Source organism: Podarcis raffonei, chromosome 3 (assembly GCF_027172205.1).
Source record: "Podarcis raffonei isolate rPodRaf1 chromosome 3, rPodRaf1.pri, whole genome shotgun sequence".
Lineage (NCBI taxonomy): Eukaryota > Metazoa > Chordata > Lepidosauria > Squamata > Lacertidae > Podarcis > Podarcis raffonei.
This window is the reverse complement of record NC_070604.1, coordinates 99069708-99207781: the sequence shown is the minus strand read 5'-3', so window position 1 is coordinate 99207781 and position 138074 is coordinate 99069708. Positions and strand designations below refer to the sequence as shown.

Here is a 138074-nt window from a genome sequence, read left to right as displayed (position 1 = left end):
TAGAGTGGACATCTCAAAAGTAACTTCAGGAACCTGAGCTCAGAGTCATGTCCTGTAAGAAAGTTACTAGGATGAATTAGCAAAAACCCAGTTAGATGCAAGAGAAATTCATTTGTTACAGATGTCCAAATTGGGGTCAAAGAACGAAATAGTTGTGTAGTTCAATTGCTAGAGCGACATAGTTGCAGAGATTAAAATGGTTAGTTCAAGTAAAATGTGTGCATAGCCTTCAATGCTCCACCCTCCCTGGACCTAGCATCTTCTACTCTACTAGTTTCTATGATAGGGACAAATCTAGGTAGAGATAAGGAATATTACTGTTGCTGTATAAGGAATGGGAACTGGTGGGAGGGATCTCCCAGGCGGTAATAATGAGGCCTATGTATTCCAGGGAAAGTTCAAATGTAAATGGTAGGGAATTGAACCACCCAAGGGAAGAAATGACAAAAACAGAAGGATTGAAACTCCTGTTCCAAGGAAGGAGAGGTTTTCACTGTGATCAAGGGGTCAAGGACTAAGACTGGATACCAAGGCTATTATAATGTCTGAACACAAGCCATAGGCTGCAGGTACTGAAAATCAGTCTGGTTTATCCAGGAAAATGTCAGTTGTGAGTGGCCAAAGGTAAGTATGCCTTTGTTGGTAATCTTAATCACTGAATGGTTCTTTTCAGAACCTTCCAAGTACAGTTCCTAGAATAGAAAATTGATTTAAGGGGACAATGCATGCCTTCATATTCTCTCAAGCATCTCTGGCTAGTAGGAGGAAAAAAACAGATAGGAGGCAAGGGAACAGGTAGGGGAGGGAAACTAGTGACATTTGGAGCTTTCTGTCTTAGGAGAGAGATCCCAGGAAGGCTGAACAGCATGGTCCTCCATGGACAAGCACTTAAAATAACTTGGGCTTCTGAAAGGAGAAGGCACCTGAGAGCTGAGACACAAATCAAATGGCCGAGACTAGAAGAGGCCTTGAGTGTAAATCCATCCATCCTTAAGTGATACAAACAACTACTGACTGGTAGGGACAATACTAATTGAGGAAGACTTTATTTTTGTCAGGGCTGCTATTAATATCAGTAACCTGCCTGTCACCCTTAGGTCCCAAGACAGGTTACAACAACCAAGACACAATGTTAAAATCCATTTAAAACAACTTACACTCACACAAATCTCTGGTGTCTTACACTCATATAAAAGGTAAAGGGACCCCTGACCGTTAGGTCCAGTCAAGGATGACTCTGGGGTTGCAGCGCTCATCTCGCTTTACTGGCCGAGGAAGCCAGTGTGTCAAATGCCAGGCTAAAGAGGTATGTCTTCAGCATTCAGTGAAATGTTTTTGTGAAGGTGCCAGACACACCTCTGTGGGGAAGAAATTCTCCGACTTTGGGGCTGCCACAGAGAAGGCCTTTTTCCAGGCCACCACACCCTCCGCTTCTGAGGGCAGTAGAACAACCAAGAGGGCCCCTTCTGCCGATCTTAACACCCAAGGATGTCTGTAAGGAAGGAGGCAGTATTTCAGCTATTAGGAGCCTGAGTCGTCAAAGCTGAGCGATTTAGGGCTTTAAACACTAACATGAGCACCCTGAACCTGTTTCCAGACAGGTTATGTGAGCTCTAAATGGAACCCAGCCAATAATCTGGCCACTGCATTTTAAACCAATTGATGTTTTTGAGTTGTCTTCAAGAACAGCTCTGCATAGAGCATGTTGCAATCATCCAGTCTGGAAGTTCCCAGAGCATGGAGTACAAGAGTGGCTGCAGTTGGTTGAACCAGCCAGAGCTGGAAATTTCATGGCCAAATGGAGGCGCATGCTTGTGCTGGAAGCCAGCACCTAGCAAACGGATCAAGTGCCGAGTTGAGCATTAGCATACACTCAGAGCTCTTGCTCTGGGATGCCAGCCAGAGCAGGCACCTGAGTAACAAAGGGGGAGATTATTATTTGAGCAAAGGGAGTCCAAAGGGTCAAGCAATGCAAAGGATTATTTAGCAAAGTGAAGCTTGATCTCAGCAAATCCTGCAAATGGCTGGATCACCGCAGAAAGTAATTTGCCCGCCTTTAGAGTGTTTGTTTACAATATCCTGTGATCAGAGCCTCGATTCACTGGCACACTGCCTAGTACCGTGACACACCTATTCCTGCTTTGCATCGCTAGACCTTTTTGAGTTTGTTTTTCTTCTCTGGAGTATATGTACCTACCCACTTAAGACATGACTTCGTGTATTTGATGAAATAGGCTCTACTATATGAACATTTATGCTGCAGTTATTAGAGCCTTCCCAGGTACTATGGGCTTCTTGTATTTGCTGTGGCACACTTAATGCAGACACTTCTCTGGAACTTCTCATAATCCAGTTTCACTGCAAGGTGCTTTTTATAGTTTCGGGCTTTGCAGCCAGGTCCTATCTGTGTTTACCTGGAAGCAAGCCTTCTTTCACAATGAGGCAGCGGAAAAGTAGGTGAGTTCATCATGCCCTATTTTCCCCCCTCAAGTGAAGTGTCATCAACAGTGATTTAAGCCCTGTTATTTATGTAGAAGTGTGGTTTTCAGCACCTTTTTTATTGTACAAGTTCACTGAGATTAAACTCCTAAACCTTGGAAAGAATAGGGACTGGGGAATAATGCACACTGCACCAAATGCTAATTGTTTCATTGGCAAAGCTTGAGGACACAATGCTAAAGTCAAGTTTTTCCTCACAATATCACCGCAGGAACGAAGCACATTACGGGGGCTTATATTCAAATAACTGCTGTAGTGCTTAGATATGTGAAACAAAAGAACACCTGACTGGAATTAATGGCACCAATGCCATATCAACAGTGGAAAAAATATCCTTTATTCAGTTCCATTTATGAATCACTTCCTATGAAAGATCTCAAAGCGGTTAACAATAAAACGGCAATATGAAAAATGACTTCACCGACAAAACTGAAACATTCCATAAATAAACACAGTTTCAAATCCAGTACAAACTGGGATAAAGATCTCTAATTAAAAGCCTTGTTGGAAAACGAAGACATTCGTCAGTCTAAAAAGACAACATATCTGATATATGAAGGGAGGAAGTTCAAAAGAGGGGCTGTTTCCACACTAAAGGCCTGAGTCCTGCCTTGTACAGATAGTATCTACAAGAGGCCCTCTGCTTCAGAGCATTTTGATTGGTTGAGTAAACAAGGAATAAGGCTATCTTTTTAGGTACCCTGCTCCCAAAGTGTGTAGGGCTTTGTATACCTTGTATACTTTGGTATCTTCAGTGCAGCCCATTCCCTGCCAGTGTATTTCTTTCAGCAGTTGTGTAACAACACGTGGCAATGGCCTGCACAGCAGCACTCAAGCTGCTGGATTTTGCACTAACCACAGCTTCCAGACCAACCTAAGGGGCAATTCTACATTATGGTAATCCATCCTGAATGGACAACGGTTGTCAGGTTAAATCCTGGTCCAGACATGGCTGTAGCTGTCTCTCTAGTGACAGATAGATCCAGGAGCACTGCCTAGACCAGGGGTGTCAAACTCAAATTCATCGGGGGCCGCATCAGCAGTTTGGTCACCCTCAAAGGGCCGGTTGTATCTGCATGCGCTCAATATAAAAACAAGTGGAGGTTTCCTGAATGCATGTAAAGTGGAGGTTTCCTGTGTAGAACGGCCGGCGCCGCTAGAGGGCAGATGTTCTCTGGCTTGTAGGGTGCCGCGCATGCGCTCAAGAGGCGGCTTTCTTGTGTCAAAAAAAAAAAGCGAGAATAAAAGGTGAAGGCTGGCGGCCGGCGGCGGCTACACGGGCCACATGATGAGGTCTGGTGGGCCGGATTCGGCCCGCGGGCCTTGTGTTTGACACCCGTGGCCTAGACAATGAGCCTGTGCCTTCAAGGGGGGGAAAAACCCTATCCAAAGCAAGCAATTGACCAATTATCTGCACTCAGAAACTGCTCACCCACAGCACCCTGATCTGAAGGAGCGTCTCCACCCCCATCATTCTGCCCAGACACTGAGGTCTAGCTCCAAGGGCCTTCTGCCGGTTCCCTCACTGCGAGAAGCAAAGTTACAGGGAACCAGGCAGAGGCCTTCTCGGTAGTGGCACCCGCCCTGTAGACATTTGCTTTCGGCCTGTAGCTTAAATTTTCCGAAGCAAAGGACTGTTTCTTAAGGGGTATGTAAACCCACATACGTTATTTTGAAAGCTATGTTTTCTAAGAAGGTGAGTGGTGTTGTGGTTAAAGTAAACTTCATTTTGATGAGTTTAGGACTTGCTGGATCTCTGAGGACAGGGTGCTGCCTCACATAAGATCAAACTATTTTGTCCATCTAGGCCAGGATTGTATCATTGACCCCACGACTTGATCCTTTTAACTGGAGATACCAGGGATAGAATCTGAGGTGCTATTCAGGCACTCTGCTGCTCTCTTCCCAATCTGTTTAGCAGGTCTGGCTGAAGATCTAATTTGCTTAAGCCAGAGTTTCACAACTTTTTAATTCATTTTCTATGCATTCAAAAGAAGCCTCCATGGTTGGAACTCCTACAAAATCATAGGAAGCTTGGACTCTCCACCCCAAAACCTTTCCCCTAAATAAATTATAATTGCTACATTCCAAGACCCTCCAAGTGTCCCTATTTTCCAGGGATGTCTCAAATTTGGGGAAGCCATCCCGGTTTCTGATGTGATCCCAGAATGTCCCACTTTTCCTTAGCATGTCCCTATTTTCAATGGAGAAATGTTGGAGTTATCCAACCTGCGAACCATCTGAAGGCAATCAGATGTATAGGGAAGGGTTTTTTTAATGTTTAATATTTTATTATGCTTTTATATATGTTGGAAGCTGCCCAGAGTGACTAGGGCAACCCAGTAAGCTGTGGAGGGGTATAAATAGTAAAATTATCATTATGGAATGGGACGTCCCTATTTACATCGGAAAAATGTTGGGTATGCATTTCATAAAATGACACTCTGATAAGCAGGCAGCTTCAGCAGGAAGCCCAGCTCCTGCCCACCGCAATGAGAGACTAGAGAGCAGGCAGAAAGTTTCCTACATGGGCATGAGGAATGCATTTTGTGGCCAGGGTTCTCTTTCTCTCCCCCACCCCTAATAGGCTTTCCTTTATCTGAGGCCTGTCTCATTCTCCAGCGCAGTTCCTGCTGGTTGCCAGGCAACCCCATTCGAACAAATGTTACACAATCTCTACAGTTCTGCTTTTCTTATTAGGAGAACATGCACCTTGGCTAAAAATGGAATGTTTCCTTTCTTCAGGCGACCCCGGGGGGGGGGGGACAACGCATCCAGCCCAGGGATATTTTTAAAATGGAATCAAAACACTTAAGCGGTTGAATTGTGAGGCTTTCGCATATCAGGTTCCAGGATCACGGAGGGCCTGTTGGCTTATTTGAAGCGCTGGCGCTTGGTGGTACATCCGTTCTCTTCTCCCGTCACTTAAATAGAGAAGTTTCCTGGCTGGAATTTGTATAACTGCCAGGCTGTAGGCTCACGAATCAGAATGACGTGACAAAATGTAAAACACAAAAGAAACAGCTGGATGGTAACCGTGGCATGAAATTGAGAGTGTGTATTTCTATCTTTTCACGGAGAGACCTGAAGAAGCCAAGACGTACGTAGGTGAGGAAACCCAACACTTGGGGGGGGGGAATCATTCCTATGTGGAACGGCTTGGAAACACACTAGGAAGAACAGAAGACCTGCTGTCTCAGGCCAAAGGCCCAACTGGTTCAGGAGCTGAGTCTTGTAATTCCCAGAAACTGTTTTTAGATCATAGCCATCCTGACTTATTTATAGGCTTATCCTTCATGATGGACACCAACTTGGATGGCTTTCAAAGAGAATTAACCAAATTCCTGGAGGACAAAGGTGATCGATGACTACTACATGGCTATGGACCTCAATACCTCAAGGATCTTCTCTCCTCATACAAACTGACCCAGACCCTGCGCTTGTCATCTGACATCTATGTCTCTCCCCCTCTTCCCCCCCCTCCACATCCCAGAAAGTTTTGGAGGGTGGCAACAAGAGAACGGGCCTTTTGTGTGGTGGCTCCCCGATTGTGGAATGCTATCCCCAGAGAGGCAAAGGCTCTGATTGGCTGTGTAGTTCTGAAGGAGTTTTTGTCTGTATATTTGCTTGAATGTGTCCCTGCTATGAACAAGGCCTGAAGTAAGAAAGACAAAATCTCTCTGTTTATTTCTCCTCAGATTATATGCTGGGTGTTTTTTATTCAGCTTTTGGTACCAGGATTTATTTTCTCTCTGGATGTTGCCTGCGTTATTTAAGTGACTTTTCTAACAATGCATGTCCTCCAAGGATACATTTCAGAAAGGCTTCCTGTTCTTCTAGGTAGGTAGAGCTGCACACCAAAGGAAAACAGCAGTCTGGGAAGCTTTTTCAGCCTGAGGGTCACAGTTCGTTGTGGGCAACCTATCAGGCCTCCCACCCCACCAATGGTTGGCAGGACCAGAAGCAAAAGCAGGTGGAGCAATGGTGAGACACTTACATTACAGCCATGCAGAAGCTAGAGGTTTCTACAAATACCACACACACACACACACACTCTCTCTCTCTCTCTCTCTCCTTCCAGGCATACAAGAACCATCACTATAGTTCAAATACAAAAGCAGTTAAGGAGGGCGTGACCTGGAGATCATCTCAGGGGCCAAGTAAAGATGCTTAGAGGGCCACATTTGACACCTGGACCTAAGGTTCCCCACCCCTGACATAATGCTAAACTATTCCTTTGTGCCATGTCCAAAATGGTCCTTGAATGTGCATTAAATCCACACTGTAGAAAGTTCCAGAGAAATTTAATTTTGCCTCCCACTTTTATCCTTTTCAAACAAAGCAATCTCTAGTTTATCTCCACATATAAGGTCTAGGGATGGTTCAGTTTCACTGTGTGAAGTTCGGTCTTGGCAAAGTCACTGTCTATTTGTAACTTTGTCCCCATTTGACTACTTGTCTCTTGAGGTTAATACGCATGCATCTCTATTTTTAAAGAAAGACATTGGTTATGTAATCCACTGGGATTAAAAAAACAAACAGTAACAAGTAGGGTTTTTAAAAAAAGTTTCACTGAATTTCAGAAGCACGTAGGGGGGAAATAGTCACATGTGTATCTATCAAAAATATACATATTCTGCACATTATTGCATTAGCCAAGTATACTAGTATGGTGAAGTGGTTAGAGCTGAAGGTAATAGCAGGGAGAACCAGGTTCAGCACCACTCTGAGCCATGAAGTTCACTGGGTGACCTTGGGCCAGTTAGGCTGAGAGAGAGATAGTCTGAACAGGGTTGTTGTGATAAGGCAGTTGGTGGGGAAAGCATGTATACCATATTGAACTCCTTAAAGATAAAGGGACCCCTGACCATTAGGTCCAGTCATGACCGACTCTGGGGTTGCGGTGCTCATCTCGCTTTATTGGCCGAGGGAGCCGGCGTACAGCTTCCGGGTCATGTGGCCAGCATGACTAAGCCGCTCCTGGCGAACCAGAGCAGCGCACAGAAACGCCATTTACCTTCCCACTGGAGCGGTACCTATTTATCTACTGCCACTTTTACATGCTTTCGAACTGCTAGGTTGGCAGGAGCAGGGGCCAAGCAACGGGAGCTCACCCTGTCGCGGGGATTCGAACTGCCGACCTTCTGATCGGCAAGTCCTAGGCTCTGTGGTTTAACCCACAGCGCCACCCGCGTCCCTACTGAACTCCTTATACCACTATATATTTTGGAAAGTCATCCTACTATGCATTTGGACATCTTTCTGAAAATACCATAACCAAATTTTGCATGATGGTTCCTGAGATCAAAGAGCAAGTTTCTGCCTACGTCTAGAAATAGTGGGGTGCCATTTTGAATCAAGATGGCAGACCGAACCTTTCAAAACCGCAGTGATTTTAACCACTGATTTCAAATCTGCATCCATTTTTTGGTTTCTTACAATTCCTAAGTAACACCACGTACAAGGCTGCTAGTTGTTTATATACTGACGGGCTGATTGTTTTAAATGTAAAAGCGAAATTACGCCAGTAAATTGAGATTGCCCATAAAACAAATTGTAATTTAAAATAAATGTCTGCCAGTGAATCTTTGTAACACTTCGTAGGCAAGATATCCACTACAGAGGGGGTGTGTGTGTGAAAAAGCTCTTGTTGATGGTGCTAAGGTATTTTTTGTCCCCAGTTGCTTTGTACCAGAGCAGAGCTATGAAGTCCCTTAGGTGTCTGATAGTGAAACAGGATCCCACACACTTCCTGGCTGCTGAGTTGGATGTCGGTGAAGGCAGCATTCCAAATTATTTGTTGTGTGCTGACGGAATGGCCTCCAGACAGCTTGTACTTTTGGCAGCTTGCTAAGCAGATCCATTTGGCCATATCGAGGTGGTGTTTTCCTGCTCTGTTTTTCTGTTTTGTTTTTTTAAATAGCTCCCTAGCTAAGCAATGGAAAAGTTTCACACTGGCATTTACAGTTTGCGTATATTTGTTTCCCCCAGATGAGATGGCCACAGTATGAAAGATGTCGCCTACCAGAAACCAGTGGCCCAGAACCAACAACTGACAGGTGAACAAATCTCAGTACGGTGGTACCTCAGGTTAAGAACTTAATTCATTCTGGAGGTCCGTTCTTAATCTGAAAATGTTCTTAACCTGAGGTAGCACTTTAGTTAATGGGGCCTCCCGCTGCTGCCACGCCACCACCATGCAATTTCTGTTCTCATCCTGAAGCAAAGTTCTTAACCCGAGGTACCATTTCTGGGTTAGCGGAGTCTGTAACCTGAAGTGTCTGTAACCTGAGGTACCACTGTATTCAGAGCTGAGCAGTGGTATGCATTTCTGATGCCATCGCTAACTCTTGAGAAGCCCAGGGAGCCTTAAATCTCTTGCCTCAGAAGAATTCTAATTTCTGCCAGTGGATCTGCCAGCGCTTTCTCACAACTCTCTTATTCTGTGCCCAACTTTTCTGTGGGAAGGTGGGGCCGCTTCATATTGTTGTGTGCTCTGACCCAGTAGTTCCAAAACTTCATTCTCTGGGCCAAACCTTCAGAATAAAAACTTGCTCATGCCACACCCATTTTTTTAATTGATGGGAAATACATTGGGGGATGAGCAGAAGGCATCTGCAAATGTATACGTGACTGGATGAACTTCCTGTGCAAAAGCTGGGTAAAAACAAAGCAGGTTACACGGCAATGTCAAACAAAACCACAGGCGGTAAGATAATGATGCTGCGCTGAACCACCATACCCTGACCGAGCTCGCTTGACAGTGATGCAAGCTTGTCTGCTTTTTCTGGAATTAAAAAATTACTACTGTTGCAAAGTAGGCAAGCCTTTAATGATGCAGTATGCAGCCGATAAGAGTTTCTTCCAACGCTGATTTTCATCTTGGGGGCTACGCCAGCTGCTGACTGGTGTAATGTGGTTTAACAAAGGAAGGGTTTAAATTTGTCGTTGGTTAAATTATGGGGCTCATTGCCCTAACCCCGCCCTTGTCTTGCCACTGCCTGTCATACATCCCTGCTGATGTGGTTCTGGAAGAGCACTGCTCATCTGCACATGCTTGAGCATGAACAGCTTTGTATGATCGCACTGTGCCTGGGAGTGTGAGGCCAGCATTCACCACAAGGAGAAAACAAATATTTGGGGACAATGGTGACAGCAGGGAAAGAAGAGACTTGTAGGGTTGTCTGGAAAGTTCTGTTGGGATGGATGTGGTTGGAAAGGTACAAACTGAACACAAGGTTTAGAGAGGAGCGGAGGCAAGAGGCACAGTGGAAACAGGCTGGTGAAGAAGCCAGGGAGTCATCTCCTCCTGCTCCTCCAGCTCCCCTCCCCTTGGTCTCCCAGAACCAGAAGAGGAATGAAGAGGGTGGAGCAAAGAGAGACAAGGCAAAGGAGCCTCAGGTTGATGGGGAAGGAGACAGGGAGCTGTAGGAAGGCAGGGATCTTCATTCCTTGCAACTACCTCATTGGAGCAAGACCACCTGTGATCACCAGGCCTGTGCTGTTTTGGTTTATTCGAATAAAGAGTTAACTTCACTGACTCTGGGTGTTTTATTGCTGACCTTCTCAGCTCCTGGGATTTCATGATACATAAGGAGTGTGGCTAAGGTCATGAGCAAACACTAGCAATGGACTAAGAAAATAACGTGTGCACAGCCTTAAACCAGACTTGCATAACTTGTGGTTTGCCAAGCCAAGTCCCATCCACCAGCCATGTATCATAGCCTGACAGGTACTTCCCTCCTGTTTTATTGCAGTGTCAAGCATGACCAAAACAACATTCACTGAGTCCTCTGAGAGGCTGGAGGTGCAACTGGTCAGAACTTGTGCAGAATGAACCTCTGCTTATTGGTGAGTTAACCACAGGCATGCAAAGCAGATTCTGGATGGTTAGGCTTGATTGTGTGTTCTGTTGAATAAAAATCTCAGTGTGGCCCTGGCTGGAACTCAACCAGCTTGCCTTTTATTATTCTTTATTAATTTTGTATATCGTCCTTTATCCATAGGTCTCAGCATGGCAGTGCTGTCCTGAAAGATATATCTTTATGGTGTTGCTGTGCTGGTAGGTTCTGATTCTCGAGCTTAGTTTCAACATCGTGGTCAAAACATAGTTAGAAATGAACTGCAGGGGTCATGTGTTCTCCCCCCTTCTCCCATACATTGATTCTCCTTTTTGATTTGCGGTCATCATAGTTTACCTTGGTGTCCAAACTGGGCAAGTATTGCTACGGACTGTACCATAGTTTGCCTTCAAATCATAATTGGGGGAAATGGTTTGAAGCGGTATTATTATTATTATTATTATTACTACTACTACTACTATTACTATTGTTATGATTATGGTTTGGAGAAACCAGGAAGAGGGGAGAAGAAGCCAAGAAAGCAGGAGAAAGGAGGACCTGTGTCCACAGCACGTTCCAAAGGGCCAAAGCATAGTCTTCTCATGGCATCTGAACTGGGCCACCCTATGGATTCATTCAATGGGATTCATTGTAAAACACAGCAAATATTGTTCATACTCTTCCCCCACCCACCCTGCATTGCTTTTGCAAAGATTCTTGGCTGCACAGCAATCTTAAAGAACTGTTTAAGGAAGGAAATGATGAAATCTATTATTATCAAATGCTTCATGTCAACAGCTCTCTGAGTTGGTATAATACCTTTTTACCCTCCAGGGTTGAGCAGCGCTTTCTAAACCTCTTTCCTTTCCGATATATATCCTTAGGTACAGCATAATTAAATAGCATTAGGGAATAATCTATTGTTCTGTGTGCTTGTCCTTTCCCAGACTATGGAAAGTTTGGAGCAACCCTTTCCTTTCAATAATGCAACACTGGAAACATCTATTGTCTTTGAAACCATCTATTTACAAAAGTTTGTTATTTATTACATTTATATATTTTCGTCCAATGAGCTCAAGGCGGTGTACACTGTTCACCCCCTCCTTATATAATTCCCACAGCACCTCTGGGAGGTAGGTTAGGCTGAGAGGCAATGACTAAAGCAAAGTCACTGTTATGTACTGAGTTGAACGGGATTCAGAATGCAGCAGTCTGATTGGTCCTAGAACAATAGGATACAGAATGCAGCAGTCTGATTGGTCTGCAGGAGCCACCCAATCCAACTCCAGGTGGAAGTGAATCCGCAACCTGATTGGCCTACAGGGGAATCCTGGAACTAGCCAATCACGTGGGGCCCATTGTGTAAATAATGTATATAAAGCAGACATTTCGGGGGAACTTCCCATTCCTCACTACTATGAGCTGAATAAAGAGCATGAAATCCACACTCGACTCTGAGTATATTTCAGTCACCTAGGGAGTTTCACGGCTAAGTAGATTTGAACCCTAGTCTTCCTCATCCAACACTCTAACTACTACACCCCACTGGCTCTCTTAAGCATAGTTTGAGCAAATACTATAGTGTAGGTCAGAGGCTTTCAAGCTTTTTGGGTCCACGGCTCCCTCGACCAACTTCATTCTTTCTGCAGCACCCCTGTGGGGCTAAGTGCCCAGTTATGTCACCCCTTGCCTACAGAGCCAGCAGCCCCTTTTCGAACACCCTCCCTTGTGGAGTGTTCCTTCAGCCTCCTCTCCCCTCTCCTTGGGAGTCCTTCGGGTAGCCACTGCTGCCGCCCCTGGTCTCTGAGCTGCCCCACCTCCACCCCAAAGAGAGGTGCCTCCTCACACTGCCCCATAGAGGTCTGGAAAGCCCCCACCCCCCGCCAGCCCCAGAGGCACCACGCACCTGGGGAGCTTGTAGCTAGAGCTGCTGCAACAAACAGCCGTGCAAGCCTTTTGGAGGCAGAGATGCAAGAGGGCATCAGAGGAGGGAGGGAAGGAAAGAGGGACAGAGGCCAGTGTTGCCCACGGCACTCCTGACCATCAGTCAAGGCACCCTGGTTGAAAACCACTGGTATAGAGGCGGTCACTGTTATCTCCAAAGCAAGGCCTGTCCTCTCCCTGCAAAAATCAAGAACCAGTTCATTCTCCTCTCACCTGCCAAACAAATTACTCTGTTCAACTCTCCTTGCCCCCACTCCCTGCGACCAGACTGGGCAAACCAGTTTTATCTGCAGCATACCTTGGAGGCAGGTGTGACCCAGGTTACCTACAGCTATCTCTTGCATTGCTTGACCTTTATTACCTTTTACTTTGGGGGGGGGACCAAAAACAAAATAGAAACAGCGCTCTTCTCTCTGCACTCAAGGTATACGTACCAAGCACTTAGGCTCCCCTTGATGCAGTCATTAGAGATGGCTCTGTCCCACACAAGCTTCTGCCACAATAAACTTATCGGTCTTTAACGCGCCAGAACACTGTTTGTTCTTTTTGTTGCAACAGAATAAGCAAGGCTACCCCTCTTGAATTTTAAAGGAGGTTTTAGGGAAAGTGCAGCTTAATGACTGCTCTACCACACTCTACTCAGGTCCCACCCTAGGAGGACAAGATGACTCACAACACCTTATTACGGATACTGCTCAAGACAGAGTCTCTTTCACTATAAAATGCCCTGCACTTTGACAGCCATGAGCATTCTTTTCAAAACGGAAGAAATTAATAGTTTTATTTAGCATAACTGCTTTGGTGTTTTGTTTTGCTTTGTTTCGTTGCAACAGCATTACCTCTCTTGCCAAACAGCACAAGCACAATAATAAGAGTTTTATGATCTGCCCTGCAAGTAAATTGAAGAAACCCAATGGCTGCATTTTTTGGACAGCATGCTAAAGCATGACTTAGTATGGCATGAGTAAGCCTAGGGAAAGGGGCAAGAGTGCATGCCTGATGGCAGTGTGTAGCTATGGGGTGGGGGCCTAGCTGGGATTTTTGCCCCAGGTGAAGCCTCCTGAGGGGTACCATTGAGGCTCCCAGCCTTGTGTGTGTGTGTGTGTGTGTGTGTGTGTGTGTGTATGCAAATGTGGGTTTGTTTGTTTTTTGCCAAACTGGGTCTTTGACCCGGGTGAAATAAAGCCTAGTTTTGCCCCTGCCTGTTGGTCACTTAGTCTGAGGGTTGAGCCGTGGGCACCAGTATGGAACCAGGAAGGGAACCAGCGTCAGGATAAAAGGGCAATCAGGGCAAGAAGAGGCAGGACCAAAAGAAACACAGAGGCATAGCACAGTTCAGGTTAGCCTTGTTGCTCAAGCAAAGCAGGAAGTCTTCTTACGTTCCTTCCTCTCCAGGAGGAGCCAATGCCTAGCAGGCTGAGTCAGTTCAGAGCCAGAAGGCTCTTTACTGAGAGGTTGCCGTTGAGAAGTTCACCACATCAGGGACAACGATCAGCAGTTCCTGACGCTAACGCTCGTTCATGTCAGGCTAGACTGTGCTTTAGAGCAGGGTTTCCCAAACTTGGGTCTCCAGCTGTTTTTGGACTACAACTCCCATCATCCCTGGCTCGCAGGACTAGTGGTCAAGGATGATGGGAACTATAGCCCAAAAACAGTTGGAGACCCAAGTTTGGGGACCCTGCTTCACAGCAAGGGTTTTCAACCTTTGCGGGATCATGGTGGCATCTGCAAATCAGATAAAATTGTTGTGGGCACTATCCTCATCCTGTAAACAAGCACCTTCTGCAACTGGAGCTTAAAATAATGCTTCTTTCAAGCATTATTGGGTGCCACAGGAGGCCTCTTTGGACACAAGTGCCATACTGGCACCTTCTGGATGGTAACACCTGAATGTAGCCCATTATTATACAGTGGTACCCCAGGTTACAGACGCTTCAGGTTACAGACTCCGCTAACCCAGAAATAGTACCTCGGGTTCAGAACTTTGCTTCAGGATGAGAACAGAAATCATGTGGCGGGGAGGGACTTCCGGGGTGGCGCCATCGGCAATGGCGGACTCCCTCTGAACTGGAGGGACTAGCTCAGCGCGAAACGGGTCTTACCCGCTACGGCAAAGCGGGGGCCCTTTAAAAATCACAGGCGGATGAAGCCTGTGACCATGGGACTCGGCGGGCACCTTTAGCGCCCCCCCAACCCGCAAAGGAACCCATTAACGGGCTCCGAAGCGAAGAGGGGGAAGCGGCGCAGTGCTGTGAGTCAACTGCTATTTCCGTTGGAGCGAAGCCGCATAGCCGTTGCCGGAGAGCGCTGCCTTCTTCTTGGGACAATTTGGCTTCTAAAATAATCACCCATGAGTACTTAAACCTGGAATAATTGGACTTTAAATAAGGACTTGCAAGCAGAAAGAAATTGGTCTTAAAAAGAATTTATTTCAATTTGGTACTGAGATGGGAAGGTCTAAACAGGAAGTCAGCCTTCCGTTTCTTTGTAGTCTGAATAAAGCAAAGACAACGTAAACTAGAGCTCAGAAAATCATTTCTAAAGGATTGGCTTTCATCATCTAAATTTGTTGAACTTTATTTCGGTAGCAGGAGAACCTGCAGAAGTGAACTTAAAGTAAAGTAACTTTCCATCGTCCTGATCCTGGAGCGGGGTGTCAGAACTGACGTTTGAAGCTCATTGACCAGAGACAAAAACTTTTTGACAGATAGCCAAAAGAAGAGAAACATAGTGATTCCATTGTTTCCTTCCGCATTTTAAAGGAACAAATATCGACAAAATATCTCAAAAGAAAAAGAAACATTGTTGTTAGATCTGTTCTTAAAAGAAAGAACAAATAGAAGGTTTCCCCCTAGAGGGAGACTGCGAAACTGTAACTAATTTCAGGGAGGGACCTGCAGGAACATGAGCTTTTGGACTTGACAAATGAACTTGGAAAAAACCAGACTTGGGAAGATAAAGTTTGGACTGGCTTGGAAATGGGGGGTTGGATTGATCCCCCTGTGCAGGGATATTTGGACTTCCCGAGTCTGGCAATGGGCCGTGAGAGGTTTGGAGCTGTGGGGGCTTTCAATTTTGGAAGGATCCTGAAATATGTTGTTAAACATCATATGGAGTTGAGTTTGGACTATAGAAAAGGGGCAGATTTATTGAAAAGGGTCAAAAACATTACTAAGCTGGAGTTCCCACTGAACTAACAAATTGAACTGGAATACAAAAAGGGAGGTGTGAGGAGGTCCGGGAAACAAGCAAATGAAATAAAGTGATGGAAAAATGGGATTGTTTTACTATTTTTATTTTGTATTTTTCTTTTTTCATTTTGTAAAATTCTAATAAATATCTTTAAAAAATAAATAAATCATGTGGCGGTGGCACAGCGGCAGCGGGAGGCGCCATTAGCTAAAGTGGTACCTCAGGTTAAGAACAGTTTCAGGTTAAGAATGGACCTCCAGAACGAATTAAGTTCTTAACTTGAGGTACCACTTTATATAGATCGGGCTTAAATTTTTGCACATGACTACCAAAGAGTGTGTTATGTACTGAGCTGAATCCTAGAACAATAGGATCCAGAATGGAGCTGTCTGATTGGTCCGCAGGAGCCACCCAATCCAGCTCCAGGTGGAAGTGAATCAGTGACTTGATTGGCCTGCAGCAGCAGCCAATCAGGCTCCTGGATGAAGTGAATCAGCAACCTGATTGGCCTGCAGGAGGAGCCCGGAATTAGCCAATCACATGGGGCCCATTGTGTAAATAATGTATATATAGCTAGACGTTTTGGGGAAAGTTTCATTCATTGCTACTATGAGCTGAATAAAGAGCATGAAATTCACACTCGACACTGAGTACTGTATATTTCAGAGTGTCAAGGAGCTGCACAGTTGTCCTGCTGACTGCAAGGACCTGATGCTTTTTCAGTACTGCCAGCCTGTGTGGCAGTTTCTCCACTCTGTTCAGTTTCTGTTTTTGTAACTAGACAGATATGCTACAAGCATGCCATGATTCTCTAGTGCTCTGTTCTTGCAAGGCAATTGACCCTGCAATAAAAAAGTTGCCCTGAGACTGTTTACCACTTGAAATGAGAAATTGGAAACAGTATTATTTTTGAGAGTGTTTGCTGTGGCAAAAAATAAGTAGTATTATTAGATAATATTATCATAACATTTTCATGTTTTTCTTGAAGAAGAACCCAGTGGGAGTTGAAACATATTGGGGCCACATGCATTCATTTGCACATACTGGTTTTACTTCTGTATTTCTTCTGGGAGACTGACACGGCCATTTGTTCATAAAATAAGGTGGCAATCCTATTTACAGTTGGCTTGGAATCAAACAGAAACCACAGTCATTTTGATGCTCAGCATATGTGGTTAGATTCTGCCTCAGCTGCTGGCAAATGAATCTCTGATTCAGTTTAAGGAGGAGTTGTGGCTACTTGTGTCTCAGCTGAATACAGCCCATGAGGTACAGAAGTGTCAAGAGGCAGCCCTTTGACTTGTCGCTTTTCTGATGCATCTCCATCAAACAGGTTTTTTGTTAAGATAATCATAGCGACGATTTTGCAAAGCTCTGCTGAGATGACAGATTCCTTCTCACCAAATTACCCAGATTCACAGAGCTTGAAATGTAAGAGATGAATTGGAATCTGCAACAAAGTGTTGCAGTGTGAAATGGAGTGCTCTTATTCAGAATGCTCCATTGCATTGCCCCCCTTGTCCAGTTTCCCTTCAATTATCAGTCAGCATTCTGTAGGCTAACAAAGGCTACGTATACATTAATGGCTTAAAAACTGCTGCGTTTCAAATTGCATTTGCATTTCACTGTACACACCAGAGGAGGAGGCCATGGCAAGGGGAGAATGGTGGCCCGGGCACCCACAATGAACATTTTGTGGGTGCCCAGGCCTCCAGGGCCCCCTGGAGATGGCATGCCTGACCTGCACTCTGCTTCTAACTCTCACACAAAATTCTGGCTTTTTCCCTTCTAACTAACAGCTAGTTGAGGAAGGGGGTCTATTACCTTAACTAGTTAAAGCTATGGTTTTCCCAGTAGTGATGTATGCAAGTGAGAGCTGGACCATAAAGAAGGCTGATTGCCGAAGAATTTATGCTTTTCAATTATGGTGCTGGAGGAGACTCTTGAGAGTCCCATGGACTGCAAGAAGATCAAACCTATCCATTCTTAAGGAAATCAGCCCTGAGTGCTCACTGGAAGGACAGATCCTGAAGCTGAGGCTCCAGTACTTTGGCCACCTCATGAGAAGAGAAGACTCCCTGGAAAAGACCCTGATGTTGGGAAAGATTGAGGGCACAAGGAGAAGGGGACGACAGAGGACGAGATGGTTGGACAGTGTTTTCGAAGCTACCAACATGCTTTTGACCAAACTGTGGGAGGAAGTGGAAGACAGGAGTGCCTGGCGTGCTCTGGTCCATGGGGTCACAAAGAGTCGGACACAACTAAACAACTAAACAACAACAACAACAACCCATACTTAGGCTGTTGCTTCACCAGGAAGCTGGCCTAGGTATTCCAGCAATTGAATCATTGCCGGATCCAGGAATTAGAAGGGACTCAAGCATGCAGCCTGACCCACCTCCCACCCAAACTCACAACAGTACATACATGCAGGGGTCCACAAGAATGTATGTTAATGTATCACTCCTGTGCATGAGTTACCTCGGCCTGTAGTTGAGGGGGTTGGAGCAGGAAGTTAGCATCCAAGATAGTAGTCCCTGCTCTAACTTGGCTCTGTTCTTTATGTGCAGAATGTGTTGGCATTTTTAATTTGGATTTTGACAACTTAAAAGTAAAAGCAGACTACATGCAAGCAAGTCAGTGGAGCGTGAGACTTCGCCATGCAAATTAGCTCTTGATTTAACCTGAGAGAAGTATAAGGAGGCACTTTAAATAGAATGACCTTTGCGGCAGCCAGAAACATATGGGAAGTGTGTGTTTGTGTGTGCGTGTTTCTCACTTTGAAAATTTTCACACATTCTCTAAAAGGACAAAGGACATTGAAAGTGAGAGATTCAGTAATAAGTATTGTTAATTAGTGATATGTTGGTTGTGCATACCATGCAGTAGTGACAGGCATCAGTAAATAAAATTAAATAAGAAGAAAAACCAAATATAAAATTGCATAGGTATACACTTGTGGTAGTTAGGAGGTATATTAGAGTATTCACATTACCTTTTAATACCCTATTTTTCATTTGTAACTTATAATTTGAAATGTTGAAGTTGTAATATTTGAGTAGGGCTGTATCTATGTCTTCTCAAAGGTAATGGCTTTAGCTGGTCGGTTAATTGCTCATCAGCCTCTCAAAGAGCTAGTTCTCTCCAATGAGAGGGGAGGCCTCCCCCCCCCCACACCTTATCTGGCTGGAGGCTAATTGATCCTAGATAGATCCATTACATTTGCAAAGGGACTTGTTTGGCTGGTCCACCAGGTTCCCACTCACTCATTTTGCCGCACTGATTACAGGGTCACAGATTTGGAAGCAACCTCAGGTGTGTCATCCAGATTGACCCCTGTAACTTATAATGCTATTAATCTGTGAAAGGCTTCATTCCCACAGCACGTAAACACTGTGAGTTGCTGAGTGGATCCATGACTATTTTAGCATACAGTAGAACAAATCATCCAAGTGCTTTAGTGCCTGTTCTTCAGCTTACAACTGAATCCACTTTTACTTGTTCGTTATAATTTTGAAAAAGTGGTGCTTCAGTTGCTGTTGTTACCCATCCTTAGGTGTTGCTGCTTCACCAAGAACGAAACAGAATAAAGTTAAGCTGGGAGTGGCAGGAGAGGAGCAAAGAGGAGGAGTGGGATTGTGGGTGCACCATCTTTTATTTATTTGCTTTAGAAAATGTGTCAATTGCTTGAATTAAAACCTCTCCAAGCAGTGCCAGCCCTGAGACTCCTTAACGAATTATGGGGCAGAGGAGCCTGATTATCACTCTGAAGACAGCAGGCAGAAAGGGGAGGCTTATCTCTTCAGTCCCTGAGTGAAATTGGAATGGAGATTTGCACCTGAGGGAGAGAGGCAATGAGGGATTGTGGGGGGTGATTTTCCTTCTCTTGCACAGGGTGCTTCTTACCTGAAGTCCAAAACCTGTTTCACAGCACATGGCATCTGACTGGGAAGCATTACAAACGCGCACAAACTGTAAAAGCTCCACACTTAAGAAAGTGTTTCTGTTTGGTTGAATCTTCCCTTTGCCTTGCTCAGGAAACGGCCTTCGAAAAGGAGATGATCTATGACATACGGTACCTTAGGCAGTTACCCTATTCAATCTTGCTCAGTGTGCTGTTCTACAAGTCATCGCCTGTAACACTTGGTGTTTCCCTTGAAGAAACGCAGCTGCTGGTTGCAAGAGCCAATGGCTCATGGGAGTACAGGAGAGTTCTAAATCTCCTCCTAAAATTTTCATAACACTTCAGTCTCTGCCCCAAAACCAAATTCCTTCTTTGTCCAAATCCAGCACTTTCATTCAAAGCCTGTTTTTCTGTACTTTTAACCTGGCTGGCTTGTCATGCTTTACTTCCTCAATGTTCTCTGAAAGTACAAAAAAGTCTTTGTTTAGATTTTTAAATATATAAATATATATATAAATTAAACAGCAAATAAATTTATGAGTATTTCAGGGATGGACCCATCTCCATAACACAAACCAACCTTTCAGATCCTGCTAGGTGACTGAAAGCCAAACTAGACATCATTCTGGCAAGCCCATGGCCAGGAACCTGCATTTACTGAGGTAACACAAGTGCATTGGTGAAAGTGATGTTCACTTTCAGTGGGCAGAAGAAACATTTCTAGAGGAGCATTGGCAGGCAGGAGGGAGGAGTGCAATTATTGTCATTGTTATTGTCATTATTAGTTCTGTCATCTCTCCCAAAGGAACCCAGGGCGGCAAACATAAACAAGATGAAACAGTGCAAGTTAAAACAAAATAAAAGCCTATGTTAAATGTTTAAACAATGTAAAGCAATATTTAGAACATCAAATAACACATAAAACCAATCACATACCCTTCCAGTTGCTATGTTCAAGGTAGCCGAGGCCCGTATCTTTTAGCCATCAACTGCTTGGGCAAACAGTACTCTATTTACATTTCTCCTGAAAATCAATCATGAGGGAGACAGACACACTTCAGCAGGGAGGGAATTCCACAAACGGTGAACCACCACCAACAAGACCCTGTCACAGGGCATCACTGACAGGGCTCCCCTGCTGATTGCTTAACCTAGCTCAGGGCGTTCCAACTTCTCATAACAAGTGGGCTGCAAGAGTACTTTGACACGGAACCAGCAGGCCGCACATTGTATTGTAATGCGGAGGGTGGAGGAAACAAGGCCAAAATTTGACATCCACCCCCAGCCCTTGTGCTGCCTTCCCAGAGCTGGTTAAGTGAAGAAGCGTGCTTCGGGAAGGAAGCACGAGGCTCTGACAGGGTCCTAGAGTTTCCCCACCACCACTTTTTTCTGCAGGCGAAAGAATGACGAATTGCATATTTTTAAAGGTATCACCTACAAGGTGCACAACACTATTTACCTCATTAAGCTCAATTTAATTTTCATTCTTTATGATAAACTGTTAACCACAGTGGTGTTGAAATGTTGTTGCTTTAAGACACATTCTAGCTAGACTAGAGCATGAATCATCTTTAGCTGCTTCCTGAGGCAATGTTTCCGCACAAGCTGGAGATACAAAATAAATGCTTGAGATCTCGAATGCTGTGTTTCCTCAGACTTTGATAATAATTTAAGTTCAAACTAGGTCTTTACAATCTTTGTTCCTCCGCCCCTCGAGGGAGTGATTTTGAGCCAAACGCAGGAAGAAAGAGGGTTAACCAGGCCCTCTCTAACTGTTCTTCTCCTGATTACAACCTAAAAGGTTGTTTTTCACACACCACAAACACACACACACACACACACACACACACAGCATGTGTCTCCTATGCAGTGCTTTTGGGGAGAGTGGGAGAATGAGGTGCTGGTACTCATATATTGATAAACGTGCTGTGGGTGCTGGCACAAAATGCCTGCCATGGGCAGAAAAAACGTGTCACACTACTGTCTCTCTTGTTCTCTCTCTCTCTCTCAATCTCTCTCTCTCTCTCTCTCTCTCACACACACACACACCACTGTTTCCATGTAGTCTGGCTTTAAACTGTTCTAGGTGCGAAAGAGCAGTACCCCCAAAACTGTGTGCATTATTGCAGAGCTTAAAAGGGAAGCACAATCCTCTTTCTGCATGAATAAGTGCTAGCAAGGTGACTCATTCCCAATGTTAAAGCTTTGTAAAATTCTGAATAAATGTATACAGAAGGGATTTGATTCTGATATTTGTTCTTTGCTTACCAAGGCTTTCTCCCCTATTAATAGCTTTGATAGTCACAATTGTAGCCAAATTTAAAATTATATTTGGGATAATTATAAGTATACTCATTACAGCTGTGTCATCTAGCCAAATGGTATGTATCACGTGTGTGTGTGTTTTGTTTCAGAATTTATTAGCTATGCCACCAGAAGCAGTTGTTAGGTTTTCTTAGCATGACTCAGAGCTTAAAGCAAAGCATACAGGCACACAACACTCCTTCTCTTTCTACATCTTTTACTCTCTTATACGCACATGAATGCATATATACAGCACTTGCTCTCTTCTTTGGCAGGATGACGCTTCTTATAAAGACATCCCCATCATATATAGGACTTGTCCAGTGCAATATGGGAAAATGCTGCCTTTTACTGTACATCTCTCTGTGGCTATGCTCAGCACTGAGATCAGGAGATAAAGGCCTCCTGCCTGCTGTTTAGAGAGAGATTTTAAATCTCCCAATCTCAATACTGACCACCACAGCACTGAGACCAGGTTATGAGGTGATGACTCATTTTCACAGAGCAATCACTAAAGAGCAAGCAGAGGGATTTGGCCTGACTGAGATCAGAAGATCAGGCTTCAGGACTAGTGGATAAACTTCCTGTGGTTTGTTGGGCCAGATTTGACCCTCAGGTTAACCATCTGGGTTTAAAAGAGCTTGTTTTAAAGCCAAATAGGCTGGAAGGACAGATCCTGAAGCTGAGGCTCCAATACTTTGGCCACCTCATGAGAAGAGAAGACTCCCTGGAAAAGACCCTGATGTTGGGAAAGATGGAGGGCACAAGGAGAAGGGGACGACAGAGGATGAGATGGTTGGACAGGGTTCTCAAAGCTACCAGCATGAGTTTGACCCAACTGTGGGAGGCAGTGGAAGACAGGAGTGCCTGGCGTGCTCTGGTCCATGGGGTCACGAAGAGTCGGACACGACTAAACAACTAAACAACAGCAGGCTTGGAAGTGTTAAGTAAAGGCAGACATAGAGTACATTCAGGCTTTCTTGTTCAGATAGGTTTTTATTTATCTGTATTTTTGGAAAAGAAAAAAAGGATAACGCACATCCATTAGAACCCAAAACTAGTAGCAAAAAATAAGCTATGTACCAATCGGCCCAAAAAAGGGAGCTATAGCACCTATTTCCTCAGTGAGACAAACCTAGCTTCCTCCCACACGCAGCAGCCAGTGAATCAAATGCTGATTCAGTTTATTTTCACCCATCCCTTAGTGGCTCAGGCAAGGCTGGCTGTACATTTTCTGTTTAACCGCAACACATATCAGGGCCAGAACTCCCACTAGGCAGCATAACATAACCACCTCAGGCAGCAGATCCTGGAGGGTGGAGAGCAATGGTGTCATGTTAGAGCTGTGGCCTGCCTGGCACCCTCTTGTTGCCTTATAACTTCTTGATCTTAAGCCTTGATTAAACATAAATCTGAACCAAACACAGTGGTTCAACCAAATACAGTGGCACAAACTGAATCCCTGCCCCACATTCCCTGGGATGCCAGTTCAGTACTCAATGGAGTTTCAGTCTTGAGACTACCGTTGACTGATCAACTCATCACAATGCCAATTTATTGTGTTTCCCCATGTTTAATACAATCATCATTATCGCCTTAACAATTATTCATTACTTCTCAGTCACCATTCTTGTAGTATTTTGGACCTAAAAAAACCCAAAACACAGTATATCAGAAGAATGGTGTAATGAATAACAGGACACATTTTCTTATTTGAGAAGCCAGGATGATTATCACATATGAAATGAAACAGGTCTAAAAAAGAGTAGGTGTTGGCAGTCCAATTTTCATATATTCACTGATCCATAAATCCACATGGCAAAAGAGACTCAAGAACAGAATCATAGACGTATTCAATTTTTAAAATATAAATATTGGCACTGAAATAGAGAGAACACAAAAACAGATTAAAATAATCACAAAAGCATATGGCCTATTTGGAAAACGTAGACATAGGTTTTACTTTAACTAACTGAGTAAATGAGGGAAGTACTTCCTACAGATACTTTCCTACAGATAATACACTAAACTCCCCACTGGGGTAGAAACCATGTATCAAACAGATGGAAAGCTGTTTAATTTGAGTAGGCTGAAAGCAAAGAGTAAGGTTACTATAACTTCCGTCATAGAGCTTCAGTATACTGATGACAACATAGTGTGTGCGCACTCAGAAGATGACCTCCAAACCATCCTAAATATCTTCACAGAAGCTTACGAAAAGCTTGGCCTATCGCTCAACACCCAAAAAATCAAAGTGCTGCACCAACAAGCACAGCGCCACAAATCCAACTCAATGGTGTAATGTTGGAAAGTGTCAATCACTTCTCCTACCTGGGCAGTTATCTTTCCACAAGGGCCCATATTGATGCCGAAATCCAACATCGCCTGAGCTCTGCAAGTGCAGCTTTCTCCTGATTGAAGTACAGAGTGTTTGAGGACCGAGACATTCGCAGGGAAACCAAAATGCTTGTTTACAAAGCTATTGTACTACCAACCTTACTGTATGCTTGTGAAACATGGACGACTTATAAAAGACATCTCCAACTCCTCAAAAGATTCCATCAATGGTGTCTCCATAAAAAAATACATATCACTTGGGAAGAGAGGCAAACTAATGCCAGTGTACTTGGAGAAGTAAAGATCACCAATGTTGAAGCAATGATTCTTCAACATCAACTTTGTTGGACTGGTCATGTTGTTCAGATGCCTACCGTAATTATTGTCTTCCAAAGCAACCACTCTATTCTAAACTTTAAAATGGTAAGCATAATGCTGGTGATCAACAAAAGAGGTTTAAAGACTCTCTCAAGGCAAATCTTTAAACACCAACAATTGGGTAACACTGGCCTGCAAGCACTCCAACAGTTTTTACCAAAAGTTTAATGGACTCTGAAGATGCTCAAACTCAGGACAAAAGAGAGAAACGTGGTAAGAGGAAGGCACATTTGGCAAACCCTCACCATGATCAGCTCCTGCCCAGAAACCTATGTCCCCACTGTGAAAGTACATGTGGATCCAGAATTGCCCTCCACAGTCACTTACGGACACACTGTTAAGACCGTGTTCATGGAAGACAATCTCACTCAGCTACGAGTGATTGCCAAAGAAGATGCTAAAGCAAAAAAAGTCCATTTTTTGTCGGAAGCAATCAAGAGATTTAGGCACCAAGACCCACTTCCATACAACTGTCCAGACACTTGCTCAACCCTTGCTTAACCACCGCCTCTCGAGACCAACACAATGAAAAGACTTCATACTGCTCTGTGTAGAGGAGCCTTCTCCTCCAACTAGCATCAGTCCCCAGCCAGCATGGGGCACCAAGTTTATTTGTTTGTTTATGACATTTGTATCACACCTTCTCCTCCAAGGAGCTCAAGGTGGCATACATGCATGGCTTCCCCTCTCTCCATTTTTTCATTACAACAACCCTGTGGGGTAGGTTAGGCTGAGAGGCAGTGGCTAGCAAAAGGAGCTCCATGGCTGAGTGGGGATTAGAACCCGCAGGTCCAATAGTCTAACCATACACCACACTGATGGAGAAGGCTGCTATGGAGAGACATTATAATATGTAGCTGTCACTTTGAGAGGAGGTTGCTCACACAGGAAGGAAGGACAAGAAGTGAGCAAGAGTGTTGCAAACTGGGATCGATGACTGTGCCGTTTTGTTCAATAAAATTATGATAGCATTTGGAGCAGCTAGTGCTGCAATTCTATGCACACTAAATGTATGAGCATGGGCAAAACCAAAGGAAACAATGGGAATAAGCCACTTTCTCCTCCATGGTATGTTGGTATGTTGAAGAGATTGTGATCAAAAGGTATCTGAGCAGTGCCTTCAAGAAGCAACAGCATATGCCATATAGACCATCATTCACAACACACACACACACACACACGGCGCTTCCAGGTGAAGGTAACCTTTTTGGGTTGGGTGTGCTGATTCTGGTGGGGACTGTTCCAATCTCAATGCACTTTTGAAAGTCAAAGCAAATTTAGAAGGATCAGCACAGGCAGGCGTCAGACTCGTACAAGAGAAATGCTTGTTGTTTGTTTGGAGAGCCCAAACTTTTTGTTCTGAATATTAGAAACCAGTTCAAATTTCTAATCGGCTGTGAAACTCCATGTATGTTCTTGGGTCTCATGATAACCTACTATTTAAGGAGTTCTTGGGAGACACCTCAGTTGATTTGAGCACCTTAGAGAAAAGCTGAGGACAACTGTAAATAATTATGGTAAATAACACTTTTCCTATCCCTCCTCCTCTTCAAGAGCCTTTTCCTTGTCTCCACTTATGCAACAGGAAGCAAAGCCAGCCATTGGGGGCAGAGACCCCTTTCCACCTGCTCTGGGGCAACACAAGAAGCTTGTTCTATTTACTCTGGCTTTGAGCTAATATGAATCTCTTGTAAGCATCAAGACAACAAACCACAGAAAGAATATCTGCCTTTCTAGTGGAGGGGGAAACAGCTGTAGTTAATGTCAACCATGAATTAGAAAGCAAATATAAAGGCAGATGAAAGGTAGTTGAAAATGTGAGTGCTTTATGCCAATCTGTGAGCATGATCAGTGTCAAAAGCCAAAACAGGAGTTTTTGTTTTTGTTTTTAATAGAGATAGCGAAGCTATGAGGCAAAATATAAAAGTAGCATTGTCTGTTTGCAGATTTAAAAAAATACTTTGTTTCTCTGTTTTGAACACAGACCCAACGATAACACTGCGGCCCCTTGTTCAAAACATGAGAAATGACGCTCAGAGTACACAATGAAAGACAATCAGTCTTTAGCTGTGCTTAAATATTCTGGACCTGGAACAAAATGTCCTAATACATCTCAAAACAAATCCGCCTAGCTTCTAACTGACTGGCTGCAACAGGTGGGATTTCTCTTCTCTTCGAATGCCCATTTATTAAAAAGGAAGAAAGCAACATTTGCTGCTCTGCAGGAGCTGGTAATTGTGCAAACAATTGTGACTCTCAAGATTTGATCTTTGGGACTGGCAGGACACTGAGGAATGTGCCCTAGGGGCAGGGGAGCTGGAGTCTGACTTAGGGTGGGGGGCAGTGGTTTGTGGGGCCTTGTCCCAGCCAGGAGGCACGAATCAGAGGCAGGGGAAGCTTCAGAGCCGGAGGGTAGAGCACAAGATGGATGGGAAGAAGAGGAGGCAGAGGCAAGTCAGACAAGTGAAGGGCCAAGTCTCCCAGAACCAGGAGGGGGCTGAAAAGGGATGAGCTGAGGAAGCTTCCAGGCAGGCTCATTCTCCCTCCATTTGCAGCCAGTCCTGCCACAAAGTCTCCATGGGATGAATGGCAAAAAGGTTTTCTAGCCTTGGCTTAAGACCCAAATCACCCTGAAGTCTCTTCCTGTGGTGTGGATGAGCTCAAGACTTGTTCCAGCACCCTGTCCTGTGTAGGAACTTCAAATGGGAATAAAGCATGAATTGATTTCACTCCATGTATGCGCCTGTTATAGATGTATTTCCCTAGTAAGTTAGCCCTATTCTAGAGTTCAGTGGAACCCACAAGAAAACATGTTTAAATGTGGGGCAATAGAGTCCCTAATCTTTAGAGAGAAGCAATAGGGGAAGATTATGCCTGTTCTGTCAGATTTACCTCAGAACGCCGATGTTACTGCTTTTAAGCTCATTTCATGTTCTAATTCGGTAAATACACTGTCAGAAAACATGTCCAAGGAGGGGGACTCTATAATTATTTATGGGAAGCAGAACTACGCTTGCTGTTCTTTTCTTCAAACAAATCTCAAGTACAATACATTAAAATACAACAACAGCCAGCTTTGATATCTCCCCTTAGGCTTTTTCTGAATGTTGGCAGAGGCTGGAGGGAGTGGCATACATAAAGTCACTGCAATCTGTTATGAGCAGTTGAATGCCTATTAAGTCTTCTGTTAAGTTTCATTTGGAACAAAAAAATAATGCAGCCAGCAAGCAACTTGCATATTCTTGTTTAGGAATATGAACGAGAGGTCTCAAAGGTATTCACCCTGAAACCTAGTGCGAGGCAACTCCTAGTTAAATAATATTAATATTTGAGGCTTCAGAAGGCACTGAGGGCTGCTGAGAGATGAAGGTTGAAGGGAGGTGAAGCATTCTTATTCTGGCCCAGGGCAAGCAGCCATCTGTAACTGTATACCAACCTATGGGGAATTAAAAGAGACTGGGACGGGTGGGGGCAGGGGAGAGACCCAGTCAAAGTATGGTTAAATTCTGGCCAAAAGTCCATCCTCCAACATTTGCCATATAAAATTAGGCATGTTGATTCATTGTGGGAGAAAGTACTTCCCCACAGTGGGCCTGAAAGTGAACATTGGGGGGAAAAGCAACTGACAGGCCACCATTTTGAAAGGCTTCATTTCAAAAAATTCCTTAGCATTCCTCTCTTCCAATTAGAAAGCATATATTTACGTATCTCTTTTAGATGCAACTAATCCATACACATTTCAGTCTGTGAAATAGATTTGTTTCCAAAACACCGTTGTTTTCAAATTGAGATACTGGTACACACAGCTTTCCCCTTACTTACTATCTGGAATTGTTGAGAATTGTGAACAAATTGGTGTGTAGAGGAAGGCCTCTGATTCACACATGGACACACACAGTTACTGAAAATCTCAATTCAGCTGTAACTCTGTGCATGCCCTGTAAGTGTGTGTGCAAGTTTGCTTTAGTCAAAGCAATGAGAGCATAATTGGGGGAACCACTGTAGGTTAGTCAGCCTTACTGTCAGGTCACACCCTGCCCCAACTAACTCTGGAATCCAGTGCTGTATCTAATGCAAGCTACACCCATATTCAGACATTAAATCAAGTCATCATCGCTTGTGACTGAATAATACCCAACAGGCAAAGATACTCTGCCTTAATTAAACAAAGTACTCCTCTTTGCAGCTGTATGGCAGATATATAAAGATATGCTTGATTTATATTACCTTAGCCAAACTGTTCACAACAGCTTTAAACTGAGCTATCTTGTTTAATATCCAAATGTGTTTTCACATCATGAATAACCATTGACTTTTACCACTAAGCAAGACAACTCCTGCAGGTGCTTCCTAAGTACTTAGCAATTACCCCTCTTCCTGCGGGTGATGAGTCACCTCGCTAAAGTTCTTTTGTCTAGTTTGTAATGTAACCCAGGCCTGTTTGGCTTGGCAGAGAACCACATTACTACTGGAATTAAGAGGCTGGTACTCAAAACTGGGGGTGTGATTCTTCTTTAAAGAAACCGAGCGCACACAGCCTGTGCGGATAGTTTCGCTATCTAGGTTTGAACCCTTCTGCCTGCATAAAATGTATCAAAGAAAACTCCCTGGACAATGACAATCTGTGTATATTGTATCCTTTGATATCTAACATGCTATTTTTGTGTGTGTTGGCCTGTATGCCTGATGTTATGGTATATGTTTCCTGTAGTAATCTGCTTTACTTTTGTTTAACCCATTTTGCTTTGGAGGATTCAAAAGCAGTGTCCTAAGTCCATGTATGCTTCGGTAAGCTTTGTTCCAGTTCACTTTAATGACTAGGAAAAAGCCCTTGTGCTAAATGGGGTTGGAGTGTCGGACTAGGACTTGGGAGACCCGGGTTCAAATCCCTACTTGGCCAACAGACGATATAATGTCATCCTGTTCAACATTTTCCTCAATCCTCCACTGGCCACCAAATAAAGGAGTGTGAATCCTGGATGTGATGTCATATCACACATTTCTTTTACTATTACCATACTTTTCCGTGTATAAGACGAGGTTTTTTTATTTAAAAATTATGTTAAGAATTGGGGGTCGTCGTCTTATACACGGATAGTGCATAGCAAGTCGGAGATTGTCAGTGGCTATTGGGTGTGTTATTGGTGGCTGCGGCAAGGGCTGGTGTTGATTGGATGTTGCTGCGGCAATTGGGCTTCTGCCAGTGAGGGGACAGATGATAGGTGGCTTTTGCGAAGCGTGCGAGTGGCAGTGTAGGTCAGGTGGGTGAGCGATTTTCTGTATTCCCGCCTAAAAAAAGGCTCAGCCACTCTGGGCTGCCACCCCCAATAAAGTTCAACAACTATGGGCAATCATCCCCCCCAAAAGCTCAGCAACTCTGGGCAATCTCCCCTCATTTTCTTAATTTGGAGTCCCCAAAAATAGGGGGCGTCTTATACATGGGGGCGTCATATAGACAGAAAAATACAGTAATTGCCAGCCAGGCATGTAAGGGAAACTCAGCTGGTGGCAACTATGTCCTTGTCCCATCCTCCCCATGTAGTTAAGTCCCCAAGATCTGCATATCATGAGCTTCCTGTGTGGTGATGAGGGACAGCGCTGTGTGTATAAAAGCAAGCACAATGCCTGCTCTGTGTTTAGCTGCAGCCAACGATGTCTTTAATAAACACAACGTATGCACGGACTTATTAATAGGGAAGGAAAGATAGAGTTAACAAAGAGCCCTCCTCCTGCTCCAGTAAAAATAGTTACGGTAATACATCTTGCATATTTTTAACAAAAATGTCTGTTTGTTTTAATTAGGGCTTGTCATCTAAATGCCAAGGAGAATATAAACAGTGGTAAATGGGTTACAAGCTGGGCTACAGCATCACCTTAGGCTCCAGAACTGCACTTGACATAATGCAAGCAGACTTCTGCACCTGTAATGAGCAAAAGGCAGAAATGGGGTCAGAGAGGGACACACCTTAAAGCACCTAAGCTGCTCTTTATCCAGGTGGGTTTGCAGAATTAGGAACCCAGGTAGGAAAAAGCCCTGGTTCTGTTAACCCTTTAGAAAAGGGTCAGGCAGTGGGTGATTGGAAAGACTAGGTCACAGCTCTATATTTTCTGCCCCATGTTTAAACTGCATGAATTTGAAGACGACGACTGAAAAATGTCCGTTAATCTGAGAGCATAAAAAAATAAAATAAACAAATTGACCTCTGTGGCGGAAAGGCTGTCTGCCACATCAAGCATATCACATGTTCTGAAAGACCTCACTTTCAAGTCTACTCTTTTGCTTGACAGCGACGGACACATTTTATACATGGCATGCAGCTGCCGTGAAAAAGAGAGGGGCAAATTCCACGTTGGGGGTCTTTAGGAAAGGTATTGGAAATAAAATTGCCAGTGCTGAAATGCATTCATATAAATCTACAGTGTACCACAGTCGGCTATATAATTCTGGCCACTGCACCTCGAAAATAATATTATAATACTAGGAAAAGGGCAGAAAAAGCTACCAGAATGACCAAGGGGCTGGAGCAATTCCTCTGTAAAAGTTACAATATCTGTAGCTTTTTAACTTGGAAAATACCAGTTACTGGGGAAGATGAGCAGGAAGGTTTGGCCTGCTTGTTCATTTCCATAGGCATCTGGTTCGCCACTATGAGAATAAAATGGTCTGATCCTACAGGGCTCTCCTTAATTTCTTATTGTCGTATATAATGCTATGCATTTGACATGTCTGGTGGTTTTTTGGGTTTGTTTGTTTTAAAGCATTTCCCCCAAGAGCCATGTTTATTATTATTTCCTGTAGGCAATTTGTACACTAGAACACTTTGGGTTAAATGGCAGAATAAATACTAGAACTAAATAAATAAATAAATACATGCTGAAGCCACAGAACACTGGCCTTGTTATTTGAGCTATTTTGGTTTCATGTTATTACGCAACAACAAAATGTTCTTACTATATTTACCATAGAAACATATTAAATCTCAGTCCTTGTTAAAAATAAGTTTCTTTTTCTTTTGGTAATTCACTACATTTCCACAAAAATAAATAGCTGTTAAAAGGCATTAGCCTTCTGAACTAGGCTCATATAAACGAATCTTCTTTTCTGCCTGATAGTGTGTCAAAAATGTTAAAATGACTTATAGTCCACAGCTATAAGGGAAAAGATCAGTGGTTAAACATGTCTGATTTTTGCAGTTAATTCAAATGGAAAAAAAAAATCCAGGTCATTGGCCTTTTTAAACAGACCCCCGTGGCGATATTTACTCCTCCATAAATAGCACAGTCACATGAAATACAAATGGCAGCTAGTAAAGCCAGCAAAACAAAAGAACTAGTTTGCAGACCCAAATGCAAAGTGTTGCAGTTAAGAGGATTAACTGGGCAATCTTATACCACAATTACATGGTGGCACAGGGTGAAGCGAAAGAGAGATACCACTGCTATGCCATACCCTCTCATTCCATAAGGGGAGGGGGGAATATAAATAACGGAAATGGCACAAAAGGGCAGGCACACACCCAGGATCCCTAGAAACAAAGACTGTGTCATTGACAACACCTATATATATGACACACAGCCAATGAACTGTGGTCAGTGGGGACACAGACTCATACAGGCTACCACCTCTCCTGGTATGTCCCACGGAAGACCTTATGTTCAAACAAAAACATCTTGGAGGTCCTGGGCCACAGGGAGGTTAGGCTGACCTCAACCAGAGCCAGGGCTTTTTCGGCTGTGGCCCCGATCTGGTAGAACAGTCTGTCACAGGAGACTAGGGCCCTGCGGGACATGACATCTTTCCGCAGGGCCTGCAAGACAGAGCTGTTCCACCAGGCCTTTGGCCAAGGCACAGTCTGACCCCCTCGTTTGGTAATCCTCATAGAACTCTAGCTCAATGGTTGTCATTAATTTGATTTTGAATTGATTTTAGAATGAATTGATTTTAAAATGCTGTGTAACTTTTATTGTTGTTAGCTGCTCTGAGCCCGGCTTCGGCTGGGGAGGGCGGGATATAAATAAAATTATTATTATTATTATTATTATTATTATTATTATTATTATTATTATTATTATTATTATAACAGCAAACAATGTGATGTCACAGCACTCCCAACCCATCAGTTCAATGGCACAGGCAGCAACAACCCATCCTTGAAAGCAACAATGGGGAACCTGTGGCCCTCCAGAGGTTTTTTTATTATTATTATTCCTATCAATCCAAGGCAGCATTGTGGTGAATCTGGCGACCAGCTGGCTCTCTGACAGTCTGGGAAGCCCTAGGCTATAAAGCAGGCGGACTTAATCTAGAGTGTAAGCGACACAGATCTTGTTCCGATGCTGACTATTGCATATAATTGTGCCTCATGTGTTACATCACGAGTGAGCAGCAAAGAAGACAACTTCACAGCTGTGTTGCATCTTCAAACAACTGACCAGTGGAGCTCTTTTGGGTGGTCCAAGGGTTGTTGACTCCCCACTGAGGGGGAAGGACTTCTGGAGCCATTCCAAGACCTGCCATGACCAACTGGCTGTGGATAAAGTTGTTTGGCTTTGGACGCACTTTGATTCCACCGCTGTTTCGCTTCTGACCCAAGTGTCTGATGCCTCAGACTGTGATGTATTTTGGGATCACTTTCAGCCTCTGCAGACTGATGAGGTGGGTTAGATGCTCGCAGACCTGTGTTCAACCATGTCAAATCTTGACCCCTGCCCTTCTTGCTTTAATAAATCTAGCAGAGGGGGCTTGAATGGTTGGGTTTGGAGTCTGGCTAATGCTTCGCTGCATAAGTGGGTGGTCTCTATGCCCTTTCAAGGTATGAGGTGGTAGTACAGCCACTTCTAAAGAAGCCAGCTTTGAACCCATGGGTTTGGACTAACTGCTGACCCAGAAAGGTGGAGTCGTAGTGGAGCAATCTTCGGGCATTCTTGGATAATATAGATTATCTGGACTCATTTCAACCTGGGTTCATGCCTGGTCATGGAACCACATTGGCCTTAGTCACCCTGGTGAATGACTAGTAGTGCATCTGCCATGACATATCTTGAGTTCCGCTGGCATAGTGGGGCTTCCACTGTATCCTAAGGCCCCTCATCTGGCATAACTTGAGTACTGAAGTCCTCTGTATTTGAGCCCACTGCATGGCTGGTGTTTAATGAATGTGTTCAGCTCTGTGGGAAGCTGAATCAAGACAGCTTTAGTGTTTCACCTGCACAAAGCAGAATGGAATAGTAGTATTCCTTTTTGTGGACTTGGGAGCCCAAGTTTCTTCTGTAAGATCAGATTTTCTGTGATAGTAGCAACTGATACTGCATTTATTATCATCAGTATGTAAGCCTATGTAAGCACTGTATTCTTGAGTGGTTCATAGTGTTGGAAGTAGGAAGGAAAAATCACGTGTAGGTACTGTTTAGCTTAGTCTTTTAGTCTCACCAGCTCATTTTATTCTTACTGTTTAGTCCCGGCCTTCTAATGTTTTGCCATGCCCCAGTTTAAATAAATGTATGTGAACATTTACCTTATATAATGTATTCCAAAATCTGCTTTGAAAGCCACATGACAAGAAGCTAGAACAATAAATATAGAATGCTATTTTTCTCTCTCCAGTGGTCATGAAAAATCCTGTTTTCCATCACATCACATGCAGGAAAGATAAGTAGAAATGTGTGCATTGCTCATCATATTATTATTTTCCTGCATATGCAAAGTGACAGCCGTAAAATGTCTGCAGCAAGCTGTTGACTGTAGTCTATCATGGGTTCAGCTGAGGCAAGCTGTGTTACTTGGTGGCATCTATTTATCATGAGGCCTGATTTACATTTGATGCTGGGAAAATGTAATTAGGCAGTAGCTCCATGTAGAAATGAGGTGAAATTGGTTCTGTTCATGTTTTAATGAAACCTCCCTAATTCGCACTTCCCAAACCAAATGGCAGCTTTTGTTTGAATGTCACACTTTTCTGCATTTGCAATATAGCTCTCCAACCAAAACAAATGTATAGAAAAAAGCATAGGTGAAAATGTGCAAAAAGGAGTGTATATTAGTGAAAATAGTGTACAACACACAAAATTTTGTGTGGAACTATTTGCAATAAATAAAATCACAAACTGATAACAAAATGGGGCAAACTGAGCATAAGATATGAAAAATGAGTAAAACAGAATCTGAAATTAAGAGATTGACGAGTCTCTAATTCCATGCAGTCATCATCTCATTTAAACTGAGTCATGTGGCACCAGCATACCAGAGTTCCATGATCCATGTGGGAACTCTTCTGTTATCCTAATGCTGAACACGTGGCAGCTGATGGCGCAGTTTAAAGGAGACACCACATGCATGGAATGTGACATGTGCATGTCTCTTTCCCCACGTCCAGAAACATTTTAAAATCTTTTATGTATGTCTGTTTGATATAGGGCACTGAAACAACACACTATAGAAACAATTAACCACTGGTGATGTCTGCCCATCTCGAGTCAAAAAATGTCCAAATGAACCCGGTAATGGCATGAAAGATCAGAAACCTTTGAGCCACACTACTCCCTCCCAATATATCGGCCTGAAAAGCAAGATGAGCGCCGTACCCTATAGTCACCTTTAACTGGACTTAACCATCCAGGAGTCCTTTACCTTTACCTTATACTCACATAAATAGTAGTGCAATCTGAACAGAACAATAATTTTACATAGATGATACGCAGTCACTGTGTATCCTAAATAATGGAGACTTTATTCATGAGATCCACTGCATTTGATTTGTACTGTATTAGTTTTGTTCAACAGCACTGCCTGTTTTCCAGCTAACAAGCTGACAGGATGCTAACCATTAAGTTTTCTGTTAGACTGGTTGCCTTTTTATACTTTAGCAAGTTTCTTGAAATATCTGTGCTTCCTAACCCTTCTGAGACAGATTAGTTGACATACATTATTTTGTTTTGTGGCTTCTGTACATTACAAAATTGCTGGTTTTCTACAGATTCCACCCCCCCACCCCCATAAAAGGCAATAAGGACTCATATGTATTTTCCCATTTTCAAGTGGAATAAATGCTCGTTATTATTTCCAGTCCTGTCTTTCAGGTCCAGCCTCTAAGCTCCTCAGAGCAACCCTGAGTGAAGGAGGCTAAGAAGCATTGATCCAAGTCAGCCATTACAATCATGGCTCAATATACTGTGGTTTGTGAAGCTGAGATTGTGGCATCTGCATCAGGTCTGTGACTTGCCTGAGGCCATTCAGTGAGCTTTACAGCAAGATTGAAGAATTAGACTCTCAGCTTCCCACAGCCAAGCCCCACTCTCTAGTCACTAAACCACCTCTGGGTTGTGGCTTCTGTTGTCTTGTTTTTACAAACAGAGATGGTAAAGTACTAAATCTGTCCCTGTTCCTGTTCAGATTAGGGATGGGAAGAATCTATTTCCGATCCACACAACTTCTGCTTGTGTTCACCCATCAGTAGATTTTATCCTGCTTTCACATTAATCTGTAATAACGAAACATGCACAAAATGCCCATTTAAATACATGTCGGTACATATTTTCTTTCAAAATACACATTATTGTTTGAACTTTTGGTTTGTGCAAAAACAACTGGATAATTAAGTTATGATCTGCACATTAGTCCAGGAGATGCACATCAGAGTTTGTAACATCCCTGCTTCAGCCTGCTGTTGAGGCTGACAGGAGTGAATACTCCACACAAAAGAATTTCCTGCATATAGAAAACCTGGCAGGGAAAGGGAAAGGCTTGGAGAGAACCCATTTGGCTGCCCCTGCCTTATCTGCTGAAGGTCTAGGCAGCTATGTAGTTAAGGTGGCTGTAGAAAAATCACTATTTTAATTCTAAATTGAATAGTATACCTTTATTAAATTTAACGGATTGTCAAATGATTCTATATCTTTGATGTGCCGTTATGGGTTTCCAAATTACACCACATTGTTGCAGGTGTCCTGGGACCTTGAAACAATTGTAAACAGTCAAGGGCCAGGATAGTCAGGGGACATTTGCTATTTATGTACGTGACATATTCCGTTTTATATCTGTATGAGGCATTTGGCATATGAGCGTTCCACACAGAACTATTTTTAAAAATGGAATGAAGAACCCCAAAGAGAATAGCCACAACTGTAACTGACAAATGCACACTCCTAAAACTGAAATACTTCCCCATAGTAGTTTGTTTCTGAAGCTGTTTTTTACAAATAGGTTTCAGCACAACCTAAGCTGAAGGGTGACCTTACTTAGGAGTCCCTAAGTTCTTCCTAAGTACCTCCTGATCTCAGTTCCAATCCCTCTATCTCAAATCCGAAGATGCAAGGGGGAGACAACAGATGGTCTCTCGGACAATTTGTTCCAATGTTATTTAAGGACTCTCATTTATTGAGTGCCGGATAGCCTGTGCAATTTGCAGTGAATGAGACAGGAGTCTTGCCATGCATTTGAGCAATAGGATAGTCCCACTTGTGAAAGGAGACAGTGCCAAACAGGTACAGTAGCAAAAATGTAGACCAACATTTTCTTAACTTTTTATGCTGTTTAATTTGTTATTAAGTTTGTTGACACACAAAAATGCACTTTTTAAAATTTTCTTAAAATCGAGAAATCAAAAGGGGCTGCAGCTTATTGTTAGAGGATCTGCTTTGCATGCAGAAGATCCCAAGTTCAATCCCAGGATTCTCTAGGTAGGGCTGGGGAATGACTCCTGCCTGATATGCTGGGAAGTTGCTTCCAGTCACTGTAGACAATCCAGAGGTAGATGGACCAATGAGCTGCCTCTGCATAAGGCAGCTTCCTATGTCCCCAAATATCTTAAAGAACCTGAGGCAAAATAGACAAACATTCAATGTTTTCTTCAATATCAACATTTTTAAGAACAAGAAATCCAAGAGACTATCCTGATTTCACAGTTGTTGAATTATGAGGCAGACTGTCCTTCACTGCAGGTTTTAAAGCAGAGGTTGGACGGCCATCTGCCATTGCTTTAGTTGAGATTCAACCCTCGGGGTCCTTTCCAACTCTACAGTTTTATGATTCTAGGCCTCCAGAGAAAGGTAGGAAAATATAGTGAAGGGAGTGACTGATGGGGAATTTGTGCAGTTGGAAAATCAGCTTTTAAAAAAACCCTGTGACTGGCAACTGATGCCTCTTGCTCCTTTGGCTGATGGATGGGACCAGAGAGGCCCTTCTTCTTGCTTCTGCAGGGCAACCAGCAGTTGGGAGTGTTCTTTATGACAAGTCCTCCTTTGGCCCACTGATAGGGCTAGGTTGGTCTCCATCTTGCTGTGATGATGTCGCTAGAAGGCAGAGGGAGTGGCCTCCCAGTGCCCTTGTCCTTAGCTAATGGCAGAGGGTGCTGTCCTCAGGTTCTTATTAATAAATGTATAGAAGAGAAAATTTCAGCAGGTGGAGCATTTCCTGCCAAAGTAGTGCAGCAGTAAATACTATAGCTTCTAAGCTATTAAAAGCCCTGGAGCCAATACTATAATCCTGCCAAAAGGAAATAAAAAAGGTAGTGCATAAATGGAATAGTTCAGACTATTTTTTTCATAAACAGTTACCCATCATCATGGAGATCACAGTATACAAATGCATCAATTTCCTGACACAATCTTGCTAGTGTGGCAAAATTCCAAACTCCACTCTCACCACTTAAAGGCATCTGTTAGTAATGAGAAGGAAAGAGTATTGATTTACATGTCCATGGCTAAAAAACTGAATTCTACTCTATCTTTGACTTTGACTCCCACTGTTCTCTCAGTGGGAGCAGAGGTTTATCTCTACTGCACCACTCACAGAGATTACCTGCCTCGCAAACTGCTATTAATTGATGATCATATTTGAGTGAGCACATGAGTTGTCCTTTAAAGAAGGCATAAGGCATGAGAAACCATATGGAAAATTGGACTTAACCAGTAGGCTGCAGCAAATTACAGGGATACTGGTTTCAAAGGAACGGAAGGGTCAAAACAAAAAATTATTCCTAAAATTAAATGCCAGTTATGTTTAGGATTAAATAATTATTTGCTGGGTCTTCTTTTCTAAAAAATTTGGGAACCACCCTTCTTTTAACAAGATGAAAATTGAGGATATGGCATAAAAGAAGACCAGTGTGGTGTAGTGGTTAAGAGCGATAGACTCGCAATCTGGTGAACCAGGTTCGCGTCTCTGCTCCTCCACATGCAGCTGCTGGGTGACCTTGGGCCAGTCACACTTCTCTGAAGTCTCTCAGCCTCACTCACCTCATAGAGTGTTTGTTGTGGGGGAGGAAGGGAAAGGAGATTGTTGGCTGCTTTGAGACTCCTTCGGGTAGTGATAAAGCGGGATATGAAATCCAAGGCGGCCACGGATGCAAAGCCATAGCAAGGACAGCAAAGACATGTTAAACCTTAGGGGGTTATGTCAGATTCAGTATCACCATTACCAACTTTTGAGGGAAGGAGAGTTCTGTTGGTGGAACCTCACTGAGGTGCAGACATGACAGAAGCAAGGAATCCTGTCTCTGTTCCAGAGTTCTTAATTGATGCAGTAATCCAAGAAAGAATCCGAAGTAGGATTGGTTGAGCAAAACAGACTAAAGTTGTTTGGCTGCACAAGACTGCAGGCCTGCAGCACAGCTGAACAAGTCTCTGCACAGCTTCCATAATTTGATGAGATGCTGCATACACAACACTAATGTAGGCTCTTGAAACCACTACACAAGCTTTTGAGCTGCAGGGTGTCTATGATTAGATCTTAATCACATCTCCTTGAATGGCAGAATTAGGAACGCTTCACACATTTGTTTGAAATATGGCATAGCAACTCTTTCTCTTCCATCATGCAGAGGTGCTCAGGTGTGAAGAACATCGCACACATGCATTATAAATGGTCATTTAGTAAATACACTCTCCCAGAATGTGTAAACAAGACCCATCCTGTGTGTATGTGGCTTTAAAGAGAAGCTCACAGCTGTTATTCCTAACATACCAATAATGAAGCTTCAAAAAGTTGTTTTCCCCTTCTGAAACAGCTGCTATTTGCATACTTGTTTCCAGGCACTGTTACAACAACACAAACTGAACCTCTTTCCATAATTTGGACTGCTATGCCTCTCCAGGGCTAATGCACTTTAAAAAGTTGTATTACGTACAGCCTAATATTTAAGAGGTCAACTCTTTCCCTCCTGCCAGAAGAAATGGGCTGAGGGGAGAGGTGTGAAGGTCCTATTACACCTCACCCAGGGAATTTTTAAAAAGGTGTTTTTTTCCAGAGGACTTTTTGCAAATGTTTCCATCTTTTGAAGGACACTGGAAAAAACCTCTGTTAAGTAAGTTTTATTTTAAGATGTACAGCATTAGTGCACTGGCAAATACAACACTTCAATTCAAAACGAATTTTTGTATTATGGGTGCAGTAATCTTCGTTAGAGGAACATGCAGGGCCTCTGTCGTTTGTGAATTGCTGCCTGCCGTCTCCTAGTCACCTTTGGTTTAGTCTGTAGATACTAGTAGCAATCATCCTGTTTCTGCTGCCCTTCTGACCTGTTCCCTCCTTTGTGGTCAACCTTTTCACCTTGCCCCTTGAAGGACACAGACACACTGCTGCAGAATGGGAAACAAACAAGCAGCTTCTTGCTTTGTTTCGCTGGGGATAAAAAAGGTCAAAAGGCAGTGGGGCAGAAACTGCAAATAGGGGTGTGAGCTTTAACCAAGACCCACAGAAGGAAGTTGACTGTGTGGGTAATATTGTAATCTTACTTGGTACATTTATAGTCTAAAATTTAAGGGGATAATTTTATTCTACCCTAGCTTTGAAACAATACACTTTATTTTGCTAAAGCAGTAACATACGTTTGGGGTTGATAAGTATTGCATATATGTTTGTGGAATGCTCTCCCCAGGGAGACTCACCTGGCACCTGTGTTACATATTTTTAGGTGCCAGGCAAAAACATCCCTCTTTCCCCAGGCCTTTTATATATATATAAAATACCCCGCCCATCTGGCTGGGTTATATTTATATATAAATATATAACACACACACACACACAATTTCTCAATTTTTCTGTTTTGTGTGCACGAAAAAACTACGTATGTCAGGAGAAGGGGAAATGGGTTTTATTCCCATTTTCTGGAAATGTTGCATCTCCAGAGGAGCGGTGGGGAAGAGAGAAGACAAAAGTTAGTAACTGCCTGCTTACCCAAGAGTAAGCTCTACTGGTTGAACAGGGTTTACTTGCAAGTAAAGATGAACAAGACTGGGCTGCTGAAGTTTCTTGCGGACTCCCCCCCTCCGTCCCGCCACTAGGGACCTAAAAGCCAACAACGGTGATGAAATATACTCAGAGTCGCAAAGTGATTTCATGCTCTTTATTCAGCTCATAGTGGTGAGGAGGAATGAATGAATGTCCCCTCAAAGTATCTGCTTTATATACATTATTTACACAATGGGCTGCACATGATTGGCTAATTCCGGAATTCTACTGTAAGCCAATCAGCTTGTGGATTCACTTCAATCTGGAGCATGATTGGGTGGTTCCTTCCAACCAATCATACTGCTGCATTGTTCTAGGACCAATCAGACTGCTGCATTCTGAATCCTATTGTTCTAGGACTAATCAGACTGCTGCCTTTTGGATCCTATTGTTCTAGGACCAATCAGACTGCTGCAGTTTGGAGCCTATTCAACTCAGTACATAACAGGTGACCTTTCCCGGAAGAAAAACACAAGCAGCAGACCAGCCCAACTTCACAACCCCAGAAAGCTGCCGGGTGGGATTCCTGCCCTCCTCGCGCCCCTCTGAGCTCCCACCTCAAAACAAACCAACGAAAAAGTCCTGATCGCAACTCGTCATTGGCTCTCTGCTCGTCCCGCCTCCGCTGCCGTAGACCCAATCGCGTCCTCCGCACCACACCCCGCCCTTGACCCCCTCGCGTTGGGCAAATCCTGGTGTCACTCTCACGGTCCCCCAGAGGTCGCGTCGCTTGGCTTCCAGCTCGTCCCGCCCAACAGAAGGCAATTCGCTTTAACCACCGCCGCCGCCCGCCCCGCCGCCTCTCCGATTGGCTGCTGCGCTCCTGTCAGTTACCCTCCGTCCGGCGTCCTCCAACGGCTGTTCCAACCGCCTTCCTGCTCCTGCTCCTCTACCTCCTCTCCTCCCCTCGCCGCTGGCCCCGCCCCCTCCTCCGAGTCGGAACTCGGCTGCCCTTAACAGCGCGCTCACTTGCAGCAAGTTGCGCGCCGCTTCTCGAGTGGAAGGTTCGCCGCCTCCGCGCCCCTCCCTCCCCCGCTGTTACGTTGCGCGCGGCCTCTGAGGAGAAGGAGGAAGAGGAGAAGCGGCGGCGGCGGCGGGGGGCGCTGGCGTGACAAGATGTTGGCGGAAGAGGCGCCGGGGGCTCCCGACGGTGGCTGAAGAGGAGGCTGCGCGGCCCTGGCCTCTCTCCCTCCCCTTCCCGCTCCGCCGCCGTCCTTCCCTCAGGAGTCGCCGAGGAACCCCGGCTCATGACAGCGAGCGCCTGGCGGGGCGGCCCAGGCGACAGCGAGCCTGGCTGAGGCGGCGGGTGGCGGGAGAACAGCGCCTCCTTCCTCCTCACGAGACCGCGCGCCGCCAAAGTTTGCCGCTCGCGGGCGGGCGGCGAAGAGACGTCGCTGGCGAAGGGAGGAAGAATAAAAGTTTCCTCTTCTGTTTTTCTCCTTCGGAGGCTCGGCTGATTTGGAGGACGCAGCGGGGGCGGGTCTTTGCTGCGTGCCGGCCGCCCCCTTTGGTTTAACCCTCATTTGGTCTCTTCCTCGGAAAAGTATCCATTATTTGGAAACCCCTTTTTCCTTTGGGGTATCGGATTAAGTGTATCCCCTCCCTTCTCAAGGGTGTCGGATTAAGAGCCTACTGTCTTTGAGGTGTTGGATAAACAGCCTCTCCCCCCTCCCCCTTTGGAAGGTGTTTGGATTCTTCCCCCTTTCTTTGGTTTTTTTTTTTTTGGACTTGGAAGAACCGCCCCCCCCCGCGGCCCCTATTCCTTGGTGCACTGGATTAAGTGTCTTCCTCTTCCTTGGCTGGTGGTGTCTTCTCGCCCGCCGCCGCTTGCTCTGCCTTCCTCCCCCCGCCCCTCCGGCGTGATTATATGCTTCAAGGGAGAGGCGATCCCCCCTCGTGCCTCCTCCTTGCCCAGCCATGTCGGCGACGGCGATCTCCGCCGCGGAGAAAGTGGACGGCTTCACGCGGAGGTCGGTGCGCAAGGCTCAGAAGCAGAAGCGGTCGCAGGGGTCTTCGCAGTTCCGCACCCAAAGCAGCCCCGTGGAGCTCTTCCCGCTGCCCCAGCTCAAAGGTAATGTATCAGTTACACCGTATGTATCTCCTAGGGAGGAATCGAGCGAGCTGCAGCTCACTTAGCCCCGGGCTACAGGTGCTGCCTTCTGCGGGAAGAGACTTCCTCCCGCCTCTCGCCGCCGCCTACGTGCTGCTTGCTTCCTTGTGCCAACCCTCTAAATTTCGCGGCAGCCCGTTTCATTGCCCTCTCTTACTCCATGTTAAGGCGCAACTCTTGTTCCGAAACTTCCTCTCCGCAGCCTTGTTAAAACCATGCCTTTTATACCTTTCCCCTCTGAAATATAGTGCCACAGGTTCGCATTTGAACAGCTTTCAGGAGATTAGGTGCTTTCCTGTTTTGAAGACCTTGCACTTTTAAGGGCCTTGTTCCCGGAGCTGCTGGGATTTCATGCTTTCCTGCCCTTAAGGAGTTGGCCATGCAAAATGTTGGCTTGATGCATTTGTGGGTAGTACCAGGGACAAAAGAGGACCCCCAGGCCAACACCGCCTGGGAGCACCAGGGTTTATGGCATAATCTGCAGAACTTGCTCAGAAACAAGGCCTTCATAAATTTTAACCTGTCCTCCCCTTCCTCATTCTTCTCTGGGTTTTGTGTAATCTCCTCCAGGGGCTGTTACTGCTGTTTAAATTAGTGTAAAAAGTATCCTTCCCTTTAAAACTGTGGTACTGTGTTACTTTCACCCCCTGGAATTAAAGAGTGCTCACATGATTAGTTAGGCTCCCAGAAGCTCATCGTAGTAGAGTTTAGCAAGTGTGCATTTCTGTGAATTTCTTTATCCTCTTTTCTGGGTTTGTCAGGCCTATGACAATCCAAACTCCATTTTTACCAACTCTGATGTTAATTTGAAGTACTGGAATTCTTACGTGCAACTCAACACTTTTTTTTGGCTGTCTAAAAAAGTTTTTCACATTTTTTTTAAAAAGGGAGGAGTGGATAAAAAAATGATAGTTTGAGCTGAAAGGGGTTAGGACTGACATTTTTGTAGTGTAGTGTAATGAGTTCTGTTTGTTTTTTAATACTGCTAATACAAGCAGTACTGAGACTCTTGCACTGCACTAGCGTGTCTAGAAAATGAAGAAAATACCACATCTTTTGAAGGGATATTTGACCATCCAAAAATGTGACACATTCTGGCAGAGTATACTATGTGTTTCAAATAGTGTCTTGAGCAGGTGGTGCTAACTTAATTATTTTCTAGTAGTTGAGCGGGAAGCCCTTTAAAAGGTAGAAGAGAGAGGCCCCTGTGTCACTTCTTTAGCTTTCTCTCTCCACATCAGGCTTGGGAAACCTGAGGTTCTTCAGATGTTGCTGGACTAAAATGCTCATCAGTCCCAGCCAGCCATGGTCAGGGTTGTTGGAAATAATAATAATAATAATAATAATTATTATTATTATTATTTATACCCCACCCTCCCCAGCCAAGGCTGGGCTCAGGGCGGCTAACAAGCAAAAATAAAAACAAGTTGAATGGATACAACTTAAAAACAATATTAAAATACAACATTAAAATATTGAAACATTAAAATATTAAAATGCAGCCTCATCACAGGAGGAGAAAGGAAAAAGAAAGAGGGGGAGGGAATCAAATTGGCTCCAAGCCAAAGGCCAGGTGGAACAACTCTGTCTTACAGGCCCTGCGGAAAGAAATCAGATCCTGCAGGGCCCTGGTCTCATGAGGCAGAGCGTTCCACCAGGCCGGAGCCAGTGTTGAAAAGGCCCTGGCTCTGGTTGAAGCTAATCTAACTTCCTTAGGCCTCGGGACCACTAGGGTGGTGCTATTTATGGACCTTGAGGCTCTCTGTGGGGCATACCGGGAGAGGCGGTCCCGTAGGTACGAGGGTCCTAGGCCGTGAAGGGCTTTAAAGGTCAAAACCAGCACCTTAAATCTGACCCTGTACTCCACCGGGAGCCAGTGCAGCTGGAAAAGCACTGGGTATTCAATATGCTCCCATGGCAGTGACCCCGTGAGGAGCCTCACTGCAGCATTCTGCACCCGCTGGAGTTTCTGGGACAGTTTCAAGGGCAGCCCTGCGTAGAGCGAATTACAGTAGTCAAGCCTGGAGGTGACCGTTGCATGGATCACTGTGGCCAGGTTGGGGCGGGAAAGGTAAATACCAACTGCTTGATGCGGCGAAGGTGGAAAAATGTTGCCTTGGCTGTTGCTTTAACCTGCGCTTCCATGGAAAGGGAGGTGTCAAGGATTACACCCAAACTCTTAACGGAAGGCAATGGCACTAATTGGGCCCCCGCAAGAGAAGGGAGTTGGTAGTGCTACAACATCTGGAAGGTCACATGTTCCTCATCCCAATTCTACTTTTTCTACCAACTGGAATATGTTTTTGGATGGCAAGAAGTAGGATGAATGAAGTAGTAGGAGGGGGGATAGGACTAGCCGAAGCAAGTTTCTCACATTATCTGTGTATATACTGCATGCCCATCCAAAAATGATGACTCATAAGGCAGGTTCTGAAACTTCAGTTGGTGATGTTTTCCAGCTGAAATAATTTCTAAGGTAAAATTTCTACTAAACTAGAAATTATTGGTAGAAATACCTGCAAATTGGATACCAATTTATATAATTAGCATACACAAAATATAGGAAATGTATTTATTCTTTTGTTTAAAGTAGTATACCACCTATCATAAAAATATCTGAAAGTGGTCCAAAATAAGGCATTAAAATACAATAAAAACAGGAGCAATGAACTCAGCATAAACTAAGCATGTTGATAGTAAGTAAAAGCCCCCAAAAGGTATTCCAACAATATCAAGTCCTAACATTGGGCCCAAAGTATGTGAGGTATTGTCTACTTCCATATCAACTTATCTGAGTAAGATCACCCAGGGAGGTTCTGCTCATGGTGACATTGCCAAAAAGGGTTTGAGGGCAACGGTGTATCGTAGGGCCTTTTCAGTGGTAGCCCATGCATTGTGGAATGCTCTCACTAAGGTGCATCTTACACTGATACTGTAACTTTTTTGTCATGTCAAGGTGTGCTTCTTTGTCCAGACTTTTGGTGGGGTGAGGTGTTGTTTTGTCAAATTCCTCTAATTTTGAGTGGTGCTGTTTTATTGTACAGATACCCCCCATTTATGCGGAGTTACGTTCTGCAACACTGCACACATCAGTGAAATCTCAATTGAAACCCTTTGAAAAAGCCGGCAAATACCCTTTTCTGCCCCCCACGCCCTTTTAGAGACATTTCAGTGATGTCTTTATGATGTTTCCGGGTCGCTTCTGCGTTTGGCGTGTATACAAGGTCGCACGCATATTGAATTCACATAAATGGGGGCTGCCTGTATTTTTTGTGGATTTAAGTATTGTATTTTTTAATTGTATATAACCCACCTGGGGACTTTTGAGTGAAGGGTGGGTAAGAAAATGGGTGTGGAGAGAGATAGTGAGGGAAGGAAAGAGAGAAGCAAGTGCCATAGCCAGAATATAGTGTCGTGTAGTCCATTAAAGTTGTCTATTATGTGGCAAATACTTGGAAACATTATGTCATGATACCCCAAATAAGGGCAAGAAAGTAAAGTAGCATACATTGGAACCTCAAGTTGTGGACGTAATCTGTCCCAGAGGCATGTCCGCAACTCGAAGCGTTCACATCCAGAAGCGCTGCGGATGCGCACGGCGCGATTTAGCCCTTCTGCACATGTGTAAGCAGCAAAACCCGGGCAAAACCTGGAAGTAACTGTTCCAGTTCTTCCGGGTTGCCGCAGGACGCAACTTGAAAAGACGTAACCTGAAGTTGACACAACGTGAGGTATGACTGTACTCAGTCTTCTATATATTATTAATGGTAAGGTAAAGGTAAAGGTACCCCTGCCCGTACGGGCCAGTCTTGCCAGACTCTAGGGTTGTGCGCTCATCTCACTCTATAGGCCGGGAGCCAGCGCTGTCCGCAGACATTTCCGGGTCACGTGGCCAGCGTGACAAGCTGCATCTGGTGAGCCAGCGCAGCACACGGAACGCCGTTTACCTTCCCGCTGGTAAGCGGTCCCTATTTATCTACTTGCACCCGAAGGTGCTTTCGAACTGCTAGGTTGGCAGGCACTGGGACCGAATGACGGGAGCGCACCCCGCCGCGGGGATTCAAACTGCCGACCATGCGATCGGCAAGTCCTAGGCACTGAGGTTTTACCCACAGCACCACCCGCGTCCCATTATTAATGGTAACTACCCTTATTTCTTTTCCACATACCCAGCACAGAGATGCATTTTCCTGAGTTTTCTGTGAATTGTGGGGAAGATGGAACAGTCTGTCTTCACCTTAGGTCTTGGCAACCTTTATTTCACTGTTTTCTGCAGGTCAGAGAGAAGAGGGGGTCTACTTCATTTCCCATTAGACTTCTACCAACGTAGCAAGGTGTCGCTCACAGCTTTTCCAAAAAGCCATTGGTAGGGAGATAAACCACCTTTCCTTTCTCCTTGGTTCTCTGCATGTGCCCTAAATCTCAGTAAAACAGAAGAGAGTAGTTGATGGTGACTTCAAGTAGTAGTTGGCAATTAAGCCTAGCAAAAATTTGTAGATTACTGAGCATGCTCTACAATTGAGGAATATTTCCAGGTCTTGTGACATTGTTGTCTTCCCTTTCATCATTCTGAAGTATGTGCTGTTTTAGCTGGAGACACTAGATTGTGGTTTTTTAAAATGCATGATAGTTAGATGTTATTGGTTACCTTGTATAAGCTATTTGCTAAGGAGTGCCTTGCATCAGTTTTCATTCTCTGGAAATTGAAGGCTTGAGGGAGAATAATAGATGGATTGTCTTAAATATTCTTTTTCTGTACTAAGTGTTTATAAGGAATAGATTGTAAAGCAAATTGAAGGACCTTGTTCAGATATGTATGGGAAAGCCACAAGCACAACAGAACTTATCCTTTATTTTGCTGATCTGCAACTTATGTGCCACATTGCAACAAGTTCTTTAACAGGACTGTGCAACATATGACCCACTTAGCTAAATCTAATCCAGCAGCTTTGTATTGTGTCCAGTAGGTGCTTTGTAACTTCCCCTGCTTTTGCAGTTCTGAGCAAATGGCAAAACTACTCGCTGTTGGACTTAATCCAGGCGGTGGACAAGGGATACTGGTTATAGTCATGTGATCAGATTTGCACTATGATGTGTGGGCACTATGGACTGGTAAAATTAGGGGGGGAACTGCTTCATGCATTTATATTACAGGGCTTACTGAATTGGGACTATTATGATTCCATTTACAGCACTTGTTAGGTTTACCCGTATACTTTAGACTTAAAATGTTACTGTTATTTCTGGTCCTTGTTTGCTACCTATAGAATATCAACTTAAGAAAGCATGTTGCTGATTGAACATAGAAGCACATGTGCACCATGCCGCAGTGTGCTGACATTATATGATGATGATGTCACGTGATGGCGTGGTGCATGCACTCCAGTACTGCGGTGTTGACTGGACCAGGACATTGCAGCAGAGGTGCAGGCCCTGGTCCAGTCGCTGCCACAGTGCCAGAGCCCAAGAGGTAAGGTGACAGCCATGGTGCCCGGCATGTGGTGCACAGAGGCAGCCATGGAGTTTATGCACGGTGGTCGTGTTGTGCGGAGGTGGCCATAGAGACAGTGGGTGGCAGGGGGTAGAGACTGGGCACCCACAATAAAAACTGTGGGAGTCTTGGCACTCGGGGCCCCAGGAAGATGGTGCCTATGTTAGATTAAATACCATTAGGGAATTGATTTCATAAAGCACCGCACCCAGTGGTAAATCTGTAGTTAGCACCGTGGAAACATTCACATTTTCAACTCTGGAAAAGAAAAAGAACAATTTGTTTAAAACACTGAAATCAATCTGTTTATTTTAGATTGTTTCCAAATGAGGTTGACTCCTGGTGGAAACGTATGCCCTTTATAGTGAAAGGATTGGAAGTATGCCAAAGAATTTCAAGATTTGAGAGAGGTTTTTGAGGCTCAGGTTTTTTCCAATTTAAAAACTGAGTGTCCAAATATGGATTCAAGAATTTGTGTGACAGAAGTGTTCTGTACCTCTTCTACTCTCAAGAGAGCGAATTCTGATATAATTGCAAAGCAGTTACTTTAACCATAGTTTTACAGTGGGCAAACTTTGCAAAAACTCTTATCAAATGCTGTGGTTTGATAAATCCATCTGGGCTAGATTATACTTAAAATGTAACATGAGTACAGTATTATACTAAATTTCAGTGTAAACTAGTTAACCAGATAGGCGTTTAATGATTTCTTAAAATGAGACACTCGGAGAGAATCCAGTGTAGTGCTATGGAAAGCATTGCATCAACACAAGCATATCAGCTTGCCAGATGGAATGATTCCCCCCCCCCCTATTGTTCTAGGAGTTCTGCTGACTACTCCAAGCCACCTTGGGGCAGAATGGAAGGAGGGAGGGGGGAGAAAAGCCCCATTGTGCTAGCAGAAGTCATTACAAGGCCTTTCACTAGCAAGACTTACTCTTTGAATCTCTGCTTGTGACCTCATTTGCATAACTTGGTAAGCCAAACTGTGGCTTGTAGGGACTGCGTAAATATGCAGGATCCCAGAGAGGAGCGCTTAGTTTCTGGTCTTTTTTCATTTCCGCACTGTGGTGAGCTAAATCAAGGTTTAGCTTAGCATGTCATTTGAACCTGGGCTCCTGGCTTAAACTTGGCAGATGGCTAGGAGGCTCACTGGAGCCCCAAACCTGGCAATACAAAAGTGCCATGGGTTCATGGTTCCCTCAATTGCCTGCTTTGAATGGGGCCATACTTATCCTGAAGGACCAGGTTTGTAGTCTGGGGGTGCTGCTGGATAATCTCTGCTAGAGGCCCTCAGTAGCTAGGAGTGTGTTTTGCCAGCTTGTGCTGGTAAGATGGCTATAGACATTTCTGGTCCTGGGTAGCCTGGTCAATGTGGTAACCTCTAGGTTAAACTACTGCAATGTGCTGTGTGTGGGAACTGCTCCTGGAGTTGAGCAGAAGTGCAACTAGTGTAAAACACAGCAGCTTGACTGCTCCCTGGGCAGACTTTTGCCATCACGTTACACTGCTAGTTATCTACTGGGCGAAGTGCCAAATGCTTGTCCTGGTGAACAGAGTGCTATACATCTTGGTACTGGAATACCTAAAGGATAAGCTCACTCCTTTATATATGCAACCAGCCAGGGTGGTGTTCTGCAGGAAGAGTTTTCTTGCAGATACTTTCTTATCAGGAGGTCCATTTGTATGATGTAGGAATTGGGCATTTGGGGTATGCTCTCCCCATGGCCTTTTCAGCATCTGTTCAACACTTTCCTTTTTAAATGAGTCTTTTAAGCACATACTTTTATCCTAATTTTGAGTACAAAAATAGTTTTTAATATGAAATTGTTTTGCATGTGTTTAAATATTAAATAATTTTGATATATTTCATGAGAAATAAAAAAATTGGAAGTTTGTTGATTTCAGCTGAGCTTCCCTATAAGTATGCTTAGCATTTCAACCAAAGGTAGTCTGGTTATGTAACATCCTACGCCTTCTGTCATATGTTCCATTCAGCACCTGCAGATCTATTCCACAAAATGTTTATAAGGACCAGGGTCACCTTAATTGTTGCTTTATACCTTTTACAGTTTTATGGTAAGTCCTTTTAACCACAATATTGAGTGTTTTAGAAACATGGGAAATGCTTGGCATTTTAGACAAGGGTTTGAAATTGAACACAGTGTGTATTTTGCTGATTTAGTTGCTGCAGTGGAGCTATCAATCTATATGTTGCTTTTATTTTGATAGACTGTGTCCCTTTACAGTGGTGCCCCGCAAGACGAAAAACTCGCTAGACGAAAGGGTTTTTCGGTTTTGCGTTGCTTCGCTAGACGAATTTCCCTAGGGGCTTGCTTCGCAAGACGAAAACGTCTTGCGCTTTTTTCTTAAAGCCGCTTGAAGAGGCGCAGCTGCGGGACCGTGCTTCGCAAGAGCGCGAGGGCCCGGGCGGTCGCGCCCATGTGAGGCTCCGACCCGCCATGCCGATGCCACAAGCGAGCAAGCCCAGGCCACCTACGTGGGGCGCGACGGGCGCGGCCCGTCGGCGGTCGGGGACGGTGGCCCACCGCCCTCCCTCTCTCTCTTCTGGTTGAACCGAAGACGACCCAACCGTGCTCCCCGGCCAGTGTAGACCCACGGCGGGGGTAGGCGCGGCGTCGGACGCGGTTCTTCTGGGGGGAACCGAAGACGACCCAACCGCACTCCCCGGTCAGTGTAGACCCACGGCGCGGGGCAGGCGCGGCGTCCGACACGGTTCCCTCGGAGCAGCGGTGAGCAGCCTCCTTCTCCGATCCCGTGCCACTGGCCTTCGGGTCTCTGCCGGGAGAGGGCGGCGAGGTGGGAGAGCGGCTGGCGGCGGGCTGCGATCCCGGCTCCAGGACCTGCGACCTTCGAGCGGCCCCTGTGCTACCGTGGCCGTGGCAGCGTTTCCCAGCTTCTCGCGGGAGTGAGGGTGGGGACTGCCCCGCGGTGGGGTGGACCCCGCGCTTGGTAGTGGGGACAGGGCCCATGTCGCTATCGCCGGCCTCCCGGGCAGCGATGGTCGCCTCGAGGAGGGCCCTCCGTGGGCCGGCCGGAGACTGGCGTTCAGGCGGAGCGGCAGCCTCCCCTTCCCCGCGTCCGGTGTTGCGTCGCCCTCGGTTAGCGACCTGATCCGTGCACGGTGCCCGCTCCCAGGTGGCGCCGCTGCCCCCACACTCCGCCCCCGTCTTTTTGCGGCCCTGCCGACAGCTTCCCCTCGTCCGTCTTAGCCCCCCGTGCCCCGCGGTCGCGAGGCTCCCCGCCGGTGGGGCCTCGGGCCGAGCGCCCGGATAGTGAAACCCCCCCAAAAAAGAACAAAAAAACAAAAAAAAAGGCGCAGCTGCGACGGACCGTGCTTCGCAAGACGAAAAACATCGCAAGACGAAAAGACTCACGGAACGAATTAATTTCGTCTTGCGAGGCACCACTGTATTTGTGTCCTGTTGCTTTGTTTCAGTAATTATTGGTTATTATGTTAATTGTTTTTAATGTTAGCCTCTTGATTTCTTAAGAAAAGGAAGGAACATAGACATTCTTAAATTTTAGAAATGTGGATCAACAACTATTGTGTTTTTAATATTTAGGCTTTTAAGGTATTTTCAGTTTTATTAACACAGCTTTCACATAGCATTGCAAAGTTTCCATGTCTTCTAAACAAAGATACTATTCATAGCTTAAGTTCTTCAAGATGTGACCTCCTTAGAATGTCTAATTTTAAAAAAATACACTTTCATGAACAGTAATTGCTAAATATAGTGTCCATTGACAGTCTTCACATGCAGAACCTTTCTATTTTAATCTTCAGCATCTTTGTGCCAGCATAGTATTGAATTTCTTTTTCCATGTTTATTGCATTCAAGTTGAGTCAGATTCTAGTTGTGCAGGTGTTAAATTGAATAAACTTATTTATTTGAATATGAGAGAAATATTAAATATTGCTGAAGGTTAATTGACTTTATCTGGTCTGAAGTCTATTTATTTGTAATATTTTAAACCTACCTTTCATAGATAAAAACCTATCGGGGGGGGGGAATTCAGTCTAACCTACTGACTGGCAGCAATAATATTTTTAAAGGTCTTTGTTTGCAAATCTGTTGTCCATTTATCAGCAGATTGTTGAGGCCTAGTTCACACACTATTCCATGATATAGTGGCTTCCTGCTGGCTAAAGCAATAATTGGTTCTGACATTTTCTATACATGCTATGAGTGTTCCTGTTCCATCCCTCTCCAGATGTTAATTATAAGTGGAGATCTTATCCTCTGGGCTTACATGTCATCATCTTTGGAAGTTCAGTCTTGTGCAGTATAGAAGGAATCTAAACAAAATACCTAATGATATTGGTTGCAATTAATATATTCAGCAGGGGGAAATGCTGCATGTGTGGTATTAGAATAATGTGACCTCTTCCCTTGCACAACAGAGTACAAGAGGACTTAAGAGAGTTCAGCAGTTTATTATTTCAAATAATTTGTAATATTTGTTACTATAATTATCATAGCTATCACCTTGTTTATATATTTATATTTTATTTATGTGCTGGGTGTTGTACAAAAGTAAAAAAACCCAGATCTTTGCCTGCCAATTCACAATGGGGAAAAAGGCAGAGGGAGATACAAGGGGAGGGATATTAAAAGAAGAGGGGAAACTTGGACAAGTTGGGAGAGATCTTGTTTGTTTCTGAAGCAGTGCACTGCCCAGGGATCCCTCTTCTTAGTTGCAGGTGGCAAACAGATGGAATGATGTGTTGAAAGCCCAGCCCAATGAGTGCATGGGTTTAAACTCAGGGCAATACACAGCACTGTTTCCCACTCCCTTCATTTTTGGTTAATACTGTCTCTCATGAAGCAGTTCACTGTGGGGTGAGATTTTATTTTTCTTGAAACAGCTAATGTGAAGTTACTGCAAGAGTAGCCAACATGGTGTCATCCAGATGCTACTGGGAGTCTACAGCATCCCTGACTGTTGGCTAGGCTATGCTTGCTATCCCTGTGCTAGTGTATATAGTCACAAGTCTTGGAACCAGTTTTTCTTTCCTTTTTTGGATTTGTAGCAACTTAGTGTTCAAAAGCTATTTAGAATGTTCCCTCACTTAGGAATTAGCTAGTGTCTCTTTCCTACCCCCGCCCATCCTATGCTAGTTAAAATATGGACTATGGACTCAGGTACGTTTATAAAGATAAAGTGCTTTATATGTGTTATAGCACTGATGGTGCTGTAGAGTCCTATTTTTCACCAATGGGATGTCCCTGTATGAAGTTTAGAACGTGTTTAACTGAACTGCTTCTGTGATGTTTCTAGATCCAGCCTACAAAGTAGCTGTCATGTTTGAATTGTCAGTATGCTTATATAAATATAGTAGGATTGTTCCAGAAGTGGGTTATTCTTCTCTTCTTGAAAGACCCTAACTATGCATTTAAAACTTACATAAGAACCTTTTTTAGCCTTGTGAAACTGGCTGGTATGGCTGTCTAATTAGTGCCACATTATTCTTTCAGTAAATATGTCATATTAAACAAATACATAAAGTATGAATTGTAGCCCAACTTAGATAATCTTTCTAGGAATATGGTGAGTTTAAAAATAATGTGTTGCATCCTTAGAACTGACTTCTAGTAGGACAGCGAGACTTTCTGTGCCTCTCTGCTGTTCTGTGTGCTCCTCAAATCTGTTCTGGAGGGTTGAAGAACTCTGAGCAGATTTTGAGGATGGTGTGGGTCTGCAGGGGGAAGAGAGGAAGGGGAATCCTTAATGTACAAGTAGAAGTCTGCTCACATGAGTTTGGATTTCATGCAGTGCCTGATATATTATCATTGTTACTTTTATTCCCCACAGTTCCTGTTCCTCTTGGAAAGAGCACAGTGCAGCTTTCAAGAATGAAACATTAAGCAGTAAAACAGTGAAATATAATATACAATAAAAATACAGTATAATGCCCATTAAAAAGTTGCACATGTGTGGGCAATTCCACTATGAACTGAAGGCATGCAGAAACAAAAAAGTTCCCAATTGCTAACTGAAAACAGAGTGAGAGGGGGAAAACCAAATGTCTACAGGGAGGGCATTTCATTAACAGGGTGCTCTGCTTTATGTAGTTGCCCTATGGATTGTAGTCACCAAAGGGTCTCCCAAGCAAGGCCTGCCTTGCAGAAATCAAGACTGTTGGCAGGTACTGGGAACCAGTAATGTAGGCTGAAATAAATTTATGGCTATATTTTGAAGTGTTTGCAATGTGTGGAAAGATGCTTGAGGAGAGTAGACAAGCCTGTTGGTGATAAATCTTGCAGCCAAGATAGTTACAAAATGTCACAGCCAGGGTGTCCTTAGACCTTTGATAAAGGCAAACTATGTATCATCAGTTGTGAGTGATAGCGTTTCTTGCACATTGTTGGTCTTAAAATATTTGCTAGGATGCAGGATGCAAAACAATCTGATCAGGAAGGCAGTTCTTATGAATATGCATAGATGGTATGGTAGAAGTGAGAAGGGCTTATATAAAAAACTCAGCAGCCCTCTTGTTTCTAAATTGTAAAAAGCTACTTTGCAAAATAGACAGGAACACTGCACAATGCCTGTGAAGGTGCTGCTGATGCCTTGTGCCAAAACCCAATGGTTAGGTGGTCCCAACTCACAACTCGTAAATAAAAAAGAAGTAAAGGGATGGATACTAAAGATCAGTGAATCATGTTTGTCAATGTGCCTCACATTATGCTGCCATTTTTGCTATGGTTGCTCCCGTGTTTCCACAGCAACAGCTAAACCTACAGAAAGTTTATGTATAACAAACCTATTTCAAAACAAAAAATTTTTTTCCTTCCAGTAGCACCTTAAAGACCAACTAAGTTAGTTCTTGGTATGAGCTTTCGTGTGCATGCACACTTCTTCAGATACGAAGATGGTATCTGAAGAAGTGTGCATGCACATGAAAGCTCATACCAAGAACTAACTTAGTTGGTCTTTAAGGTGCTACTGGAAGGAAAAAATTTTTTTGTTTTGACTATGGCAGACCAACACGGCTACCTATCTGTAACTAAACCTATTTCAGTTTTTAAAGCAGTTAACTTGCATAGAAGTTTAATGCTTGATTTAGACTTTTTCAGGTCTAGAATATTTGAATTTTATTTTTGTAGACATGGATGAGAGCAACAGGCAAGAAGAAGAATTATTCCAGTGTGCCATTACAGTGGTACCTTGGTTCCCAAACTTAATCCGTTCCGGAAGTCTGTTCCAAAACCAAAGTGTTCCAAAACCAAGGCGTGCTCTCCCATAGAAAGTGATGCAAAACAGATGACTATTGATCCATAAAATGAAAGCAATAATCAATGTACTGTACTATAAAATAAATAAGACAGTATTGTAGATGATAAAAAAAAACTTTTTTTCCCTTGCGTGCACTGATGATAGTCATTGTTTGAATGGGGGGCTTTTATCCATTTCTGTAGTCATACAATCAATCAATCAATCAATCAATCAATCAGTAGCTGAACTGGGTTCCACACAGTCACAAAAACAAGTCACAAAAATGAAGTCACAAGCCACAGTCACAGTCAAAAAACCAAAAAAGCCACAGAAACAAAATTGCAAAAAATTAGCAAAAACAAAAGCTCCAAATGTCACCTCTGTGTTGCATGGGTGCTTGGGACTCAACAGCCGACAGACTCAACAGGCAGCCTCTGATTAGCAGCGGGGGACTCAATTCACAAACAGAACACACTCAACAGGAAGCAGAACAGGTTCCGCTTCCAAGGCAAAGTTCACAAACCGGAACACCTACTTCTGGGTTTGCAACCTTTTGTTTCCAAGTTGTTCCTAAACTAAGCTGTTCTAAAAGCAAGGTACCACTGTACAACAGTGTCTCAAAATGGATAACGTTATTTAGTATCTTTCTTTCAAATAGTAAAGAGGTGACTAAAGCTCTTAAGCCTTAAAACCCTCATAGCATAGGCTTTGAGACTAGGACAAGTTATGTTGAGGTACAAACACTCCTGCAAGAATAGCAACAAAATGCATGATTGCTACTGCTACCTATTCTTCTCCCTATCCAGCTGCTAGCTCTGCTTCTTCCAGCTTCATTGCTCAGCAGCTTAATTGCACATGAGAAAGCACATGGCATTCATGCCAGACTGCAGTTCTCACATCTTTACCACCTTCCCCAATCCCCATCCTCCAGTGCCCTGCAGATTATGCTAGCTTTCAAGTTAACATCTGTCATGTTCTCTTAGGCCTTGCACATGTCTGGAAGCTCTGAGGGAAACCAATTATATCAGTAGCATATTCACAATAAGTTGAATTGCTAAGTTGACATATGTGGATAACAGGCCATAGATTTGGTTTACCTAACGTAGCCTATATTCAGGAAATTCGGTAGGCAAAACTCAGCAGGATTTACCTTGAGCTTGTTACTGACAACATCAATGGACAAATTGTCAGGATGTCGAAGTGGGTATGAAATTGTAAAGCAAGAACTTCTCATTTCAGTGTGTGTTGAATAGGATAATTGTTTAGATATGCAGTGGTACGTCGGGTTATTGACACTTCAGGTTATGCGTTTTCGGGTTGCGCACCATGCTGAACCCAGAAGTACCGGAACGGGTTACGTCTGGGTTTCGGCGCTTGTGCTTGCGCATGCACAGAAGCACCGAATCATGACCCACACGTGCGCAGACACGGCACTGTGGGTTGTGAACATGCCTCTTGCACGGATCACGTTCGCAACCTGAGTTCCACTGCATATCAAATAAGGACTTTTAAACTTGCCCAACTATTCATAGATGCATTAGGTATTCATTTTGCCTCGGCAACAGGAAACTATGGTTTTGTGTGCTATCTTTTGTACAATTGTAACTTTCACAACTTTCAGAACTTTGGAAACTAAAATATTCAAATCTTTGTTGATCATTTTTAGTTACTTACTGTATACCTTGAATTTTTCTGAAGAATGGTAGGGACAACCAGGGAAAATCTTAATAATATCCTAATACACTTTTTTGAAGTAGACTTGTAAATAGTCATTTACCTTACATTTCACACACACTATATGTATTTATGGTCTATTTGTGATTACTGAAAATAAGCTGGAGCACTGAGAGAAGTAAACTTTCAGAGAGGGGAAAGGCATAAAATGGTGGTAAGCCAAATTCATTGGAAATGAATCCATAATGGTATGAAATGGCATAACTTGGTAAAATGCCCACATCAGTGAGAATGTTCAACTTTCCTGTATAGTTTCTGCACTTCTGTTGTGCTGGGTAATCAGATTGAGAACATGGCATTTTATATTCCATGCACAATAATTATTTCTGGAGGAAATTCATCCTTGTGTAATTCATCTGAGTTGGAAAATATATATACTGAGAAGGTTATTCCAATTTCATTGTTCTTCCCACTTGCAGGCCATTCAAATGCTTGTGTTTCTGCTATAATTGAATTCCAGTTAGCATCACAGGTCAATTACATGCTAAGGTTAGCCTGCAGTCCTTGATACTGCACAGTCCAAATAAGAAAATAAATAAATATAGGTACTGTATTTAAAAGTATGACTTGTGGTATAACCTCCTTCATTATAAAAGATTTCTTGCCCCAAATGCTGCCAACTGTGTAAAAAAGAATTCCTACCACATTTCCAAGAGTTAGTATAATTTTTATAAACCTTCAATTACCTAAGGGGTGTCTGATACTAATGAGTGCAATACACCAATCCCTGCCTGGTTAGTAGAGGGGAGAAAATCAAAGGCAGACAAAGAACCAAATCAAAAGCCTTCCTGGCCTTGAATCAGCAGGATAAAAGGGGTGTGGCATTTTGGTTCCACCTGCTCTGCTTTCCATCAGTAGCTTTTCCCCTTCCTTCCTGCTGGTTTCCATGGCTACAAAAAAGAGGCACCCATGATTAGGCTTCCCACTCTGTAGGCAGAGATGGAGAGCTACAATCCTATGACCCCCTAGAACATTTTCACAGGGGCCACAAGGTTGCACCCTAAATGAATTAATGACATAGACATACCAGATCCAGGTGTTCTGATTTTCTAGAGCATTTCAATGAGGGGTTTGGCCTCTGATGTGGTCTGGAGGAAAGCAGAGCAATATGTTTGGCACCAGCTTGGTCGCAGGAGTTGCCAGAAAGAGGCGTACAAGGTGCCATCCAGGTGTCTTCAGGAGTTTACTCTGGATTTGTGTACGGTTTACCCCTTAGCCTTTTGTTCTCCCAACGATATCCTGTGAGGCAGCTGGGGTTTAGGATCAGCGTTTCCCTTCTCCTAGATGGGCTACCTTCCCAGGTTGACAAGCCCCATCTGCCCCTCACTTCCCTCTACAGCAAGTGCAGAAACCGCTTTCTGAACTGTTGGACCCATTCTTGGTCTCATTTGCTCAATCTGCTGGATCCTGTCTTTGCATGCAGGGGAAGTCCCTAAGTCACTGAGGTTTTGAGACCTATCAGCTACCTCACCTGGTTTGGCCAGCCAGTCAAAGCAGTTTCCCCAGGGTGTGTCCACTGCCACTGTTGACAGCTTCAAGGAGCCACAGGTGAGGGGTATGGCTGCTGTCACTTTTGGCAGCTTTGAGGAGTCACAGATGAGAGCTAAGTGCAGTATACAGAGATGTATATTGTTCCTTTAACAGAAATGTTGGAAATGATAGCCAGTGCAGCTGAACGTGTTTAACGAGCCAAGTTGTGTATTCCTGGTAGCCCTGCTCTAGGAGTGTACACTTAGCTTTTTTGTCTGAATTTACATTTTAAAATGTTCTTATGGAAGATTTGGGTGTCTTTAGATCTGTCTCACTACATACCTAAACAACCAGACTATTGCAGGGATGGCAGGAGCAGACAAGACACAGATCAATCAAAGCAGATTTTTAAATAGACATTTACGTAAACTCAGGGCAGCACAAGATTGGTAGGGATAACTTAATGTGTTATTTAATTAAAAGTTGTTTAGAGGCAAATCAACTCCATTTCAGTGGCTTAAGAAACATGTTCTGTGCAGTTACTATCTCAAGAAATTGAATGCTCAAAAGATACATACTGAATCTGCAGAAGAGTTCAGTTATAAGAGACACACATTAATATCTTAGCAGGGAGAAATCATGCATATTTGAGCACAGAAAAGAAAAAAAGGCTTTGTTTTTAGCCAGTGATTTTTTAAAAAAAATCTGTGCAGACTAGAGTTATTCAGAGATTCCTACATTTAAGTCTGTCCTAAGAACTCACATTTATTAGTATGAATTCTAAAGTAGCAAAGCTAAGTATACACTCCTAGTGCAACATTACCAGGCATATATAACTTGGTTAGTTAAACACAGTGTTTTCACCTGTGTTTGTAAGCATTTCCTGCTTTTCTTTTAAAGTAACAGTGCACCATACTAGTGGTAGTTCCCTTCACAATTTTCATCAGTAAAAGCATACATCCTCTTATGTATGCTATCACAATGTTTATCATAGTGCTTTGGTAGAAAGACGTAATAGCTTCCTATTCTTGCATGAAGTTGAAGTTGGATGAAGCCTGTGAATCTGCTTGTACCTCAGTGCTTCTCCATTTTTTCTGGCTATCCTTGGAGGATACTTTACATAGGATATGGAAGTATGCTAATAGCTCTCCTCTGAGTGTTTTATATGTTTTTCTTGTGTTGTGCTAGTGGAAGAAAATGAGTTCCTCACATTGTACTCCTGCAGGCAATATCTGCAGTATGTCAAGGAAAATTAACTGCTTCACAAATTCTCTATCTTTTTATGTGTTGCTGGAGAGGGTTTTAGGATAGGTTGGGAGAAATATATGAACTTGCCTGGATTTTAGAGAAATTGACTTGAGAATAAAATAGAATGAAGGTTTGCTGGGGGGGGGGGTGGAAGAAAAAGGCATTGTGGTTTGAGTTCTGGATTGTTTTTATGTGCTTTCTTGGTAGTGGCATCCACCCTGTGGAATGCCCTTCCATCAGATGTCAGGGAGATGAGTAAATTCCGTATATCACCTTTAGAAGACATCTGAAGGCAGCACTATATAGGGAAGTATTTTTATGTTTAATGTATTATTATGTTTTTACATATGTTGGAAGCCACCCAACGTTGTTGTTTGTTTGTTTGTTTGTTTGTTTGTTGTTAAACGTTTTTCTCTGAGCCAGTAGTGACTCCTTGCTGACCACTGTTAACAACTTGGGAGCCATATTTGGAAATGTACTTTCCATCTGTGAAACCTTCCCCCCCCCCCCGTTTTGAGAGAATGTGGCAGTGTTTTCATAGGAGTGTGCAAAAGTAGTTGTTGAGTTTTTACTTGCAGCATAATGTTGGTGGGGCATGTACTTGCATATATTGTTAAAGTTAAGCTTTTGATCACTTTGGATGTGTTGAGAACAAAATGGTGCCCCGGCTGCTGTATGAGGGCCATGCCATGTCAAGTGATCTAGGGATTTTACTTTACCATTTTATATTGCTTCCATTTTCAATGTCCTAAAAGTAGTGTAAGAGAAGGTCCCAGATCTCTGTTTTACATTTTTTATCTCATCCCATTTTTGAGGGTTTGAAATTTTAAAAAGTGTCAATGTTGGCCTTGCCAGACTACACAATAACCTTAAAAACTCAGCGCAGAATTGGGATATTTCAAAACTAAAAATACCATTGTCTTCAGACGTTCGTGGGCTTTAATATGATATGGCACATGATGGACTTTAAATTTTAAAGAAAAATTACTGCATCTCCTTTAGAACCCTTATTAAAAAAACAACAGTGAAAGCAGATTGCTGCTATGTAAGCTAGAAGAAGAAATAAGCACAGTAGGCAATCAGAATTGGTTTGGTTACTATTTTAATGACTGAGTCATTTCTCTTATTGACCTAGTTCACACAAAGCGTTAAAGCAAACCATGATTTAATGAGACTTAATGAATGTGCGGGTTTCTGGAGACGAGTTGGCACCTGCTTTTTTCTTTGTGGTCCTTTTTTACTCCTTAGGCCCAGACGTGCTGCCTGAGGTGACCACCTCACCTTGCCTCATTGGAAGACTGGGCTTGAGCCAAACCTTAGCTTAGTTCATAGGACTGAAGAGAAGTAGCTGCCAGCTCCTCTCTGGGACCTGACATTTTTGCACAGTCTCACTAAGCCAATGTTTGACTTACTATGTCATGGGAATCATCTTGCTGTCTCAATGCTCAGTTTGACAAATGTTAAATTTGTACTTGAATATTTGCATTGCATTTGGTTTTATGTTTTTTAATTTTATTGTAATGTTTATTTTCATTTTAGTGTTTCTGGTTCCACCCTAGGACCCACAGATAAAGGGTGGACTATAAATCAGTTCATTAAATAAAGCAAAATGACTACATGAAACTCGAGATTTGATATTGCTTTGCCCTCTGCATCCTCTTCCTTGAGGGAAACATCTAACCTTGCAGATCTGTACTGGTAGAAAAACATTGGAAATATGAATTTAGACAGGGCTCCAGGCAGCCGCTGCTGACTTTTATTACATGTCATAAGTTTTCATATATGCCTACTCAGGTTCTACTACTTTTCTAGTATGTATTATAAAAAGAATGGAAGCTTGATGAATAGAAGCCAAGGAGGGACCACACAAATGCACTGATTGGCACCCACCCTCTCTGTGCCACTGTGACTGTTTACTTTACAGCACAAACTAGAAGGAGGAGTGTAAAAAAAGGCTTGAAATGAACTGTATACCAATTTACCGGTATTTAGAATATGTTGCTTGGGAGGGAGGAGTAGACTATAGCCAGAGATGGGAATTGGGACCCTCCTCATAGGAATTTTTTACCCCATGGAGTGCTTTACTTGACTTGGTTCTCCTCAGCATGGTGATAGGTGTTTTAACCAGTGTTAGAAACTGAGATATGAAAGCTGGGAGCTAAATGACACATTAAACCTAGGTTATGAGCACAACAACGGAATGCTGAGGTGCACTTATTTTATAACCAGAGTACAAAGCTGAAAATGAATGAACTGCAGCTAAAACATTATGTTCATTTTTCACATGGTCTAGTCCTCTCCCCACCCACCTTTCTAATATTCTTAAGAGCGTCTCTTCTCCAGTCTTCAGAGAGTAGCTGGAAGTGGGGAGGCAGAAAAAGGTCCTCCTTTCCTTCCACTCTGCAGTTTTATTCTAAAATCTTAGGCACAGTACTGCTCCCAGAGCTCAGAAACTGCTCACACTAATGAAATTCCCCATCGCAAAATGCGCTGAGAACAATGGGAGTTTTGAACGCTGGTTCTTTATGGTGGTCCAAATTTTAACAATAAAGACTGTTGGCAGTTATTGCTCACTGTGCTACAACTTGTGATGAGCTCATGACACATTTGTACAAGTTCCCCTCTCATAATTTCCTTAAAGTGTGGTGATACAGATATGTAAACATGTTATGAGTGTTTTGGAAGATAACTGCAAAATGATTGCCTCTGTGATATTTTTTAGCAACAGTATTATACTGTATTTGATCCTGTGTTGATTTTTTGTTTGTGTAAGAACTGTAAAAATGTAAATTGGTAAACTGAAAGGGTACTTTCTCTGCTTAGGACAGTTTGAAGTTTTAATGGCATGTTACTAGTAAAATTAGTTGAGAACACATAGCAGCATGTCATGCAATATGACATTTTTGATACTTTGCATCTGATACTCAGATTCAGTTTAATCTTGTTTGTAGGTTGAACTGAGAGGGTGCGACTGTCCCAAATTGCCCAGTTAATTTTATGGGTAGGCGGGAATTTTGACTGGGTTTCTCCAGCCTAATTTCAGTACTCTAGCCCAGTGGTTCTCAAAGGGTGTGGTGAACCACACTGATGTGACAGGAGAGGATGACAAATGTGGCCAGAAGATTCAGGGACAATCAAAGAAATATTTAAACATTTCAGCACAACATAACATAGTATAGTATCACACTAATATTTATGTTTGCAGAATATGTAGCTGCATTGTTTTATACTTCCTGAATGTCCCATGATCATAGTTGTGTTCTGTGTTATAAATCAAGCATTGCTAGGAGTTCTTTCATTTTGTTTTCCAATGTATTTCTTATCAATAAAAAATCAGTGTGGCATGAGAAAATTGTTATTCTGCAAGTGGGGCCCAGAGAAAATAGTTTGAGAACCACTTCTCTAGCCAGTAGAATGCTGGTTCTGCATTCCTCCTCAAGAAAGAACCCTTGCTCACTAAATGCACGACGAATTTGCACTGGCTGACTTTGTAGCAAACCTAAGAGCCTTTCCTAGAGCCTGGGAATACAATTTCCCTCAGGATCATGGAAAGAGGACCATATCAGAATTAGAAAAATTTAAACATATTACCGGTAATATGTTACAGCTCAGCTAGTGCAGCTGAGCACGTATATACTGCATTACCGATGGGAGAAAGAAGGGACTCCATACATAAGGTAACAATTATATGTCTGCTAATAGAACATTGGATTTGATATTTCCTGCTTGGTGTTAGTTTGTTGCTGTTGAGATGGAAGTTATATTGATTTCTATAATTTTACAGAATTTAAATTCTAATTTTGCAGCCTTTTTTCCTTTATAGATGCCACCTCAAATGAACAGCAAGACCTCTTCTGTCAGAAGCTACAGCAGTGTTGTGTATTGTTTGATTTCATGGACTCTGTCTCTGACTTGAGAAGCAAAGAAATTAAAAGAGCAACACTGAATGAATTGGTGGAATATGTTTCAACACATCGTGGTGTGTTAGTTGAATCAGCATATTCTGATATAGTGAAAATGGTAAGTAAAACACCTGAAGTATACTCTTCTTGGACATATTTAAAAATGACACCCAATATTTTTTGCTAAATATAGTCGTGTTCTGTATTAATTTTTCTATAGCAGAACAAAATTTTTGCTGACACTACCTGTTAACTTGCTGTTAAATAGTAACAGATTAAAATTGGTTACATTTAGTTGCATGACAACCATAGACTCCTAGGTGACAAGGACGTAGGAATGGGTTCATTGTTTGTCCCTCTTTTACTGCAGAATGAAGGATTAAAGCTCAAAGGTTATAGCTGGAGAGAACAATGGCTGCATTTGGATGTCACACTAAACTATGGTTAAGTGAGATACGGGCACCACACCCAGGAGGAGTAGTTTGGGAGCTTTTGCTTTACCACAGCTCCCTGTGTTAGCTAGACCTAGAACTGTGGTTAATTTTAATTGTGGTTACTTTCAGATAAGACAGCTTCAAAAACTACAGATTGAGTTCTCTTGTTTGAAGCTAACCATATTTTACATTACTACAGTTTGTTTATGCAGTCTGTACAAAAAGCTTCTATTCAGCAAGCACAGAAGCAGAAACTTCTACTGCTCCTGGCCACACATGAGTGGGAGAGGTAAAGGCGTGTGTGAGCCAGACTGGGGCTGTTCATGTCTCCCTAAGCCGTAAGAGGCCAAGAGAAAGTTGCTAAACCTCTTCCTATGTTTCCAGTTGCAGCTGAAGCAGGAAAAGTTCACAGCTTGGTCAATAGATTGCTTTTGCTCCAGCTACTTTTATACCTCAATTTTCTCCCAGCAATTTCATACTCTTTAGAAGTCTCTTCCTATACATAGAATTGTGTCTCAGAAGAAATTGTAGCTTTAAAGTCATTTCTCTCCCTCCAACAACAGCAATTTAGTTTGCAGCTCCTTCTCCTGACATCACATTGACTCTGCACTTGTTAGTACAAAACAGACAGTGCAAAGGAACAAATGCTGGCGTAAAAAATGTTTGCTTGATTTTTGAATGTGCACTTGTTCCTTATTCATCATGAGGAGGAGCAAAACTGCAAGAAAGAACGGGTGAGGAAGGGAGGGAAAGAAGTGAATTAGTTGGGTTGAAAGTGACAAAGGAGTAGAAAAAGGAACTGCAATAATGTTGGAAGCAGAAGAAGGAAAGGAGGATGGGAAGCGGGAAAACTATGATGATGGAGAAGGTTCAGAAGGAAGATTAGAGAAAGAGCAGAAGGTGAAGAAATCAAGAAAACAGCATAGGGTAGGGAAGAAATAATATCAAGAATTAGAGTGCTAGGGTGGTTGCATATGAGCTCCCCAGTATTGGCTTCTAATGATTTGCAAAAATGTTTGTCCCTTTTCCTACTTAATATGAGATTTTCTGTGGACTTTGTAGCATGTTGGTCACACCTGTAAAGTTACTTAGGTTGTGCACACATTAACAGCTTAAACCCCCTCCCAACTGCATTTCAGATTGCATTTCCACAGTGTTCATCAGTAGTTGGATGTGTTTTCAAGTCACCTGCTTTCTCTCCACACCAATGGCTGGAGAGGGAGCCTGGATGTCTTCTTGTGTCTTGCATTTTCATATTGGATCAAAGCTGGTTTGGGGGCAAATGCAACAAAATGCATAATTTCCCAAGAAATGACAGGACAGATGAGGAATGTGGCTAAGGTTGTGTGTACACATCTTCACAAACCAGCAGTCGGAGAGCACTGAATGCAGAGTAAAAAGAAGTATGTACACCACAACCTTAGCCTCAGCATAGTTGAAGGAATAGAAGTGGCACACAAAAGTGCACATATTGGTTAACTATCTTAAATTTAATATTATCAAGCAATGGTCAGCTTTTATTTCCTTTTAGGGAGGAATATTTAGAGTCCAACAATATTTTATATTAAACATGTCAATTAGGATCTGACACTTCACAACTTTTTTTGTTAATGCTTGTAAATGTATTGTTGAAATCTTGCTTGTGGTTATTGAAGTTAATGTTAAATCTGTTGTTGATTTTATTGGCTGTGGATTGCACCCATTGTTTATATAAATTTACAAGTTTAATCTTTGTCTTCAATTTCCAGATGGGTAGCACAGTTAGTCTGTTTCAGGAAAAAAAAGAAAGTGCTTTGGCATCTTGAACAGTAACAAATTCACCATGGCATAAACTTTCATGGATTAGAATCCACATCATCAGTTGCTCTATCTTTAGTAACTCTGGCATTGTCATCTACAAATTCATATTTGACTGTGTTCCTGGAAAACAAATGTCCAAGTATAACAGCTGATGACAGCCATAAAATACAGTGGTGGGAAAGTGGGCAAACTACAATGTTGCTCACCAGGAGTATGGATGATGCTGACCAGGAATCCTGGAAAAAGCTTTGTTTACCAAGTAAAAACATAATTAAGATGATCAAAGATGTTCCTAAACAGTAATCCAGATTTCAAAAATCTTGTAAAAATAAATGAAATCAATTTTGGTAGAAGGTTTTTCAGGATATCTCGTAAGAACATAAGATTAGCTTGCTGGATCAGCCCAGTGGCCAACCAGATAGATTCCTGTGCAGAAAATGAGCACTTTCCCCTTCCATGGTTTCCAGCAACTGTCATTCAGAAGCATTTCTGCCCCCAACATTGGAGGTAGAGCGTACCCTTAAATAGCTTGTGGACAAATGCCGGCTCCCTTAGCCTGAAAGCTGCACCCCATAGTTGCCTTTGACTGGACTTAACCATCCAGGGGTCCTTTTTTTAATGGCTAGCCTTCTCAAATATAATAGCCATGCACGTTTCCTTTTCTCATGAGAATACATCAATGTAATACCAATCTAAAATGTACAGTAGTGGACCAAAACTTTTTGTTTCGTGTTATTACTTTTTTAGAAAACGTTTTGGTAACATTTGAGTATATGCAATTTCATAGTGCATATACTATGATTAGAATTTCATTAATTCTAGAAATGACTGAAAACCAAATTAGTTTCCCATGTGTTCAACCCTGGTCTTTGAATTAGATACTCTTGCTAGGTTAAATAAACTTAAACACCCTTGTGACACCTTGAAGGTTTAAAGCTTGTTCTATAATAAATCTTTTAGTCTTTAAGGTGCCCCAGCTGTTGTTTTTGCTTCAGCAGACTTAAAGCTTTTCCTACAGTATATCTGTTAGTCTTTAAGGTGCCTTAAGCTATTGTGTGTGTTGCAGCAGACTGACACAGCTACCCCTCTGGACAGGTATTCAGATTACAGCAGGACTGGTCCCAGCTCCTGGGTGGGTGGGTGGGTGTGTTTGTGTGTGTGTTCACAGCATACACAAGTTAAAGATCTATAATGCAGTGCAATGTTAGATTATTAATATGTATTCAGTGAAGACCTGCAAAATATGTAAAAGCCCTATTACATTTTTAGAGCAAAGCAGCTCCTTCACAAATTAAAAAAACAACTAATCCCTTTTTGTAATTGGCGTAACAGTGGCTAGGTAACTTGAGATTTTAAAAAATTCAGTTCTTCCATCTAGTAATTGTACTTTAAAACAAAGTAGTAAACTGCAGAACACTTCTAGTTATTGTTTTGTGCTTGTGCCACATTGTACTAGTCTTGATTACGGTTGATTGCTAGAATCATCTGTGGGGTCCAGGACCTACCACCTTGGGTTGGAATTTCACCACTGACTATACTTAATTGTAAATAACTAATGCCATCAATATGTGGAGTTGCATCCACAAAACAGTTTTTGATGCACAGCATTGTTCCATGCATCTTTCTTCTCACAACTCATCCATTTACACTGGGCACACCAGGATTACCGTATTTTTCGCACCATAGGACGCACTTTTTCCCTCCTAAAAAGCAAGGGAAAATGTGTGTGCGTCCTATGGAGCGAATGCAGGCTTTCGCTGAAGCCTGGAAAGTGAGAGGGGTCGGTGCGCACCGACCCCTCTCGCTCTCCAGGCTTCAGGAAGCTATCCGCTAGCCGTGGGAGACCCAGCTCTCCCACGGCTAGCGGAGCGCTGCATTAATCCCGAAGCTTGGGGCGTGCGGAGCTCAGCGCGCCCCAAGCTTCTGGGTGCCGGCAAGGTCTCCGCTAGCCGTCTAGACCTTGCCGGCACCCAGAAGCTTGGGGCGCGCTGAGCTCCGCAGCCCCAAGCTTCGGGATTAGCGCTCCGCTAGCCGTGTCTAGGCTGCGGATAGCAGCCTGCTTCCCGGAGCGTCGGGCGCCCTGAAAGCAGAGCGCCTGGCGCTTCGGGAACACATCTGCAGCCTAGGCAACCCTGCGGGAGGTCCCGCAGGGATGTCTAGGCTGCGGATAGCAGCCTGCTTCCCGGAGCGTCGGGCGCCCTGAAAGCAGAGCGCCCGGCGCTTCGGGAACACATCCGCAGCCTAGGCAACCCTGCCGGAGGTCCCGCAGGGATGTCTAGGCTGCGGATAGCAGCCTGCTTCCCGGAGCGTCAGGCGCCCTGAAAGCAGAGCGCCCGGCGCTTCGGGAACACATCCGCAGCCTAGGCAACCCTGCCGGAGGTCCCGCAGGGATGTCTAGGCTGCGGATAGCAGCCTGCTTCCCGGAGCGTCGGGCGCCCTGAAAGCACAGAGCCCGGCGCTTCGGGAACGCATCCGCAGGGTGGGGAGCCCTGCAGGAGTTCCCCGCAAAGCTCCCCAAGCTGCGGATAGCAGCCTGCCGCCCGGCGGGCGGGGTGCCCTGAATCAGAGCGCCCCTCGCGCCGGGCAGACATCCGCAGCGTGGGGAGCCCTGCAGGAGTTCCCCGCAAGGCTCCCCAAGCTGCGGATAGCAGCCTGCCGCCCGGCGGGCGGGGCGCCCTGAATCAGAGCGCCCCTCGCGCCGGGCAGACATCCGCAGCGTGGGGAGCCCTGCAGGAGTTCCCCGCAAGGCTCCCCAAGCTGCGGATAGCAGCCTGCCGCCTGGCGGGCGGGGCGCCCTGAAGCAGAGCGCCCCGCGCGCCAGGCAGACATCAGCCAGCTCCACAAGCTCGGGGGACAGCAGGGAGGCGCAGCGCCACTATCCCGCTGTTCCTCGACCTGGTTCGGTTTCCCTGACCTGCTTTTGGGGGGGAAATAAAGGGGAAATTTTTTTCCTTTATTTCCCCCCCAAAAAACTAGGTGCGCCCTATGGTCCGGTGCGTCCAATCGTGCGAAAAATACGGTAGCTGTGGGGATCAGCTTTATTCTACTTCCATGTAATTTCATTTGTAAGATCCTTTCATTAAGTGGGAATAAAACTGCTGCTGCTCCTCAGCGCTTTTTGTCCATACATACATGAAAGACACAATTCATCCATAATTCATTGAATAATGCACGAGGAATATCTCTTGGAAATACCTAACTATTTTTGTAAAGGAAATTAGAAGTCACTTTTCACAACTTTTTACAGTGGCCTGTAAACATTATGGTGGGCAGCTACCATGGTCTGATATTTGGAATGTCCGGCAGCCTCATGGGTTTTCTTTGTTATTCTAGCCCCTTGGTTGTTTCCCCTCCACTTAGCCATGGTTTACCATGACACCAGAACTTGCATCACCATAGTAACTGCTAAGCCGCAGTTTAACTGTGCACTTTTTCAAAATTAAGAGAGATCAAAACAAGGATCTCCATGTTAAAATCTGGCTTGAGAGCAAATTATGGTTAGTAGCATTTATGACTACTCCAGTTCATATATATATTTATTAATAACACTCCTAGACCTCTCTTCATTACAAAATAATCACAGAGCTGTTTCTAAAATATTATAAACAAGATGGACAACAATTAAACAACTATATGACATCAGATATAGTGTAGGAGTGTGTTATTTTGGGGAAACATCCTTGAAGGCCAAATTTGGGGCCTGGCCTAGCCCATGGGTTGGATATTTTCCACCCTGGACCAATAGGACGCTTGTTCTCTTTCACTAGCCTATCACAAGGTGCAAAGACTCAACTCAAATTCCTAAGCAAATATAGTATTTCTGTGGATGATGGTGACTCCCCCACCACCAACATTGACCTTCCAGCCCTGATGGCCAGGGGAGAGGACACCACTGAGTCAGGTCAGGCCTGCTCAGTTCGCCCACCAAGGCTTCAGTATTACACACCATGTCAATTGCTTCATGAGACTGGTCTTATGCACTGATCTGCCATTCAGTAGCAGCACCAGGTAGGACAAGTTGCCATGACATTATATGTATTTCTAGCTGAGTGATAGCTCAGAAAAGATTGTGGCTGCCAAATGTCTTTGACCTCTTTTCCTTACCTGACAAGTACTCAGAATAAGGAAAATGAGGGGGGGAAAGGGGGGGGAGGAAGAATAAGGAAAATGCAAAGATGTAGATTAGAGATGCAATAAATACAATCGTAGTTGTCATTAAAGGTGGACAGAGGTATAAGTGGCATGCGAATCTCTGAGGTGCTCACTCTGGTCAGTCCATGGTCTTGCATTTAATCTAGCATGATATCTGAACTGTGCTCCTGTCCCTGCCAGTGCTTTCCTTGGATGTTCCAGAGATAAAGCCAGTAATGGCCAAGTGAGACTCCTTCAATGGTAGGAGCATATCCAGAAGTAAGCCAACAATAAATTTCTAGGGCAGGCGAAACCGATACTTGCATTCCTAATGCCCCCAGACAAATAACATGTAAGATTCTCTTTCTGAACAGATATTTTCCTGAAATTGTAGTTCTACATTTGACCTTTCATTCCTTATCTTCAAAGATGCTTTTCACAACAATTTCCGTGAGAGGTCTGGGAATTTATTATTGTAAATTGTAAAGCAGAGGCACGTTGTGCCTTCACAGCAGCCGTGAATGTATTCCATTAAAACAATAGTTCATCATATTGTCCTTTGTTTCTCAGCTGTAAATTAATCAGCTTCTTTTTAGCACCATCTGTCAAATTCACCTTGAAAGTGCTCAACCCTTATTATACATGTGAATAACATTTACATTTATTTAATATAACATGCAGCTAAACTTTATACACTTGAAACCTCTGTGAAATTTGAAAGTTGCCCACTTCAGCCATAGATTTATTAAGGTTTTGGAACAGAAACTAGAAGGTTTTTGCTCCTGGCATTGCAGTGTAAGAAGAAAATGTGAAACTAGCAGCATGAGAATTCTTTATCAAATCTTGAGCAGATAAGGAGACTGAATGTGTGTAAATACCATGCCTAAGTCAAGAGAATAATCTGATTGTCTGGATCTGTGCCCACTGTTGAACAGAACTTGATTTGAAGTGCTGGATTCAAACCAGTAATCCATGCCAACATAACCTACCACTTTTCTTGATCACTATTTGTCTTTTCCCCTGTGGACAATATGCTAAATATCAGTCCCACAGTCTATGAAGAGAAGCATCTCAAATAGTCTCCTTTCTAACTAATGTTTAGAGAGCATGCAGGCAGCATTTGTTTCAGGTTTCAAAACCAGGAGAAGTAGAAGTATGATCACTGGACAGAAGTGGTCACTGGGGCTTCACAGACACATGGAAGTATCAAAATACATCTTTAATATCTTCTGTTCCCTGCCCTTTACTTCAGTTAGCTGTTCATTATTACAAATTTCTTGACACATGCTTATTTCAAGTGTCAATTTTTGATGCTATAGTCACTCTATGTTTATCCCCCACTTCCCATCTTCCAGAGGATACTTCAGAGTATACTGGATGGGACTGTTGCCACAGGAGCTTCGACACCCTTTTCATTACTAGCCTCCTCCCCTGGACTTGTCCTTTATCCTGCTTTCCATCCCTACTTATGTTCCACCAATCTCTTGTTATAAGTTTTCCACTGGGACATTTTTGCCCTGACCTTGATTCCAGTGTCTACTTCTTGTTCCTTTATTAATATAATGTGCAGAAGGGGGGGCCTGCATTAATTGAAAGATTTTTACAAAGATGGATGACCACTTACCATCAAAGAGATGCAAATTCAGTTGGGAACTATGGAAATACCATAGCTATTAACTTACCAATTAAGGTCCTTTTTAACAAATTCCCAGGTTAAAAACGGAGCCACAAGACAATGACATATGAGAAAATAATCGTTGAAGAAAATATAATGGCAAAAGGATTAATACATTTTTTCTATAAATCTATTATAGAGATTCAGTTTTGCCCTCAGCAAAATTTGAGAAGGTGCTGGTTATTGAATTGGAAGTTAAAAACTGAAGAAACATGGAACAGTGTGGGGGGTAAAAGTGCCATATAAATCTATATTGGCAACAAGAGAAAGAACCCTTAAAATTGTACATGACTGGTACTAATCTAAAACCAAACAGATCACCAAGGGAAAGAGACGGTGGAAGAAGACTGGAAGAAATTTAAAGTTTACCTTAAGAACTGTTGTAAAATTAATGAGTGCTAAAATGTTTTGAGTAATGCAAAATAGAATTGCAGCGATAAACAATTGGACATGGGAAAAAGGATTTAAAGGAAGTGCCATAAGTAAATAAAATTAGAGGTTGCTGGAAAAATTTAAAACAAGGATGCAGAAAAAGGAGGTATGGGGAAGTCGCTGAAAGAAGGTTTAAGGAAAAGAAGGTTAAGAAATTATACATGTTTATATGTGTGTTTGTTTTTGTATTGTTTTGTATTGTTATTTAATATGTGTTGGAAAATTAATAAAAATTTATTTAAAAAAAAATAATAAAACCAAACAGATCTCCCATGCATTGGAGAGGATGTCCTATTATAGGGACATATCAGCGCATGTGTTGGGAATGTCCAAAAACGGAAAGGTTTTTTTACACACATTAACCACTGTAGGAGCAACCATTGCCAGGACATGGAAATCATTACAATTATTGACTATGGATCAATGGTATAATGTAATTTGGTAAACAGCATTATTGGAAAAACTGACACAAAAATTATAAGTAGCAAGAGGCCAGAAGAAACACAACATTTATGCATTTTGTGATTTTGTTGATTATATGAATAATGAGGCATATGGCAGAACAGAACCCATAGTTTACAGTTTGGTATGCATAAAGTATATATTTTAACTTTCCCTTTTCTCCCTTACTTCCTATAAATTCCTATAAATTAATTTTTTTGGATTCAAAATCCTTTTTACTAATGGTCAACAATCTAAACATATACACTATTATACATCATTTCATATCTGTAACAATTTATAATATAACACAACTTGTTAATGTAGTCAGAAATGTTTATCTGAGCATATGCTGTTTTGAATTCTCATTTTATGTAACTGTTGCATGTCATATGTCTAAATGCAATAAACAAATAATTATAAATACTTTAAAATAAATATTTGTGTGCTTCTTTGGGCACAATTAAATTAACTTAAAATGTATCTATATTCTTCCAGATTGGTTCTAATATCTTCAGGACACTTCCACCAAGTGAAAATCCAGATTTTGATCCAGAAGAAGATGAACCTACGTTAGAAGCTTCATGGCCCCATATACAGGTATATTGTTCCTTTGTATAACTATTTGTATTCCCAATTCATGCTGTTTCTGTACAGTGGAACCTCGGTTTTTTAACATCTTGGCTGCCAAACATTTTGGAAGCCGAACGGCAAAAACCTGGAAGTGAATGCTTCCGTTTTCAAACATGCCTTGGAAGTTCAACAGCTTCTGTGGCGCTCCCCCCCCCCCCATTTTCACCATTCGCTTTGCCGATAGCCCTTTGATTTTCAGTTTTTGAACATTTCATGCAGCAGTATGCTAGTACAGTGGTACCTCAGGTTAAGTACTTAATTTGTTCCGGAGGTCTGTTCTTAACCTGAAACTGTTCTTAACCTAAAGCATCACTTTAGCTAACGGGGCCTCCTGCTGCTGCTGCTGCTGCCGCGCCGCCGGAGCACAATTTCTGTTCTCATCCTGAAGCAAAGTTCTTAACCCGAGGTACTATTTATGGGTTAGTGGAGTCTGTAACCTGAAGCGTCTGTAACCCAAGGTACCACTCTAGTATGCTAGGGTAGCAGTTTTGGAAATGTAATATATACCTTTTATTCCTAAGTAACTATATAATATTGATTTCCCTTTCACCTCCAAACTCCTTGAACTTGAGGTTTACTCCTACTGCTTTGACTTTTCTCAGTCACTTTCTGAACCCACAGCTTCCATTCTTTAAGTTCGTAGAATCATAGAATTGTAGATTTGGAAGGGAGCTCAACTGAACCTGACCCTCACAGAATTATTGATTACCTTACTGTCAAATCTATATTTGTCTTTACTCTGTTCTCATTTATCTTGATTTCTTTGCTGCCCTGGATGCACCTAACTGTCATCTCATGTTTGATTCTTCTGTGCTTTGGCTTGGATACTCTGTATATCCCTGCTGGCAGCATATGGCCCAAAACTTCTGGGCACATGTGTGCTCAGAAGCACTCCTGGTATCTTAAGAATGGTTAACAGGGGATCAGGAAAACATTCCTCTGCACCAAGCCTGAGAGAGGCTACACTTGGCTGCTGAAATATCACAGTAGATCAGGAAATGAGGTGCTGTCTCTTTAAGAGCCAACACATTTACTTTTATTTGGAACACACTTCTGCTGGCCCTTTATATAGTGGATAAGCTTTCTGCTACTTTTAAATTAGTGAATTTACTGCATTTACAGGTATATTTTCTAAATGTGTCTGTTTTACTCTTTCCTAGCTGGTGTACGAATTTTTACTAAGGTTTTTAGAAAGTCCTGATTTCCAACCTAGCATCGCAAAACGTCACATTGACCAGAAATTTGTACAACAGGTAAATAGTCATCTGAAATATTTGTAAATTTTGCTAATTTTGTATAAAGATAATTGGTTGAATCTAAAGAACCTATTCCACAAATGGAAAGGCTTCTTTAGTTTGCAGGAGAGCTTCAATCCAATTGATGCTTCCGCTGGCAGAAAAGCAAGTTGTCTTGAAGGGACCCCCAGTTATCTGGAGTAGATTTTCAGGAAGCAGAGGGAGAAAGACTTAAAGCAGGAGCAGCTGATTCTGCTTATGGGAACTCTGGATTTGAGTCAATGTTGCATGTATCATTGTGTAGAGCAAGAAACAAAACTGGTGGAGAAAACTACTTAACATTGCCACTGAACACTTCAGCTAATTTAGCAACATGGGGCTCATTTCATGGTTAAATTGACCTAAACCTGAGTCTTAACTGAAATAATGTGCTTTAATTTTTTTAACAATGCCTGTCTTATTTTAGCAGGATTTGCTTATGTAACCTATCTGGGGTGTGCTCATTCATTTCAGAGGCTTAGGTGGGCGTAAAGGTAAAGGGGGCCCCTGACCATTAGGTCCAGTCGTGGCCGGCTCTGGGGTTGCGGCGCTCATCTCGCTTTACTAGCTGAGAGAGCCGGCGTACAGCGGCATGACTAAGCCGCTTCTGGCAAACCAGAGCAGCACACGGAAACGCTGTTTACCTTCCCGCCAGAGTACCTATTTATCTACTTCCACTTTGTGCTTTCGAACTGCTAGGATGGCAGGAGCAGGGACTGAGCAATGGGAGCGCACCCCGTTGCGGGGATTCGAACCGCTGACCTTCTGATTGGCAAACCCTAGGCTCAGTGGTTTAGACCATAGCGCCACCTGCGTCCCCTAGGTGGGCTTAGATAGGTATAATTATAAGCAGTTTTAAGGAAATGTTTTATGAACTTATTACATGGCAGTAATATTGTTCCTGTTCTCTAAAATAGGGAAATATTTTATTAGGACCAACCGAAATTTGACACAACATTGTGGTTTGGTTGGTCCCAATTAAAGGTATTTCCTTGCTGTAGATTTTGTGTGTTCCCCTACCTGCCCGAAGGATTGATGTAGCATCTATGCTTTTGCTCTTTCTTATGTAATGCTGTTTATAAAGAATGAATTCACTGAGAGCTTCCCTGACCTGCATTTACGTGTGAAGTAATTTTTGACGACATGTCACTGAATCAATCCAGTGCTTAATTTTGGTATAGTTTAGAGGACAGTGGGAGGAATTCGGGTCAAACTTGTTTTTATTAGGGATTATTTTATTAGGGTTTTATCAGTTACTGGGTATTGAAGTAATAAGCAATGCTTTATTAATAGCTGTTGGAGCTTTTTGATAGTGAAGATCCACGAGAACGAGACTTCCTAAAAACAGTGCTTCACCGAATTTATGGCAAATTCCTTGGATTAAGAGCATTCATCAGAAAACAAATCAACAATATTTTTCTCAGGTATAATATATGTAGTGTTTGTTTGTTTGTTTACTAAACATACAAATTAATCTTGCAAATGCATTTTAACAAAAATAAAATTACTTGGCCACAGTTTTTTACTAGTTTTTACCACATGTATGGGGATTTAAAAAACAAAACAAAAAACCCCACCCTTCTCATACACTTGAAAGCAATGGATTTAAAAAGAGCTGCTGCTGGGTTAAAGGACTAGGGAAATATGGACTGTCTCCCCCTTGAGGTAACTTTCCATAACTTGAGAACATTCTTCCTATCTTCTCCATAAATCCCAAACTGACATGTTGTGCAACCTGGCTGCTATCCTATGCCTACTTAATTCCAGTTAAACTGATTGAATTCATTGACGGGTGTGAATTATTCACCCACTTCTGAATAAGATATGAATAAAGTGCATCCAAAAATAGGGTTTTTGTCCGTTTTCCTCCTAAAAGATAGGTAGCTTCAGCTGCTTTGAAAGACTGTGTTGTATTCAATGTAGCTCTAAGTAGTGCTTTGCGTGAGCAAAACAACTTCTGCTTTGCAACAGGAACTCCCACCCCCTTCTCCCTGCACACCCAATAATCTATCCTGGAAGTTTCTCCAACCCTCTGGAGGAAATTTGGGTGTGGCATGGGGGCAGGGGTGGAAAGTCCTGCTGCACAAGCAGAAGTTGAAAACTGCTGTAAGAAACAGCTCACCCTTTGCATGGCAGAGGAGGTGTGAACTGCAGATAATAAAGCTGACTCTGGCAACAAGAAAGTTTCAGGGATAAAGTATTATATACAAATAGCAGATTCAGCAACCATTGTTTGCAGATTGGAGGCTACAAGCATGAAACCATAAGTTTGGACTGTTTAAACATCTGGGCATTGGAAGTTTATTTAGCACTTGGAGAAGTGTAAATGTGCAAGGAATTTCTTTTCCTTTTGAAGGGACAAACTTCAAAGATAAGTATACTTTCCCTTGATCAGCCGTAGCTCCTGGGGAACATTTATATTTGCCATAGGTGTCCAGTGAAGTGGTAATTCACATATAAAACAGGCAGGGTTTTAAGTTCTGTCACACTTAAGTTCTGGCCAGGAGAAAGGAGAATGATCAAGTAATGCTAGAAAAGTCACCAGTTGATCAAATAACTTCTATCCATGCAGGTTTATGAAGAAAAGTGTCTATATGTGTTTTTAAACAGCTGAAACCAGTAGTATTTCGATGTATAGAAGGGCTGCTCCTCCACTATGAACGCTTTAACTGTGGTTGCTGCTTGAAATTGCACATTCTTGTTCCAGCCTTCCTGTGCTTTCTTCTATGATTTAGTACTAGACTCCCAGAGCTGGTGTAAGCGGGGCTCCCCCTTCTCCTTTTCCTGGCAGCAGCACAAATACCTTCTGCTACTTCAGTGTATCAGCTCTGGAGACATGTCTGTAATTCATATGCAACATGCAATGGGTTTTTGAGGGAGTAGTATGAGAGAGTGGAGTGTCTGCCCATGTCTGTGGCATTGAATTTTCAGGGATGTAATGACATACCCATTCCTCTAGCGTAGACAGACATTTAACTTGTCTCCTTTTCTTTGTGGTTTTAAAAATCAATTTGATGGTTTTCCTCTTTCTAAAATTATAGAAATTAATCAGGCCTGGTTGCTGATATGGCAAGCTTTATGCATGAATGGATGTTTAGTGATGGTGACTTGAAACCAAATATGCAATATGGCTTAGATGCACCCCAACCTACCTCTCTACCTCTAGTGCTAGAGCATTGTTGTACAATATTGCAAATGGATTCCCTTATTTCTAGACTAAAATGAAGATGAGCTTAGCAATTTAATATTTTTATTTATTTATTAGATTTAGATTTGAAATTTAGGCAAAAAAGGAAAAGAAAAAAGAAACTGTTGAAGAGTGTGTGTGTGTGTGTGTGTGTGTGTGTGTGTGTGTGTGTGTGTATTTTCTGTGTTCCATTTTGCTCATATATTGACTGACTGTAAATGCATCCTGACAGGTTTATATATGAAACAGAACATTTTAATGGTGTTGCTGAGCTACTTGAGATACTAGGAAGGTAGGTTTACTCTTTTGCCAGTTAGCCAATTAAGTGGTGGTATTATCATTATTATCATTATTGTTACAGTTTATTACTCACCCTTCACCCAAGGTCCCAGGCCAATTGGCAGAGCCATTTGAGCAATGTTCAAAAGATTTGGTGGATTTTGTTCTTGATTTTGCTCCCTGAGTGTGGGAGCAGCAATTCTATGTGTGTTAAACACAGAAAGAGGTGGTTGGAAAATGTGACCATAAGTGGGGCTTGCTGGTGATAAATGTAGAACCAAATCCCTGGCCTCTGCCAGCCACTTTCCTCTTTGTAGCTTTTCTCGTTGAATGAAATGCCCCTCAGCCAAACTCTCATAACAGAAGTGATCTTGGTTGGATATAAAAGGCTTGATGTAGGGACTATGGGGTGATAAATAGTGGACACAGAAAGGGTTTAGCACCCATCATCCATACTACTGCTAAACTTGGTTCTTCTCTTTGTGTTTGGAGCTCCCTCCTTAGGTAAATCAGGACTGCCATAACCACTTCTAGTATGGCTCAGAATGGTGGCTAGTAGTAGTAGTAGTGATGATGATGATTCTCCTTTGTGTTAGCTTTTATGCCTCAGGTTGCATTTAGCTAATGTACTAACACATTGTTCCAACCCCACCTCAGGAGCATCCCATAACTGCAGCACTGCCCTGGTACATTGTGAATCCTTTCCCTAGCTTCCTGTTAAATGATTTACACCATAAACTAAAATTGTAGAAACACCATGTGATGCTACAACTATGGGATGACTGCCAGGAACCGAGGGTGGCTGAATGTGATGCCTGTGACAGCCTGTCTGTCTCTTCCATTCTCCAAAGCATTAGTTTTATAGTTAAATTCTTAGCTGTGTGGCTTTCACCCAAACCATTTCTGCCAGTTCAACTATTGTCCCATCTAAACATTGTTAAAGCAGAGAACACCTTTTCAAAAGAATTCAGTAAGAGGATTCCTCATGGTGACTGGCAACTGGAGCATTGCCTAATTTGGGAAGTAAGGTGCTTGAGTTGAAGCCCATCTTCAAAGTATTAAAAAGGGGGCACACTGAGGCTCACCCGAGTTGCTATGAATTGCCTGTTTGAAGAGCTTTTATCTCAACTAACCCCCTACCACAGATTTGTTTCAATGTTTGAACATGCAATATTCACATGCCATGGAATAGGCTTCTGCACCCTTGTCATGGAATGATCATCATGCAGTTTGTATGTTTTTTGTGTACTGAAGTGTGTTCCATATGGAGAACAAAACATCAAAAGTTCTTAGAAGCTGTACTGAGTTGATACAAACTTAGCTACATTGATTCTGCTTTGGATTGATTTTGCTTTTTGTAACATCAAAAGCACTTGCTGCCCCTGGTTGAAAGGATGGGCATCTGATTGCTGAAGAGGAAGGAGCAAGCCTGATAAACAGTTCCTGAGATTTGCTGCCCTGTAGTCAACATATTCAGCAACAGGATTAATGCAATAAATCCTGACAAATAAATTTTGGATTTAGTGCATTGATGGATTGATCTTGTGCTACATTTTTAATATTAACTGTACATTTTTACCTTCAAACAGTACAGTAATAATCTTTCCTGTCTAATTTCTTTCCGCCTATAGTATTATCAATGGTTTTGCATTGCCACTGAAGGCAGAACATAAGCAGTTCCTTATGAAGGTTCTCATCCCTATGCATACTGCAAAGGCTTTAGCTTTATTTCATGCACAGGTATGTCTATCTGTAAATGCTACTGGATTTTAATCTTGATTGGAATACTCTAGGCTATGCAGATATGACCGCATGCTCTGATTTTTATTTGTTATTTTTGAAAAAGTTAGCTTACTTTAGTTTAAAGTTTTAGAAATATTTCAGATTCAAGTCAACCCTCGTCACAAGCCTGGCAAATCTGAAACTATACTTGACGATCTGATAAAATTGATAATCTTTACTTGGACCCATGTGCAACTACTCACCTTATGTGTCTCTTTTATAGTTTCTTGCCTCTTATATTTTGTCTGTTATAATTGTTTTCTCTATTTTGTATACATATTTTTCTCATGTACTTGTTTGATTCTAGGAATGTACAGGATTTGTTACAGTTGACCTATATATTACAGTTTAGAAAAGTAAAGCATGCACCTGGGAGACATGGCTTTAAGTTGTTGTTGTTGTTGTTGTTGTTGTTGTTGTTGTTGTTAAATTTGTATACCACCCTTCATCCATAGGTCTCAGGGCGGTTCACAACATAAAAATACAAGATAAAAACACAAAATACATAATAAAAACAAAGATGAAATGAAACAATAACTCCCATTAAAATAGTAGTAGTAGTAGTAGTAGTAGTAGTAATAATAATAATAATAATAATAATAATAATAATAATAATAATAATAAATGCCACCCATTCAACTGGGTTGCCACAGCTGGATAAATGGGTCTTTACCACAAGTGTCCTCTTGTTAGGGTTTTATTCTTGTTTTAAATGGATTTGTTCTTGTGTTTTTAATTTTATTATCTGTAAATTGCCTTTAGACAGTGGTTTAGAAGGCAATCAATGAATTCATTACTACTACTACTGCTGCTGCTGCTGCTGCTGCTGCTGCTGCTGCTGCTGCTGCTACTACTTACAATGTCAGCAGTGATGCTCATATTCCTCCTCTTAGTATGTAGTTTCTTTCTCCATCCCCCTTCCCATACTTGGGTTGCATGCTCCTGGCTGTCTTACCTTGACTAGGAAGAAAGTGGACAACCAACTTTCACTAAACCAGGAGATCCTCTACTTGAAGCTCTCCTGGACCAGTTGTTCCTCCTCCCCTCACAGCAGAGAAGAATGGAGTGCTTGAGATCTGAATTTGAATCCAGATATTTCAGATCATAAAGTTTAACCAGAGTTTTATATTAGTCTCATTTTCTGTAGATTTAGTAATTATCATGTATGGGCCACATGCTTAATTGCCTTTTAAAACAGTGAAAACCTGTGCAATATTATCTTTTTCAACAAAACATTTAAACCTTTTATCTGTGTTTTAGCTGGCCTATTGTGTTGTTCAGTTCCTGGAAAAAGATATGACGTTAACAGAACCGGTAAGTGATGTATGTTCAGTTTGAAAATTTTTGGTGCACTTGGTTTAAAAAATAATAATATTGGTTCCACTATGTTTGTGCAGCTCCCAAAGATTTGTAGGAGATAAAAACATGCCCGCCTCATTGTCCACGTGTGCCAGAGGATTTAGAATCAGGGAAGGGTCAGTGTGAATACAAATAATGATTTGGCTACTAAACCATGCCAAATTTTGCAAGCATGATGGCTTGTTAATAGGAATTGCCTCAGTCATAGATCTAGACTTTGCTTGAATTCTGAACAAATTAAAATAATTGAATTAGCAAGAATCTTGAAATTACTACGTATACTTTTCACCTCTGGGAATTTTACACTAAGCAGTGTTTATGGTGGACCAGATTTGTTTAACAAAGCTGATATTGATAAACATTTGACCTACATGAAAAAGTGGAGTTTAGTACAGACATTTCTAGCATTACATGTATTTCTTGTCCCACAAATTTGTATCCCACATTTCTGTTAATATGTGCAATACAGACAACAAAATGGAACCTGAATAAAGGTATTGTTAAATCAATTTAAGCTTGAAAATTAAGGAATGGTGTACTCCTTTAGTGTTTGTTGAAAGATCAGTGTTTGTCCAAATAATTGGGAAGTGGGAAAGACTCCTATATGCCACTGCTGGTAGTGTGGTTCTGACATAGAGTGAGCTAGATGGACTAATGGTTTATCTGACACCTTGTAGTTTCTTGTGTAATGTGTAAATGGTTTTTAAAGTTACCATGTACATTTTTGTACAGATAGAAAAATAAATTCAGCCTTTTAAAAGACGTGGGTTGAATTCCAAGAGAATAATAGAAGATACTATAACACTAATAAATGTATGAATTATCCTTCGAAAACACAGAGCTAAAACAGTTTGAGATATGACTGGAACAGAACTGCACTCAAAGTCAGGATGCTTTTATCTAAAATTATATAATTATAGTAATCAAAATTAAGGTAGTCTTTCTGTGCATTGTGAGTGGCTAAATGTATAAATCATTCTTAACAGGTGTGTAATGACTCCTATTAAATTATTTTTACAACCTAGGTTATCAGAGGATTGCTCAAATTTTGGCCAAAAACATGCAGCCAGAAAGAGGTCAGTTCTTATTAATTTCCATATATTGAATTGCAAATAATAATAATTAACAGGCCAGCATGTCTGAACGCTGTTTATTCTAGCTGTAATATTGCTAATAAGTAGGATTCTACTCATATTTTAAAAACAATTGTCTTAGCACTTAAGTCCATCCCTTTGTGGTCGGTGTCTGTATATGGAGGTATCCCTCTAGTGTTCAAGAGTTTGGTTACCAAATCCTTCTAGAATAACTTACTGTTTGTCACAGATCTGTTGTGTAGCCACTTGTGATGTGACTAGAATCAAGCCCACATGCTTTTCTTTATAACAGGTCATGTTTTTAGGTGAAATTGAAGAAATCCTGGATGTTATAGAACCAACACAGTTCAAAAAAATACAAGAACCTCTCTTTAAACAGATAGCCAAGTGTGTGTCAAGTTCACATTTTCAGGTATAACATGGCATTTTCAAAATTTTTAACAGACTCTATGCAACCTCATAGTCCTGATAATTCTTGTATGTATATTTCAGGTTGCTGAAAGGGCTTTGTACTTCTGGAACAATGAATACATTCTGGGTCTGATTGAGGAGAACATTGATAAAATTCTGCCAATTATGTTTGGTAGTTTATACAAGATCTCCAAAGAACACTGGAATCCGTATGTATTCTTTAGCATTCAGTCTTTCAAAAGTTCCTTCAGATATTCATACAGTAACTGCTGTGGTTGTGGGATAGCTTAGTTGGTAGAGCATGAGACTCTTAACCCATTGGTCATGGATGCTTTCGTTTAGATTCCTGCATTTCAGTGGCTTGGAGTGGATGACCTTTGGGGTCCCTTCCCATTCTACAATTCTGTGATTCTATGATTTCAGGATTGTGGGTTTGAGCCCCACATTGGGTGAAAGATTGCTGCATTGCAGGGGTTAGGCCCATCTAGTTCAGCATCATGTTCACACAATGGGTAATCAAGTCCCTATGGGAAGCACACAAGCAGGACATGAGCACAACAGCACTCTGCCGCTTCTGCTTCATAGCAGCTGGTGTTCATACTGCCCCTGATACTGTATGTAGAACAAAGGCTACTAGTTATGATAGTTTATGTTCCAGGAATTTGTTTAATCCGCTTTTAAAGCTGTCCAAGTTGGTAAACATCACTACATCTCGCAGTACCCGTCAGCCTGCAACTTGGGTTCATTTAACTTGTTTCTTCAAATGGTTTTAGATAAACTTAAGTTCTAACTGAGTCCTTGTAAATAGAAGCCATTATGAAAGTGCTTTTTTTCTTGCAATTGTGGCATTTATAACACTATTTGAACATAGGAATTTGTGGAAAATAGCATTCCCTATTTTGATGTTACATTGTGATGCATACCAAACGCTTCCAATATTTGAACTATGTAATATTACAATGGTAACAATCAGTTCAGCTAGATTAGCTGGAACTCCTTCCCAAGGTTTTGTAACTTGAAGGCAAACATCCCCAGTGCACAAGTTGAGTCGTGAAGCTGCCTTGTATTTTATACAGAAGGGAAACTAAATTCAGACATTCAAGACAAATGTTGGAACACAACATTTCTCTCTTAATTTAACATTCTACTTTTCCTTTTCTTCTAGGACCATTGTGGCATTAGTATATAATGTGCTGAAAACACTGATGGAGATGAATGGGAAACTGTTTGATGAACTCACAAGTACTTATAAAGCAGAAAGACAAAGGTATTACTTCTTTCACCCAACTCCATTTTGACTATACAAAATGTGCCTGAAAACATCCTCTAAATTAATACTAATTTGACATTATGGTAAATTTGTAGCTAAATAATTCTCTCCCCACTAGCCTCATCAAGCAAACCCGATGCTGGTCAGGAAGGCAGCCCTGTGGCCTTGTCCTACCATGCCAGTGGCACCTGGTAGAGACCTTGTAAAAGTGTCCTGGCACTGTCAGATGTGCAACTAACAATGACATGACACAGGGCCTTTTCAGTAGCAGCACCTAAGCTGTGGAACTCTTTCCACTAGGTAGGAGATCTGTGTGACCCCTTCCACTACAGTCAATACTCTTTAAAAACCTTTTTTGTTTTGCTGGGTCTTTGGTTCCTTTTTTATCCTTTTTTCCTGTTGAGACATTTCCTATATGTGGCGTTTTGCTGCTTCTGTGTTGATCAGTATATTGTTTTATTATTTGCTTTATGATTTTGAGTTTACACTGAAAAGCTACCTTGAAGGATGTTTTGGGCAGAAATGTGGTCTAAACTATTCCTTATAAATCTACTCAAGGAACGGATAAGTTTTCCATCCAAGTTGCTGGGGCACTGAGTATTCCTGGCATAACATTGCCACTCATTCTCTCCTCCCCCTTCCCAGTCCTCTCAACATTAAAGGAAAGGACATTGCTCTAGTGCATTCTCTTATTTCAGAGAGGGCAGCTTTTTTGCTGCCAGCACCTCTATTAAATTCCTTTATCTGCAGTGGATTGGAAAGTCACCCCAGAGCCCTCTGGGCATCTCTCACTACTTGTCCAGCGACCTGGGAAGAAGTGCCTCACATGATGCTGTTGGGCCAATCCAGGAGCTGTGTATGAGGTCCACTTCAGAACCAGTAGGTGCTGTGGGTCAGATGTGGCTTGTAAGCTGCCAGTTAGCCACCAACAGGCAAGGGCACCAGCTCACGCTATGATAAACAGGACTTCTGATACGCTTGCTTTATCAAACTCGTTGAGTGCACAGCGACCAAAGACTCACTTTGCTTTACTTTTCTGCAGAGAGAAGAAGAAAGAGCTGGAACGTGAAGAACTGTGGCAAAAGCTGGAAGAACTAAAGCTAAAGAACGCTGTGTCTGACCAGCCGAGCAACACGTCCTCTGTGACAAATGCACAAAATGATCAAGTGCCAAATGAGAGAGACAGCCTCTCTTTGTGAGGCATGTTTTATACACATTTTTTAAAAAACTATGTAAAAATGCAAAAGAAAAACCTCATCAGTATATTTGAAATGGCCATTTTCCCCCCTCTGGCAAAATGTAAATGAAATTTTTTGAACTTAAATACAATAATTGAATGTGACATTATTTACCACAGCATATTGTAAATTTGTCTCTAATCATTGCTATATTGTCACTTCTGACATTTCATAGAAATGAATTTTATCATCAATGATGTGTGTGATTTAATTATGGGAGTGGTGAAAATTATGACTTGAATTTTTCTCTTTTTTTATTGTGTTGCACATAGGCATAGAAGTCAGCTATTTACATTTCCCTCCAGTGTGCTTTCACATTACTCCAGACTTTGGCTGAGATTCTGGAAGAAACTTCTAGGTTTTCTGTATTTTCTCAGATTAATGCTGTAGTTGTATTCCTACTTATATGGGAGCTAGCCCCATTGAACTTAATAGGGCTTGCTTCTGAGTAAATATGTCTAGGATTGAATAGCAGTCTGTATCTGAATGAGATATTCATCATCTGTCCATTACAGATTTCAGAGCTATTCCTACATAAAGAGGTTCAGAGAGCAAAGCGCTATGGGGATGGAGTGTAAATGAAGCACAAGTTAAAAATATGATACAGCACATGTGAGCTTTATGATTGGATAAAGAGAAACTGTCATTGGCTTCCACTCAACAGTTGCTTTGCTGTGCTTGGCTCTCATGTCTCTCTTTAGTGAGAAATCAGTCATTATCTGTCTGGTCCTGTAACTGGGGGTGGAGCCAATCAATGGAGCTCCTAACTTAGCTCAGGACTCCTTGTAGAGAGCCTAGCAGTTTTTGCTTTCAGCTTGGCTCTGCAAGATGGTCCAGTCTCTTATTAAAGGTGCAATTCCTATTCGGGTATAGAAACATCTGTGTGACAAAACAGTTCCTTTTGCTTTAAGAAAAATACAGTGTGCTTATTTAAGATGGGAAGCTGACTCTAGAAGTCTTGTCTGTTTTTTACTTGATCAGGTGGTGTGTTGTTCTTTTTTTTTTGCAGAACTTTCTATCAGAGTACCATTCCAGTCTCTTAAATTGCAATTGTGCAGAAAATGGTTTTGTATTGAAAGATTGAGGGATTGAGCAGCATCAATAAAGTCTTTATGTTTGTAATTAGTGCTGTATATTACCATCTTTGTAGTTTTACCATGCCAGACAGAAGGTTGGTTGTGTTTTTGGGGGTGGGGAGGGCTCTCAAGAAAGGTATTCAAATTTATGTAAAATATAATGAAAGGACTGAACAAAATATGGGCTGTGAAACTGAAAAGGAGAGAAGTTGGCAAAAGAAATGAATGTACATAAGTCTCTGGTGTAGTTCTAAATGAGCCTTTGTACAGAGAACACAAGGTGGGATTCAACTGAGTCCCATCAGCGGTAGCCTTGTGCAAGGACCGTCTGCTTGTGCAATGCATTTCCCCCTCCCCCATGTGCCACCCCCTCCCCGAATTGTGGACCCCCAGAACTGTGTGGAGAAGGGAGGATCATTCCATATGGCAAACTGAAATTCTTGTGGTGACAAAACGAGAGAGGCTACTCCTACATTATATGAACCTTAGTTTCACTTTCACTTCATTGGCTAATCTCTCTCTCAGTTTGGCATGGGATACATACACATGGAAAGCTGTGTTCTGTGGGGGGTTTTTACCTCCAAGCCACTGACATGCAATTAAACCGATTTGCTCCCTCTTGACTGCCCCCTTCAGGTCTGTCCCTGCCTTCACCCAAAGCAGATTTGGATTCTCTCTTCTTGTTCCATCTGCTTTTGAGCTCAGGATTTGTCCTTTGTTGCATCACAATTTGATTTCTGTGGACTTCAAATAGCAAAACAATAAAATACAAGGTATAAGAAATGTAAGGGAGGGGTATTCTGAGGTTGAGGAACTGCTAAATCCAAAGACCTGCTGGGCTGCCACTGGTCGGTCAGGTGGCAGTATATTGGGGCGGGATATTCTTTCCTGACTATTCTCCCCACCACCAAAATAATAAAGCCCAGCAGTGTTTATAAATATGCACGGATTTTCTATTAGGAATTTCTCATGATGGTGGGCAACTGAGATAGTCAACAATGCTTCTCTAGGCATTTCTCTGGCTAGGTTCTGCTCATGTTGTTGTAGAAACAATGAAGGCAAGATGTTAGTCTAATATTGACTAGCTTTTCAGTGTGCAGTTTTGCTTCTGCAGCCGCACAACTCTCATTACTATCACATAGCATTGTGCCCTTTGTGCCCTGTTCTCATGTAGGCAAGACAAGGAGTCTGAAAGTTGGAGGGCCCTGCCTGTCTAATGGACCAACAAGAATAGTTTGAAAAGGTCAGTGTAGGAGACAGATGTAATTTTACTGAAAAATCTTCAGAACACAAATACATTTTAGTCCAATAGGAAAGCTTGATAAAATTCCAGTGCTTCTGTTTTGCGGAGAGAGCCCCTTTCAATGTTAACTTCAGTGAAAGCCAATCTAGTCTATTTATCCTCCTGAAGCAACTGCAAGTTGAATGTGGGTTAGAGACAGGCACTGTGGAGTTCATACTCCTTCAGGAGGGAATGCCAACGGCTGAAACTGCTATTAATACCATATAGTCAGCCACTGTTGACCATACTAATTTCCATCATTTGGGTGTGAGTTAGTTAAGACATTAACACTGATCCAATACACAACTAGTGCCCAGAATTTTACTAGTAATATACTTTCATCCTTTGAGGTGTGCCTCTCTGCTAGAGCAATGCTTGGGAGATTTCTCTGCCTTAAGATTCAATCACATAATCGTTCCTCTAGCACAGTACCACCCACTGACTGACAGCATATCTTAAACCAGAAGTGCTGTAGGCCCTGAAAGCTGGAGTCTTTTCCCCTGAGATATTAACTAAAGACCCAAGAGACAAAAACTGTGCCTTGGGCGTGCAACATGACTTACTAATCTTAACTCTGAGGCAGACATCCCATTTTAACATAGGCAGAAATGTGTTTAAAAGAGGCCAGTTCTGTTTCCCTGCAAACTAAGGGACCTGTCAGTCTATCCTTCTTGTGACTTCTGTTAAAATAGGGTTAAATATAGTTTTGGGAATCTTCCTAGAAGTTCAGAGCTTAGTCAAAGGAGCTCAGGTTTCTAGAAAAGAGCATGGATTTAGAAGGAGCTTCTTATACAGTTTTCTGAAACTTCCAAGTGTCCAGTGTATTGTACTCCAGTTAAGCAAGTCCTCCTCCTGCCATTGCAGCTTTTCTGTCCAGGGTACCTGAAGGCTAGTTTAGTCTCAGGCCACCCGTGTTCCCCAGTGTAACAGAAAACTCAGTAGCGCTCAGCCCTCAGCTTATGTGGTTCAAGGCTTGAGTTCTTCTCTGAAGGTGCCTCTTCCGGATTTTTATCATCCACTTCACACTGAGTTTGGCAAAATCGGCTGCTTTGAACAAAGCCAAGAAAATGCCGCATAGAATTGCAATCATGTTCCAAGCATTTGCAGTGACAATCTATTGAAAGAGAAAGAAAAACTATGGTTGAGAAAGAGATAAGTTTACAATGAGGGTTTTCTTCCTCATAGCTATATTTTTTTGACCTTCATTGCAGGTTTTTTAACAAATATTTTGATTTGTAGTTACTGTAAGTGAAGGCTCTTCATAGCTTCAGCCTCCCCCACCACATCCCAGCCACCCGAGGGAGAAAAGTTGCACTCACTCAACACCCTTTTCCTCCATGCACAATCCTCCATGTCCAGGGGCTAGGAATAAATTGCCCTCTTGGGAATGTAACAGTCCCGCTGATCAGATCAGATCAAAGACCTATCTGATCCAGCATCCAGTTGCCACTGTGTTTCGTAGCCCTCTCTTGTTCTTGTTCCCCAGTAACTGGTATTCAGAGCCACACTGCCTCTTAATACTGGAGGCAAAACAGAGAGAGCTGTTTCTCTGAAGAACATTTTCCAGTCTTTCCAAGCCTGCTGTCTGATGTCCCTTCACCATCAATGACTGAAGCAGGAACCTACATACAGGTCTAGTTTGCACATCAAGCTAAGCCAAAGCCAAGTGTGGGCGCTTTTGGAGATGAAACAGAGCCTACTTCCTTCCTCCCGTGTGTTGATGGAACACACAAAGGGGGTCATGGAGTTGTGTGGGCCAATCCAACTCCCAGTGCCAATGATGGTCATTCTTCTCCCATGGCATGTGCAGAAGATCTGTATGCTTACCACTGCTGTATGCAATTAGATATCTGCTCATTCACATTTGGGAGGGGCTGCTAACTGGTCTAGGGGCCCCTGCTTGTGTGGAGAACTTCTACACACACACATGGGCACATCTGTATTTATTTATACCCCATGCAAGGAGTTCAAGGTGGCACATTTCCTTCCATATTAAAAACAGTGATGACATTACTTGCACATACATAACATTTAGCGTCAAGGACAAGTTATCCTAACCTTGTTTTGGAATGTGCAGGTAGCAGTGAGTAGTGAGCATTCACATTTTGCCTCAAAATGCAATCCTCTTCCATGATGGATTATCATACTTTTTAAGCTGAGAGTCACCAAGCTAGGATAGAGCATGATGCTCTTAATCTCAAGGTCATGCGTTTGAGCCCCCCCCTTGGGAAAAAGATCCCTGTAGGACGACCCTTGCGGTCCCTTCCAACTCTACAATTCTATGAACAACCCTAAGAGGTAGATTAGGCTGAGAAGCAGTGACTGACCCAAGGTCACGCAGTGAGCTTTCTGGCTCAGTGGGGATCTGAACCCAGGTCCCCCAGGTCCTAGTCTGACACTCTAACCATTACACCATGCTGGCTCTCCCATAGAGCTCCTTCCCATGCCTGTCAAGTTTTGGACAGGAGGGGAGAGGGATGCTGATGGCACACGTTGTCATGGGAACGGGACTAGTCCATACAGTGTCCCAATTCCCACCTTCCCGGTCACATATTCTTTAAACAACCCCAATTAAAGCCATCTACTCAATTTCCAATCGTCGTGGACATTACTGTTTGGCTTTTTAAGAGAAACAAGCCAGAAACCTTGCATCTAGTTTACTCACATCTTGAACTTCCTGAATAAAAGGGTCTTTCCATTCAAATACAACAAAGAAGAGTTGGTCGCCGCTTGCTTTTGCTCTTCGTTCAATGTAGTTCACCACACTGATCTGGCGACAGGGCAAGAGGGGAAAGAGTCTTGCCGTTAGTGTGTCATATAATCCGCTCCAGAATACACATTCCCAGTTTAAAGGGTTAGAAATCCAAAAGCCGAACATCAAGAAGACAAAAGATACCAAACTGATGGGCCATTTTGAGGCTAGACTTCAGTGAACAAAATCACACTCTGAAGTTGCCACTGAAGAACACTGCTGGGTCAGGCTAATGATCCATCTAGCCCAGCATCCTTTTCTCACAATGGCCAACCAGATGATGATGGTGATGGTGATTTATTAAGTTTGTATACCGCCCTTCATCCACAGAGGCCCATGGGAAGCTTGCAAGCAGAACTTGATTGCACCAGAGATCTTCCCCATCTGCCTTTGACAGAGGAGGCAGAACGTAGCCATTATGACTGATAGCCATTGATAGCTTTATCCTCTAGCATCCTCTGCCTCTTGTCATGTACAGTGGTATCTCGGGTTACAGATGCTTCAGGTTACAGACTCTGCTAACCCAGAAATAGTACCTTGGGTTAAGAACTTTGCTTCAGGATGAAAACAGAAATTGTGTGGTGGCGGCACAGCAGCAGCGGGAGGCCCCATTAGCTAAAGTGGTGCTTCAGGTTAAGAACGGACCTCCAGAACGAATTAAGTTCTTAACCCGAGGTACCATTGTACTTTGTAAGAAATTAGGGGTGCTGATTTTATCACGTTCTTCCAAGGGACAAGTAGCTTTTCCCAAACATGCTACAGATTCAAGACAGAAGCATGTGGGGAATTCTAAAAAACAGATTCATTTGGCTCACAAAGGAAACCATTACCTGGCATTCATGGCTGCCTCTTGTAACTATTTACTTTTGGGATTTTGTTTCCCTACCTTTTCTACTCCAATACAGGAGTTTAAGGTGACCCAAGTCTTATAAAAATGATACCTACACCACCCACCATCCCCCCCCCCGGGAAAATGTGTTCAAACCACCGAGTAAAAGAAAACAACAACAGAGCACAAAGGGGAGGGGCATGAAATCAAATGGAACAAAACACAAGGTCTTGAGCTGGTGCCGTAAGACCATCTATGAAAGAGAGATGTGGATCTCCTAAGGACAGAGTGAAGTCCACAACCTGGAGACCAAGGGCAGCCGTCCTCCCCACCCAAGGAGATAACACACTCATGCACACAGTTTGCTGAGAAACAAAAGCCAAACACCAATTATCCCTGAAGATTCTCAAGACTCCTGTCTGCCGTCATGTGCTGCTCCCTGGCTACACTCAGGATGCCTTCGACCGTGGGTGGCAAGAGAGACCCAAGAACTGCTGCATCTGTTTTTTCACGGACGCATTACTTAATGCGAAGACACTGGCGGAAATGCACTGAGCGCAAAGGAGCTGAGGGGTGGCGGGTGGTGAAGGAGAGAGAGGAGTTATGCCCAGTCGCTTTGCCCTGGCTAAACTGGAAGGGTGGGCAGGTGCTTAAGAAGAGAGACTAACCTTCCCTAAAGGCTGAGAATCTCTTTCTGATCTTTGTGAAACATCATAGCCTTCAGCAAGCAGAGGGGAGCAAAGAGGGAACAGTTGCAGGTTGAATTTAAAGAGAAAGAGAGTCAAGACATTTAAACAAGAGTTCTGTGCAACATTTGCTCTTAGTATCTGACAGGTGTGCTTCTTGTGTTCAATACCTGCTTGCTTCCAATCTGCTCTATCTATATTCAACCAATCTGCAATGCAGAGCTCGTGGCTACAGCACTCAGCCTGGCTTTTTGTCCCTCCTTCCATTGCCACTCCCCGTCTCCCTGCTTTGGGTTAACATCCTTCCCGAGGAAAAGTTTTAGGTGAAGCCTGCTTGCTATTTTCTGATCACTTGGTCAGTCCTCATCCTTGCCTGGCTGTGGATTTTGGATTTCTTACAAAAGCACCAGGAATCTCCGGAGCTCACGATCATCCAAAAGGAAAATCTGCTCTCTCAAGTGCTGCCCATGAACTTCTTGACACTCTGGGAAGTGGGAAGTGCACAAGAAGGACAGAGAACGTGCAGGATGAAGAGTCACTAAAGCACAAATGCTGAGCTGCATCCTCTGTCACTCTGATTAGTCTCTGGCACCGTGTCCCTTATGGGAGCAGAAGGAGAACAAGGTGGCACTACATCTTGCAGAAAGTGCTTGCGGAATTGAGAACCTGCATGGTGTGAACACCCCACCCCCAGCAATGAAAGCTGTGTTTTGCTGCCTCCTCACCTCCTGCCTGAATTCAACCGTCTCCCGGCCATCTTCTTCTTTTGTTTTCACCAGAGACATTTTGACCCAGGTTCGGAAACCACTGGAAAACTTCCAGCTGGAGTAGGAACTCTCACAGGCCTTCATAAAGTCTGGCTTGTTTGGACTGCGGTAGAAGGAGGTAGTGTTAGTTTGGGAAACGAAATGAAGCTGACAAGTTCTGTTGTAAGGACTTGTTACCTTGGTGGTGAGGAAATTTAGCAAGCGGTAGTGTTGGCTTTATAGGCCTTGGTTATCGGTTTTGCTACAAGACCCCCTAATTAACGATACAGTGGTACCTCGGGTTACATATGCTTCAGGTTACATATGCTTCAGGTTACAGACTCCACTAATCCAGAAATAGTGCTTCAGGTTAAGAACTTTGCTTCAGGATGAGAACAGAAATCGTGCTCCGGCAGCGCGGCAGCAGCAGGAGGCCCCATTAGCTAAAGTGGTGCTTCAGGTTAAGAACAGTTTCAGGTTGAGTACGGACCTCCGGAATGAATTAAGTACTTAACCCGAGGTACCACTGTACTTAACATTTATTAAGCCCTTTTGTGCGTTGGGGTGCGTATTATCCTTACAATACCCCTTCTAGGTAAAAAAGGTGAAGGACCCCTGGATGGTTAAGTCCAGTCAAAGGTGACTCTGGGGTTGCAGAGCTCATCTTGCTTTTAGGCCGGTGTTTGTCCAGAGACAGCTTTCCGGGTCATGTGGCCAGCATGGCTAAACTGCTTCTGGCACAATGGAACACTGTAATGGAAACCAGAGTGCACGGAAACGGTATTTACCTTCCCGCTTGTGCCGGTATGCTTTTGAACTGCTAGGTTGACAAGAGCTGGGACAGAGCAACGGGAGCTCAGCCCTTCATGAGGATTTGAACCACTGACCTTCTGATCAGCAAGCCCAAGAGGCTCAGTGGTTTAGACCACAGCGCCACCTGCATCCCCAACAGCCCTCCTAAGGTAGGGCAGTGCTATTATCCCAATACTGCAGATGTGGGAATGAGAAACTGAGTCTGCCTAAGGCGGTGAGTTCACGCAGAAGGCAGATCTGGATATGTCATGACTTGTAGCTTAGTCTTTTAGCTAACACGCTCTTTGAGTCTTGAATTCACTTAAGTGGAATTCTACAGTGACGACGTTCTTGTCAGATAAAAGTGAAAAGGCACATTTTGAAGGCTTGTCTCTAGCAGCTGTGAGATGTGATTTTACAATGAGAATGCCTTGAAACACGTGCAGAGTGGCCTAAAGCACCTGAAATTTGGAAGCGCATGGGTACAAAACATGAAAAAGATGGAGATGTTGGGCTCTCCTTCACTGGAGGTACTATAGCAGAGGCTGGACAACCATCTGTCAGGGATGCTGCACTGAGCAGAGGGTTGTCCCAGATGACCTTCAGCATCCCTCCCCTCTACCAATGAGGCGTGAGTTCCTTCTAGATTCCAGCCCCTGTATGGAAAGTCAACTACAACAGCCTCTGGAAATACATTTGCAGACAAATGTAATGGGCACCAACAGCAGGGAGATGAGAGGTGCGGCATTCAACTCTTCCATGACATCTGAAATCGATTTTCCATTCTGTGCTCTTCCAAGGCATTTAGCCTAACTCGCACGAAGAGCCATTCTGACAGATACATATATATATTTTCCACAGCTCGGTAATAATCCACTGCATAGTCACCGACAGCATAAGGCTCATATTTCATAAATAGCAACGGCAGCAGAGTCCTTGCTGCCTTTGCTGCCACACGAATCTCCTTGGGCTGGATGCTGTAGAAGCTGTAGGGCAGGGGTTGGCAACCTAAGGCCCATGGGCCAGAAGCGGCCCACGGAGGCCATTTAACCGGCCCATGAGCCGCCCCCGAACTGAGCCACCCGCTCGGCGAGTCCCCGCGCACTGCGCTAAACTGGCACAGCGCGGTGCGGGGACTCTCTTCCACGGCTCCAGAAATCGCTTCTGTGCATGCCCAGACACCGGAAATCGCTTCTGCGCAGGCGCAAATTTTGGCATCTGTGCATGCGCAGAAGTGATTTCTGGCACCGCGGCATGCAGACGTGATTTCCGGCGTCGCTCTGCACCGGCCCGGCCCACGGAGGATCTCCGTGGGAGTGATCCCGGCCATGCCTGGTAAGCCTTGCTGACCCCTGCTGTAGGGAGCCCTAGCTATGAGCTGTGGTAACCTCCTCCTTAACAGCACTTTGTGCACAGACCCAGCATCAGCCCCTGCAAAGGCCCCAGGAAGGAACACAATGGCATATCTCTGGTCTGGGCCTGGGGGTTAGGTGGGACACACACACACGGTAAATCTCTTCTCCCAAGGCCTGTAGGAACCTGGAGTCAGCAGTTTTTTAACAGGATGTTTTTTTAAAAGGAAGGAAACTTGATGCACCCCGGGGAATTGCACTGGCAAAGGGGAGTTGCAATATAGCAGGGACCATTACCAGAAGACTATAAATTCAACAGGATTTATTATGCAGCTTATGTGAGAACGAAATCATGCCAGCTGTTTCAGAACAATATTTAACACAGTTTTGTATGAGAGGCAGTGTGGTGCGGTGGTTAGAGGACTGGACTAGGACCTGGGGGACCACTGAAGCTCACTGGATGACCTTGAGCTAGTCACCTTTCTCTCGGCATAAAACCTACCTCACAGGGTTGTTGTGAGGAGAAAGTAGGCAGGAGAAAGGATGCACGGCCACTTTGTGCTCCTTGGAGAAGAGAGACAGGATATAAATGTAATACCGAAATCATTAAACTCTTTCTGCTTCAAGCTGGCATAAGCAGCAATCTAATGATGCAAAGGAAGGAACACATACTTGCAAAGCCCATAAGTTGTTGTGAATCTAAGAGAATTCAGCATCCTGAGGAATCTCCACCTTCATTTAAGAATAAAGCATGTTTCTAGTCCTTATGGCTTGAAAGTGTTGGGAGTCAATATTCAGCGGCCTCCCAAAGGGCAGAAGAATGACCAAAAAATTAGAGCCAGAAGGGAAGTGGCTAGCTGAATCTAGCACTAAAGGAAAGGTCCAACGAAAATTGTGTGCATTCCTTGGAGACTTAATGCATTGTTAATATAGATGAATGCCTGTTCTGGGCCAAAATCATTCATTTTTCCTTTCTTTTCAATCCTGCCGCTACCCCCACTCCCCTCTGAATGCCTTCAGCCTTGTCCCTCACTCTGTCATGAGACTCACTCAAGATGGAGGTGTATGGCCCTAATGTGGATTTTAATTTTTTTCCTTGAGGAGAGGCTTTCAAACCCTTGCAGACAACAGAAGAAGGTTTGTGCTTTAGGGTGTGTAAGGGGCTGGGGGTTGGCACTAAGCAGAAATAAAGAATCGCAGCCAGGAAAGGGCTTTTATTAATATCACTGCTAGATGGTTCCTTTCCTCTCCCACTTAAGTTTCCATGGAAGTTACTGACTCAAGGAGGCTTCCGATGGAAATATAAATGCTTCCCCTGAACTGTCTTGCAGAGCTTCTTTTGCTCCATTACCAGGCTCAGCTGGGCCTCCTAATTATTCAATCTTACCCACTACAGTTTCTGAAGCCTCCACATTCTCCGGCTAATTGTGGGTTACCAAGGCAGCCGAATACGCTGTGTGGGGAACCCAAAAGAGGAAGTGCAGGATTCTCAAGTATGATTCACGCTAAGCTGAATTTACATGGAACACTTCTAAGCAGGCAATTACACAGAATTCACTTAGATGCAGGGCCTCAAAGAGAGACCCTCAAAGTCTAGTTTAAGGCCTGTCTATACGGATCGCGTGCTACTCTGTTGCCTAGAGGCATTAATTTATATTTGCATGCAACCCAGCACAGAGGACAAATCCTGCTTGACTTCAGCCAGGCATGGCCAAACTTGGACCTCCTGCTGTTTTGGGACTACAACTCCCATCATCCCTAGCTAACAGGACCAGTGGTCAGGGATGGTGGGAATTGTAGTCCCAAAACAGCTGGAGGGCCAAGTTTGGCCATGCCTGACTTAAACCCTGTACAGACATGAGGAGGGGTCAGCAGGGACAAGCATGCTTGCTCCATCCTGTTCACTGCCTTCCATCTGAATGGACAGCAGTCTTCAGAAGCAGAGAGCCTCTGGTATTCATGAGGCAAGTGGAAGAAACTGATTGCTCACCTGTGGATCACTTAAGTCTTAACTACTGGACTCCATCCTCTTCCTACTTGGTTGCTTAAAGACTTACCTGTGCACTGTATACCCAGCCAGAGTTGTTCCTTTTGTTTCCTTCCCTCTCCCTTTTACTCAATAAATCCTAGCTCTTGTTTTTAATCTATTCTGTAAAGTTGCCCATTGGTTTCTTCCCTTCTTTCGTTCAGGAAATGTAGGGGGTTGGTGGTCTTTAGGTACCACAGGGGACCCCCCTGAAATTCATCCCATGACTGTGTGAAGCCAGCTCCCATAGTTCCTTCCAAAGCAAGCAGTGGATGGGATGAGTCACTGAGAGGGAACACGGGCTCACACACGTTTCTCTCTGCTTTTCTCCACTCACGTGAGGTAGGTTAGGCTGAGGGGCAGAAATTGGCCTAATGTTACCCGGTGAAGTTCATGGGCAAATGGGGATCTGAACCTGGGATGCCTTAGTCCAACACTCAAACCACACTGCTCTTTACTGAACAGAAATTATGAGGAGAGCAGCTATACCTTTCGAGGAATTCCTGGAATGAAGAAAAGAGAAGGTAGTCTATTGCGCTGAAATCCTGGTCCGTTTCATTGAGGTAGAACTGCATGAACACCAGTTCCTGCTGCTTCACATCACGAGGTCCTTCGACAATCACCGCAAATTTCTACGAGCAGAAAGATCAGTCAGAGGAGACACGTGGGAAGAGGAGTAAGATGAACAAAAGGGAACATTTGCATCCTGTGTCAATATGAGTATCTCTGGATTGATCAGGATATTTTCAGGGATGATGGGAGTTGGAGTCCCATCTTCTGGAGGGCACTGAGTAAGCCACTCCATCCTCCAACCTCACTTTTCTATGTTAGCTACAGGAGTAGTAGTAATAATAATAATAATAATAAATTTTATTTATACCCTGCCCGCCCCAGCCAAGACCGGGCTCAGGGCGGCTAACACCAAATATAAAAACAATTGATTGAAATACAGCTTAAAAAACAAGATTAAAATACAACATAAAAACATTAAAATGCAGCCTCATTTCAGTGGAAACTCAAATCTTAATAAAAAATACTTCAAAACAAAACCTAAATGAAACATCAACACCTCCACCACGACCCCGCTGCCTCTTGACTAGATGACAACAGAACTAACCCTTAAGTTACAAAGTGAAGGATCCCTGCAGTGGATCACTTCCAATACATGTGCTATCGTTTTCTGTTAAATACCATGCATAAAGAAGTCGCTCCCAAGACCTGCCCCAACATCAGAAAGGGCTCCTCTATAATTAACAGGCACTTGCTTAGGTCTTCAAGCAGAGACTGGACACAGCCATCTGCTGGGGATGCCATAGCTCTGGACTGCCTACATCAAGGAGGAGTTTGGAATAGGTGGCCTACAAAGCTCCCTCCAACTCTGCGAACCACAACTCCCATCAGCCCCAGCCAGCAAGACCAATGGCCAGGGTTGATGGGAGTTAAGGCCCAATGACATCTGGAGGACCACAGATGGTCCCCATCCCTTCTCTAGCAGCAGCTATGGCGACAGTTGTCTCAAACAGAATCATAGAGTTGGAAGGGACCCCAAGGGTGATCTAGTCCAACCAACTGCAATGCAGGAATCTCAGCTAAAGCATAAATTGGAGCCAGTCAGTTTCCCCGCTCTGTTATGCAGTGGCACTCCAAGATAAGTGACGTTGTCTGATGGTGGGATTGCAACCACTCAAGGGTTTCCCAACTGACTTGAGTCCTTCCTCTGAATGATTACCTTTGTTCCATTAGCAAAAGGATCTGTGTAGTTGATTCTCCGAGTAGTGCATTCAATTTCTCCTGGCTGGCCAGGGTTTACCAGAGGTGGGATGTAATTGTGTAAGTGGTGCTTGCAGGTCAGCAGCTCAGCCTTGCCTGGGTAGAGGGCAATACCTGTTTGGAAGAGCAACGTTACATTTCTAACGGACGGGAACCATTACAGACACAGCATTGCTTACACATCACACAGAATGTGGTGTGAGAGTGAGTCAGGATAGGTAGAATGTTGGGCCAGACTGACCACAAAAGCCACAAATTTTGGAAGCAGCCTTATAGCGCATTGGCAGAAAGTCTGAAGTTTGCATGCAGACAAAGTTCAATCCCTAGCTTCTTCAGACAAAGGATCATAGGGATGAGAAAAATCTCTCCCCGGCATCCAGAGTACCCCAACAGTTGAAAGAAAATTAAATCTAGGCTGAGATTCTTCCCCTCCTTCTACACTTTTGCAGGACCATGCATCTCCCTGTCCTCAGCACCCTCAACAGCATTCGTGCGACAGAATGCCCCATGGCAACAACACTGTGTCGTGACTTGGTGTCATTCCCAAAGGCCTCCTGGGGGTAGGAGAAGATGGCTGACGGCACCATCCACTAAGACTGAAGTCTGCATAGCCGCAACTTGCGTTCCGTTAGTTGGTCATGTTAGAAATTGTTGGGGGAAAGGGGACTGGCTTTTACAGAGGGAGAAAAAGACCCAAAACATCCGGAGTTAACTTGTGGGCATCAATAGCTTCCACAAGCAACCCCCCTGATTTTGTTGGCTGCTGAGAAAAGGATGCCACAGCACCACCTTCTGGAAACCGACAGGTGAGAAAGGAAATGCCATAAAACAGTTTCTTCCACACACATGCACACACATTCCTATTCCATGCAGGCAACTCAGAGAGACATTGTGGCCAAGGGGATCAAAAGCCACTGAAATCAGTATGTCAGTTCCCACAGTCTTTCTCCTGATACACATCATCCACCAGGGCAATCAAGGCAGCACTGATATGAATTTAGACAATTTAGTTCAACCCCAAACTCCTGAAGTTGATAAGTCACTGGTTGCTTGATGGCCTTAGCTAAAGGCCAAAACAGGTATTGAACTGCCTGGCACAGGAAGCTCAGTGGAAGATCTCTCATGCGACAGTCTTGAAACTGCTTCTCTTAAAACATATGGACCCACTCCTCCCCTCAGTGATTTGTGAACCATTAGCACTAACCAACTTAAGAGCCTCCCTCCGCAAACCTTCACCCTGATCCAGCAGGATTCTTCTTAGATGCTTAGGAGAATGAAGCATTACAAGAAACATTTGCCACCCAAATTCATGGAGGGAAAGTCTGTCCATGGCTACCCAAAGGCACAGCTCCACGCCCAGTTCTTCCTCTTCTCTGCAATGCTTATTGCAATCTACCATGCATCTGGTCCTCATTGCACACTCCCATCCTCACAAGAAGCCGCAATGATGGCAAGGACAGCACACAGTGCCATGATGTCAGGCCATGGGGAAAGTTGCGCTGGAAATGAACTGCTGACTCAAACCATGGACAGCCACTGCTGGCAAGAGTAGATCTTAGTGAGCTAGACGGACCAAGATTGTAACTCAGTGAAAAAGCAGCTTCTAATCTCCTACTAAGTATTAACAGGGCAAGAAGTGGGGAACCCTGCATGGGGCTGCTGTTTCTAAGGTAGTCCGGAATCTTGTGCAACACTTAAGAGCTCTGAATAAAAGGGGATGTTTTCACAGAATAGGTAAAACCCAGCTTATTGTTGTGGCTTCAACAAGTGGTACCTGCAACCTCCAACATCTGCAGAGCCACAAAATGAGTGTTCCTTGTGTTCCTCAGAAGCAGCTTCTGCTGGCTTAACTGCATAAGGCTTAAGAAATCTACAAAGGCAGCCTAGGTCCCACAACCCAACAATGCGCAAGCCTGAGAGCTAGTAAGCAAAAGGGCAGCCAGCTGCAGATTTGTGGAAGCCTGAAATGCAACTTCAAACCCTGCCAGATTACCCCGGAAAACTCATCGTTCAGTTTCCAATCTTACCAGGTGCGTCGTAAGAGGGCACCTCCTTGTAAGAGACCGACATCACGGGGTGCTTGAGTTTATCCCTGAAGTCGGCAATGGTTTGGTAGACCAGGAAGACAGCTACAGCCATGAGCAGCAGGTATATGAAGAGGAGAATGACCGAGAAGACGTTTTTCAGGCAGGACTTGCTGAAACGCACTGAAGGGCTGTTGCTGTCTAGGACTGGAGAAAACATTAATCTGAGACTTTTAACATATGGAACATATGGTGTCAGAATTTAAATATGCCTCATGTTAAGGAGGAAAGAACCAAAGACTGATTTCTCCCCATGTAAGGAGAGGAGGCTGCAGAGGGACCTGCTGGTGGCAAGCGATGGTTGGTCAATGGAGGCAACGATGGCTGCTTGACGAAGGCAAGTGTTGGCTGCCTCATGGAGGTGCTTCACTTTTTCATAATACAGTCATACTGTGGAAGTCGACCGGAATCCGTTCCGGAAGTCCATTCGACTTCCAAAACGTTCAGAAACCAAGGCACGACTTCCAATTGGCTGCAGGAAGCTCCTGCAGCCAATCGGAAGCTGCAGAAGACGTTTGGGTTCCAAAAGAACGTTCGCAAACCGGAACACTCACTTCCAGGTTTGCGGCATTCAGGAGCCAAAACATTCGACTTGCAAGGCGTTCGACTTCCGAGGTACAACTGTACCAGGCACTGCTGCTCTCAGCACATGTTCTATCACAGAGAACTCCCTTCAAGAGAGGCTTTCCTGTTGCAGAAAATGCCCCTACCCTGCGACATGCATCACTGCAATATCTCTTGTCAACATGAAAACAATACGCACTGGGACCCCAAGATTCTCATACAAGCATATGTAATATCCAGTTACACAAGAACAGTAGGTCTCACTTGGAAGGATAGTTGAGCTGGCATCATCAAGATCCTCTTTGTCTACTTGTTCCTCTGCGGGTTCCAAGTTTGCATCTGCGTGCTCCACATCTTCACTCAGCTGCAAATATAAAATACGGAAACAATCAGATCTGTGTAGTGGGTACAGCCCTGAGCTTCTACAGCGGCTCAAATCCCATGCCAAGTTCTACCCTGAAGATGTATCTGAGGAGCTGATCCAGGACATCGCAAAGAAGCTGTTCTTCCTGCAGGTGAAATTCAACTCAGCGGGCTACACTCGCTCATGCTACAGCCTCCCTGCTGCATCTGCTCTGCACAGTGTTAATCACACAGCCCTGCCCACCTGTGAAATTTGGCCCAGCGGGGGTCAGGGGAATCATTATCGGTACTGCCAGCCAGAAAGAGGTTTGCCAACCCGGCTCTAAATTGCCTCTCCATGAATGCTCATGGCTGCTAATGGACTGGGAAGCATGAATGAGCACTCCCTCCAATAGTAACCTAAGGCGGTGAATGAGAAAAGAAATTGAGCCAAAATGGAGCCACTGAGAAACCGAGAGCGAGCTCTCAGCAATGCTAGGGGAACCCCCTGAATTTTCAGAGGTACAAATTAAAACGAAAAGGTGGAGGCAAAAGACCAATAGCTTAATGAGTACTGAACATGTTTAGTAGTCATAGAATACTGAGTACGGGGGCGGGGGAACACTTCTGGCAAATCATAGTGTCCGAGTATGTGTTTGTGCATGCGCCTGTAAAAGAGTGGAAGGAACGTAGGAAACTGCCTTACATCAAGTCAGACCATTAGTGCATATAGCTCACTACTGTTTGCATTGACTGGAAGCTGCTCTCTCAAATGACTGCCTAGAACCCTGAACAAGAGCACTCCTGTTGAAGAGGACAAACCGGAACATTTCTTGCAGATCCAACCTGTGGCTTCTAAGGCTGGATCTAGAGGCTGCTATATAAAGCTGAGAAGCGGTGATGTTGGTTTTTTTTAAAAAAAGAACAAGCCAATTTCTGGTGCTCACTGTTGCGGAAGAAAATGAGAAAATGGAGTAGGAAGTTTCTGATAAATTTTAAAACGGCATTGGTTACTTCTTCAGTTTGGGCTGAAAAGTATTCAATGGAGCATCTACACCAGGGATCCCCAAACTAAGGCCCACGGGCTGGATAAGGCCCAAGGAACTCGTTTATCTGGCCCGCGGAGACCCCCACCGCCCACTCTTACTGGCACTGTGCTGCACGGCTGCCCACTTCCGGGTCGGAGGAGAACCGGAAATAGCTTGTGTGCATGTGCAAGCGTTATTTCTGGTGCACATCTGGGTTGGAGGAGGCCTGTGCACATGCGCACAAGTTATTTCCGGTGCTCCTCCGACCCGAAAGTGCGCTGGAAATGTATGTGCATGGGCCTCCTCCGCCCTCTGGCCCGCCGCGCAATCGTCACTGGAGACACCAGCCCAAGATGCGGTAAGTTTGCTGACCCCTGATCTACACCTCTCCCAGACTCTCCATTCTAATGTGCCTTCTATCTTGCATTCACAACCAAAAAGACTGGATTTATCCCTCTGTATGCAAATCCCGAAATTGCTGGCGGAGGGATTTCCCAGGCATGTAAGGAAGCATCTGACTGCTTCCAGCATGTGTGTGAATGCAGCACAAACACCTTTCCTCCCATCACCACCAAAAGGAACAGCAACCTAATCCTCAGGCCACTGTTATGTTATCCTTTGGCTCAGCGGACCAGAACAACAGGCAACTGAACACCTTTCAAAGCATCAAAACAGACCAGATGCTTTCTTGAGCCGTCACTCAAAGCGCAAGGCCCAAACTGCCAGGACATTTTTGTCAATGTCACAGGCTTGTCACATCCGATAGACATGATCCCTGCAGGCCGCGCAGCATCTAATCCCATAACTGAAAGGAAAATAACTGAAGGCAAAGCACAAAGGATTCTGCTTCCTTTTGTTCCTTCCCTCTATCTACAATTTTCTTTTTGTCTCCTGGCGTTCCGAAGCAACCTTGCAGATCGCAGCTGGCAAGTTTCACTTCTTCCCTTTCCCAAACAAAATTGGTTGTTGTTTTTATTTATTTATTTAAGTCATTGTTTTTGGAAATGAAAACATAGAAGAAGGAGGAGGAGGAGTTTGGACTTGATATCCCGCCTTTCACTCCCTTTAAGGAGTCTCAAAGCGGCTAACATTCTCCTTTCCCTTCCTCCCCCACAACAAACACTCTGTGAGGTGAGTGGGGCTGAGAGACTTCAGAGGAGTGTGACTGGCCCAAGGTCACCCAGCAGCTGCATGTGGAGGAGCAGGGAAGCAAACCCGATTCACCAGATTACAAGTCCACCACTCTTAACCACTACACCACACTGGCTCTCAGTTCAGTTCAGTTGACTACCACAGCCCCAGAAATATAACTGGGCACCAACCAAACCCTCAACCCGAGAAAGGTTCACTCGTCCAGTTAGAGGTGGGGTCAAGGCTTTTCAGAAGCCCCTGAAGCCTCTGTCAAGATCTGCCTCTATCAAAGGGGGAAACCCACAGAGTGGGTCAGCTCCCATCATCCCCAGCCAACATGGCCAATGGTCAGGAAACAGCAGGAGTTGTAGGCCAGCAGCATCTTGGGGACACCACAGAATAATAGAATTGTAGAGTCGGAAGGGAACCTGAGCATAATCTAGTCCAACACCCACCCTCGCCTGCACTGCAGGAATATGCAGCTGCCTGCAACCTTGGTGTTATCAGCAGCACGCGCTAACCAACTGAGCTACCCAGGCACCATGCTGGCTAAATCTACTGTATTCTTTAAACAGATAAGGCTATTATTACAAGACCTCAACACCCCTGCAAGCGGATAAATGGCACTCAAAACTAAAGCAAGCAACAGTGAAGTTATCAGCTCTTCTTGGGAAAAACCCAAAGGTTTGCAGAAGTACAAACAAAAAGGTTGGGGAATAAAGGAGTGAAGCCAAAAGTAGCCCAATGAGAACTGAGCATGCTCAGTGGCCGCAGAATGCTAACTGGTGGGGATTGAATGGAAAACAGAAGAGGAGGAATGGAATGCTTAGCTGACTAAAGCCCTAACTAGAAGCTCTCCACGCTGCAACACTTTGTTGCAGGTCCCATTAGTAAAGACATAGCACTGTAAGTCTCTCATGCTTCCCACACCCTTGAGAAGACAATGCATGCAACAGGCTTCGTGGCTGTTACGTGTGTACATGAGTGCATGGCTGCAGTCCACAATGAATACAGATCACCCTGGCACAGAAGCCTTGGCACACTGTTAGGAGCAGGTGAGCTACAGCAATCAGGTGGCTTTCAGGTGTGTCCTATTTCAGTATTTACTCAGATGTCAGACAAGGCGGCGACAGCAGGGGAAGCTATGATCTACAAGCCACTTAAGCTATTTATTCACATTGGCTTCAATGGGGTGAAGTCTAAAATCCCAGGGAATGGATGATTCACACATGCAAGTACATTGGAACTGGAGAACTTTCCATGTGGCCCTTGGGACTCTCCTTAGCCTGAGCCCCTTCTCGTCAAGACATACCAGCTCAAGAGTCCTGCTCCACGCCCTCTTGGAGCGCTTTGGCGCAGCTGAAATGTAACCTACTGTACAAAGATAAGTCACATCTGTTGTTCCACTTTTGCCCACCACTAGCATATCTGTTAGGGGTCTGTTTTGTCTGTTAAGGGTGTGGAGCTACAATATCGAGAGTTCGCTGGGAAGCATTGATGGTTAACCCCCCAACCCCTGAGAATTATAGCTCTGAGTGGGGAATAGGTGTCTCCTGCCAACTCTCATCAGTCGTCACCCTTAACAAAATTAAAATTCCCAGAAGAGGCCAAAGACCGAACAGAATGTTTAGGGAAGCAGGGAAATCTTTTATACATTAGTTAGTTCTTCAACACATATTAACCTCCTTCAGGGAACTTTTGGGGGTTTTTTATTTCATTTCTTTCAAAGTCCATTTAAAGAGCAAAATGGCAACCACACTAACACTTGAGGTCACTTAACCCGGAAGGTTTAAAATCACAAAAGCAGCTGAACATGTGATTGTAAGGACGTTTCAAAAGATTTTGAAAAAATGAATAAAACCTGTAGTCTCCAAAATAGAGGAGCACCTTGAGAATATATTAGAATGGCAGGGAGCCTCAGGCCTGGGAGCCAAAAGTGCCCCCTAAACCTCTCTACTTGGCCCTCGGGATTCTTATCAGAATCCCAGGCCACAAACCCTGGCTGGCTGGAATCCTGGACAGAAGCATTCCCATGTTACAACATTTTGTTGCAGTCCCCATTTATAAAGGATATTACCGTTAGTCATCTGTACTACCTAATTCAAGGGCAGAAACCAGTGGCCCTCAATATGTCATGGGACTACATCTGCAATCATATCCGACCATTGGCTATACTGGCTGTGGCTGATGACTGCCTAACACCATATTGGAGGACCTCAGGTCGCTTGGCACTGAACAAATACAAGAATTATTATTCGTCTGCATTAGTGAATGCAAAAACTGGAGTCTTGTATCACCTTAAAAAGCAACACATTTTATCTCTGGCATTACTTAGCCCATGGGTAGGCAAACTAAGGCCTGGGGGCCGGATCCAGCCCTATCACCTTCTAAATCCAGCCCGCGGATGGTCTGGGAATCAGCGTGTTTTTACATGAGTAGAATGTGTCCTTTTATTTAAAATGCATCTCTGGGTTATTTGTGGGGCCTGCCTGGTGTTTTTACATGAGTTGAATGTGTCCTTTTATTTAAAATGTATCTCTGGGTTATTTGTGGGGCATAGGAATTCGTTCATTGTTATTTTTCAAAATATAGTCCGGCCCCCCACAAGTTCTGAGGGACAGTGGACCAGCCCCCTGGTGAAAAAGTTTGCTGACTTAGCCCATATAAACTTCTGTCACAGTAAATACTTCTAGGTGGGTGTTTATTGTGCCCCCCCCCCAATCCACACATCAAAATGCCAGCCCACATTCCTGCCCCCCCCCCCAATTTCACTTGGATTTCTGGGAAGAATCTATTAAATTATGACTCTTGTATAACATCAAGCTCCTGTCTTGAAGCATCAATCTTTACTTGATTTCACTATGACAACCCCTGTGGAATCTGTGAATTTGGAAGAGAACCTGGGAATGGTACTATTATTGTTAATAGTATTATTATTATTATTATTATTATTATTATTATTATTGGCTGCATCACATAATGCTAATGTCCTCCCCCCCCCCAAAGTAAGGCATGCTATAATTGCATTTGAATGAGCTGAGCTCTCTCAACATCTGCAGTTTTGAAGGGGAAGCAAAGGCAACTGCCATGAGCCCAGAGTTACAGTTGTACCAGCTGGTACATTGATATGCAAAGCAGGCGAAACCTTCAAGGCCTGGCAGCAGGACAGCGGAGGAGTTTCACTGCATGGCTAAGACCAGTTTGATAGGACCATAACAGAGCACATTCAAACAGATAACCAATTTTCTGGATTTGCTTTAAATGCTTTTTAAAAAGTGAGATCTGGGAGGGTTTGTTTACACCAACAGCCATCACCACCCCCTTCCCTTTCCTTCCAGATTAACTGCATGAACACAAGAGATCTGGGCTCCAGAAGAAAAGAAAAATGATTAAATGATTCAAGGGCAGAACTTGTGAGAGAGTCTGCAGGATATCCTTTTGTTAGAGAGAGAGAGAAAAGTTTGCTCAGGGGAATAAAAACAGGCCATTGTTGACACTACAAAATGGACTTAACTTGGTGGTCCGGCTATCTTTCTCTGTGGCATTAAACAGAATTCTGAGAATCAGAATTAACGGAGGGCGGTTATACATTGAAATATAAGAATAAAGGCTGGAGTTGATGTAGAGACCCTGCTAGGTTGCAAACTGGGAAGAGAATTAAGGCAAGAGTCCTGTCAACACTACTAAAAATAATAAAAAATTATTATTAAGCCCCACTGAACTCAGCGGGCATTACATTTGAGCATATAATAAAATCACTTCCAACAACAATTAAGAGCTCATTATTACCAACTGCCTTCTAGGATAGCACTCAGCTCATCAGGAAGATTATTATACTATTATTACTGTCATTATGAATCAATTGCTAGAGTCCTGAAGTTTTAAGCAGAGCTCCCACTTCTGATTCTTGCCATCTGGACTAGAAAGTCAGCAAAGTGCTGTGGGCAGGGGGGGGAGCGGGGATGAGGAAATACTGTGCACAGCAAAGAAAACGCTTTTTCTGCAGTGCCTTCGCTGGCAAACAAGAAACTTGTGCCTGGGTTTTGTGCAGAATCGCGTGTTTGTTTCCTACTCAGAACAGGAGGCTAGTCTCACTGAGCTCAACGTAAGTGCACGATTGTGCATGCTTCACTCAGAAGCAAGTCTCACTGAGTTCAATTAGTCTTACTCCTGACTTCTGGGAACCGACAGCAGTTTTCGTCTATAAACTGCTGCTTGCACAGAGCAATCCCATGCACAGAGAAGTAAACCCTTCTTTCCTCAATGGGATACATTATACTGAATACATGCACAGAGGATGGCAGCCTGTAGTAGTTTTGCAGCCCTATTGCAAGCGGAGTGGCAAGCTCTACTGCAGTGGTAAAGCGCCCGCCTTACACGCAGAAGGGCTCAGGTTCAAATCCCGGCATCTCCGGGTGCAGAGCTGAGTGCTACTCCTGCCCAGAGCTGCTGCCAATCAGTGTAGGCTATACTGAGCTAGATGGGGCAACGGTCTGACTCGGTATGGTGCAGTTGCCTCTCTACGGAGCGGTAAGCATGCATCGGATGCGGCTGTGTTAAGTCTGCCCATACCCGGGCTGCAAGTTTTCCTGTTTGTTTGCCACAGCAGCAGAAACTGCAAAGGCTCTTTCCGGAGCGCGCAACGCTCAGGTCGGCCAAGAAAGGAAAGCGGCGCGTCGACCGCGCTTCGAGAAGACGAATTCGGAGCAAGATCGCCGCCACTGCTCCGACCCCCGACCCCAATACCTCTTGGTAAGACGACGAAGTCTCTTGTCTGTTCATGGCACCAGCGAAGAGAAAAGGCAGCGGAGAGACTCGATCAACAGGCAGCTGCAAAAGAAGCCGGGATCTGGCGAGGCAGCTGCGGAAGCGACAAGTGGATCAAAGAGCATCGGGCGTATCGGGACACACATTCTCCGGCCGGGAGGCGCACGGCGCAAGCGCGCGAGACCCCACCGTTTCCTCCAGAAAGTTACTTGCGTGCACCCCGTACCTTGGGTCTGCACGGTTTGTTGCTTATACGGGGGGGGGGGGCTGTAGAGAAGGGGATGCTGGGAAATGTAGTTTGTGACCTGGAAGCATTGGGCTGGACTGGGGCTTCTGGGGAAGCGCCCGGTTCGAAATGTGCCGAGCAAGGCGGCAATCTTCCGAGATGCCCGTTGCACGGGGAACTGACTGCGACTTGCATCGTAGACGACGCTGCACCGCGCAATCCTCGTGAGCCCCCCTCCCCCCAAAATCCCGTTTCCCTCTATAGGAGGGCGGATGTGTGCGCGCCATGTAGTTTATTACGAGCTCCCTAAGCTGAGTTATATCTCCGTTAAGACATTATTTTTTGTATTAAATTAACTTTTATTTATTAAAGATTTTGTTGATTTACAAAAGTGTGCAATGTCTCTCGTGCCCCCCCATGTAACATTTTTACAAATCAATTTCATTTGTTGAGACATTAGGAAGAAAAGGGGGAAAGAGGTGGGGGGGGTCGGGTGGCGATGTTTCTATTTTACTTACTATATGTAGGGTTTGGTGTCAGCGTTGCTTGTGCAGGTTCTTTGCTGTTCGCTTGTGTTCCTTTGGTGGTGAGAGGTTGGGGCTAGCCTAGGGGGTGGTTATTCATTGTAGTTTGCTATGGTGGTCTTTGTTTTCATGTGTGAGTGGGGTGGGTGGGTGTTTTGGATCAGGTTAGCCATATTGATTTGTATGCTGTTGGTAGATTACAGTATTGTCATTGTCTTGTTGGGCTGTGTATGTGATAAAGGGGAGCCATACCGGGGTGAAGGCATCTTCTTCTATATGTCCCCGTGTCAGTTTCAGTTTATTGGTTAATTTTTCTAGTAGGGCTGTTTCCTGCATTAAGACATTTAAAACGGCATAATACCACTTCTAACAGCCGTGGCTTCCCCCAAGGTATTCTGGAAACTCTAGTTTGTAAGGGTGCTGAAAGAGGCTAGGTTCATAGAATTGTAGAGTTGGGTGGTGGACCACGGGGGTCAACTAGTTCAACTCTCTGCAATGCATGAATCTTATTGCTCAGTGTGGGACTTGAACCCAGGACACTGAAATTAAGAGCCGTGCTCCAGTGACTGAACTAAGAAACTCCTTTGTTCTTGCAAAATTACAGTTCTCGGTACTTTAATCATCAATCTCTCTTCTCAGGGAGCTCTGGGAATTGTAGTTCTGTGAGGGGTATCGGGGGTTTCCTTAACAACTCTTGGCATCCGTACAAGCTACAGTTCCCAGGATTATGGGGCCCTCGCCTGCATAGGAATGCAGTGTCGGTTGATGGGTTGGATAAACAACTGCAGTATAAAACATGCAAATGTTTAAATAGTTTCCCTTGATTAATTGTGCAGATATTTTTTTTTAATGAATGCATTTAAGCACATGTTCTTATAAATATCGTGCGCTCACACAGGAGGTAAACTGCCTTTCCATGGTGGTAACATGTTTGCAGCATTGAAAAGCAAAGTTACACGCATGTCTTCTGTAGTGCAAGGTTTCATTTTAAAACGTAAAAAGGTAAAGGTACCCCTGCACGTACGGGCCAGTCTTGACAGACTCTAGGGTTGTGCGCTCATCTCACTCTATAGGCCGGGAGCCAGCGCTGTCCGCAGACACTTCCAGGTCACGTGGCCAGCGTGACGAAGCTACCCTGGCGAGGCAGAGCCGCACATGGAAACGCCGTTTACCTTCCCGCTAGTAAGCGGTCCCTATTTATCTACTTGCACCTAGCATGCTTTCGAACTGCTAGGTTGGCAGGCGCTGGGACCGAGCAACGGGAGCGCACCCTGCCGCGGGGATTCGAACCGCCGACCATGCGATCGGCAAGTCCTAGGAGCTGAGGTTTTACCCACAGCGCCACCCGCGTCCCATTTTAAAACGTAGAGGTGATGTTAAAGGCTCGTGAAGGCCATGCATCTAAAGCGTACTTCTGCTTCAGGGTGCTGGGAACTGTAGCTTTGTAAGGAATATAAACTACAGTTCCCAGGAGTCTTTGCGGGGTGGGGAGCGTGCGTGCTTTGGATGTAGTCGCAGCGTGGAAAGGAAGGCGCGGAGAAAAGCAAGCGGGAGAAGTTTGCTTTCGAGAAACCCGATCCCTGCGGCTCCTTTTCCCCGCCCCTCGAAGTCTTGGCCGCCATCCGGCGCAGGAGGAGCGCCATGGCCGGCGGCTTCGCGGCGGCGCTGGTCCTGCTCGCCTCGGCCCTCCTGGGCGTCCGCGAGGGGCGGACCGAGCAGGAGCTGCGCTTCAAGCCCGCGCCCCGCCAGAGACCCGTGCGCCTCTTCACCGAGTCCGAGCTGGCGAGATACGGCGGGCAGCAGGTACGGCGGGCGAAGGGAGGCCGGGAGGGCGCTTTCCCGGGAGAAGGCGGCGGGCCAGGGCCCAGCTGAGGCTGCGAGGAGCGGCTGCTGGCCGAGGATTTTAGGGCGCAAGGGCGGATTTTGCTGGCTTTGAGCGATCCGGCGCGGGAAGCCAGCCGAGATCGGGTTTGCCTTGGGATATTTGGTTTGCAGACGCTGCTAGCGGCAGGCTAAAATGTGCGCGCAAGAGTATAGACGGAAGAGTTTTGCGCCTCTTGGTAGGATCCGGATTAGAACTCAAAACAGCGACTGGTGTCGTTTTGCCTCGCGTTTGGTTCCCGTTGCTATGAATGGAAGGGCGTCGAGTGCGAACTCGTTGAATGAACGCGGTGGGTTTTCTGAGTAAACAAGCCCCCACAGAAGCAGGCTGCTTAGGTGCACACTTACCATAGCTGTCAACTTCTCCCTTTTCTTGCGAGGAATCCTATTCGGAATAAGGCAATTTCCCTTTTAAAAAAAGGGAAAACGTTGACAGCTATGACACTTATAGTGCTTGGGTCAAAGTCTCAGCAGGATTTGTTTCCTCCTTCTCCCAAGTAAGCATGCTGTAAGGAATTCACATTTCTTCCTTTCTTCTCTCTCTCTCTCTCACAGTGTGTGAGCTGCAAGTTCATAGCCATCCCCATACAGCCCATCTGCAGATTTCTGCCCTCCCTAAAGGAGACAAGCCTGACTCCTCCCAGGTTTAGGAACTGGAAGCAAAGCTGCCAGCCTTTCCCCAAACTTGTGCTCTGTAGATGCTTTATCCTAAAACTCCCATACTCCTTTAGTGATTTTAACTGGTTTTGTCAGACAAGGCTCTCTTAACTTGATTCACGCCATTTTTTGATTGTCTGGGGAAAAGAAGCTTACAAAATTATATTGGATGATATATATATATTAAAAATGAGTCTTTTTGGGGGGGGGGTGTCTTTTCAGGAGGATCAGCCTATTTACATAGCTGTGAAGGGTGTGGTGTTTGATGTCACCTCTGGAAAAGGTGAGTTAACTTTCTAACAAGAGGGTCCCTCCCTCCCTTCCCATCTCTGGTTCAGGTTCAGAGGCAGAAATCTCAGCAGTGCAGCCTCAGCTACTGTAGGGCATTCTTAAGAAAGCTCTATATTTCCTATCCTGGTGTCCGCCAGATGTTCAAGACCACAGCTCCCATCAGCCCCAGCTAGCGCTGTGCTGGGATATTCTTGAAAGGAAGAGGAGAACAAAAGATTAGTAATATATAATCACAATCGAAATATCTTCCAGTACCTTCCCTCTCCAACCTCCAAAGTTATTCTCTCTCCATCAAAATGTGCTCAAAGGATTCTTCACAACTCTGAATTCCTTCTTACCTGACCAGACCTAGTAATGTTCCCAGCTTTGCTGTCTGGGGCTAAACTTACCTCTGGAAGGAAGGCATGTTTTCCCCCCCTCAAGGCTTCCAGTTCCTGTAAACTGCTTTGAGCGTGGTTTTTTTTGGTGGAAAAGGAGCATACAAATGAAATGACTGTATCTTCTCAGCAGCCATCTGCACAGCTCTGCCCCTTTCACCTCAGTTCTTCTCACACATTAGCCAGGCAGCGAGCTGCAGCAATGGACTTTATTCATAAAAAAAACTTTTTTACAGCCTGGTGCTAGTCAGAGAAGGGCCAAGCCGGGTGGCTGCAGTTGCCGCTGACTTCATTTACCCACAATGCCTCTCAGGTCTGACTTAAGGTTGCTGTGTTTGAGGGAAACAAAGGAGGCATCGGGGGAAATAAAGGCGCTTCTTAAAGTGCTGGGCCTTAAAAATAAATAAAAAGTAAGCCAACACACACATACAAAGGATGCTGGAGCAGCCTTGTTGGCACCTGCTGGAGTTTGTAGGCCCTGACATTTGCCCAACCATGCTGGATGCCGATGCTGGGCCTGGTTACCTCAGCCAAAAACATCCATCGCCCCCTTTCAGCACATCACCATTTAAATCCACTTGGCTGCCTCCTAGGTGATTAGTTGGTTGCCATCTGCCGTCATCTTCTGTGCACTGAGCCTCATTTAAAATACTGGATGCCCTCAGATCATGTGCAGGTCTTCCGTTAGTGCTGTGTTAGTAATATAATTTGCTTGTCACTTTCATGGCCAGGGAGGCTGATAAGTGCATTAAGTGGACATCTTTCTCATCTTGTACAATGGAAGCTAAAGTTCTTTTGCGTTGGAATCTAATTCTTTTAAGGTTCTGGCACTGTACAAGGAGGATAAAACAGGCAAACCTCCAAGTGTTGTCCAGAGAGCAGATATTTGATGCGCTCAGCTCCTGAGCCATCAGGTGTTTGTGGGATTTTTCTACCCTCACGGTTTTCTAACTTGTTCCTTGTTCTAAAAGGAAATAAGCTTTTTTTCTGAAATACCACGGACATAATTAAATATTAGAAGTACCAAAATGACGCAAAAAATTAGAAACCAAAAAAATACAAAGTTTATTAGCGATTGGAATAAATGTATGGTATATATTGAAGGAAACTATAGAAACTTAAAAACTACAGCAGGTCTGATATAAACCTTACGATGCGCAAACCATTAACAATTATTAGCTGCAGAAAAAAGAAAGAATTTTTATCAAGAAGCCCGAAATCGGGAGGGAAGGAGGTCAATAGGTGTGTAGAGGAAAGATCTAAATATCTAAAGATATAAAGATTCAAGGAATAAGACAAAGAACTGTAACGGAAATTGATGTTATTTTTGTGTTATGTATGGATATTTTTTCTTTTTTTCCTTTTTTCTGAAACTGTTGTTTTGTTTTTTCTTTTGGTTATTTAAGTGAAACTCAATAAAAAGAAATTAAAAAAAAAGAAGTACCATGAGAGGTTCTTTTTTTTAAAAAAGGTAATGAATTTTAGTTTAATTTCACTGAGACTTTATTTTCTCCTCCTTGGACAGAGTTTTATGCGAAAGGAGCACCGTACAATGCGCTAGCTGGCAAAGATTCCACACGAGGGATTGCAAAGATGTCGCTTGATCCGGTGGATCTCACGCATGATACAGTAAGAAAAAGAGAGATGTGTTATTTGTGGCATGAGCTGAAGCCACAATTCTGCACATCACTTTACTTGCATCTGGGCCTAAATTGTTGTTGGCAGCTAGCTGTTGCCTCAGGCACATGCAGGATCAAGACATCTGGTGGGTGGAAGCGATCTCTGCATATCTTCCTCTCCCTTTTGAATAGTCATATACGGCACAGTGAATATATTTGCTCTCTCTTCCTTCCCTCCCCTTGCACAGACCTTAACTCATTTTCATATTTCATTTAGGTGGGCCTTACGGAAGAGGAGCTGCAGTCTCTGGAGGAAACCTTCCAAAATGTCTACAAAGCCAAATATCCCATTGTCGGCTATACTGCCCAAAGAATTCTCAATGAAGATGGCAGCCCTAATCCAAACTTCAAACCTGAAGATCAGCCACACTTCACCATAAAGGATGAGTTTTGACCCAGTGGCGTTGCGGTTCTAAGAAGCTGGGGGTACTCTCCTGCATTACAACAGAAAATAGACAAAAGCAGGATGTATGGCTGATAGCAGGATGAACCCTCGGAAAAATGAATGGCATAGCATGCCTGTGACAGGATGTATTTTTTGACATCTTTAAGGGTAAAACTAGGTACCAGATGCTTATTATTCTATCTTGGCTCTGCAGCTGATGAGCCAGTAACATCATGGTAAATGTGGAATTTATTTTAGTCCAATTCTCTCCTCCCCAGTGAAATTTTCCATGCCTTTCTATCTACCTGTCACTTGGCTAACTAAATACGAGTCTTTATGAGAAGGGCGGTGCTTGCAACAAAAGGCTGCAGCGTGGAGCGTTCCTGGTTCAGGGTGCCAGCCAGCCATGCCAGCTTGAAGGATTCCATTCCATCCACCCACTGTTCTGTTCTCCCCGCCCCCAGGCGACAGTAAATTATTCTGCACCCACTGAGCATGCTCCAGGTCAGTGGGCTGTGTTTGTGGTTCTTTTCTTTCTACAAACTTTGCAGTAAACCAAGGCTGCTCATGGCCTCCCTCTCTCATTTTATATTCATTTTATTTATTTACTGCCTTCCTAAACTGCATAATAGCCAAAGCTTTCTGGGTGGGCTCCAGATTTTCTTGGGTTGTGGACAGAACACAGAACATGCCTGCAGATATGAACCTTGCACTGCGTACTTTTTTATGGTTGTTTCATAATGACTTCAATATTTCCAGTTTCTTTATTCCGAGATTAACTGCATCTGTGTTTTGTCATCTTAGATATAAATTGGGTCCCCTGTATTTTTTTTTAAACTGTCTCACTGCGGCTTGGTCATATTTTATTTACTTCAGTCCTCTGGAGAGAAGGTTGCGCTGTGGTTTTTTTGTTCCCCTCCCCTCCTAGTTAACCTAATTTACATCATCTCCAGTTTCTACCAGGGAAAGACATGCCCTTATCCATCTGTCAGAGTCCTATTAGGAAATCTCGGGCTTTAATTTGCATAGCTCCTGGAGAACATGCATGCTTATGCTAGACAAATTGATGCTAACCACAGAGCTGCAGTAGCCTAAGGAGATTGTGTCGTGTTATGTTGATTTACCTGAGAGGCTGAATTAGTAAGATGACACTGAGCAGCCGCTCAGGATTCTTCAAAGATAATTTGTTCTGTTGCATTAAGCTCCCCACTGTTTGATTTCAAAGAGCAGACGATTACACATCCCTCTCATGGGAGGTTGTGTGTCATACACACTAATAAATAAATGAAAATAATCGAGAACTAGTTGCCTTGCATGCAGAAGGTTCAAAGTTCAGTCCCTAACTTATTTTGGTTAGGGCTGGAAGAGATCCCTGCCTGAAACCCTGGAGAGTCTCTTCCAATCACTGCAGACATTACTGAGCTAGTTGAAGCCAATGATCTGACTCACTATAAGGCAACTTCCTGCATTAAAACTGGGTTTTGATTCAGGAAGTCCCTGCCCTCAGGTACCACTTTGGCCATAGGAAGCTGTTTTATACCAGGCCAGGCTGCTTGTTAGAAACTCAAATATATAAGCTAATTGCCAAATGGAAACTTAATTCTAGGTTGTGGTGGTCACAACGGAATGTCTAGGCACTTTTTTTCTTTTTGCAATGAAACTTACTATTATTAATTTCATTTCTATAGCACTTTATATTTTAAAGGAAAAATCTCAAAGTGGTTTACAACACATTAAAATATCAGATAAAACCACACAGAATAAAACTAATTCAAGCTTCAAGAAAAACAACAACTCAGATCCTTATCTAAGTGACATTTTGCTTTCTCCAGTTGTCAACCTGGCGTCCAGAAATCTCCATGTGGTTGCAATTGGACCTGTGCCAGTCACATTAATTAGTAGCGGGAGAGAACGTAACCTCAATTGTGGTCAGCATCCGTCAGCAGAAGAAATTTTCTTCCAGGGTTCTGTCGTCATATTGTGGAAGCGAAACTCAGCAGAAGCCCTTTCAGTTTGCGGTTTGCAGAAACGGGAGATAGTACAGAAAACTGTGCACTTCGCTCCCATTTCTAAGAATAATAGCTGTGGAAGTATTATGAGCAGCTATGCCTTGGCAAATCTGAGAAATAGTTCCTTATAACCCATTCCCACATTTCTCTAAATTTAAATTTCTGTTCTTTTACCAATAACTACTCAAAGCAGCTTATGAGCAAAAACAAACCACCCATTAAATATTAGTTTACAATAATAATGAAAAACTGAATTTAGACAAGCAATCAATAAAGGCAATTCATTACTAGAAAGGGCAGTGAAACTAAATAAGAGCCTCTGGGTGTGCACACCTGAATTCATGTCCACACAGAAAGCTTTGGGACGTCTTTGTCATAATCTGTGTCCTCACAAAGGTACAAAACGAATGGGTATTGTAGTGGTGCAGAAGCAAAACACAAAGGCTGTGCCAGGTGTGTGTTTAGCCAAGAATAACCTATTGATGGGGCATTCCATGGGACAAGTACGAAGATTCATTTCGGCGGCCACAGATGCAAAGGGTTCCCATTTGTCTACAACCCATTCCAACCAACCTGGAAATCCTGTTGTTTCATTTCAGGCTGTGGCTTCTCATGCAAAGAAAAGGCCTTCCGCATGCTCTAGAGCTGAAAACTAGTGTCCTGGACAAGAACAAAACGGGAAGGCATTTAACAGTGCAATGTCATTGTCCCCCTCCCGCTCCAAAGGCCTGTCAGTGCATTGCAAGATGTTAATTCAGGTGTGTGCGCTCTAGTCAAAAAATCTGTAGTGGAATTTGTATTCAGTAACAGACGTTCAGGTTTTTATGCTCCTTCTCTCTGAGTTTCATTCATAGGTAAAAACACTGTTGCCTTAAGGAGCAAAACTGTTGTTTTATTATTATTATCTTGCCCAGGGCAACCCAAAGGGACTTAACAAGCAGACAGTAAACCTTACATAGATACATTAAAACCCAGAGGAAAGAGAACTACGTTAAAAACATCCCAACCATGTCTAAAAGGCCACAGATAGTTACAAGGTCAAAGGCCTGGTTATAGAGAAAAATGTTTTGCCTGCCACCTAAAAATACATATTTATGGCCTGGGAAGCCTGTTGTATGTTGGGTACCAATCTGCATCAGAAGGACCATGTCACAAAATGCAGGTGTTACATCAGTGTTACAGGAAGATATGTTGGTGCAGATGTTTTAAGCAGGGTAGCGAAGAAGGTAAGGTGTTCTGCTTGAAGAAGGTTATCTGAACCATCTTCCATGTCTTTTGCTGGGAGCTATGTGCATGCATGTTTTTGCCACCAGAGGGCAGTGTGGTTCAAACAATAAGCGGACAGCTACCCAGGGTTGGCAAAAGTGGGCATTGTGGCACTTGGTGGTATGGAGAGGTGCAAGTTTCAACACATGCCCGTGACAAGTATAAAATATGAAAACCCATTAATTGAAATAGATATTTCTCAGGAGTATGCAAAGCCTCAAAGCAAATGAGATGTGGTTTGGTTTGCTGTAACACATCATTTCATGAGATTTCAGAAGCCCAGTAGATGGGAGAGCTGATATTCCACTGTACCTCCCTAGGCCATTTCTAATAATTGCATTGGGCCAGAAGACAGTCTGTACATGCTTTACTCAGTTTTGCAGCTGATGCTAAGCAGGTCTGGGCCCATAAGTTGCCTCATAGGGAGACTGTCTGAGCAGGCAGCAGGAGCTGCTTTGAACTCTTCTAAGGAAGGGGGTGGTATTCTGGTGACGGATAAATGTATTGAGGAAGGACAGGTGAACTTGAGTTAAATGGGTTAGGAGCACTGGAAGATGCCTCAGGCTCAATCAGGCTATGGTTCTCATTCCGCTCTCTTGTCTACACCAGGGGTAGTCAACCTTTTTATACCTACCGCCCACTAATGCATCTTGATGGTAAAATTTCCTTACCACCAACCAGTGCTCAATGGAAGGAGGATTCAGCTTGTGCCGTAGAACCCCCTACCGCCCACCTAGAATCCTGAAACGCCCACTAGTGGGCGGTAAGGACCAGGTCTATACTGCAGTCATCTCCTATGCAGGGATATGTTCCCGGGTACTGCGCGTATATGTGAACTCACGTATAGTTGGGAACACCATCTAAAAAGCTTGTGAACCCCCTCTAAACTTCTGGAAACCAAATCCACAAAAATCTGCCCAACTCCACCACAATCACTCCCTGAAAACCTCCTTTCTCAAACTCCAACTCTCCACAGGTCTCGAAGGTCGGTCCAAAAGCTCCTGGGATTGTTAGCCGTTTTCCTGCTCTCTCTCTCGCTCTCTCTTTCTTGCAATTTTCCTGCTCTCTTTTGGGTCATTTTGGCCCTTTCCTCACCTTTAAAAAAATCATTTTTAAAAATTAATTGTTGGCGTTGCACGTATACAGGGTCGCATGCGAGTCAAATGCTTGTAAGAGTGGGGATGCCTGTATTTTGACTGCCAGCAACTGATTTCAGGATTTCAGATAGGGGGCATTTCCGACTGTACCTAGAGATGCTGCGGACTGAGCCTGAGGCCTAGTGCATGAATGCATGTGTTCTCCCACTGATCTACAGGCCTTTGGTTACCTTCCAAAAGATGTGGCCCCTTGTTGGGGATAGGATTGCACCAACCAGGGCTGAAAAGCAGCTCACCTGAATGGGAATTGTATGGCAGGTGGTCCCTCTTCTCCCGGTCCTCCAGATGTTGTTGGACTACAACTCCCATCATCCCTGACTGCTGGCTATGTCCGCTGGGGCTGATGGGAGCTGAGAGTCCAACAACATTTGGGCCACAGGTTCCCCATCCCTGCCTTAAAGCAACCTGATGACAGATGTCACTATACCAGGCTTCCGACTGTCTTAGACCACAGTGAGACAAAGCACCATTTTAGCCAGATTGAGGCAGCCCCATAAACAAAGGGAAGAAAGGGCCTCTGTGGCTCCTGGGCACGTTTCACCCAGTTTGAAGTTATGTAAGAGGCTTTCTAGATAAAAAGAAAATGAGGAAATAAAACATTCCTTCATTACCGCATGTTGTTCCCCACAGAGTCAAATGATCCATCACATTGTGCTGAATCATGCCAGCCAGCCTTGTATTGGAACATGTCAAGAGGAGATATGATGGAGAAAGAGGAAGAGGAATTCAAAATCTTATTTGGTTTCTGGGCAATGCAAAGCCTCATATTTAAATGCACACTATTGCCACTTTTCATTTCAGTTGTGTTCCTTGTGCTAATATCAGTACATTTTCTTTATGTTCCTTCCAGAATTGCAAACTTCTTTTCAAACTACACCCACACAAATGCTGCAAATTGCTCTGTATGTGATGGTTTTGTGCAGTCCTCCCTCTTTCGATGGTAGTGTATATGTAATGAAATTGGGGTTAGACGACTTAGGTTTCTGGGGTCCCTTCTAATCCTGTCATTTTTACCTCTGCAAAATAGGAATCTGCAGAAAAAGGGGACTGCTTACATAGTCAGACCCAGCTCTTTTGTTAAGTAAACAGCCTGCACAGTTCAGTGAAGTATCTGCTTTGTTAAAGGTAAAGGGACCCCTCGTGAACGAGACTGGGGTTGCAGCGCTCATCTTGCTTTATTGGCCAAGGGAGCCGGTGTACAGCTTCTGGGTCATGTGGCCAGCATGACTAAGCCACTTCTGGCGAACCAGAGCAGCGCACAGAAACACCATTTACCTTCCCGCCGGGAAGGCAATAGTGTGCATTTACCTATTTATCTACTTTCACTTTGATGTGCTTTCAAACTGCTAGGTTGGCAGGAGCAGGGGCCGAGCAACGGGAGCTCACCCCGTTGTGGGGATTCGAACTGCCGACCTTCTGATCGGCAAGCCCTAGGCTCTGTGGTTTAGACCACAGCGCCACCCGCGTCCCACATCTGTTTTGTTATGTAAGCTTAAATCAAAGTGTAGCCATACAGGAAATAAATTGCTGAAGACATTTGCCCAAGGTGATCTGAAGGGGTTGTTGCCAGGATGAAATGAGGGGGAGAACTGTGTACATCACTCTTTGGAGGAATGGTGGGATACAAATGTAATATATTTTATTAAAAAGGTATTGAATTCTGCTTGGAAATGGACCTGGTAGCCTTTCCGTCAATGCCATTAGCCACCTGGTCAAAAAGTTATTTTCTCTCTCTTTTTAACTTCAATAGAGTTAGAAGGGACCCTGAGGATCATCTAGTCCAACCCCTTGCAATGCAGGAATGTGCAGCTGCCCCATACGGGGATCAAACCTGCAACCTTGCCGTTATCAGCACCACATGCTAACCAGCTGAGATATAATGAGCATGATAGTGCTGCCATGTAGATGAGTGCTATAGTGCTGTTATGCCACTAAAAATTTTGTTTGTTTATTAAAATACTACAGCTGAAAAAGCTGTAGTTAATTAATTAAAAGACTGGCATAAACAACCAACCAAACAGTTTGATAAAGTGGTGTCCACCTCAAAGGTTATCATGAAGGTGTGCTGAGCTTGAAACGGCTGCGTGGGTGAACTAGACCTTCCTCACCTACAGCTATTTATTTATTATAATTTCTTACCTGACTTTCCTCATGAGGTTGTAGGGCTGGTTACAGTGGCACAGCATACATACCAATGGTTCCCAAAGTGGGTGCTACTGCCCCCTGGGGGCCAGTGGGGTTACCCAGGAGGATGCTGGAAGTATAAAGGACTATCCAACTTTGAAAAGCTGGTATCGCTGGATCCAGTTCACCAGCTTTGTTGAATTAATGAAACTAAATGGTTTTGACTGGATTTTTGCACTTAATTCTTCCTGTTATGAATTTTATTGTGTTATTATCTTTAGCGGGTTGTGCAAACAGCTATTGTGAATCATGTTTTTTTATAGGTTAGGGGTCACTGAGGAGGAGTTTATGGAACCAAGGGAACCCACACATTTCCAAATGGAGCAGAACAGTATAAATTCAGGGGGTCACATAAAACAAAACTGTCCTGCCCCTTGGTGTGGATTGAATGTAGCGAGATGAATATATCCTCTACATCATGGGTAAGCAAATGAAGGCCCCGGGGCCAGATCCAGCCCAATCGCCTTCTAAATCCAGCCTGCGGAGGGTCTGGGAATCAGCATGTTCTTACATGAGTAGAATGTGTCCTTTTATTTAAAATGCATCTCTGGGTTATTTGTGGGGCACAGGAATTTGTTCATTCCCTCCTTCCCCCCAAAAATATAGTCCGGCCCCCCACAAGGTCTGAGGGACAGTGGACCGGCCCCCTGCTGAAAAGGTTTGTTGACCCCTGCTCTACATTGTGGGGAAGCAATTCCACTTACAGCTAAAGAGCACCGTTAGTAGTAGTCGCCCATCTGGAAACAGCCTATTTTCATTTTTTTAATGATGCTTTCCCCCTTGCAATTTGTTGTTGCAGAGAGGGTGTGTTTGTGCCCTGTGTTTTCAACTCTCCCTTTACTGCCCTTGGGGCGAGATTCTTTTGTGAGTGCTGACAGCTTCTTGCAAGCCTCACCTTTCAAGTCAACCTTCCTTGCTGCTTAAACATTAATGAACAGGAGCAGGTGAAACTTTAAGAGTCGCATCATCTATGATGCAAATTCTGAAACACCAGGGATGAGTGGCCAAGTTTCCTTTCTTCTGAAATGCTGCAATGTGTGTGAAACGTGCTACAGTGAAATACTTAGGCTGAAGCAAAAGGCGGGCAATAGGAATACTGTGCTGAGTCATTCGATGGGGATTTCCCAGGTGCAGTGTGTGTGTGTGTGTGTGTGTGTGTAAGAGAGAGAGAGTGAGTGAGTGAGTGAGTGAGTGAGAAATACACCCTGCAAAATGCACAAAGGATAAAACAGTTTACACCAATTTCATCATCTATAATCACACAAATGGTATCCTTTTATTCTTCTCTATGACTGAAAATAACAAAGATTTGATGAATGCCTAGCCCTACAAATATCAGTTTGCACAGAAAGCTCAGACAGTGGTACCTCAGGTTAAGTAATTAATTTGTTCCGGAGGTCCGTTCTTAACCTGAAACTGTTCTTAACCTGAAGCACCACTTTAGCTAATGGGACCTCCTGCTGCTGCCGCGCTGCCAGAGCCCGATTTCTGTTCTTATCCTGAAGCAAAGTTCTTAACCTGAAGCACTATTTCTGGGTTAGCGGAGTGTGTAACCTGAAGCGTATGTAACCTGAGGTACTACTGTATTCCCAGGAATGGCAACATTATGGATGGAAGAATCTTGTCAGTTTTGCTTCTCTCCGTATCTCATTTTTTCAGTCTTTTAAGTTCAGTTCTCCACATTTCCTTTGGTGATTTTCATTTAAAACAAAAAACTGTATAGGCCTGGAGGGCAGTCACACAATCCCTGCCCATTGCCCTCTTCTTGTCACCCTATTTTTTATTTTTTTAAAAATAATATTTACTACTTTTAAAGATTACAGAAAAGGAAAAGAAAAAGAAAAAAGACAAAAGAGAAAAAACAAAGAAACAAAACAATACAATATATAAACAATACAAAACACAGCCTAGACACATTGAACTAAACTAAACAAAACCCTAACCCACCTTAACCCTAAACAAAACAAAACAATAACCATTTAAAAACATACATCACACCTTTTCCATACTCTATCTTTCATTCCCTTGTTTCCTCGACTTCCTCTCACCTCCCTTTTTGTATTCCACTTCTATTAATTGTTTCAGCAAATCCTTTCCATCTTTCTCTATTTTCTGTCATATTATAAATATCTTAACATATTTTTTATCATTAAAACTAAAATACTTATATATGCTTAACTCCTTATAACATTTCTGCTAAGGCCATAAAATTTCTTGTCACCCTAAAGCAGAGCTTTCCAAATTGTGTGCCACGATACCTTAGTGTGTCACACAAACGCTCCCCGCATCCCTCCTGGAGCTGGAAAGGGATTAGTTTAAGCTGCGGTTTGCTAGTGAAACCAAATTACTGGGGCGCAAAATGGTGCATGTCTAAGAGGTGTGTCACCAACATGAAAAGTTTGGAAAGCTCTGCCCTAAACAGTCTGCTGTTGCAAAAATAGCTTTTGGGAAGGGTTGGAGCTTTGCAGAGTGGAAATGGCTCTTTGCCCAGAGATAACCCAACTCTCCAGTTCCACTTCCCTAGACCATGTTTGCTGTTATCAAGGCTTCTGAATAATTGGTACTTCCACCTAATGCCCATGATGCAAAGCACATTCCAGTCACCCTTACAAAACACTTCTGTAGCAATAACGCTTATGGAAGGAGCAGGATTCCTATGAATCATTGGCTGTGGAGGAACCACACATTTAAAGCACATTTCCTCCCCCACCTCCCAAAAGAAGAATCGTGGGTACTGAGAACTGTGAGGGATAAACTACAGTTCCTCTCAATCTGGGTTTGCTTTAGATCTTTTAAATGTATGGTGTATACACAGCCCCCTTTTAAACTCCCTTTCCCCCTTTATTAAAGAAAGACGTATTTTAAATATGCTTATGGAGGGGTTATTGTTTTGCTTTTTTCCATTTTAACTATTTATTTGTGCATTTGTCTCATGTTTGCGTGTTGTGAACCGCCCTGCAATCTTTTGATGAAATCCAGTGATTTTTTTCCGGGAAGATGCAGGGGGATGCATACCCCTAAACATTTTGTGAATCTAATGGGGAGAAGAAACTAAAAATATTTTAAAAATTAGTAGTGAATCGTCAGTTCCGTCGCTACCCCCTCCCCCATCCATGGTGGCCTCATTTTCTGTCACAGTGTTTCCTGAGTCTCAGCCGGAAGTGAGCATTTAATGTGTGAAGTAGGAGTTGGAATCTAGCATGGTGATTGGTCAGTTTTGTTGTTACCACCTCCAATGGTGGCTTCATTTCCTTTCCCAGTGTAATGCACGTTCTTTGTACTTTTCTCCATTTACTGTATTTATTTTTTCGGATTTGGAACTATAAAATGGTGATTTTCTTGAGTCAAAATGAGAGTACCCCAAAACATTTTTTTAAAGAAAAGAAAGCATTGTATAAATCTAATAAATAACAACAACATTTATGCAGGAATAAACCCCACATTGAACTCTTGCTTCAAAAGAGATACACGTGCAATTGCATTTTTACAAGAGCTGAACTTTGATTGAAAAGCCCCTCTGTGTAATTATTGTAGCTGTTTATTAGGAAAAGAGAAGAGGAAAGGGCAAAGGAAGAGGGAACAGGCTATTCTTTTAATTTCTGAACATTTCAGGCCCTGCCTTCCTTTAGAACAACTGTGTGGGTTGTCTTCTTCCTTTAAGTTCACAATTTCTTAAGGGCTGTGTTGACAGTTTTTGTGCCTATGACATGCAGTGTGCTGTAACAATGACAGCCACCCTTGCCTGAAATAGCTGCATCACATGGTCCCTTCTTCCTCGTTTTAAATCTGTTCGTGGGCATTAAGAAGACCAAATAAAGCCTTCTTCCATAATTCCTTCATTCATAGTGGCTTCCTTCTAACATATTTATAGACTGACCACTATAGTGATTTTCCCCCCTCATGTTGCACAGAATAGATGCACATAACTATATTTAACATCATCACACACAGTGGTGCTGTTAGGTAATTTTAGATTTAATGGTCTTATAGAGCAGGCGATAATGGGTAGTTCTCCCAAATATGGTAAGCAAGCTGCATTTGAGGGTCCATCTGCGCATTTTGCAGAACAGGGCCCTGGTCTCCTGACGCAAAGTCTTGCCTGGATCTCAGACTCACACACACAGGAACCTGTCCACTTTATTACAATGTCTAGCATGATTTTCCGGGCTCTGTCAGGGGATTCACATGAAGAATATCTGGCCAAACCCCTATCCTAAAGTCTGATAGCTTGTGGACTGAAACACAGGGGATCTGTTACTCCCCTTTGCTCTACCTATATGACATTCTGCAAAGATAACCAAGACATATCCCATGTTTATGATGCCCTGCCTTCTTCTTGTTGTTTAGTCGTTTAGTCGTGTCCGACTCTTCGTGACCCCCTGGACCAGAGCACGCCAGGCACTCCTGTCTTCCACTGCCTCCCGCAGTTTGGTCAGACTCATGTTTGTAACTTCAAGAACACTGTCCAACCATCTGGTCCTCTGTCGTCCCCTTCTCCTTGTGCCCTCCATCTTTCCCAACATCAGGGTCTTTTCCAGGGAGTCTTCTCATGAAGTGGCCAAAGTATTGGAGCCTCAGCTTCAGGATCTGTCCTTCCAGTGAGCACTCAGGGCTGATTTCCTTCAGAATGGATAGGTTTGATCTTCTTGCAATAATGCCCTGCCTAGAGTGGTGATATTCAACTTGTTTTGTTACCTGCCTCCGTGCCCGTGAGCCCCTATAACAGTTGTTTTCAACCAGTGTGCCCTGGCACCCTGGGGTCCCTTGAATGATGGTTAGGGGTGCCACGGGCAAAACTGGCCCCTGTCCCTCTTTCCTTCCCTCCCTCCTCTGATGCCCTCTCACATTTCTGCCTCCCAGAGGCCTGCACAGCTGTTTGTTGCAGCAGCTCTGGCTACAAGCTCCCCAAGCGAATGGTGCCTCTGGGGCTGGCCAGGGGGTGCTTACCAGGCCCCTGTGGGGCAGTGTGAGGTGGCACCTCTCTTTAGGCCAGGAGCGGGGTAGCTCAGAGACCAGGGGTGGCAGCTGCGGCCACCCAGAAGACTCGCAAGGAGAGGGGAGAAGAGAGGAGGCTGAGGGAACACTCCCCAAGGGAGGGTGTTTGAACTACAGAGCCTAGGACTTGCCGATCAGAAGGCCGGCGGTTTGAATCCCCACGACAGGGTGAGCTCCTGTTGCTCGGTCCCTGCTCCTGCCAACCTAGCAGTTCGAAAGCATGAAGTGCAAGTAGATAAATAGGTACCACTCTGGCGGGAAGGTAAACGGCGTTTCCATGCGCTGCTCTGGTTCGTCAGAAGCGGCTTAGTCATGCTGGCCACATGACCTGGAAGCTGTACGCTGGCTCCCTTGGCCAATAAAGCGAGATGAGCGCTGCAACCCCAGAATCTGCCACGACCGGACCTAATGGTCAGGCGTCCCTTTACCTTTAAGGGGCTGCCGGCTCTGCAGGCAAGGGCTGACACAACTGGGCTCCTGAGACCCACAGGGGTGCTACAGAAAGAATGTAGTTGGGTCAAGGGAGCTGTGGACTCAAAAAAAAAAAAAAAAGGTTGAAAACCTCTGCCTTAGAACATGCCCCCAGAATCCTTTGCAAGACACCCGGGTTCCCTGGGCATCTTCAGCAGGCAAGGTAGTGCAGAGAAGAATTCCCCCAAGGCAGGAAATGTGAAAACTACATCCTTTTTCAATGAAGGCCCCCCCCCATGAGACATTGCACCAGGTGCTCTCAGTGCTTATGTAAGAATGAAAGCACTTGAGCATTCCTGTGGATGAATGGCGGCTTTGTGTGGGGCAACCACGGGAGAAACAACCACAATGACTAATAATCTGTGTGCCGAAGGAGGTAAAAGAACACTTTTGCAGCAGAAACTCACCATGATACCTGGATGGAGAGTCATTCATACGTGGGGAGGATCTGCGCAGGCATGCCGCCTTTGCTTTGAGCATATGGGGGGGAGAAGAGAGCGAGCCAAATGTTACCACACGCCTAGTGATTTGCTGCTGTTGACTGAAAGCTGGCGATGCTGACAGAAGAAGGAATCCCCCTGCATTTCCTAGTAGCGATTTGGTGCGTTTCAGCACCTCCCCTTGCCCCTTGCAAAGTGGCACCTTTCAGGAGAGAGCGGATAGGGAGCTTCAGCTAAAAGGGCAAATCTCCCCCCCTCCCCCTTCTCTTCCATTGGTAGAGGCATCTGCCATATCAAAAACCAGCCTTCAGGTTACTTTTGAAAACATTTTTAAAAGGGAGCCTCCAATACTTCCTTCAGGCAGTGCTTTTATGGGTGGTTGTTGTTTTTTAAAATGAATTGCCAGTATTCATATATTGATAAACGTGCCGTGAGCGCCAGCACAAAATGGCTGCCATGGACAGCAAAAATGGAGGTGCTGATACTCCATAGCAGTGCGTTGTTATTGGCAACTGTTTGTGTCAAAAGACAACTGAATGTGCCTCCTGGGGTGAAGTCAAACCACTTCGTTAGCAGCACCGAAGTGTCTTCCCTGGGGTGCAAGCCTGGGCAGTGTGTATGGGGGTCCTGGGCTGCCCCAATGACAAAATCCGCCCTCCAATCTCAGCCTTGCTAATGTGGTCCAAAGGAAAGCCGAGCAATATGTTTGGCACCAACTTGGCTGCAGGAGTTGAGGGAAGGAGGCGTACAAGGCGCCATCCAAACATCTTAAGGACTCCACTCCAGATTTGTGTAGGGTTTACTCCTCTGACATTCTCAGAGCATCTAACAATACACTAATACACTAGCACCCCCCCTTAATTTCTCTATCAGTATACACACTTACAGAGTCCTCTCCTCATTCTGTATGTAAAAAGGTAAAGGTAAAGGACCCATGGATGAATAAGTCCAGTCAAAGGTGACTATGGGGTTGCGGCACTCATCTCGCTTTCAGGCCGAGGGAGCCAGCTTTCATCCACAGACAGGTTTCCAGGTCATGTGGACAACATGACTAAACCGCTTATGGCACAACAGAACACCGTGACAGAAACCAGAGTGCACGGAAATGCTGTTTAACTTCCTGCTGCAGCGCTTTCTATTTATCTACTTGCACTAGTGTGCTTTCGAACTGCTAGGTTGGCAGGAGTTGGGACAGAGCAACGGGAGCTCACCCCATCTCAGGGATTCGAACCGCTGACGTTCTGATCAGCAAGCCCAAGAGGCTCAGTGGTTTAGACCACAGCGCCATCCGTGTCCCTTCATTCTGTGTGTACATATATGCTGTTTGGGCTGCCCCAAAGCGCTTCCTCCCTTTTATTCAAACTCCCATTCCAAAGCAAAAGATAACCCTAAGAAGCTCAACCAACCACAAAGGTTCTCCTTGACACTCCTGACACAAGCAAAGCTGCTGTATCCAGAGCCAAGCCGCTAAAGAGAGTGGGTGCCACATACATATTCCCACCCCCCTCTATTTAAGCGTAAGTAATTTGCGCTATGACATCGTGCCTGCATCATACTTTCATTATGCCTTTTTAACACTCAGGCTGTGATTGTTGTGCCCTGGGTTCCACAAAAATAGCATCAACAAGAAGGGAGTGGCTTATGTCACAAAGAAGCAACTTCAGTTTGTCACCCTGCCATGGCGCCATTAGCGCATCAGAGGTGGTAGTAATAGAAAACACCCCTCCCCCCCCACACCCCAAACAGAACATTTCTTGTATAAAAAGTTTTGGCATACAGTCGTACCTTGGAAGTCAAATGGAATCCGTTCCGGAAGTCTGTTCGGCTTCCAAAATGGTTGAAAACCAAAGTGTGGCTTCTGATTGGCTGCAGGAAATTCCTGCAGCCAATCAGAATCCAGGAAGTCTTGTCAGACGTTTGGCTTCCAAAAGAATGTTAAAAAACCAGAACAGTCACTTCCAGGTTTTGATCATTTGGGAGCCAAAACATTCGAGAACTAGGCTGTTTGACTTCCAAGGTACGACTGTATTTGCTGGAAGCTACAGACCACGCACAGATGGCTGTTTATGCGTTGTCCCAGGAGGGTACAAACCAATTTCAATGCAGGAGCCCATGTGACCACCCTGTGAGCACCAGGAGTGCAAATCAGCTGGACGACACATGAGAGAGGCTGCCTGCAGGGGCCCAAATAGATCAGTTTTCTGCAGCTTTCCCCAGTCCTAGGGAGGAACTAGACTTGTACAAGACAGCAATTGTGCTTGGGGGTTTGAAATACCTTGCGGGATGACTTCTCTCCTCAGGGCAGTTTCTTTCCAAATGAGGAATAAGAAAGGGAAGGGGAAGCAAAGGTATGCATGTGTATTAACGTAGGCTAAGGGAAGGGCAAAGATTGCAGAAGGAAGGGACTGTTACGCACACATCTTGCAAGTTCCTCTCTTCTCTACGCTTCCAATCCTCGCCTGAAGGGACAAGTGAAGGTCACGGGTGGCTATAACGTAACAGGAGCCTGCCTCCTGTTGAATCAGACCCCTGGTCTATCTGGACCATCTCCTCTGATAACCAGACCCCTGGTCCACCTCGCTCTGCATTTTCAACAGAGTCTCCAGTTTCAGGAAGAAGAGGGGAGCTTTCCCAGTGCTACAGGGAGATGGCCAGGAACTGAACCTGGGAACTTCTGCAGGCAACTTTCCTGCTCTAGCCCTGAAGGACCAGCCCTTCCCCTCTTTCCTCACTGATTTCACACAAGCCGTTTTCTCCAGACGCCATTCATTCATTCTCTCTCTCAGTGATTGCAGAGTATCCCAGTGATGCAACTTCCAAAATCACGGCACTGCTTTCGCCTTCCTTTTTAAATACTTGGTTTGCTCTGATTTTCTCTGACTTCAAATGTAATTGCAGCTGCCAGCCTGCCCAGTGCAGACTTGCAAAGCACTTTCAGTGCAGCGCACAATTCTAGGACATTGGTTGTGTAATAGGTGAAGTCCTGCTTTTTTCTGTGCAGAGTTTCCTGGGTTCATTACCATGTAACGCTATGCAACCCATAGCTCCATTTTGCCTTCCGCTCCTCCTTTGTGATCTCATCTCCTTTTAAAAGTGTGTGTGCGATTAAAACTTTTTAAATTCATGTCCCCTACACCCCAAAGCACAAGCGTGCTAATGAAAATTAAACTTCTTAAAATGGACGAATGAACAGCAGAGGGTTCTATGGCTGCAGAGAAGAAACAACTGAATAATTTGAGGTCTGTTTTGGCAACAGCTGTGGATGAGAAAGAAAGGAAACTGTGAATTAAACGGCAGGTTTCCGGAAGGCCAGGGAGTCTGGAAGGGTAAACTACAGTTCCCAGGATTCTTTGGGGGAAACAATGTGCTTTAAATGTATGGTGTATAATCAGCCTGGGGACACGGGTGGCGCTGTGGGTTAAACCACAGAGCCTAGGGCTTGCCAATCAGAAGGTCAGCGGTTCAAATCCCCGCGATGGGGTGAGCTCCCATTGTTTAGTCCCTGCTCCTGCCAACCTAGCAGTTTGAAAGCACGTCAAAGTGAAAGTAGATAAATAGGTACCGCTCTGGCGGGGAGGTAAACGGTGTTTCCGTGTGCTGCTCTGGTTCACCAGAAGCTGCTTACTCATGCTGGCCACATGACCCGGACGCTGTACGCCGGCTCCCTCGGCCAATAAAGCGAGATGAGCGCTGCAACCCCAGAGTCGGCCACGACTGGACCTAATGGTCAGGGGTCCCTTTACGTTTACTATACTTAGCCAAGTATCATGTGGAAGCACAGTTTCATTTATACTAACAGCAAAGAGAGGAATGGCAATGCCTCAGAAATGCTATAGGGCTGCAGGTCCCTTCTAGACTGTAACTGTATTGAATCACTTATATACCAGCAAAATTGGTTTGCACACTTAAAATGAATTTGGCACTCTTGCACAACAACCCTACTTCCAACGTAGCACACACAACTGCCCACACAGAAATTTTGTGCTAAGAAAAGCGATGGGAAAATGCAAAGGGAAGTATGTGATCATGGGATGCTATTCATTCATTTCCACCCGCGAACCCCATTACTTTATAAAAACATATTGAAAGGATTTAACAAAAAAAACATCAGCAACAAAAAAATCCATATATTAAAAAAGTTTCAGATCGAATACAGATACAGAGGTTAAAATAAAAATATCCAAAACAAAATTATCTTCAAAAAAACCCAAACAGTGACCTCATATCAATCTCCATGCATTTTTTATTATTGTTATTATTGCAAACAGATTGGGACAAATGCTTAATAAACAGATTCTCTGCAACAGCCCAGACAGTCTGGGAGAGAACCAAAGCCTCAGGCAGAAGTTTTCCCCAGCCTCTTTATCTTAATAACATTTGTACTGTGCTTTCAAGTGTTCAGAGCTCTTCATATGCACCCTGTTTGTAATCCTGACAACACGCCTAGAAGGTAAATCAACATTATTAACCCCCATCTGTAATAGGGCTGAGACAGTTTAGATTGCCTAAGGCCAGCTAGTGAGACAAGGACAGGAGTGAGATTCAAAGTGGAGACTTCCAGATACATAGCTCAGTCTACCAAGATTTATGACCCATCTTTGCATAACAAAGATTTCCCCAAGGCGAGTAACAAGAATGCAAGGGCGAATATTGTGGATGTGGCCAGATGCTGTCTTCAATAAGATATAATTCTCAGGAATTCTCAGGCTGATATGGTATGTACGCAACATTGATTTAAAGAAACCTCCCCAACAAGAATCCTGGGAGCTGTAATTTGCGAAGGGTGCTGGGAACTGTAGTTCTGTGAGAGGTTAAACTACAGTTCCCAAGATACTTTTCAGGGGAAGGAATGTGCAGCACCTGTAACAGTGCCAGGTCCTCAGACCGAAGAGGTCTAGTGCAGATATATTGGCCAAGGCAATCTTGAGAATCCAATTAATATTGATTTGAAAACACAACAAGTGTTCTGATCACAAAGCAATGAGATTGAAAGCCCTGTCGAAGTTTTATTAGGCTATTCATCTGATTACACTGTAAACATAATAAGATAGTGATTATACTGTGTATTGCCATAATACCTGCAGAAAGTATCAAAACCTATCACCAGGAGCAGTGTAAATGTGATCATAGGTGACATAAAAATTGACTATGAACTGTCATGTTGTTGGTTCTCTAGTTAATCTAGGATGGATTTAGATGCACCTGGTAAGTCAATAACCAGTACCCAAACCTCAGGAGAGCTTGTATGTTTTTCTTCCCTCCTGAGATTTGTTTTATACTTCCTGCTTATGCATCAAACTTTCATCCGCTTCCCCTTGGATTGCAGCAAAGTGTATCTGGGCAATAGGCTGCTACCCTTGAGGAAACACTTAGTTCAGAGTGCAGCCCAGATACACCTCCAGATCAGTTTCGTTGCATGATCCAAGTATCTTTCATTTTAATTTGAGGCACACCTTCTGCATGTCAGCCCTCAGAGTAGCATTGTTGGCGTGATAAATCATGCTTTCACTAGTTTGTTAGACAGCAGGTAGGGGAAAAGGCGACATGAACCTGCCTGTCCTTTACATTCATGATTAGATGCCTTGCTCCACCTGATGCCACCAGTAGAAGCATAGCAGAGGAGGATGTGGTGCAGAGCCTTTTTGGTGGTGGCACCCCAACTCTGGAACATCTTCCCCTTTATAATGAAGGATTTCAGGCAGGGACGTACAACTTTCTTATTCTGCCTGAATTTCGAAAGGCTTCAATACCCATTCCTGTGCACTGCATCACTATTTAATTATTTTTTTAAAAAAATAAAGCAACACAAAATGATAAAAACCAAAACAATCCCATCTTCTTTCTTTAAGAACATGGCAAACTCAAACAAAACCAGACTGGCTGTCCATTTAGTCCTGTATGGCACATCTCTGAGGCTGGGAACCTTAGTGTCATGGACTGGGTTGGTGCTGAGGAGTGGTGGGAAGCACCAGCTGTGAAGGAGGCTCAGGGCCAGGGGACTGGTGGTGGGATGATGGTGAGTGGTCAGAGGGAGAAGGAGGAGCAGACTGGGAGAAGGAGATGTCGGAAGTTGGAGAGGCAACAGGGTTTAGTGAGCAGGAAGAGGCTGTGGCAGAGGGCAGTCCAGAATCAGAGGCTGGAGAGAAGGGTCAAGAGGCAGAGATGAGGTGGGCTCCTCGAGAAGCTAGGGGGCCTCTCCCTCCTGCTGTGACCAGCTCCCCTCCCTCTGGTCTCCAGAACCCACAGAAGTATGAAGAGGACAGAGGAGACGCAGACAAGTCAAAGAAGTCTCAGGTTGTTTGGGAAGGACCTGGGGGTGTGGGGAGTCTTAGTCCTTGCAACCACCTCATTTTGGCAAGATCCACTGGGAAGACGTGCTGTGCTCACTAGGCCTGAGCTGCTTTGGTTTCTCTGAATACAGTGGTACCTCTGGTTACATACTCTTCAGGCTACATACGCTTCAGGTTACAGACTCCGGTAACCCAAAAATATTACCTCGGGTTAAGAACTTTGCTTCAGAATGAGAACAGAAATCGTGCTCTGGCGGTGTGGTGGCAGCAGGAGGTCCCATTAGCTAAAGTGGTGCTTCAGGTTAAGAACAGTTTCAGGTTAAGAACGGACCTCTGGAACGAATTAAGTACTTAACCCAAGGTACCACTGTAGTTAACTTCCCTGACCCCTTGTGAGTTGTTGCTGACCTGTTCCCAACTCCTACAGCCCTTCCACACCTCTCTATCAGGCCCTTCACAAGCTCCTCCTCTCAATGGCCCTGCTCTCCACCCTCCTGGATGGCTTTTACCAGACTGGAACCTGTCCTTGAACTGTGATAACCCCTCTTGCTTGCCTGCATAGGAGACGGAGAGCTGCGTGGGCTGTATGTCTGTATGCAGAAACCTCAAACTGTTACTGTTCAAAGTCAAGAGTCGCACCTGCTCCTCTGTGCACTTTAGCCCCTGCCTGCCGCTGACAAGTGCCCCTTACTGAAAGGTTTCCCATAATGCAAACCTTGAGCTAAACAATGATCCCCCCTCCCCCGGGCTGTGTACAAACACTATACTTTTAATGCACTTTCAAAGTGCATGCTCTCCTTCCCAGAATTCTGGGCACTGCTGTCTGTTAAGTGTTGCTGGGAATTGTGACTCTTGAGAGTAAACGACAGTGCCCAGAATTATTTGTGGCAGATCAGCTCCCTTGCATATACGGAGATCTCTCCCATCTTCTGATACCTGGTACCTTTAATTAGAAACCTGGTATGTGGCAATTGACCCCAAGACTTTTTGCATGTAAACCACGTGCTTTACTGCTGAGCCACATCCCCATCCCTTCTGTGGTCCTGCCCTCTTCCAGGCCACAGAATACACGTGGCATTTCATTCAAACCTTCCTGCGTATAACCAATCAGAGCTCCAGAGGCCTGCTTTCTACTGCAGGAGTTTCTGTTTCTCCAGATGCAGAGAGATGGTTTTGCAATCAAAACAGGTTCCTCCCTCTCTCCGGCTCAGAGAGCTGTTATCTCAGAGAACACTTCAGCCAGTGCTGCCACAAAGGCAGATAAGAATGTTTTATGGTCCTTTAGCCTTACAAGAAATCATAAGCGAAAACAAGACTGATGGGCAGCACAGAGGGGTGATCAGGCGCTGTGTCATTGTGCAAAGTGGGGAAGCCGGAGCAATTACGAGCTCCTGTTACCAGAACTAGGAATGCTGCTTTCGATCTCCAAGCAAAAGGAAAAGAAGGCTGCTTCCCTTTGCTCGGTGCTAACCTTGCCAACTGTAAATGCAAAATTACCAGCAGGTACAGGACCATACAAATATTAATTCGTTTCCTTATGCAAACCTCAAGGGGACGCAATGTACAGATTGCCCTCGACGGATCGCCCTTTCCAGAATGGCCAAGACAAAAAGCCCTTGCAATCGGAGCAAAAGGTTTCTGCATTTAAAACACATGGCTCCCCTCCCCAAAAGAATTCCGGGAACTATAGCTTTTAAAGGCTACTGGGAACTGTAGCTCTATTGCGACACTCTACCTGTAAAGGGCATTCAAACCACTTTCTTGCCCTCAAAAGAATTCTGGGCGTTGTAGTTTCCCCCTCACAAAGTTAGTTTCCAGCAACCCTTAACGAACTACAGGGCCCAGAATTCTTTGGGGTGGGGAATGTGCTTTAAAGGTAGAGTGGGTTGCACAGCCTGTGATGGATAAATGACAATTTCCAAGCATGTATTATGTGGATGTGACTACAAGAATATCTGACTCCTAACCATACCAACTCAGAATAATAATAATAATAATAATAATAATAATAATAATAATAAATTTTATTTATACCCCACCCTCCCCAGCCAAGGCCGGGCTCAGGGCGGCTAACAAGCAATAATAAAAACAAGTTGAATGAATACAACTTAAAAACAAGATTAAAATACAACATTAAAACACTGAAACATTAAAATGCAGCCTCATCACAGAAGTAAGTCCCACTGAGTTTAATGAGACTTCCAGGTAAATGCACACAAGACTGCAGCCTGATTATTGCAGTACTGAAGACCCACAAATCCAATCAGGGTGGAGCAATTAATCCTTTCACTCATGTTGTTTTCCCACTGCATCTCTCTGCCACCTCCCAAGTTGCTATTTGCCTTGTAAGGGGAAATATTCACTTGTGGGGCAAAGAGCAGCTTCACAGGGGAGGGTTTACTGGGAAGTGGGCTGACCTAGCAGCTAGATTCCAACTGAGATCCACCCCCACCCCCGCTGCGTTTACCACTACATATGCCAAGAGATCCAACCACAAATCTCTAACTATTACTGGTTCACTTTAAAGCCATGAAGCCACTGGGTGACTTTGGGCCAGTCACTGCCTCTCAGCCTAGCCTTACTTCACTCTGGCCTTGCCAACAGGTGACCTTTGGACGGTTGCCCAGAAACACAGGTGCCGAGTTGCGTCCGACATTTGGGGTGATGGTGGCAGATGTCATGTGCATGTGCATGACGTCATGTGCATCGTGCGTGACAACTGTCACACTGGGATAGGCCAACCAGGCCTCCTCCCGATGCTACATTCTCCTGTCAGGTGTGCTGGTCTGCGTGAGATGCTGTGCAGTCCGGGACAACATCCCACCAGGCCTCCTCTGGCCCTTCAAGATTGGGGTGGGGGGTGGGGAGGCTTAAATTTTTTTGGGAAATTATATCTAATGAGTTGAAGAAAATTTTCAAATTAACATTTGTAAAAAAAGCCTGAAGCATTTTTGTTAGAGATTGTAGGAAGAGACCTGCCAAGGAAAATGAAGAACGTATTTATGTATGCTACAACGGCAGCAAGAGTCTTAATAGCACAAGGATGGAAGAATGAAGAAACCCCGACAAAAGAACAGTGGCAAGAGAAATTGATGGACTATGCGGAATTGGCAAAATTGACGCATAAACTACGTGATAAGGACAACTGTGACTTTAAAGAAGAATGAGAACCTTTTACAAAGTATTTAAAGAAACAACAAAATGAGTTGGAGTCCTTGGCAGGTTTTGAATAAACACACAAATTTATTTGTTAACATAATAGATAGATAACTTAGAGATTTTTACGTTTTTATAATATGCAGAGAACAATGTGTGTTAATAAATCAGAAAGAGGAACTGAGGGAAGTCGTAGGGGGGAGGGAGGGGGTATGTGGGGGTGGGAGGGTGGGAAATGGGGGAAAATATAATTGCTGGAATAATTTGTTATGTGAAAATAGTCAATAAAATAATTTTTTTAAAAAAAGATTGGGGGGAGGCTGAGCCCCACCCCAGCAGACTTGGTGTGGGAGGGGGCTGTAGAGGCCTCAGCCCCATGGAGTTGGTGTGCCTACCCAGAAAGCAATGTGGCTTTCAGGCTGGAAAGGTTTTCCTGCCCTCACTCTGCAATCTGAAAGAAAAACCTTCAGGCTGTCTTCTTGGCGAAGGTATTGCTAGGTCAAGGTGCAGGCCTCAAACGCAGGTTTACCTATATGTATACGTAGGTGCCTCTGGGAAATCAAGATGTTTTAGCTGAGATCTCAACAGCACTGCACTTCACAGGGTGCTGAGCTATGAGTTGCAAACAGCTGCTCTCTCGCTTTCAGTTTTACACACATAGACAGACGCCTACCAATCATTCTGGACTAGGAGAAAGAGCTCTTCTCACCCAAAAAAGGAAGGCTGTGTCAAGTTACTGTAACCATGTGTTGATGTGGCATGATACTGCAAATTTCCCCCCGTTTTCCTGTCGACCAGCCCCAAATCCCATTGCTAACCCAAATCAGGGAATTGCTCCTCCCCTTCTCTCTGGCAAACAATATTTGTTTTATTTAGACAAGATTTTTATTTAAAGTGGTTTTAGGACAGTCTTCTGGGCAAATGCTCACCCAAAGCTGTATACGTTACAAAAGAAAAAACAAAACCCAGCAACACAAAAATACAAAACTGCCACTCCACAATAGCTATCCCTCATCCAGACAAGAAAAAGGTATTACAAGAGCTGAAGTACACATTGCAGCCAGGTAAGTACCTTCAGAGTTTGGCCTGAGGAGAGTAAAGGAGGCTGGATTTTGGTCTCTGAACCTGAGATTTCCCACGCCTGTTGTGGAGCATTTCTCCTCTCATAAACACGCTCCCATTAGCACCTTTCGGGAGGGCAAATTATATCGATTGGCTCACATCACACTTCTGACTCTGCGGCAGTATGAGATATTGGCTTATAAAACACCATCTCCTCATGAATCTTTCATTGGCTAGCGTGATCTGAGAAGCCGGCAGCAGCCATCGCTCCACACTGGCTCTCTGCGATGATGCCACTGCAGAGACCTCCTTTATTGGATCAGAGCTATTAATCTGCTTACAACAATACACACCCGGAGAGCCTTATCAAATTCCCTCCTCCCAGGTACAGCCGGCTTACACAAGAGTCATGTGCTCCTTTGGTGAGGACATCGCGGCATTACTCTCCAGTGTAGTAAACTGAAATCATTTCCAATTAGGCACATGACTTGCAATTCCAAGATGAAACACTGTCATCCCCGCTTACGGCATGCTAA

At 43.9% G+C, this 138074-nt stretch overlaps 3 protein-coding genes and 1 long non-coding RNA gene across 5 annotated transcripts; 2 read left to right on the top strand and 2 right to left on the bottom strand.

Moving 5' to 3' along the window:
• Window positions 1-36894: 36894 nt before the first annotated feature.
• Window positions 36895-40695, bottom strand: LOC128411159 (uncharacterized). The gene is made up of 2 exons (XR_008329708.1): window positions 38632-40695; window positions 36895-37879 (listed from the first exon to the last, which is right to left on the bottom strand). It is a non-coding gene; the product is annotated as an uncharacterized LOC128411159 (long non-coding RNA).
• Window positions 40696-41517: 822 nt separating this feature from the next.
• PPP2R5A (protein phosphatase 2 regulatory subunit B'alpha) lies at window positions 41518-86383 on the top strand. The gene is made up of 13 exons (XM_053383235.1): window positions 41518-42695; window positions 63743-63939; window positions 73233-73334; window positions 74528-74620; window positions 75935-76065; window positions 78061-78120; window positions 79739-79847; window positions 81150-81203; window positions 82274-82324; window positions 82635-82754; window positions 82835-82962; window positions 83919-84020; window positions 85066-86383. The coding sequence occupies exons 1-13, from the start codon at window positions 42542-42544 to the stop codon at window positions 85220-85222; spliced, it is 1458 nt and encodes a 485-aa protein (XP_053239210.1). The 5' UTR covers window positions 41518-42541; the 3' UTR covers window positions 85223-86383.
• Window positions 86384-87585: 1202 nt separating this feature from the next.
• PACC1 (proton activated chloride channel 1) lies at window positions 87586-108763 on the bottom strand. 2 transcript variants are annotated; one of them, XM_053383232.1, is made up of 8 exons: window positions 108468-108762; window positions 101485-101584; window positions 100600-100803; window positions 98532-98686; window positions 97292-97434; window positions 92612-92756; window positions 90285-90389; window positions 87586-88733 (listed from the first exon to the last, which is right to left on the bottom strand). In XM_053383232.1, the coding sequence occupies exons 1-8, from the start codon at window positions 108501-108503 to the stop codon at window positions 88572-88574; spliced, it is 1050 nt and encodes a 349-aa protein (XP_053239207.1). In that variant the 5' UTR covers window positions 108504-108762; the 3' UTR covers window positions 87586-88571. The 2 variants fall into 2 exon arrangements, with proteins under 2 accessions (XP_053239207.1, XP_053239208.1); XM_053383233.1 differs by lacking the exon at window positions 100600-100803 and having other exon boundaries at window positions 108468-108763.
• Window positions 108764-110823: 2060 nt separating this feature from the next.
• Window positions 110824-114578, top strand: NENF (neudesin neurotrophic factor). Its single transcript, XM_053383231.1, has 4 exons — window positions 110824-111041; window positions 111999-112059; window positions 113970-114073; window positions 114341-114578. The coding sequence occupies exons 1-4, from the start codon at window positions 110880-110882 to the stop codon at window positions 114515-114517; spliced, it is 504 nt and encodes a 167-aa protein (XP_053239206.1). The 5' UTR covers window positions 110824-110879; the 3' UTR covers window positions 114518-114578.
• The last annotated feature ends 23496 nt before the right edge of the window (window positions 114579-138074 follow it).

Bases quoted from the DNA above. Each gene is read 5' to 3' on its own strand.
- PPP2R5A (XM_053383235.1), top strand. From the start codon at position 42,542: ATGTCGGCGACGGCGATCTCCGCCGCGGAGAAAGTGGACGGCTTCACG. The intron at 63,940-73,232 runs GTAAGTAAAACA...ATATTCTTCCAG, and splicing joins ATTCTGATATAGTGAAAATG to ATTGGTTCTAATATCTTCAG. The intron at 74,621-75,934 runs GTAAATAGTCAT...CTTTATTAATAG, and splicing joins ACCAGAAATTTGTACAACAG to CTGTTGGAGCTTTTTGATAG.
- NENF (XM_053383231.1), top strand. From the start codon at position 110,880: ATGGCCGGCGGCTTCGCGGCGGCGCTGGTCCTGCTCGCCTCGGCCCTC. The intron at 111,042-111,998 runs GTACGGCGGGCG...GTGTCTTTTCAG, and splicing joins CGAGATACGGCGGGCAGCAG to GAGGATCAGCCTATTTACAT. The intron at 112,060-113,969 runs GTGAGTTAACTT...CTCCTTGGACAG, and splicing joins TGATGTCACCTCTGGAAAAG to AGTTTTATGCGAAAGGAGCA.
- PACC1 (XM_053383232.1), bottom strand. From the start codon at position 108,503: ATGAACAGACAAGAGACTTCGTCGTCTTACCAAGAG. The intron at 90,390-92,611 runs GTGAGGAGGCAG...CCCTGTCGCCAG, and splicing joins CGGTTGAATTCAGGCAGGAG to ATCAGTGTGGTGAACTACAT. The intron at 88,734-90,284 runs GTGAGTAAACTA...CTCTTTCAATAG, and splicing joins TTATTCAGGAAGTTCAAGAT to ATTGTCACTGCAAATGCTTG.